This window comes from Rosa chinensis, chromosome 2 (assembly GCF_002994745.2).
Source record: "Rosa chinensis cultivar Old Blush chromosome 2, RchiOBHm-V2, whole genome shotgun sequence".
Lineage (NCBI taxonomy): Eukaryota > Viridiplantae > Streptophyta > Magnoliopsida > Rosales > Rosaceae > Rosa > Rosa chinensis.
In genome coordinates this window covers 12,632,219-12,758,334 of record NC_037089.1, presented here as the reverse complement: position 1 = coordinate 12,758,334, position 126,116 = coordinate 12,632,219, and the positions used below count along the sequence as shown (strand labels likewise).

Here is a 126,116-nt window from a genome sequence, read left to right as displayed (position 1 = left end):
GTGAGAGAGATGGGAGAAGAACAATGTAGCTGTATCTATCAATCTTCTTCAATTCTCTATTCTTCGTTTAAGTTTGTTTAAGGGTAAAATGGTAATTTAATAAAGGAGGTCTAAATATAAAATTTAGAAGTCTGAATAGAACTACTATTCATAAAATGGTGACAAAGTGTACTATCCAATGTAAGACTTGATTTAAATCTCTACTCAAAAAGTATTTTTTACAAGCAGATAATCGAACAGTAGACCTTAAATATCTAACTCACATTCGCCCAATTTACACACCTGACTATGTTTTTGATAGACCAAACTCATTAAATTTGAGTGACATATTCCCGAGCGATATTGTGTAGAACAAGAAAATATAAAATAAACAATGTCTCATTTTCCTTGATATGAGAATCTTAGCCCATCAATGTCTCCACCATAGATTCAGAATCTTTCTGAGGTGGCTTTCAACATTGAAGAAAAGGTAATGGTAGCTGGCACCTGGCAGTTGATGCTCCATTTGTCTTGGTCACATCACACAATTTGGACCGTTCCCTTTCTTTATTTATTAGCACAACAAACCTTCAGCGAAAATATCAATAAAGAAAACTCAAACTCATTCCGAGTCTGTGACGACGTCTCAATAGGATCTTACTTTTGAGTCTTGACTTCTCCGGAAGCACTTTTGCCCTTGGACGAACTTCATTACCTGCGTCAGCAAAGCATGGAAGCCAATCGCTTTCAAATAACTCATGCTCGAAAGATGTGGAAAGTTTCATAGTAGAAGCATGATCTACACCTTCCTCTTCTTCTCACCAAAATTGACATTGTCTATGAATGAACTATGACTCTGGCTGGTTTGCTTCTGATTCAATGTTGATTGCTTAGAAGAGTTCAAGGAAAAAAAAAAGGGGCAAAGATTAATTCTAAAATATATATATATATATATATATATATATATATATATATATATAAATTAGGAATAAGCATTTGGATGGAGTCTAGTTTAATACGGTACTCAACATCATATTTAGGGAAAAAATAATAGCATGGTAATTAAGCATTATAACATAAATATTATGTAACTCATTATCTTGAAAGTCGAGGTTGCATATCATTTTTATGAAAATATCACTTTTATGCAAATAACTAGTCAATAACCACATTATTTTTTTGCTTCTGAAAACAACATCCATAATGCGTATGCCATTTAAATCACTATGAAAAAGATATTATTTGTTCGATGAATATGTAAATATATATTGATTACAGATCATTTTTTCTTACTGTATACTTTTATTTCATTCTAAATACTATAATTTTCTCCAAACGTAAGTAAAAATCAGAATATGTGTGACAATAAATCGTACTTATTATGGAAAGATAACTGTTTTCCATGATAGCTATCCGAAACAAACCAAAAAAAAATCATCTAGGGATTGGATCATTTCAATCAAGAAATAGTAAAAAGTTAAAAAAGAGTGGAGTGAAAGCCAAGAAAAATAGAATAACCCCTGATAATTCAAAGCAACAAGCAAAAGACATGAGAAATATTGACAGATTCAAACCTATGATGATTCCCACACTTAACAACCTTCTCATCCTAGCTTATTTCTCAAGGCAAATTTCCACTTCCCCAAGGCAAAGACCACCTAAAAGGGACGCCGCATTCCAACCCAAAAGTCCATAACACCCTCGGACTGCCCGAGCGAACCACAAAACCCCCCCGCCTCGGAGTTTTGGGTAAATTACAACGAAAAGCCGCTGTGCTTGGAGGACACTTCTAAAAAAAAAGCTTAAAACAGCGTTTGAAATATTTGCGGGTGTGTTGTGACCAAGTAGAGCGGGTCGTTGCGAAAGAGTTGTACTCCTTTTTCGTCATTTCCTATTTTCCCCAAATAATAATAAAAAAATAAAAAACAACAAAAAATCTGGGAGGGCTTTCTTCGCTACCGGTTTGGGAAGAAGAAGGGTGACTCTCTCTGGTTTAAGCCGATTTTCGTTTTTTTTCCGAAACCTGAAAAGCTCTCGTTCTCTCTCTCTCTCTCTCTCTCTCATGGTGCTTCGTAGTTCCTCTCTCATTCTTCTCTGCCTCACCTGATAAAAGCCTCTGGCTCCCTCGCTTTTGTTTCCTTCCGGTGATTTTCCAGGTAATTTTTTTTTCGTTTCCGAATTTGGAGAATCTTCGAGTTCTGATCTTTTCGTTTTTTTTTTTTGGTTTGATTTTTTGTTTTTTGAGGTTTGATTTTGGATTCGGCTGTGTTTGGTTGATGAGAATCTGCGTTCCGCGATGCTTGGAAGCTGGATTCTCTGGCTTTCGTTCTTTATCGGCGGCCAAACAAAGCCTTAGGGCTTGTACAGATTCGATTTTTTTTGTTTTTTTTTTTTTCATTTATTGTGGCTATTGAACCGACGGCCTTACGTATTTTGGAATTGAAGATTTTGTGCGGTAGGTTTTCACTTGCTTCATAGCAATTGAAATGAATTGAGAATGGTTGTTAACTAGGGTTTTCTTGTTAATTTAGGCTGTTGATAGGTTGTTAGAACCTGGAGGTTTTTGCTGCTTGTATCAAAGTTTTGATTTTTTACTTGCTCTGTTCCAATTGAAATGAATTATGAATGTTTAGTAGTTAGGGTTTCGGTGTTAATTTTGGCTGTTTGATGATGCATAGCCTTTTAGAGGTGTTATTTTACTTGTTTTTAATTAAATGCATTAATTGGATATGTTTGGTATTAGGATTACTGATTTGGTTCAAGTAAGAGGTGGGTTTTGTTGTTAATTTGGGTGTTTGGTGAAGGTTCGAAGAGTTGAAAATGCATTTAGAGAGGTTATTAGAACCTGAAGGTTTTTACTAGTTCTGTATTAAATGAATCAAATTGAAAATGTTTGGTTTTAGGATTACTGAATTGGTGGAAGGAAGTGTTAGGGTTTTGTTGCTAATTTTGGGTGTTTAATGATGCAGAATCATGCCGACTTTCTCTGTCATAGCTTTAGATAGGTTATTAGAACCTGGAGCTTCTTCCAAATCTGCCGACATGTCTGTTCCTAATTCCAAGCCTGTTTCGCATTCGATGCCTGTTCCTGAGGGCCCCTCGAAGCTGGAGAGGAGGAATAGTACCTCAGTTATGGAGAGGAAGCCTCATCGACCTCCAATAAGGCCAGCGCTCTACGCCACTCCCGAGACAACTCCACTACCTGATTCACCCACTTCTTTCCCCCCCTCACCTTACATCGTCAACCACAAGCGCCGTGGCCCGCGCCTTCTCAAGAGTTACTCGGAGCAGGATGTATCCTTACACCAGAAATCTGGAGATGAAGAGAAACTGAATGGTTCCTTACACCAGAAACCTGGAGATGAAGAGAAACTGAATGGCATTGCCAACAATGCAGAGGCCAAGGTGGAAACTTCTCCAGTGGATGATTCACTTACTTTCACTGTACCCAAGCCAAGTCAAGTACAACATTCAAGTGGTATCCATCCTAGTGGTAGTAGCAATGGCAACATTGACACCAGTAATGGGGTTCTTAGGAGCAGTAGTGTCGAACTGGGTGCTATTAGTATGACTAATGGTTCAGCCAGGGAAGATGATTTGTTCCAGCAAGCTGCCATGGCTTCCGAAAGAGATAGTGATCGTGATGATTTCTTTGATCCAAGAGACAACATGAGTGTCACAAGTAACACAGACGGAGAGGGAAATGCTGGGACAGAGCGTTCTGCGTCTATGAGTGTACCTGCTGGGGAGTTTTACGATGCCTGGGAAGGTACTTGGCTTTGTTTTTTTCTCATCAAATCTATTGGACTTTCCTTCCTTTTGTTTGTTTCCTTAATACAAGTTACTGCATATCATGGTTAAAGATTGAATCATGCTATTACATTACCAGAGTTGGTGTCTTCAGTTAAGCAGTATTCCTGCGTCATTTTCTGGTGTGTCACTCTTTCTAGAGTTGAAACATCCTTCTTTTTTTTTTTGTGATGTTTCTTCATTTCTTTTTTCTTTGATTTGTTCAAGCACTAGTCAAGATAATCTGGACCTATTTACTTAATTTGTTATGTTTTGACATTGACTAACTGTATCGTGTTGAGGTTGAGAACCTGTTATACACGTCATGAATTAAAAGCTTCAAATTAGAATTCTTTTGTTTCAAACCAAATTTATTACTCCTTGTACTGCTTATAAAAGAAATTGCACTCTATTTGAACATATATTTTTTTTCCGAATGATAGCAGTTGAATATGCTTGCCTTGTTAAATTCAGTTATTTATGCTAAGATGTTTATTTTTGGATTTATGTCTCATAAATATGCATCAGAATAGTACCAACTACCAAGTGGCTAGTTCTACTTAAGGGCATGAAAATACTTGTTTTCCAAAGAAATATTTTAGTGTTTCATAGTTAAAAAAAGTATATAAAGGGAGTCTATTTATATATCCTCTGCGTGCTTTGTGTCTGATATTTGCCAACCTATGCATGCAAATCCTATCAAGTTTGTCCCGTTCAGAAGTTTGGTTATGTATTATGAATTTTGAGAACTGGTTTGTCCCGTTCAGAAGTTTGATTATGTATTATGAATTTTGAGAACTGGTCATTTTCATCTTCCCCGCCCTCAGAGAAAGAGGTCTCTCAGTTTTTTGTAGTCTGCACACATGTCTCTGTTATAGTTTCTTTCAGCAGTAATGTAAGCTTACTCTTGATCTTATTTTGTATAGAACTTTCATCTGAGGGTGGTCATGGGAAACAGCTTTCTGCTTGTGATCTTGAAACTGAGCTGCGTGAGATGAGATTGAGTCTTGTGATGGAGATAGAAAAGCGGAAGCAAGCTGAAGAATCCTTGGATAACTTGCGAAACCAGTGGCAGAGGATTAGGCAACAGTTATCTCTTGTAGGATTGACTCTTCCTGCAGATCCCACTGTTACAACAGAGCATGAGCAGCTAGGTTCTGATCCTGCAGAAGAGCTGGGGCAACAGCTTTATCTTGCCAGGTTTGTATCAAATTCTATTGGGAGGGCCATAGCAAGGGCTGAGATGGAGGCAGAGTTGGAAGATCAAATCGAGTCGAAGAACTTTGAGATTGCTAGGTTGTGTGACAAGCTTCATAATTATGAGGCTATGAATCAGGAAATGGTTCAGAGGAACCAGGACGTCATTGGTGAGATTTCTATACCTTGTACCAACATTATATTTCTTGATTCCCAACTCTTTAGTAAGTTATCAATTCTATTGTTAAAAGTCAATATTAGGTCAGAAGATGAAAGTAACAATAATAGTTTAACTCAGCCCTTCGAGGGGAATGCAGCTGGATAGCTTTGCTTACTTGTCGAACTATTTTTAACAGTAATCTCCGTACTACTCAAATTGCAGTTGCATGGATATGTGTAACATATACTGCTCTATGTACCGAGTACTGGGTGCATAGTTTTCTGCTTTCCCTTTTGAACTACAGTTTATGCGCCTTTGAATCATACTCCCATTGTTAGCGTAATTAAGCTTTGATGATGTTTGTTTTTATGTAGAGCTGGCACGGCGTGAGAGGGAGAAGAAGGCAAAACGACAAAGGTGGGTCTGGGGCTCAATTGCTACTGCCCTCACACTTGGTACAGCAGCCTTGGCATACTCTTATTATCCATCTGGAAGAGGATCTCCAACCTACCATTCTGAGTCGTCCGAGAGTGAAAATGCAGGCAAATGATAATTGTTCTATGCAGTAACCGCGATCGTATGCCAGAGAATAAGAGGTCTTACATGCTACACACCTTGTGGATAGCATTCTCTTTATCTTTTATCAGTTAGATTTTCCCGTGATCTGAGGATGTACAGTTCTGAAAAATAATTCTAAGTTTTGCTCGATACCGGCATTTTGGAAAAGTTATAGATCACAAATAGGATCAGTCGTTGTTGTTTAAACCTTATTGCAGCTCAAGTATGTTTTGAAGCTTCCTCATATTACATTCAGGTGAAGTAACCCTACCCCTTCTTTTCTTTTGTGTTCGGAATCTTTATTAACTTTTTCTATATTTTCATTCAATTGATACGAGCCTGGATGGCAGCTTTTGCTTACTTGAAAACCGATAAAAAAAGAGCTTCTTGTGGTGAAAATTTTTGGGATCGTACATATCATGCACAGAAAGCATCTCTGCGCATACTAGCATTTTGAAAACCAAATGGAGCCGATTATGGCGTGGCTCGAGAGGCACGAGTGATTGGGCAAATTTATTTATTTATTATTATTATTATTTTTTTTTCTATTGAACACTTGATTTGAAACCAAAAGAACCCAGAGATAGTAAAATGAAATTTATCCCATTTCCTAAGATGCACGGGATAGTAAAAACTAGAAGCGAAAAGCCAACCCATGCACTTGTTTATTTGCTTGCTTAGGCGGAAATAGAAATTTAATGACAAAGAACATTGGAAATATTGGGGCATCACTGACAATGGCCTAATTTGCTTGAGAATGGTCACTTATTGTGGAGTATTTGGCGTTTCATACATAATCGAAAGCATGCACTGTTTTGGTTGAGAAGTAACAAAATGGATTTGAAGAGTTTCTGTATAAATGTGAAGGTGTGAAATTTTAAGGAGAGGAGGGAAAGCTAGGAAAGGGTTCTCTACATTTTAAGAACTTAATAGCAATAGACTGGAAATGAAACACACCACTAAACCATTCTGCATAATCTGAAGTTACACAAGCTCTAGTAATTTTGATGAAGGCAAATACTACAGTACTAGTCTTCATGACCACAACGAAGTTACATATTACTCAAAAGGCTTGAATAAACCACTACGAAAGATAAGGGAAAGCTAAAACGTAGAACATCCTCTGACATCTTTATTCACCTCAGTAAACTTCCTGCCCCAAGTAGCCTGCCAAAGAATCAGAAAAGATAAGCATTAACCCCCATTTCCAAAGATGCACTGAATGATAAAAACCCAATAGCTGATGGGGTTAAAGTAAGATTTCCAATTCAGTTACTCAGACAAACAGCTCAAGCAACCTAACTAAAGCCTCATCATCTTTCTTTTTGATATATATTTAGCAGGAGAAAGCATTATACCTAAGAGCTCACTTCCTGCCCCGCTTCATCATCATGGATCTCACAAGCTGAAGCCGATTTCTCTGTCACCACTGACTTTTCAGCTTCCGCACTGCAATTCTGTCAAGTTCAGAAAGAAAAAAAGAGAGGCTGAGATAAGTTTCTGCATTGAAGTAATTGGAATGAATGAAGATGACATCATAAAACAGATAGAACATTTACCAGCTTCTTCTTCTCATATTCCTGCATAGCTATTTCATACTCTGCCTTCCTCTTTGAAGCTTTTTCGACATAGGGAGCTTTTTCCTAACCAAACAAGCACCGCAGCAATATAAATAGGAACCAGAATATACCAAGCTTAACCACATACAATGTAATCCAATTTCCATGTTATTACTACTTCATACACTGAGATTCTAGAAACAAAATTGTAAGCGTTTGGCTCTTATATAGCCTATAAGAACCAGGAGGTCTTACAGTAGCAGACAGTGACTTCCATTTCTCACCACCAGCTTTCCCAACCTGCATTTTGAACATATATATTAGCTACTAATCTTCCATTACCACAAAATGTACTGTTGGCTACTCAGGAAACTGCTGGAAACTAGAAATTTAGGTTTTGACATATAGTAATTTACATCAACCGTGAAGCATAGATTATGAAGTGAGACTGAGATTTCATAACTTTCATATTTTCATCATAACACAGATCATGAAACTAATAGCTCATTGCTTTGATCTGAAGTCTCAATTCTATTTTCAAAGCAACCACACATCAAAGAAAAAGTGCATTGAGATTGTTTGGAATAGAGGACATGCACATATAGGATGAGGTTTTGAAATCTAGTTTCTCAATTAAACACAGACCATCCCTAAAACAAATAGATCATTGTTTTCAAATCGCAGATCTACTTTCTAAGAAACCAAACAGCAGAAAACAAAGTTCGTAAAGCATATAAGTAAAGAATCTGATTCGAACACTCACAGTCGGTCCAGATTTTGCATCAGGAAACTCCAGTTTGAAGCTCTTGCGGAACTCCTCCCTGTGATTCATCACAACCACAAAAACAAACACTCCATAAGAATACAATGAGAGCAATGAAGCATTGACACGACAGAGATCAGATTCTGATATGAAGCTCAATACAAATCTAACAGTAAACAGAAAAATCGTTCTCACATGAAGATGAAGAAGGCTCCAGCTGGACGCTTCGGAGCATCAGCATCCTTCTTCTTGCTTACTTTCTGAACTTTCTCCTTCTTCATCGTCTTTTTTGGTTCAGCCTTGGCTCCCAGCAACCTTCAAAAACACACGAGAAATTAGACAAAGCAAATCTAATTCACAGAAACTCTAAACCGAAGCACAGAAAATTTAAAGCGATTATGAAAACAAAACCATTACGCAGTCCAAAAACGCGAAGCTAAGATAAGAAGGTTATGGAAACAAAAAATATATATATATACAGATTCGAGAAACTATATGAATCGTAGCTAAATTTCATAAAATCGAAGTCGAACAGAAAATTACGAAGCAAAGTCTGAGAAAACTAAACCGATTGTAGAATCAAAAGGCCTTTTCCTTCCAAAACCGCAAAGCAAGATCAAAACCGTCACAAATTACATGAACCAAAGCAAATTTCAGAGAAGATAAAAAAACGAAGCACGGAATACGAATCAAAACACGGAGAAACAAAATCCATAGCTACGCTGGCTAAACATGAAGAATAAACAGAGCAAAAACGCAACGAAACAAAACAAACAAGCAATCGGAGACGAAGGCGTAAGAAGTTACTCGGCAACAGGCTTCTTGCTCGCGACGGTTGAAGACTTGAGACCTTTCATGGCGGACGTTCGAGAATCGCAGATCTTCTGAAAACTGAGAAAGCTTGAAGGAGACGCTAGAAGCTAGAGAGAGAGAGACTGAGAAGTTTGTTTGAATTTGTTGAAATGAATTTTCTAGGATTGGGTCTGTATTTATACACAGACTCTGCCGTCAGAGAGTGACGGATTCCGTCCGACTTGACGGTTCGAATTCACGTCTACGAAACCGACTTTTTGAATTTCGGGATTTGGGCGGGAAAGTGGAACCGAGTTGGTTATTGCGGAGGGAGTAAGTACCTACTCTCGCAGCTATTGATCTAACAAAACTCGCTGTATCAGGATGACACCTGGCAGATCAACAAAATGGAGGGAGTATGATGGCGCGTGGTTCGTTTACGCCAATGTCGGGATGGTCGCGCATGGGTAGGTTTGTCTTTTCAAATTCTTTCACAAGGCAATCGTGAGCACTCGCCACTCGGTGACGATTTTCCAGGTGGAATTTTGTGCTTACTAATTCACTTTGTATTGGGATTAATTTCATTCTCTGTTTAAGGTCCAATGCCGAACCAGCTACCATTTGATTTAGGAGGTATAATTTTGTCATGTAGAAATCTAAGATGGGGTGATCAAACTTCAAAAATGGAATAGAACCCTAGCCTCCCAACGAGCTTTCAACTCTTTGAGAATTCTTATTTGTCCGACGGTACATCCTTAGGATGTCGTCGCCAGACGGGCATCTAGGCGGCATCAAGGGACGTTGTATAACTGTTCCTAGGCGGTGCATGCTGCATGGATCTTTAGGCTTGGCTGAGGCTGGTTTTTATGGCTGCGGTCTAGCTTCGTTGAGTCAAGGAGGATGAGTGTGCCGTAGTTTAGAAGAAGGCGGAGCGGATGGCATGATTCGTTATTGACGGCAACTGTAGGGGTGGTCGGGAGGTAGCTGATTTCTCCTAGATCCGGGGTTGATGGTGATTTCATCGCTTTGCTTTGGATGGGCCGATAATGGTGGGCACTTACGGAGTAGCTATTGGATTTGGTTATTGGCGTTGGTGGCTTCGTTGTTACCAGAGGTGACAGAGAGGGTGCAGTGCGCTGGAACTGCTAGTCATCGGGATTCCGCTCGGGCTCATGTGGTTGGGCTTGGTTTATGGGTCTTGTTAGTTTTTTTCTTTTCTTCTAGTCTTTTATTTTCTAGTTTTTTTTTAAGCCTTTCTTGGCAGTCTAGTGGATTTTTTTTTCCTACCTAGTTTAGCATTTGATCTTGGTCTTTGTCAGCTTAATTCTCAGTGTCTCTAGTTGTATACCAATTGAGGTCTCTAGGCAACTAAATTTACTGTTTTGAGAGTTAGGTTGGGAGGGTCGGTTTCTTCTAGCGCCTCCGGTGTAGTACCAAGGGAGGATTTCGCTATGTCTACATATTTAATTGTACAATGAGTATGTCTATTTCCTATGCACCACTATGATTACTACCATTATCTTCTTGTTTGTCTATAGGTAGTAGCAGAAGGGTATGTAACGGCCTATTCTGGCTTGTTGTAATGGGTCTGACATCAACAGCGCAGCCATCACCGCCTTCTCGACACTGGAAGAGGGACATCCGCACTTTTTCTAGGTTGCGGATGTTCGCTTCTGAACGGCTTCCCACACACACACACACACACACACACATACATACATACATACATACATACATGCTTCCTTTGCTAAGGAGGTCCGTTCCTTATCTAAGGAACGGATTTCCATATTTTGACTACTTTTCGATCACATATTTATATCTTAACTGGAAGGGAGGATTTTCTTCTTCTTTGGATCTGGATGGTGGTGGTATCAACTGTGTGCTTTGGAATCTCCTGGTACTAGGAGGCTTTGGTCTCCTTATTCTTGTGTCTGGCTTGTTGGGCGATGTTGGCAGTTTGGGATTGCCAACCTAGTGCGACAATGGCAGTAGCGGAGGAGAGATAATGGGGGGCCACTGTTGGGCTAGTGTGCTTTCGGGTGGAAGTTCTGTGCGGCGTTTGGTGTTGCTGGACCTTGGGTTTGGCTATGGAGACTGCGAAAGTTTTAACTTGGAAGCTGTTGGATGAGGGACTCGGTTGCTGCATCAGACTGAGGAAGGATCAGTGACAGATCTAGGTTTGGGTTTCTGGGCCGACTCAGCAGTGATTGTTGGTGGCGGCTTAAGCAGTAGTCCAGTTATGTTGGTCAACTCCGGCCGGTTGGGTGCTATGGCAGTTGGTCAGAAAGGTGTAAGAAGGCTGATGTTCAAGTGCAGCAAAGGGCTAGAGCTAGGGTTCCTGGTAGTGGGATCGGGCTTGTTTCCTCAAGTCCTTGGGCTTTTGGGTATTGGACTTGGTTTTAAGTCTTGGGCCTTTCTCTTCTGTAGTTTGGTCTATTTTGTATTTGAACCCGGGGAAACCCCTTATGCGTAGGGTGGTCCTAGGTTTCCTTGAAAAACATAAAAATTGTGTATAGTACATATATAATAGTTTTAACTTCAAAAATACAAAGAAATCTAACGTGTTCTTTTTACCAATACTAGCCCCTTGGCATGTGCCTCGCACATGTCAATTGAATAAAAATTTTAATTAAAAAAGCTACAGCAATTTCTCTCATGATTTCGGAGAAGTTTTTTTTTTTTTTTTTGCAATTTTTTCAAATATGACATAATCTATTAACTATCTTATACTCGTGTAGAAATAATTTATTTATTAATATCTATATTTATGTGAGGGCATATATGGTAGTTCAAAAATTTAACAATTATCTCAAGAATTAGATTAATTATATAAGATAAGATGAAGTATAAAATATCAATACATATATTGTTTGCGTATTGTACGATAGACTAATATATTTACACCTGTACCGAGTCAAATTACTAAAATAATATCATATTTCCAATAAATAAAATAATATCATATAATATGAAACATCTATGAAGACGTAGAATTTTCGTAAATTATAGAGAACAACTTGGCCAACGGCGTCGTTTATGTAGGTTTATCCATTTCAAGATTAAAACAGAGTGGAAGAGTCATCAGAAACACTGAAGTGAAGCTCCAAAAATGGAGCTAGCTCTACACACGTCTGCAACTCTCCCCAGAGATAATTCCCTCACCCATTACACCAATCCCAAATTCCCCACTACCCAACACCACCACAACACTCGTTTTCCTCGTTCCACTAGAAAACCCAACTTCCAGGCCAGAATTCCAACAACAATAACCACCTGGAAACTTTCGTCCGCCACAAAACCACCGCTCAGGGTCAGCGAACAAGAAGAAGATGAAGACTCGGAGTACTCTTATTCCGACGAAGACTCGTCGCTTTTGTCCCTGAGTGAGAAGCCTGACAGAAACATGGCTATGCTTGATGACTACGAGATAGAGGAGCTTGACTATGCTACTGACCCTAACCATAGGAGTGGTAACATTTCTATTTAATTTTAACCATTAGGGTTTTTTTTTTTACTTGCTGTGAATGAATTTTGACCGTTGAGTAAAATTGATGCAGGGTATGTGGCTGTTCTGGGGAAGCCCAATGTGGGAAAGAGTACTCTTTCAAACCAAATGGTTGGTCAGAAATTGTCAATTGTTACTGATAAGCCTCAAACTACAAGGCATAGAATTCTTGGTATATGTTCTGGCTCAGACTATCAGGTTTGGGTTTTGAATTGTTAGCTGAAATTATTATCATTATCTCTTTTCTTTCAGTTTCCTATATATTGAAGATTGATTTCTGAATGCCTAGAATTAATGTTGTAGTTCATAATAGTAAATTACCATAACATGTTAAGTTTAAATTGGTAAAACAGAATAGACTAGTTTTAAAGTCTAGAAGGTTGGGGGATACCCAGTTGATGGTTTCTTGAGTTAGCGGTAATGGAACTCGATAATTGGTTAATAAGAGCTGCTTCTTCTGTCCCTGAAAAAACAAAAAGTTTAGGAGGGTTGCTGCTAGTCAAAATTTTCTGTTGGAAACAAGTGATAGTTTCTGGATGTTTTACTTACGAATGGATTGGTTTGCAGATGATACTTTATGACACACCGGGTGTTATTGAGAAGAAAATGCACAAGTTGGATACTATGATGATGAAGAATGTTCGCAGCGCCGTTATTAATGCGGATTGTGTACTTGTTCTTGTTGATGCATGTAAAGTGCCTGAAAATGTATGCTTCTTCATTTTAGGTTTGCATATCAAAGTTTGTGCTCTTGTCTTACGATCACTTTCTTATCTTTTATTTCTAGATTAATGAAGTGGTGGAAGAAGGTGTGGGTAACCAGACAGATAGCCTGCCGCCTACTTTGCTGGTCATGAATAAGAAAGATTTGATTAAGCCAGGTGAAATTGCAAAGAAACTAGAGGTCAGTATTTGTTTGTTGATATCTATGTTAGCATGTAATTCTGGAACTAGAAGATATTTTAAGACTAAGTGTGTATCACATTTCACAGTGGTATGAGAAGTTTACAAATGTTGATGAGGTCATACCAGTGAGTGCCAAACACGGTCAGGGAGTGGAAGACGTGAAGCAGTGGATATTGTCAAAACTTCCCTTCGGCCCAGCTTATTATCCAAAGGTACTAGAGTGTCAGGTTTTCGGCTCTAGGCTTGTCTTTTACTTTTGAGAAGTGAACTTCTGTAGTTCCTGTTTTATGTTCACAAAACTTTTATCTTGGTTTATCCCACTTGTAAGGGGTAAAGAATGCAGAAAGGTATGAGTACCTTAACACCAATTGACCAGTAGACATTGGTGAGTTAAGGATTACAAAAGATAAATATATGCAAGTAACTTCAATTATATTTCTTTACATCTTCAAGAAGAAAATTAGATTACTGTTGAACTTTTGAGAAATAGTTCCTTAAGCATGTGTGGAAAGTTTCATACTGAATTTCCCAGTGAAATAGTACCTTTCAAATATCCAACTTTGCTATTTTCATGTTTACCATATTTTCCTATAGTTTCTTTCCTTCTTTCTTAAGTGCAAACTTGCTGATGCAAGGAAATGGATGTATTCTAGAATAAGAACACTTTTCTCTGCTCAAGTAGCAAAATGATGGGAAGGTGGGTAGGGGTGGTCATATGGATGTCTTAGTTAAACAATTAAAAGGTGGTAAAAAGTAAAATAGATGGAGAAAGTGAAATAATGCAGAGGAAAAGTACTGATTTTCTCATGTATGCTTTCTCAGGACATCGTAAGTGAGCACCCAGAAAGATTTTTTGTATCAGAGATTGTGAGAGAAAAGATCTTTATGCAATACAGGAAAGAGATTCCTTATGCATGTCAGGTAAGTCATTAAGAAGTGCAGAAGATATGATTTGTAAGGAATAAAAAGAAAGAAGATGATAATATTTCTAGTTGCTTTAATCCTCACCCTCACATTGTCTAATCTCCAGGTGAATGTTGTGAGCTACAAAACTAGGCCAGCAGCAAAAGATTTTATACAAGTGGAAATCGTTGTTGAGAAAAATTCACAGAAAATCATCCTTATTGGAAAAGTAAGTAATTCTTAATTGCGGATTTGTTGGTTTGCTTGATAGAAATTTATGGCTATCTGATGTATATGATGCTTATTATAAATTTTGGAAGCCTTTTGGTATGACTCTGTGAAGGTTATAAACTGATTAGCTATTATGGAACAACATGCTCATATGCTTTGCACAAATTATATTGATACATCTCTTTTATATTTTTCTTGATCAAAGATTTACTATGGAACACGTGTGCATAAAGAAATGAATCTTGCAAAACTATAGAGCTTTGATGTGCCAAGACTGTTGGAAGCAAAAGTTCAGTTACTGATTGTCTAGTCTGAACCATTGTAGGATGGGAGAGCTTTGAAACTACTTGCAACTGCATCGCGGCTTGACATAGAAGATTTCTTACAGAAGAAAGTTTTTCTAGAGGTACAATATTATCCCATGACCACTCTGTTTTTTTTTTTTTTTTATGTACAAAGTCTGATAACTTTACTTTAATTTGGCTTTGCTGTTTAGTTCAGCTGCCACATTATATTCACACTTTTACGGGATTTGAACTAGAATAACTCATTCTTTTAACAGGTCGAGGTGAAGGTTAAAGAGAACTGGCGGCAAGATGAAGGGCTCTTGAAGAATTATGGCTATGGGGGTCAAATTCAAACATTATGATACTTGTTCATAGCTATTGGAGAACCCAAGTGAGGATGGCTGTACCATTTGAAGTTACATGATTGTATGTTTTCTCTAAAAATTGGTTTGATGCTGTTGATTAACGCACATATATGCTTTCATTTCTTTCTGTTAGTGAAGTAGGAAATAGTTGTAATCTCACTTGTAAGCATGGCATTTTCCCAAGGCCAAGGTTTTGTAATTGTAAGAACGTGGGATGCTTCAGATAGTTGGGCAGTATCACTTTCAGTGCATGCCACATATCTCAAGCATGTCAATATCTGCAGATGGCTCCAATTAAAATGTCGGGTCATATAGTAAATGAGTGCCAAAAAAGTTTGTATCCTCACATATGGTGGATTTGGTAGGTACATTAAAATCAAAAGCAATGGAAAATTGAAAGGATAGTCTTTTATGATTTTTGGTGAAGGGTTTGTCTGTAAGGAGTAGTTCCCCAACAACCAAACTACCATTGTTGTTTCTGATGTATGAAATTGATGGAATAGGGCCAATGGGGTCTGAAGTCATGGCCTCTCAGAAGTGAAATGGGGTAAATTAAGGGTGAAAATTATATAATGCTCTGTTAAAATTACATAGTTAAGAAATATAATTGTCTTAGCTACACAATGAGTTAGCTTAACGGTTTCAAACTTCAGAGGGAACAATCTTTAGTTTTTTTATTCTTTTCCCATAATCTCTTACAGCGTTATGAAAAAAGTGAATCGAACTTTCACTATTAGCTCGAGACTATTGGTGGATCCAGTATTGCTTTTGTGGAACTCATGTTTAATACTGATGGCGCAAACTTTTCCCAACTTTCTTTTCCGAGGAACCCAACATGTTTAGCCTGCAGTTCTTCGATTGGAACAAAAAAGGACCCTCGTTGATATCTTGTATCTAATTAATTATGTCATTATGACATGGCATAATCAAATATGATCTGGAAGTGCATTGTTGATTAAGCTACGCACAGAAGGAAAAACCCTCTGGTTACACTAAGTTCGGGTTAATAAATTTACCATGAGGCCACAGGTAAAAGGAATAGGTTCATTTTCAGGGCCTAGTTTCAGCTGAAAGGTACCAGTTCCTCTGCTAGTCGGTTGCTGTTTTTTCTTTTTCTTTTTCTCTTTATTTATTTGCAGTTGTAAGAAGACAAATTTCATATGTCTGCTTCAGTTGTTTCTTTGCAGAGCTTTCTAATTATCTAGACGTTAAATCTTTCCTCCACAATAAGGAAGATGAAGCATCTACCTTTGGCTCTCTTTGTCTTAGCTTTTTTGATCCACCAGCAATGTTTTCACATCCATATTGAAGCAGCAGGCGATGATTTTATCAGAACCAGAGGAGTGCAGTTTCTATTGAATGGCAGTCCATACTATGCAAATGGGTTCAATGCGTACTGGTTGATGTATATGGCCTCTGATCCTTCTCAGAGGTACAAAGTATCGTCGGTTTTTCGTGAAGCAACTAGCCATGGCCTCACAGTGGCTAGAACTTGGGCTTTCAGTGATGGAGGTTACAGACCCCTTCAATTCTCTCCTGGCTCTTATAATGACCAAATGTTTAAGGTTTAATTATTTGCTGATACTAATCCTTTGTTTTAGGGATATTAGATCTTTAAAATTTTAGCACTGAGTGTGATATTAATACTGATTCTTCTAGTCTTTTGGGTTTGGTTTGAAGGGGTTGGATTTTGTTATAGCTGAGGCTAGAAGGTATGGGATTAAGCTGCTACTAAGCTTGGTGAACAACTATGAGAACTTTGGTGGAAAGAAGCAGTATGTGAACTGGGCAAGAAGCAAGGGGCAGTACTTGACTTCCGATGATGATTTCTTTAGAAACCCTGTTGTTAAGGGTTTCTACAAGAACCATGTTAGTGTACGTGCAAAGCACACATTATTTGATTCCTGTCAGATTTTAGTATCCAGTTTCCTATTTCCAAGTTTGGAACTGACTTAGGAATAGAATTCTTATTTACATATCTACCTTTCTGCAGACTGTTCTTAACAGATACAACATCTACACTAGAGTTCATTACAAAGATGATCCAACAATTATGGCTTGGGAGCTTATCAATGAGCCTAGATGCATATCAGATCCTTCAGGAAGGACCATTCAGGTTCACAACAAACTCTTTATCTAATTCCTTCATATCAATAACAGGACAAAATTTTCAATATTTAATATTTAATATTCAATTTTTTTTTGCCCGAGTTCAACTGATTCTCAAACCAAGTTTCTAGAAAAAGGAAAACCTCAAATTGAGTAAGCTATCTGCATTAACCAATAACCAGTACTTGTTTGGTTAGCCATATATAAGCCGCTATTAGAAACAGAGTCATCTACTTGTTTGGTTACCCCAAAAAAGAGCCTCTATGCTAGAAACTGAGGAATAAAATCTTGTAGAAGTAACCTTTTAATGTATTAGGGTAATTACTCATTGCAGCTACTAGTTCTTATTTATGCATGAGTTGTTTGTTTAGGTCCTTTAGGATGACTCTTCTTTTTATTGCATTCTTTTCGTGCTAAGTTTCACTAATTGGTGTTTCGTAACAGGAATGGATAAGGGAAATGGCTTCTCATGTGAAGTCAATAGATAGAAATCATTTACTGGAAGCAGGTTTAGAGGGATTTTATGGACAATCAACACCTCAGAGGATGAGACTCAATCCTGGTTTCCAAATAGGAACAGACTTCATTGCAAATAATAGGATCCCTGGGATTGATTTTGCAACAGTTCACTCCTATCCAGATCAATGGTAAGTATATATGCTTCCAACTAGTTGCAGAATCACTGAAAATTTCATCAATACACTATAAATCAATGTATATAATGATCGGTTGCATGAGCAGGTTGTCTAGCTCAAACGATCAATATCAACTGTTTTTCTTGAACAACTGGCTTAATACTCACATCCAAGATTCACAGTACATTCTTCGAAAGCCGATCTTCATCGCAGAATTTGGGAAATCTAGGAAAGATCCTGGTTTCAACACGCACCAAAGAGACCTGCTATTCAACACTGTGTACTACAAGATATACTCTTCAGCCAAGAGAGGGGGAGCTGCTGCTGGGGGTTTGTTCTGGCAACTTCTTACTGAGGGCATGAACTCGTTCGGTGATGGGTACGAGATAGTTCTGAGCCAAAGTCCCTCAACTGCTAATGTAATAGCTCAACAATCTCACAAGCTCTATCAGATTAGGAAGATCTTTGTGAAGATAAGAAATGCTCAGAGGTGGAAGAGAGCTAGGGCCATTAGAAGGGATCAATGGTTGGCTAGAAACAAAGGCAAGCCTATAGGAAATTGATCAGTTCAAATGCATTACCTACTAGTTACTACAAGTACTTTGTGAGGTTCCTGTTATGGTTTCCTCTTAAAGATGATTCAGATGATCACGTTGATCGGCCAGGAGGGTAAATTGAGTAATGGTGTTGCCAACGTGAAGTCAGTCTCAACCGTCTCAATTGGCTTCTTTTAATTAGAAATAGAAATTTCTGGTCTGCAAGAAAATCAGATATTGCCTCTAAGTTGACTATTTTAGGTCCATTCTTGTAAGTTTGTGACATGTAGTATTACTGCAAAATGAACTTGTTCTTGTGTTACTAGCTCTCTGTAAGAGAAAGGATTCAACGTAAAACTTGTATCGTAAGCAGATAGCAGAACCAAAACAAACCTTGTTTGGTCACAGTAAATTAAACCCAGCTACAGATGTTCGCGAGTACAAATAATAACTTAATTTCTATCTTATTAAAAAAAAAAAAAAAACTAAAGTAATTAACAACGAGCTAAATTCTAGCTCTCAAGTCCTAACACAACCAGACTGTCCAGACCTGAGGCCATCCGGTGAGCAAAGGTGTCGGAAACATTTGTCTAGTTTAATTATTCCGCTTACCATACTCTCTATCATTGATCTCATGTAAAAATACCAAGGCCACGAATTTGGTCCTTCGAGTCTTCCTGGATGAACCATGAACTCAAATAGCATTGTAGAGTATTAATCAATGAAGTACAATTGTAGAAATTTTAAAAACTTAACTATTAAGCATTGTAGTTTGCTTTATTTAATTAATACTGATGGGTGTAGCTGCAGAAAATGAAATTTGAAAGGAATCGTGTCATACCAGGTTGCCGAATTGTGAGTAATAAAGAAGTTGAGGAGACGGCCGGTTAAGAAAAATGAAGCTGATGACATGCAGAGACAGTAAATTGCCGGATTCTGTTCTTATATATAGTGGCTACACCGATAGCGGGTATATTAAGATGGTTAGGACAGTGTGTTTAGAACAAACTATTTAGGAGCTAGAAGTTGGGACTAGATGGTATTAAGATAAAATATGTTAGGAGGAGAAGAAATTTGAAACAGAGGACCTAAACCCTAGCAAAGGCACCAGTAATAGTACTCACTGAAGTAGCCAGTGTTAATTTCATGCATTGCATGCAAACAACTAAAGATGGAGGTAATATATATGGTAGAATGCTACTGTGACTTTGGATCGATGAAGATGAACTCAATTCGCACACGTAGCTGAGCTATCCAATTGTAGTGGGATCGTGTTTGAGTGATAGATTAACACTTCGAAAAATTACTAGTCTTTGCAAACCTTCCCTAAATGCAGTTCCTTTAACGGTTGGTTCAAAGAGATAGTCAAATGGTTAAACCCACATTCAAGTAGGTATATGAGAGGAATAGGGCTAGCATATGCATGATTAACCGAGCAAAAGATATGAGAGGAGACACAAGGTAAACACCAATTTTGGATGCATGTCATATCACTAGCTAGGGCACTAACTGGATATGTGCCTCGGATCCCATGAAAGAGTGAAATATATTCGAATATATTTCAACCAAAGTACAAATTTGCTTAACCACCTCATAATCTTTTTGACCAGAAACAAATTTGAAAAGATGATTCTCTTGATACGCTTCTTCTTGATTCACTACATTGTATAAATCCTCATACATATTTATAACTAGTACCACCGATTTAACACTACGCTTTTTAGTCTGCTTAGGACCACGAAGCGGGATCGATTAATTGGTAAATTGAATTTGATCCCTGTTGAATAAGCTTGCTATCTGAATTTTTACAAGGATGATTGATGCACGTAATTTTGAAGGGACATGTTAGGGGTGTTTTTTACGTCTAAAGTTCTCTTAAATCTCAATCTAAAATTATTTTTGGGCTCAAACAACCTCACTAATATTTTTTGGTATATTTAACCTCACTAAATATGGTAATAGTAATATAGTAAAAAATCAAAGACAGATGACTATGGCTCTGTCAAATTTGACAGCCTTGGTCGAAATGTCAATTACACGTCAGATATGACTTAAGGATTGGAGAAGGCTTACATGTCTCTTTTATTACCGTTCAAGCACTCCACGTGGATTTAACCAATCTATTGGAGATGCTCTTAAGGAGCAACAACAAACGGAGACGCTTACCAGCCGCTTTACCTGTTTTTGGCTATAGTGCACAACTTTTTCATTGTTCACACATCATACGTGGATTGTTGGATTTTTCATAGTTGGTGCTACTCCACGTATGTAGCTGACGTAAAACAGATAGTGGATTTATTGCTTAACGTAAACAGATAATTAGAAGTCCTTTATGTTATCAATTCCTCTTTTGATTTTAGAAAGAAAAAAAATAATAATTACATGACCTAGCTAAATTTTTTAATATTATAGAGGCTTATTTAAATGAAAACCAATGTCATCGGAATATAGTCCATTCTTCAGAGTGGCAACAAACTAAGTGTCCACCAAAACTTATACAAGAATTAATTCACTAAATCTCTTCATTGGTCCTAAAAAGAATAGTACGCAATTAGTTTGATAAGAGAAACTTCGTTCAAAAAGTGGGCATGTTTTTGGTCAATCTTCTTTCAATAAGGTCATTCTTAAGGACTGAAAATAGAAGAATCAAAGGGCGGTAAATCATGCTAAAATTCACAGGCAACAAATCCTAATCACTTCTATATATTTATAGTTATTTCCAAAAAGTGAGCTTCTATATACTTTTACACTAAAAAGTCTCCTTTATCAACATTACTTTTCCTAGCACAATGATCTTTTCTTTTTCTTTACTTAACTTACCGAAGATGATGAAGTCTGGTCTCTCTTTTACTATAAAAACATGAATGTTTGGTCAAGAATTCATCCAAATAATACTATTCAGTTATGTGCTTGTAATCACCTTATTGAACTATTGTTACAACCAAATTAATATAAGCTTTAATCAACCAATAGTTCATTTATGTGTTCACTTGAATATGCACATCATGTGCGCGGGTTCCAGTTCTAATCCTTTCTTCTCTCTTCTTGCCAACATTACGATCAGCTCCCATGATTTGAGAGAGAGAAAAAATTTGCAGATAGAGTAAATCAAAAGAGTAGCATCGCTGTGATTTGGCATGGGAAGAGAGAAGAGGAGAAGGACGAGAGAGAAGGGTAAATGGGGAAATATTGGGGAAAAAATAGACAAAAAAAATGAAGGGGTGTGTGTATTATTTTTTTTTGAGAATAAGAAACCTTTATTGATAATAACCAAAATTACATCATACGGGAATGACCGGTGGTGGACATAAACTCCCCACTCTCCTCCCTAAAATCTAAACCAGTTACGGGTCCGTCATCAAAAATGACCTCCATGAGCCGAAAGGGCCCAACCCCTAACCAAACCAATCGCCCCTCAACTCGGGCTACAGCATAAAGCAATTTCCGAGAGTCACGATAAATCCCTGCAGCCAACATAACAAACAGCCACTTCCCCTTCATCCACACCGTGTCCCAATCCAACCAGACCACGTGCAAGAGCAAGTCACTACCACATTGACAACAAGAAAACACCGAGAGTAAAACATGTAGTCCCCGGACATAACGCCATATCAACGGCACTTCATCCATACTAACCCAAGAGACAAAGTACATCCTCACAGCCAACCTCAAGAGGAAAGATACTCCCTTCAACACCATGGCCCAAAACCGCCAGACCATGTGCAGGAGCTTCTCCCCATTACTTTGACCACAAAAGGTAAATTGAATTCCTGGGAATAACACGACACACCTACCATAACAATACTCCAAAACCCTAGCTCAAAGGAGTAGGGACTTATTAGACTAAGCCAAAAACCTAAACTAAAAACTGAAATAGCACTAAAAAACAAAAAAATACCATCGGAATCCATAGAATTGCCTAGAAGAACCTCCGGCGAATTACCAAGATCCCTCCCGCCAAGCTCGGCCCAACCACCAATCTTCCAAGCCAAGACCGTCAGAGCTGCAGATCGCTCATTCCTCCGCCAGCCTCGCCTCGAACGATCCGGTGCCATCCAACCACACCACCAACCTTCATAGACCTCCGCCCAAATCAGTGATCGAACCCAAAAGAGCAGCATATCCCTTTTGGAATCACCACTGATAGGAGAACCCCAATCCCGCCGCCGATCAACCCCACTCCAGTACCACTCTGCACCTACGATCGCCCAAGACCATAGAAGGTCAGATCGAAATCGATCTACCCACCCTGACATCCACCTCCCTTCCATCTCTCCTAGACCACGCTTGAGATTGAAACCTGCCAAAGTTGCCAGAAATCTGAGAATTCCGAGGAGGAAAGTGCCCGTCCGGCTGCACGCGCCAAACGCCGACGAGACCAGAGGCCCACGCCGACGCGGGTGCGCCGCCGGACGAGGAAGATTTTTGTCGAGGGAAACCCTAGCTATGAGAGAGAACGAGAGCGTTTTTGCGAGGGTTGAGGAATATGACAAAACAGCCGGGGTGTGTGTATTATTGATAAAATAGGTATGTGTATTTAAAATAACTCTTGTTAAATTCATTAATTTTTTCCCCCTGTTTTGGCTACTATCAATTAATTGTAGGACTTTTAATATTAGTATTTATTAATTTTATGTTATAAAAATAATTAAAAAATAAAAATAATAAAAACCGCTTAGTCCCCTGCCTTGGCCCTTAGGCGCTAATTCCCGGATCACCACTCAACTAGCGCTTACCGTTTTGTAGAACCTTGGATTACAATAAAAAAAAGTATGAAGAAAAGGAAAAAAAATAAAAATAAAAGAAAATAAAAAGAAGGGAGAAAAAATATATAGATATATTGAACATTTCACCATTATTGAGCTAAGTTGGCATGTAAAGAATTGCCGCATCAGCGAGTTAACAGAGTATTTAACGGAGACTTGACGGATTGGACCAACTAGATGGAAAATATTGTAAGGTCACAAGGCTTAAATTAAATTAGAATGTTAGAAACTGAAATGATGTTAGAGGCAATTTCTTCCTCATCCCAGCAGCTCTTCACGATGGCTTTCTCTCTTCACTTCATTTCCATTTACTCCCTTCCCATTTCCATTCACATTAGCATTGCCATTGGAATAAGAACTGTCAGCAATCACGACAAAAATATCTTTTAGTTTGCTCAAACATTCAGGTGACCAAATTAGCAGTATGGTTGCACAACCAATTCTCTTATTGCATCTATCCTATATTGATGAGAATACCAGAATGTGTATTGAAGAAAGTAATTAATAGCATACTGACGTGAACTTCAGTTGAGATTTTAGCCCATAAATAAATTTAAAAATAAAAAAAGCACAGAAAAAACTAAGAAGGCCTATAAGTTTGTGATGTGACGTCAAAAATGCCAACCTGTGGGCTTCGGATCCATTAGGCTTTGGATGGAAAACCCAAAACCAATTCGCACTTGTAGAACTTAGGCGGCGCTAAATGCTTCCGATGATCGTGTTCAATTAACAGAACATGGTTTTAACCATTAGACCTCAAATTCGAAGAATATTTACCAGTTCGGCCTTTGCTCGCCCAGAATGTAGAACCCTTCTGGTTCCCGAATCAAAAACAGAGCAACTAGAGCAGAAAACCCATCGCTCTAATCATGTAGATATGCTCGAACTCAACTCTCAACTGAAGCAGCTAGTCAAAATTGGTAATGTCAAAGACGCCCGGAAGATGTTCGATGAAATGCCAAAGAGAGATGAGGTTTCATGGACCAATATGATTTCAGGCTATGTTGGAGTCTCTGATTCCTCTGCAGCATTGGCTCTGTTCTCAAACATGTGGGTGCAGCCAGGTCTCTGCATGGACCCTTTTCTTCTCAGCATTGCGCTCAAGGCTTGTGGACTTGGAAGGAACTTGTCTTATGGGGAAGTTGTACATGGGTACTCGGTGAAATCGGGTTTTGTGAACTCAGTCTTTGTGGGTAGTGCTCTTCTTGACATGTATATGAAGGTTGGTGAGATTGAGAAGGGTTGTAGAGTTTTCGACGCAATGCCGCTGAGAAATGTGGTGTCTTGGACTACCATTATCACTGGTCTCGTTCGCGCAGGTTATAATGTGGAGGGGTTGCGATATTTTGCTGAAATGTGGAGGTGTAGGGTGCAATGTGATGCGTATGCGTTTGCTATCTCGTTGAAGGCGTGTGCTGATTTGGGTGCTTTGAAGTGTGGGAGAGAAATTCACACGCAAACGATGAAGAAAGGGTTTGATGAGAACTCTTTCGTAGCCAACTCTCTTGCTACCATGTACAATAAATGTGGAAAATTGGACTATGGGGTGCAGTTGTTCACGAACATGAGGACGCAGGATGTTGTTTCGTGGACAGCAATCATTACATCGTATTTTTGGACGGGTCAAGAGGACCATGCAATCAAAGCATTTATGCGAATGCAGGAATCTGGTGTGCATCCTAATGAATACACTTTTGCAGCCGTTATCTCCGGATGTGCCAATCTTGCTAGAGTTGAATGGGGTGAACAATTGCATGCCAACGTGTTACGCTTGGGTCTTGCGGATTCTTTGTCAGTGGGAAATTCAGTTATAGCCATGTATGCTAAATGTGGGCGTTTGGCTTCAGCTTCTGTTGTGTTTCATGAGATGGGCAGAAAAGATATTGTTTCATGGACCACTGTAATTGCAGGGTATTCTCAAGCAGGTTATGGGGAAGAAGCTTTCAAGTATTTGTCGTGGATGAGAAGGGAAGAACCAAAACCAAACGAGTATGCTTTTGCGAGTGTATTAAGTGTTTGTGGAAGCATGGCAATGCTTGAGCAAGGCAAGCAATTGCATGCTCATGTCCTAACGGTAGGTCTAGATTCTGAAGCTATGGTACAAAGTGCCTTAGTCAATCTGTACTCGAAATGTGGAAGTATACAAGAGGCTGCAAAAATCTTTGATGTGACAAAAGCAAAAGATGATGATGTTATTTCATGGACGTCCATGATTAATGGATATGCTCAACATGGGTACTACCACGAAGCCATTGATCTGTTTGAGAAGCTTCCTACGGTTGGTCTGAAACCGGACTCAGTGACCTTCATTGGTGTTCTTGCCGCGTGTAGCCATGCTGGACTAGTTGATCTTGGTTTTCACTACTTCAATTCAATGAGCAATGAATTTAAGATTAGTCCTTCAAAAGAACACTACGGCTGCATGATTGATCTCCTTTGTCGAGCTGGACGGTTAAGTGAAGCAGAGCACATGATCAAAAGTATGCCAGTTCAACAGGATGATGTTGTCTGGTCTACTCTACTTACAGCATGTCGTCTCCATGGTGATGTTGACTGCGGAAGACACGCTGCAGAGGAGATTCTTAAATTAAATCCTAATTGTGCAGTGACTCACATAACGCTAGCTGGTATTTATGCTGCCAAAGGAATGTGGAGGGAAGCCGCAGAGGTAAGGAGAATGATGAGATCAAAGGGCGTAATTAAGGAACCCGGATGGTCTGGGATAGAGGTCAAGAATGGGATTTCTGTGTTTGTTGCTGGAGATAGGTCTCATCCACAAGGTGATGAGATATATAGTGTGCTGGAATTACTAGATTCAAAGGCAGAGATTTCTACTCGGGAAACAGTTCTTCATTAGTCTATGTTGAAGATCAACATCTTCATTTACTGGCCCAAGGCATAATCGTTTGCATCTTCTCATCTTCTGTCTCGAGGCAATCTATGGAACCAAATGAAGTCGCCTGAACTTGCGTTTTTGACTTGGGCTCAACGATATGATGTATGCAAAGGTGAAGCATTGCTGAAGACATGGAAACGCATGATTAAACCCATGATCGCATTACTCCCTGAACTACTGATGATGAAATTGAAGCGAAACAAGACAATACATGGCCAGAGTCATCAAGTAAAGTTGCAGCAGTTTTCACTCGCCTTTTCTTGTCCATATATGAACAATTTATACATTTTTGTTACAGGATTGATAGGAAGGCTCAATCCCATGCATATTGGATTAATTGAAAAGCATTACATGAGGTCCATCTGTGCTAGACCTGGAGACAAAGTGGCATCTTCATCTTGCTATCAATATATATCAATTTTCATACTTCATCGTTCATCTCTAATCCAATACCGAATTACATATACAAGAAATGCTTTGCAATCTGGCAAACTAACTATTTGAACCCAGAAGTCGAAATACATATGGTTCGTGCACAGCGACATTCCATGACCAGTACCATAGAATGGAGAAAATGGTCCCAAGGGTACCACCCACAATCACTTGGCTCAGAGTATGAAGTCGATGTGAGACTGGTATCCATGACTGCAAAGACAGATAATAAGAAATGCATAGGCGATATATCTCTTTCAATTCTCTTTGGTTCAGACCTAATATGTAGTAAATAACTTGATCACTCATTCCTTTGTTTTATGTCGAACTAGATCACTCATCGAGTATTTTATGGTGATTCAAACCAAAAGCAGAAAAACATGGAACACTTACAAGATATGAGCTAAATGCCAAGGCAAATCCACTCATGGTCAGCGTTATCACATTTATCCCTAGAGAATGCACAACTGCAATAGCACAAAAAGCAACAGCATTAAATGTGTGGACAGAGTTAGCAAACTAACCAGAAAGTGACGCGATACGGATTTATTCTAAATTTCGATATCCTCATTTTGGGATGTAATGGCAGTCTCGATCCACTAAAGCTACCATTCATTTAACAACATGGAATGAGCTCAAGAGGAATAAGAGAGATTACCTGAAGAAATGGCAAATATAACAATGTAGAAGATAGATTGCGCATGCAAAGACGGCACTGAGACACCAGAGGCAGCACGTCTCTCTTGAGTCAGTATTCGTTTGATCATGATAGCGAGCATAGTATTCGCCAAATACCCCACGGCAGCCCACATAGCTTCTGCATCATGCCTACATAGTATTCCAACAGCAAAAAGTCCAGGTACAAGCCACTTGCTCTGGACGCAGCAAAAGCCAAGCCACTAATAATTAGTGTCATTTGAAGTAATACTACATCACCAGTAGAAAAAAAATGGTAACAAATTTAAACTCATATTTATCACCTACCAATCGGTCAACAGTGGTTTCGAGGCCAGAATTATAGTTTTCCTGTTCAAGCACTATGTCGCCATTAGGCAAATTAATCAGCTCAACAATGATGCTGGAAGCCATGACTCTGTTTGGTGCAGCTTTCTTGAGGACTAATCCACCCAAGGAGAAGAACAATTCCAAGGCACAAAATCTCCAGGGAGACGAGTGTTTCAATGACTTGAGGATGTTGGAGATTAATGGTGGTTGTTTATGACATATTGAGCGGAGTGGAGGGACTGAAACATAACAGCCATTTTAAACGTTTTTAGGGGGGGGGGGGCATGACTGTTGGTGACAGTTTGGAGAAATTTCCAAATAAGGTATCTGATTTTTTTTTTTTTTTTTTTGATAGGATAAGTAACTGATTTATGAGAACCAATACCGAAAACCTTCTAAATATCAAAGATACATCGACCCAATTCAGCCATGTGACATGGCAACCACACCTAAGACTATCGTGTTTTACACTTGAAATCCATATCTGGATTCAGCAATTTTCATTCATTTTACATGCTTTTATGGTCTGTACTCGGCTTTATTTTAGACAAATTTTTTTTTTAGTCGCTGGATTGAAGCCCAATCTCATGTGCATTGAATCAATTGAGAAGCAATTCATAGTTCATCGGTCATCCCTAATCCAATAACGAATCACATACAAAAGGAATCCTGCACAAAATCCAGCTGCCCCCAAAACAACAACTATTCGAACCCACAAAAAGGAAGTAAATGCTTCATGCACAACAGCATTCCATGACCAGTACCACAAAATGGAGAAGATGGTTCCAATTGCAGCACCCACAACCACTTGGCTCATCGTATGAAGTCGCTGCGAAACTCGTAACCACGACTGAGAGGTAAACATTAAAGGTACATAAGCAACCTATCCCTTTCGATTCTGTTTACTGTAGAGGTAAACAAATATTGCTTACAAACGCATATTCCATGGTGAATTTTAAAGTTAAAACTTGAAAAATATGGAATACTTACAAGATATGCACCAAATGCCAAGGCAAGAGCACCAATAATTATGGTAATCTCATTTATCCCCAGCCATTCCACAACTGCAATAGCACGCAGTACAAGCATTGTATCAGTAAACAGAGTCAGAAGATTGATAATCGACACAAACTATTTAACTTTCCCATTTTATCAGATAAAGCCATACTACAAACTCTTAAAGATGCAGTCTTCCCAAATCAAAATGACATATTAGTTGAACCCTGATTGATTAAAGCATTCACCCCCAATATCACACAGAATGCAACTGTGATTACAACACTACGAAGCTAGCTCAGTTTCTGGAGTCTCACACCTTTCATGATTAGAATGCAACTATTACTACTAGCTTTAAATAAATGGTACATGATCCTATACAAGACATTCCAAAGTCATACACACTCCACAGTCCACATTATATCTGAGAGAAAAAAAAAAAACTTAAATTTCCATTCCTCAACCTATTAAAGCTAGTAACACTTTAACAGAGAAACATAAGTTGAACTCAAGAGGAGCAAGAGAACTTACATGAAAGAATTGCAAACATAAAAATGTAGAAGATGGATTGGGAATGCGAAGACGGCATTCCAGGCTCAGATCTCACAGAAGGAATAGGCCTATCTTGATTTAGTATCTTTTTCAGTACAATAGAAAGTGTGGAATTCACCACAGACCCCATTGCAGCCCACAAAGCTTCTGCATCATGCCTACATAGTATCACCACAGCAAAAAGGCCAGACACAAGCCACTTACTCTGCAGCCAACAAAACAACTAATTAGCATCATTCAAACCAAAACTGGTAACAAACTAAAATTGAAATTCACATTCATGTGCATTACCTACCAATCGATTGAGAGTGGACTCGAGCCCATTATCCGCATTTCCAGGGCCCGAATCCTCAGACCCATCAGAACATTCTTCTCGTTGGAGCACCCTAACAGTTTCGTGGCCATTAGCGTTGTTCCGAAAAGGGAGCAAATTTGTTAGCTCAAGCATGCTATTGTTGGAACCCATGACCCTGTTTCTAAGTGGAGGAGCTTTCTTGGGGTCTAATCCACCGGAGAAGGCCAATTTCGATATGGGAAATTTGGGAGAGGAGAAGGGTTTTAACGATTTGAGGCTGCAAAAAGGGCAGGGGAAGAATTGGAGTTTGGGTTGGAGAAAACTAATGGCGGTTGATGATGTCATGTTGGCGGAGAAGAGAGGCTGAAACCCAACATTCAACAGCCATTGGAGGCTTTTTTAAGAGAAGAGAGGGGAGAGCAGCATCAAGTGATAGGTTGAGAATAGTCCAAACAGAGCATCTGTTTCTTTTTTACCCTATAAAGACTGGCCGTCCGTCGTATGATTCCCCTTTTTTTGGAGAAGCACATCAGGGAAGAACTGATATTTTGACTCAACATGACATTTAAAATGAGAAAATTAAAATTAAAAATAAAAATTTATAATCCATCTTCTCTAAGCAATAACTTTTGGCATTGTTCGATGGTGAAATATGAATAATTTTGACAAATTTTTGTCAAAAAACCTGAAATAAATTGCAAGTTTCAAAATCCTACACAATGATATTTCATAAATATTATGTAATAATTCAGTATTCGCATTTAAAATTACTAATGATGTAATGATTTAGTAAATGTTGACGAAAGAGTATCTATGCCTGAAGATACGCAAATGATCCCTAAACCCCCTTGAAGAAGATTTGTGTGTTGGTAAATCTTATATATATATATATATATATATATATATATATATATATATATATATATATAATTAAGCCAATTCTTAAGAGAATGGTTAAATTTTGGAACTACCATATATGCCCTGACATAATATAGATATTAATAAATAAATTATTTCTATATGAGGATAAGGTAGTCAATTGACTATGTCATATTTCAAAAATTTGTAATACTTTCCATTAAAAAAGGATAAACTTCCCCAATATCAGGAAATATAACTTTTTTAAATTAAAAAAATAAAAATAAAAGCCAATTGACTCCGCACATGTTAAAGGGCTAGTATAAAGAATTATACCAAACAAAAATATTAGTAATGTTGAAACTTTCGAATCAAATTTTCAACTCTCTGTTTGTTTTTTTTTTTTTTTTTTTTTTTTTTAAAGAACTAAAGACTAACCTAACCACCGATCAGGCGATCACTAGGAAACGCATAACCAAACAGAGCAGCAGTGATAGAGAACATGCGCTCATTTGGCAACAGACAAGAAAAGGGAAGCATCAACCCAAAATTCCAACTCTCTGGAAAGCTTTTTAATTCGTTTAATATCAATCCTGTATTATATTTCATGAACTTAAGCAATGCAGGGTCAGGCCTTCACAAAGTTAATATCTATAATGCAGTCAATTGCAATTATACTATCATGCACAAAATCATTACTTTATATTATTTGTAATCAAAGACAAACTTAAAGGACGACTTAATCAGCTTGCAAGAACCAAAAGTAATAAGAACAGGAACTTATAAAACGACTTGATGATTTTAAAGGTATAGTACGTAGTTCCTCACTTCCTCAAAGAATTGTTTTCTTTCTTTTTTAATGCTGCTTATCTCAGATAACTAGTCGTTGTAAACAATTCACAGTCTGAGCTGGAGTCAACTTCTGGGATTTGGATTTCTTCTTTACCTGGAATTGTTTTGTATATACATTCAAGTCCTTTTCAGCACACTGGGTTTTGAATTGTATGAAAGTAACATGGAAAGCATAATTGATTATGGTGCCTTTTAATATTTTAGGTCATGACTCGCAGGTCATTGGTTTCTTGCAAATAATTAACAAATTAAATCAAAATGACTTACTGTCTAATTGTTTATGTGACTGATGAAATTCGAAGGGTATTACACTTAAGCAGATATTTCTTCCAGTGGCCAAAACAATCAAATACATGATGTAATGGATTGGTAGATTTATAGTTTGGTCTATTTAGCCATTTAGGAGTAGTTATTACTTAATTATTAGTGCATATATTTTGGTACATATTGAAATGCTTATTTTTATTGTAACGTGGTTCACTATGTTTTCAAAATAATAAATTGTCAATTTTGGAATTATCATTGGTTAGAAGTAGGGCTGACAATTTGGGCCGAAGCAACCGAATCAGCCGGCAGGGTTCGAACCCCAGACCTTATACATAGAGGCTTTGCTCCCAACCACAGGAGCAAGAGCTGCTCTCATTATAATATGTACAAATGTTATATTTATTATGTCATACGCGATAGAATTAAAATATTATAATATGTACAAATGTTATATTTATTATGTCATACGCGATAGAATTAAAAAAAAAGAGAGGCAAAGTTTGAACCTCAGACCTCATGTACGATTCGCTCTAGACCACTAGAGCACAAGCTACTCTCATTGTTATTCATACAATTTTTATATTTATTCTCTCTTAAGGGATAGAATTAAAGCAAAACCAAAAATTTATCCCTTTTATCGTGTTGGATATCACCCATTGCATCACCTTCCACCTCCTTCTAATAAACCCAGATGCATCATCTTCCACCTTCCAATAAACCCCCATTCTTCCATCTCCTTCCTACAAATCCAGACCCATATGCCCATGTTCACAATCTCACACTTTCACAAATCCACGAACATAGGCAAAGCATTCTCAGCCACAAACCTATCAGATTTTCTTCCAGGAATGAACAATCTGGCAATTTGCAGATCTCACACTTTTTAAGCTGCAGATCTCCTACAATCTTCCATGAATGAACAATCTCAGTACCTAATTCGATGATTTCCACTGCGTTTTTTAGGTTGCAGATCTCTAATTTCTTCTTTTTCTTTGTTGTATCATTTTATTTCTTCTCCTCTAGATTTAACGTAGAACTATCGGCTGAAAACTCAAAAACGATCGATGCCAACCGAAATCTCGGTTCTTGATAACCGGTATACTGATCATGTCGGATTAGTATCAGTTTGAGAATTGGACTACCGACACAGTCGGTTCAGCTGACGATTGAGGCAAAAAGGCCTCGGTATTGTACCGAATCTAGCCCTAGTTGGAAGATATCCAAGAAGTTGGCCAACCACTCCTCGTTATCTACTACCATCTTTTCATGTTTTACTCTCGGTTTTTTTAATTTTTTTATTACTATTCCTTGTGTCAAATTTGTAAACAACACCCTCTGAAGTCAGACAAACGGGTTCGCTTTCCTCATTCTTCTGTTTAGCATGTTATCAGGAGTAGATTATATATGCTGCAACCTTGTTTCTTAGCGCAAGATATTTAATGGCACCTAAAATTCACATTGAGTTGGAGATGGAATTTGCTTAGCAGAGGGCTATAATTTTGGTTAGGGTCTTTCTAAATGTACCCAGCAAATTTCTATGTAGACCCAACATATCAATTTTTGCATGAAAAGACATTTATATCCTCATATGAAATGATAGTAATGGTCATGGCTAGTAAACAAAGATAATAACAAAATAAACCATAAAAGTCTGAAACTCTTTTTTGTATTTGTACCCAGCAGTTCACGTTGTTATGTTGTTTCTTTCAGCAAAACCTTAAACCCAAATTTCACTTTCCTTTGTAATTGCTTCAAGGGTTTAATACACATGATATCGACAAAGTTGTGACTGCAATTATAATTTTGGAGCGTCAAATAAGGTTTGTTCATTTTGTTTATCATAGAATCGGAATAAAAAAATTTTGCTGTAGTTTATTGCACTTTGATCGGTCAATAAACACCGAAAATAATTAGAATATTTGGTAGTTTACCACCGAATGAAATAGGTACGTTCGGCAGTCAACCACCGAAAATTACTATATTTTTCGGACAACAACCACCGAATTTTACTACTCTGTTTGGGCCATAAACACCAAATATTGGAAGAATTTCGGCAGACAACCACCAAATGTTACTACTTGTCGAATTCTTTTACTATTTTCAGTTTCTTTTATCTGAAACTCACATCAAGTCGGTCCTCTTTAATGAAGCTCCGGACTAGTTCCTCAGTTAGGGAACGAACTTGGCGCAACGCTTATTGATGACGCATCATAAGTAACTCAACCAAGGGAGATAATTGGGGTTTTGGTGGGTGTGGATTTTGCAGGGTGTGAGTTTTGGGTGTGAGATTTGCTGGGTTTAATTAATAATAAGGGTAGTATTGGAAAAATTGCAGGGTATAATTAGAAATTCTATCATTTTATTGGGTGTAAAAAACTTGCTGGGTCTATATAGAAATTTGTTGGGTATATTTAGAAAGACCCTTTTTAAAAACCCTTTCATTTGAGATGACCTTATTTTCAAAGAAAAAAAAATAACTCTTTCTACACGAAAACGCAGAACAATCCACTAATACCTTTATACCTCTACATTTCCAGCCCAATTAGATATTCCTGCTGTACTCTCCAACCCTTCTCTACCAATAAACACATACCTTACTTTATTCATTTAAAAAAAAAAAAAAAGTAAATAAACACATACTTTATGATAGCCGATTCAATGAAAGCCCATAGTAATATATCTGTTAGGCCTACGAAATGTGGGCAGAAAGGTGGCCACCCATGTATAATGACGGCCCATACAATTTTTTAAACCAATGTCTCTCAAAGTCTCAAGACTTAAACTTCTGATATGAACTGACCTTTTTTTATTTATTTAATTTTTTTTATGACAAGAAGTAGAAGATACTCAGTTGTTTTGAGGCAAAACAGTTGTTAGAGAATCGAACCTCTTTTAGTGTAAAACAGTTGAAGGTCCGCAGTAGTCACCTCACCAAGGTTATAACTTATAAATTGATATATCAATAGGGTGGTTCTAGTTGGACCTCCAAATTTGTTATTTGGACCTCCTATACTTAGTACACCTCTAATTTACTTTTTATAATACCTGAAAAGCTAAGTAGACCTCCTTATTTTTACTAAAACACCCTTGAACATGAGATACAATAATCTGTTACTCTACTTTTTATCTCTATCTTCAACCACGAGAATAAGAATGAATCAAAATCACATGATATTATTTTCTTATGAGTATGTCTCTCCTCCACCAAAATTAATCAGAGGATTAGTTCTTGATCTTGATATGTTGCTAGAATTCCTTTGAATTTGCTAAAAGAATGATTTCACTGGTTTTGGGTTGGAAGATTGATTAATAACTATATCATAATATTCAATTAATTTAGTTTAAGAAAATTCCAAATTAGATTGTTTTGAATTTACTTTTATATTAAATGATGGGTCATGCATAAATATTATTATTTTTACGTAGTTGTTTTAGGTAAATTATAAAACTATATGGTAATATAAGGAAATTCCAGAAAAATAAAAAATCAATTTAATTGAATGTTATATTTGGGGAGGTAAGAAAAGTAATTTTTTTTTTCATTTTTCTCACTCTGTCCTTATTTGTCTTTTCATATGACTTGACAAAATCTATTAATAACTTAAAAAAGTTGGAGTTTCTCAATAAAAAAAAAAAGTTGGAGGTCCAAATATCAAATTTAGATATCTAACTAGAATCACCCATATCAATATTTTAGACAATTAACGCTTCTAAAAAATCATGATGTACTAATATGCAATTACTTCATAGATGTTTATAAATATAAGAATATAAAATAACTATCTGTAAATATTAACTCAGTGTTCTACTCTTGTTAGTAGTATTTGCTCTCTCTTTTTAAATCCAAAAGCAACAAGAGGTCAACACATTTATCATGTTTGTGTGGAGCTTACTAAAATCACATAAACCGCCCACTAAAGCCAATATAAAATCCAATTTTTAAGAGTTTACTCAAAGGTGGAGCACTATCTCTAAGACACTAACAGCCTTTACATATATTCTCCTACTCTTTACAGGCAGGATAGTCCTCATCAAAGCCTCTCACTTTGAATCAAAATCTCTATCAAAAATCACAATGTTGCACACTGTGAGAACAATGAAGCTTTAGCTGACTGCATCCAGATTCTGGAGAAGCAATTTTCCACCGCTAAAGCTCCTTTCTCTGTTTTGTTTACTCCAATATATCCATATGCTTTTTGGGTTGATAATGTAAAGATATTGAACTACCAGCTCACTGATAATTGAAATAGTATGCCTCCGAGGACAAAAGAAATCTAGCTATCCTCAATCAAATGATGACAGAAATTTTTAATACGCAGTACGTAGCATAATTGATACATGCACAAATGAAGCCCATAGAATGCAGATATATTCTGTTTGAACTTTGGTAGTGGAGACATATATATACATATCCATATAGTACCTTCTTCTTCTTCTTCTTCTTCTTCTTCTTCTTCTATAATTACCTTGTTTGTCAAGTGAAAGATAGATTGATAGATTTCTATTATCAGTTATCAATCTGAATATGTTCTCTCTACTAACTAGAGATATATCATGAAGCTAAAAGCTAGTGGGTCTAATATAAATATTTGTGACGCGCTCACATGATTATTTTATGGATGTATTTCTATAGAACTAAGTGTTTGTATTTTTTTTTTTTTTGTAATCAAATATTCCATTTGATTTTAGTTCATTACGTTTCACTTAGATATGAAGAGACAAACTACTTAGATCCATGGTAAACAAAGTAACAGAACTTCAACAACATACATATTTGTAAAACTAGATTGTTTACTATCACTTCTTAAATAATGTCATTTGAAGATAAATATTCATTATGTATTACGTATTATGTAATATTGGCTGAGTGTCTGTTTTTCTTTCTTTTTTTGAACCAAAGTAATCAATTTCATTCATCTCAAGCTAGAATGACACAGATACATATTTTTCCTTGCCAACTCTAGGATAAGTTTAAGACGTGGTATGCTAGCACCACCCATTAGACAACTAGTGCTCACTTATTTAAAAGTGAGCTTATACACTATGAAAAAAACATAGTAAATATGCTAAGTTCAGAACATAAGTATAAATGTAGAATTAGTCGGATTAATCCTCCTGGAACACAAATGTGAAACCCTAGAGAACCAGAGCCCATCTGTATGGTCCACCAAAGAGCCCAAGTCCAGAAAATCTGTTTTGGCCACCCAAAGCCCTTTTCCGATTTGGGCCACCCAAGGGGATCTGGGCACCCACCTATGATGAGCACCACCATCTGCATCAATTTCTGCCCTGACGCCATGCCGTTGTTTGATAGGTCTTCATGCTCAAATGCTCTCGCCGCCACATCCCGAGGCAGACTGCCACTCGCTACCGCCCCCATAGAACGACTCTCAAAATCCACCTCCGCTATCAGCCTCCATCCGGCGCCAATCACCACTTGTAGATTTAGAGCTCCTGGCCATGCTTCTCGCCAAAATTTCACCAAACCAACGTCTTCTTGCCTAGAGGCATGGATCCAAACTCGCTCTGCTAAGGGTTGTCCAAGCCATATTCAATCATCACAGCCCTTGAGTCTAGCTAGACGTGGTCGGCTTCTCCATCCCAATCTAGCAACAATGTCACCTTCTGGGAACTCAAATAAATCCCGAGTTCTTTCCTGGAAGCTAGATCCGATGTCCAAACTGCTATGCGTCAAAATGGGTTGGATGCTTGACGAACAAGGCCACCCTTGGATAGCTGCAGAGAGGCAACGAGAGACAGAGAACACGACTTTGTCTAAGACAGGCACCAAACGCCGGTGATAGGGCCCAACACCGAGGCGGCTAGGGCATAGGAAGGGTCGGAAAAAAACTTCCATCCATTTTTTGCTAAAACTTTGTGTTATCAGTACATAAAACAACTACAGAGCATGTTTTGATCCACAACAGCTTCTAAAAGCAATGTTTGTGCTGCTTCTATAATAATATTGGCTAAGTTCAAACGGTAAAGATCGATAAAGATAAAAGTGTATTAAAATTAAAATTTTTAAGAGATTTATAATTAATATAGTAAAAATAGAAAGGAAAATAAAATTAACTGTAGGTGAAGGATCGATGATTTGATTGTAGTGCTGTAGTGGGTGGATTATCATTTATGTATGTGCTTCAATTATTTTAAACCTAAATTTTGACATGACAGTGTTATGTAGTCACGTCAGTGATTAATATCGAAAGAATTCAAAGGAGGGGAAAGTGTGAAACAAAGGCGGTAAGGAGACAGTCAAAACCCAGAAAGAGTCAAAAGCAAGTAAAACATATAAATGATACAAGGACCAGAGATCCACCACCGGAAGCTTAACATTAGCGATTGGAGTGGGGCTCCTCCCGCCACGTGTAAGCAGATACGAAAACCCGAACGGTGTCGGATTCGCGGCACTTGAGAGAAAAGCACAGTGGAGCGAGGCGTTCCATCACTCTGCCAAAAGCTGAGGCTGCTTCAATTCTTCTTCTTCCTCTCACGGCTTCAGCTTTCTCTTTCTATCTGCAGAAATATAGAAACAGAAACAGAAACTGCAATTAAGTACAAAAGAGAAGGGGGAAAAGAAAAGAAAAAAAGCGAAAGAAGAAAGAAGTCGCTCGTCACCACACAGACGTCACAGGAACCGTACCCTATTCCTTAAGTTATTTCACTCACTCATTCATTGCTAGCTAGAGATGGGTACGTACTGTGTAAATGTTTCTAATCTAGGAAGCAACTTTCACTTATTATTTGGAAGTGGCTTCAGTGTTATTATTGGGTCTGTGTCCGAATTATCGAATGGAAGAAAAGAAGGAACTGAAACCCAGACAACTGCATGCTCACTTGTGAGTTCTGACTGAGCTAGCTATGGCTTAGCTATGTAGGGTTCTCTATTCTTGCATGTATAATTGCCTTTCGGACTCTCTCTATCTGATCCCTGGTGTGCTTCTATATTAATTGGTAAACGAAAATCCCACATATGCACTTCAATTTACTACAGAAGATTAAACTACTCGTACAATCAATTTGACGCTCGTTTATGGTCATCTTTTTGACCAATAAATTTTGGTGGGCAATGGTTGATGGTTGTGTATGTAAGATAATGCCATCGAGTTTGGATTTTTCTAAGGTAGATGCATTCAAGTCCAGAAATGTTTCTCAGGTAAGGCAAGACTCAAAGTAAATAGTAAGGATATATTCAGTAGGTCAATATATCATACGAAGCTTGCCTATTTTGCCAGTTTCTGCCATATTTCTACCAGTTTTGCCTTATTTCTGCCATTTTCACATATATAGCTTGCCTATGCCAAACCTATTAAGGATATATTCAGTACCAAGCTTGCCTATTTTACCATATTTCTGCCAGTGGAGGAACCAGGATCAAATTCCTGTCTAGGCTAATTAGAAGGGCACAATCTTAGTATTCTGCATAACCCCAGACACTATCACCATAACTCAAAATAAAAACTCTCTAATCTGCAACACAAAATGCACATCTTTAGATAAAAAATAATCACAAGTTCACAACATGATCAGAAGCCAAGATCACAACTTGATTTTTTTACCCAGTAATTTATACAATCATGAATCATCATAGATTCATAGCCTCACTGCACCTATCCACAATCCACCGACCATCAGAGTATCAGACCATGAGTCCATGATCAACAAGACAACAAAGACATCAGTCGGTAATTCTAACTAAATTCGCATTCATCAATCATCAATTCATCATCTAACTACAAATCCACCGACTGAGTGACTGACCTTCACCCAGTGACCGACTCACCATCACCGACCATGAATCTATGATCAAGAATCAAGAATTCAAGATCCTTAATTCCTTAGCTAACATGGAATCTCTCTCTCTCTCTCAGTCTCTCTCTCTCCCCTAAATCTCAACTCATACACAAAAGCCCAACAGCCCCAACTCATAACCAGACGGCCAGACCTCAGCTAACATGGAATCTCTCTCTATCTCAGTCTCTCTATCTCTCTCTCTCTCTCCCCCCCCCCCCCCCCCCCCCAAATCTCAACTCATACACAAAAGCCCAACAGCCCTAAGTCCCCAACTCACAACCAGTGGTAGCAAACTAGCAAACAAAATCGATATTCGGCAAAAGGAGATATGAGATTTCTTTGAGGAAAGTCAGGAAACCCCATTGGGAAAAACAGAGCAGCAAGAAGAAGTGAAGAACAGAGGAGATCGATAGAGGCATAGAGCTTCATACCTTGTTTCAATCGATAAGTCCATAACCTCCATCGAAATTTCGAAACACTAGAGGTCTAGAGTACGGGACTGGGAGCTGGGAGCTGCTGTGCCGCTGTGGGAGCTGGGAATACGGGACTTCGATCTACATGTAATTTTTTTTTTCTTTGGGCTGGTATGGGTTGGAGGTTGAGATATCTATATACTTAAGGGTTTTTAGCCCAAAATGTTGTCTAGGCTTGAGCCCATATAGCCCACCATGTCCTTCCGCCACTGATTTCTGCCATATTTCTGCCATTTTCACATAACTTGCCTATACCAAATCTATGTAAACTAAAAATCTAGTCTAAGCTGGGCTCTATGTGCATCCGCCCCTGGATGCATTATTGTTGTGCATACAATATCACAAGGTCTTTCCCAACTAAAATGAGAACTCATTTTCCTAGTTTGATGAAAAATGAGAATTTCATTTAAAAGATAATGTTTTACTGTAAAAGACTGTGATTTTTTTTAAAAAAAATCTTCAATCCACTCTCACTGGTCGAAGCATCTGAAGCTTAACTGCATACTCACTATAGATTTTATTGATCAAGAGGTAGGAACATACGGCTGAACCGATGAATTGTAGGCCTGAGACTTAGAAAAGGAAAATAGGCGAATCCGCACCGAACATGACCAAAAAACCCAGTTCGGTTCGGTTCTCAAACATTTTTACATTATTATTTTCTGGTTCAGTTCGTCATCTTGCATCATCGGTTCGGTTCCAATGCTTGTGTTTTAAAATTTCTGGGAACCGAAGTACATGTGTCGTTTTGTAATTAGAACTTTGACTGAGCTTATTTCTCTAAAATAAGCTAGGCCACAGGTGATCATTGGACTAGTTTATAAGCAAAATAAAAACAATAATCCCCATTTTTGTTTCTCATCACTTCAACCGAAATCCTAGAAATTAACTCTCTCATCCCATCTCAAACTCATCTCTCAAACCTAGAAATCCTGATCAATTCATCATCCCCAAATTAAACCCTCAAATCCTATCCCATCTCAGTATCCCTCATTCATACGATCCCTCACCTATCTTAGTTCTCTCTTCTTCTTCTCGATCTCCAAAACTCCCTCCCTCCAACTCTTCCGTTATCAGATGGACATGGCTATGTCATCACCGTATCTTACGACGTCATGTTGTTGCCACCGATGCACTAGCTTCGTCCGCGTCTTAGTCCAAGACGCCACTATCACCTGTCCCTATTGAGACACAGGGGTTCCTCAAAGAAATATAGATAACGCCGCCGCCACTGACTCATCTTCACCGTCGATTGACTCAATTCTCGACCTCTTAGAGACGCAAATAGATGGAACCGAAAAATGGCAACAACTATAATGATTTTGGGAATTTTCACCTCAAACCTGAACCGATTTCATAGCAACAGTTTTGGTGACGGTTTCTTGCAATTTTAACAGGATCCAAACTGATAACAGGCCTAATGAATTGAACTTGCTTTTAATGACGATTTTTCTCAATTATTACTTTAACAACACACAAATTATTACAAAGGTAAAAATTACACACGCACACACTGTGATAAGCATGCATAAAAAGGTTTTGCAAATATTTTGTTGCCTAATTATCGAGTAAGAATAAATTTGAACGCACTAAAAAGGAAAAAAAAAAATTCTCATTTCACCGCTATGTTCTTGCACTTGTTATTCAACAAGTGCTAGTTGGGACTTGGGAGGGTTTAAATTGTAGGGCATATATTTTGAAGATTTAAAGGGGAAAAAAAATAACACACTTAAATTGCATGAGCTTGTGCTGAGTTCTCAGATTAATAATGTTCCTTTGGATATTGTTGAGTGTTGACTACTACCTTGACTGGCCATCATTGATTATATGAATGGAGAATTTGTCTTGGGAAGTAATTTCGGTAGCGTGCACCTTCTTCCTTTATCTGCCCTCTGCACTCTTCACAGAGTTTCCTGACAATTTACTTTCCTAAAATCATATAAAAGCAAAAATTGGGAATCAAACCAATTTCGGTTTTATAGATTACACTTGCTAGAAATGATCAACTGGCCTTCAAATAAATTCTGGCATTGTGGTACGTATTGATTCACTGATATAGATGCACCGTTGTTTGTGCACCTAAAGTAGTTTTGTCTCCAACTCCTATACACATGCATTTTGAATTCTATATATTTAGAGGGAGATTCACAAACAATAGTCCAGGAAAAAAAAAGAATAAAAAGGCATGTACGTATGTGAATATTGCCAAATTAATTGATTTAGGCGTAGTAATTAGTAGTGGTTACTTGATTAAAAATGAGCAATTTTTAGAGTGTATGTGCTCAAATTTAAAAAACTACATATGTTTTATTATACAATGGAGAAATTGATTAGTGGTACATAGTTAATCTTTTGCATCTTTTCTAAAAGATTATTATCGGCAAACCAAAATCACTTAACAATTTCATCACTGAAGATGATTTCAACTTTTTTCTATACAACATACTCTGCATAGCTTCGATGTAATACATGCATGCATGAGTATTATAGACTACTTCTAGTTAGTAACTAACATTCTTTTATGACATCGATCTCCCAACACATACATCAATTCCCTCTATTAAGAAAACTGTATCCTAAATTTACGGTCATAAATCATAATTGAACATGAACTCATCCATTCAATTTTTATTGTTAATATGACAAGTATCATAAAAATAATGTATATCAAGTTACCTCTCAATCATCCACACCTACTAGCTAGTTGAAGTTAATTATTATATCTTTAAAAGACCTTGCTTAAGTACGATTTCCCCGGAAGTATGTTTACAATTTTACATACTATAATTCGGTGTGGGATTCGTATTATAATACGTATTATTTGACAGAAATAATCAGGAGCAGAAAGAAAGGACGAAGAGAATCGAGGTAGCTAGCTGAATGTTCGGACCAAGTCTGTGGGAGGCCAATGAAAAAGATGGAAGACCCAAAGGCCATGGGGGATTCAGGAGCTGCTGAATTGGTAAACCAAAAACCACATGAGAGGAATATAAATGTAATGTACGTATGTATACTGGAACAACCAACGGCCACAAGCCTTGCACGAGCAGAGAAGAAGAGGACTGATTCGACCGAATCCCCCTATCACCGCATATGTAATGTACGTATGTATACTGAAACATCTTATCATGGTTTCAGAAAATTTCAGGCCCCCCACCACTTCCAAACCAAACCCGGCCAACCCTCTCTCCCTCTCTCTCTCTCTCTCTCTCTCACTCACAAAACCCCCCATTTCGCCATAATTGGTTTTCTGTTTTCTGGGTTTGAAAAATCTGGAACTGTACCTCTGACTGGTCAATGTCTCATGTCTTCCTCAACATCGGTAGTATTAGGCGTACGTTCTTGTTATTACTTCGGGCATGAACAATTATTTCTCCGATATGCGTATAACTATATATCATTAATTATTAGTCATATTATTGGAGGGATTAGGGTTTAGGAATTTCAATTCAGAATACCTAGTGATCGAAGACCCTCCCCGAAGTGAAATTAAGAGTGTATAATACTATTTTTTTTTTTTGAAAGAGGATCACATGGTTATACTCATGCTCCCATAGTGACTCGAACTCATGACTTCGTACATAGGTAGTGTGTGCTCTAACCACTGAACTAACACCACTTTGTTAAAGTGTGTATAATACTACAAATCGCTAAGTTTTGAGATTCAAAATATGTAGGCCTCTAATTGTTAAGCTATTAGTGTAACACTTCAAACTTCACTTCTTATTTTTAGTAAGACATACGTTCCGTAAAGTTATATTATAACATCTACTTTCAGGTACATATGAGATTTTGTCCCAAGTATCTAGTACTCTAGTAGGTCTATCTTAGACATTTGATAAATTAGAGTCAATTTCACTAGAATGTATAAACTAATATTTTTAACCACTAAAACCACATACTCTCATCAAATAATATTAAATAATCATATGTATTATTAGAGACTTTGACTCCTAATTGATAATTTTGTAAGTCCAAATCATACGTCGTTTGTACATTATCGAGACCCTCTCCAATATGTATATGGAATTTGGTTGAAACGTTATATTTAGCAAAATTATTGCATTTACAATCATAAATTCAAGTTTTCTGATTATTGTTAATTGGCTTGTCTTTATTTTAAATTTTTGACTTACTGAATTGAATTCGAATCTTCTTGTGGGAGTTGAAATTAATCAAAATCGAATCAAATTGCACATACCAAATGTGGATCGATTATAGAAACTTTTAGTCACCTTCGATTTTTATAAAATAAAAACCTTATATTATTATCCGTTAGAGGTTTAAAAATCTCAAAGTTTAATCATTTTTTGACAGTGAAAATAGAAATATTACTAAACCAACTAGAGTCAATACATACGAGTTTACGACCAAATGTTTTTACCAAATATCATTAGTAGAATTTAACATGCCACGTGGCCCGCCCATTGTGGGGTCCCGCTTACATCCTCCTAAACCTCCTACTAATCTATAATTTAATGAAGCAAAACCGAAAAGGCAGATGCTCAGGGTCTATAAAAGCAGAAAAGCATGGTCCAGCACAGAGAAAAACTTCACTTCTCTCCAAGTAATAGCCTTCACCACCAAACACACACTCCCCCAAAACTCTCTCCCAGACTCCCACGCACTCACTCTGTACGGTCCAATCCACACTATTCCATATCGATCTTCAATCCAAATCCCATCTCTCCTTCCATATATCGATCTTCCTCCACTTCATTTCACTTCCTCTGTAAACATATTCTCTCTTTAATGGACTCGTGCAGTTTCGACAACGTCAAGGCGGAGAAAGCCAGCGCCATGCGGAGGTACAACCGTCTCCGCACCATCGCCAGGCTTTTCCGCCTCGCCGAGCTCTGCGTCGCCGCCGTCTTGCTCTCCTGGACCTTCACTCGCCTCCCCTTCGCCCTCCGCATCTCCCTCGACTACCTCCGCCTCTTCTCCGGCGTCGTTTCGAGCCCTCTCTTCGTCTTCCTCGTCTGCAACGCCATCATCGTCTCTCTCTTCGCCAAGTCCCGCAACGTCACCGCCTCCGCCTCGCCTCAGGATCCGAAGGACGACGTGGAGACTCAACTTTACGATGAGTTCACCAACAACTGCGGCGGAAAGATGTCGAACTCCGGTGACGACGTCCTCTCCAGTGTGAAAGAGGAGGTTGTGTATCAGGACAAGCAGATCATCTCCGAGGTGAACGCCGCCGATCCTAAACCTGAAACCGACCCGAACTCCGGCGCTGAGTCAGACTCGGACTCGGATTCGGGTTTGGAGTTTCCGAAAGCTATCCGGAGGACGAAGTCGGAGAAGTTCGAGAGAGTTGTTCCGGCGAAGCTAAAAAGGTCGGACACGGAGCATTGCCGGAAAATGCTGAGGTCCGGCGAGGAAACTGTGCCGGAAGATTTCGATCCAGAGGACGACTTGAGCAACGAGGAGTTTCAGCGCGCCATTGAAGCTTTCATTGAGAAGCAGAAGAGGTTTCGTCATCAGGAAGAGTCTCTGGCCATTGTGCTTCAAAACCAGAGCTGATGATTAAAAAAATAAATAAAAATAGGAAGAAAGTTAAATGTTATGATTCTACGGCTATTTAATTAGTGTTAAGTACAGTAATTTTTCATCAAATTGGGGTTAAATTAACAAGTTTACCACTTCTTTAATTTTCTGGGCATTTAACTTTTCTCATATTTTACTTGTGCCGTCGGTTTTAGATTAATTCACGGTACAAGGCATTAAAGAATTGAGAGAATTTCATAAATGGTTACTTAACTATGACTCATTCGACACTTTGGTCACTGAAATTTCAAATATATCACTGTGGTCACTCAACTATTACACTATCAATCACTTAAGTCACCCAAAGAGTATTTTTTATAATTTTTTTTAATGAAAAAAATTAACAAAGTGACTTAAGTGATTGATAGTGTAATAGTTGAGTGACTAAAATGATATATTTGAAACTTTAATGACTAAAGCGTCGAATGAGTCATAGTTGAGTGATCATTTATGAAATTTTCCCTAAAGAACTTATTCCGATCGTCGGCTTGTTATTATTAAATTAGATAAGTGGCATGGTTTGAAAATCTGAAGATTGTAGATGCTTCATGCATGGCTGTGTTAGCAAGTGGGGATTTGGTATGTTCTGGAATAATCATATGGGGTTAAAGTAGGGGAATGGAATCGAATTCCAATTTCCATAATAAGAGTTAGCGTGTGAATATTCTTTGTTGCCTTTGATTGAAACACGCATATTTTTCTGAAAAATTCAATATTTTAATGGTGAAAGAACTCAAGAGCCCATTTCGGGACTGGGTTCATGGTTGTTGTTTATACTTTATAATTACTGGCTAAGTTTCTAACACCTTAATTAGTTAATTTAGCATGTTTTGATTTGTCAGTGTTAATTAGAATTTCCTGATTTGGGCACTGGAAGTTCTCTTTTTTGGCACTGGAATTGTTGAGTGATTCACACTTGTTTCATTTACAATTTTTCCTACCGAATGATCTCCTCAATTCCTTGTTCAACGTTGTCCTCTGACATTTAGTATGGTTCTTATTACCTCTAATATCAAATATGCCTGCATCTTGTTTTGGTTATGTTTTATTTTATTTTGATGCATTTTGCATCCACAATTCAACAGCTTCTTTTCTTATTTTATCTTTCTTTTGTTTATATTTATGCATGCCAATGGCCAATTAGATAGGCATGCTAATTGGGATTATTTAACCCATCTAATGACTTTATTTTGTGTGCGATAGGATTGTATATATATTGGTGATTGTGGAAGAATATGATACCTACTTGTTGTTTTTATTTTTGATAGCTACCTAGCTATCAGATCATGCGTTTCTATAGGCTCTTCTCAATCTTTTTCTTACGAGCTACGAATACGGTCTTCTGATTAAATAAGAATTCTAAACAATTATGGTTTGTTAAATGGTACTGAAATATTCTCTTGATTGTCACCAAGTGGCTTTTCAATTTTTAACCAATGAATAACAAACTTGATTCTTGTCAATAAACAATCATTTTCAGAAAAAGAAGTTCCACATTTGGTTCTATCCAGTAATCACTAGTCAATTACGACAAGCCTTGTCAACATATGGTGTCATAAACTCAATAAGCATTTGTCTCGCGTAAGGTAAAGGAAGTTGTTATTGCCTAGTAACACAGACTTCTATAGTGGATAAACAGCACCAATCATCAGATCATCATGTAATTATATGAAAATGATCGATTTCTCAAAGCCATAATACTGTACTTTTAACTTCCCATGTAATCCCTGCAACAAAAGCCACTTTTACCTATATATTCCTATCCTATAGAAAGAATTGATTCTTAGTGAGGTGATATTCATTATCGACCAACCTTTATTTCGATATAATTTTAAGATCACGTGTATATATATACTGATATATGTATGTATACATTACATCCCCCCCTAAATGGAAGTAAAACGTCACGATGGCTTACTAAGTCACCCTCTTTCCGATTAAAATAGAGGAGGTCATCTCGCGAAATACACCCGGTCCGTTCTTTTATTTGTTATTAAATAGGAAAAGTTACGTATTGGGGAGAAGGTTATACCATGAGTAAATTTCAGTGGTTGAAGTACATAGTTGTTATCATGACTTATAGATTTTTTTTTCTCTATTATCAGTTGATTCAGTTCTGCAAAGAAGTTATGCCAAAAAAAATTTAGTTCTACGATTAAAGCGATTAGGTAGAGGGGGAAATGGTAAGTGTTAGATGCCAACAAGCAATGTGTGTAATATTCTATCCCCTACCTATGCTGTAGCCTGTGTTCTTTCAATTAGTTAGAGAAGTCTTCCTTAACAAAGCTTTTCTTAGAAGAAATTCAAACCATAAAATTATAATATATATATATATATATATATATATATATATCCCATAACATGGAGGAGACCTTCCTTAATACATCTATTGAAATTCTGAATGGCCATAGTGCCAAACTTGCTTACTTATGGTTATAATTATATATTTTGTACTGAAAAATTGGGTGAATAGAAAACAAAGTGGTTATAAAATTTGAAATCACTATAACTATAAAGGATTATATATATATATATATATATATATATTTGGTATATATATATTTTTGTAAGTAGGTCATAAATTTAACTCGTGGATGACTGATTATTGTATAATAGACGTGAAAAGAAAAGAAAAAGTCTAAATAGTGGTATGAAATAATCGGTGCATGCATAGTTTGTTCCCTTGTGGTTCTCCAAGAATTAGAACCATATATCTACAATTTTGAAGAATCCTTGTGCTTCTGTAACATGGTTAACAATTTGACTTGGTAATTAGAACAGCGCCTTAATTTGCTCTGAAGAATACTTGACTAGCTTTATTTAACTAATTTTCTTTCTTTGCTCCTAAGTATGAAATCAAGATCCCACTAACTTGGAAAGTAGATTGAGCTCATCTATATTCTCCAAACCACTTCAACTCGATCATTCATACAAAACTACTCTTAGATAAGCAGACAATCATTAACTAATATGCATAAGAACAAATTTAGGTATAAACTTGGATACTTCATCTACCAGCACAACAAAATCTAATTGATCCAAAAGATAATATGCTGTGTCTCTGAATTTTCAATCACCTTTGTCATCACAATACCAACCATTAAAGAAGGCATCAATTCCCTTAAGTCATCAATGAACACCATTAATTTCTAGATATCTGATGTCTTTTCCTGGTCTATAGATTAAAACTGCTGCCACATTGCTTAATCAGCAATATGCCTTTTCCATTGAATCAGATTCTTGAATATAACTAGAACTTCACATGATAGATATCTACTGAAAAATGGTTCTTATGATATCACCCACTTAGAGTTTCAGATGTACATGGTTTCCAATTCGACGTTAACTGAAAGTACGTGATGTTGAATGTGAGCCATTATTGCAGAGGGGACAAAGATGCATGAGAGTCTCCGGTAGGGCTGCCAAACCATTAAATTCGTATGATATTTAAGCCTTTCTCCACCTATGTACAGAATGTAGGTGTTTGAGGTATGAAATTTTAGTAACTTTCCGACTGTGATTGGTGGCAAGTTCACCCCACTAAAAACTTTCTCGACGGATCGATGAGCCAAGAAATCCTAACTCCATGTTCAGAACACCATCATATAGATCCACAGATGATTCTCGACTGAAAGCCAAGAATCCTTTGTCATCATACAGAAAACCATCATACAGTTTCACAGATCATGATGATCATCATCTTGCCGTGGAAAGCTCAAATCTTTGGAAAATGTCGTCGAATCTAACACCCTGCAGTTCTCAATGCAACTTGTGATGACTTGACAACATATATCAATCAGTGAACTGGTACCAAAAGTATAAATCAAACAAGAAATAATAAATATCCATTTGTAGTGTAATTAATTTCTGAAATGTATACGCTACGTGTCTAGCAGAAAGTATAGCTCAAGTAACCATTAGAGAGGTCCCTGAGACAATTATGGTGTAACAAAAGAGACTAAACAGTGAAGCTAGCTAGTAAGCCGGCCAGTGTGGACAAATAAGATAGATTAGTATAGAGGCCTATAGGGTATAGCTAGCACGAGTACTAGTTGTTGTACTTGTTCCTTACTCTGAATTTGTTTTCTATTTATCTCCTCGTTGATCATTGTTGCCAAAAATTCAAGAGAATTTGAGCTCATATATTCACTAAACAGAAATGAAAATAATTGTGTGATAATGTTCGTGATGGCTAACAAGACAGGCCAAAAAATTCAGATTTGCTTGAATTTTAGCTTTGAGAGTTTGAGATGATATATATATTTAAGAAATATCTAATTAAATATTATAATAGCAAATAATTTCGTATTACAATACTTTCTAGTTATCTATAAAGGATCGATAATGCTTAACTAAGTACAGTGATATACTGACATATGCATCTCTTGTATCAAGCTAGGAACTGCCTTCCCAAAAAATCTGTCTTGATTTTGATTGAAATGGAAGTGGGATATGGGGTGATGACAAAACATATAGGTAGTAGAAGGGAGCTTTTCCTAATAAGTTAGAAACACTTGGGTAATAGCGCGCTGAGCTGGTTTCTGTAATCGACAACTCTCTTACATAATTCTCATTTTTCAAGCCTCTGGTCCATCCTATATAGAGGTCCAAAACCGTCCTACATATATCAGATAGCAATCGGCCAATCGCTGGTTATATGAACTCATGCCTGATCCAAGCCTTCCCACTCTTTTTCAATTATTGGATGCATACGTATTTATCTCCTTCATTTTCTCTTAGATAAAAAAGTTTATTGCATGCCTGTTGTTTTATACTGCTCCGCCATTTCATACATATTTATCCCTATTCATGTTTTTTTTCCGATGTCGTTTTATAGTAGTCCCGAGCCTGAGTTGGAGAAACAGTCAACTAGCTAGTGGATTCAATCAGCAGGTACAGTTAATTATGCTACATTGATATATGCAAAAGTAGCTTTGCTGCCTATCCTTTTTCTATCCCCAAACTAAATTGAATTTTTGATGACATTTAATCACCCCTTCCACTGATGGGCTTTGTAGCTTTGTAGCAGCTTAATGGGCTTTCACTGATGGGCTACTCATTTGGATTCAGCCTTTTAGGGTTTTCCCGGCGGATTCGTTCATGAAATTCAAAATGCGTATGCAAATCTTTGTTCTCTCTCATTCGCAACCCTTTCCTTTCCTTTGCCAAACTCCACCGACTCAAGTACCCTAACAAAGTAACAAGCACGCTCACCTCTTTGTCGCCGCACCGTACAACAAACCAACAGCCACAAGGACAAAGTTTAGGTATGTAACGATGAGGCGAACCAACAGTATCGACCCACCTCTTAAGCCTTCCGACATCTAGGTGTCCATACTGTTTTTGGCTTTCAAAATATGTAGTGTCAACGGCTTGATAATTACAGCGGAAGAATTACAGTTTTTGCGGCGTCAAAAACTTGTTTATCTAGTTAATCCAAACACAAGAAAACCAGGTGTTTTACTTTCCCATGCATGGCGCTGTAACATACCGCCTCAGCTTCAGGTACACTTACAAACGAATATAAGGTTCTCCGAGCGAGTAAATGGACTTTGTACGCGGTACATTCAGTTTCAAGATTTTCACTCTGGGTACGAGTTCATGGAGGCAGATGCAAAGAGTAGTTCTAGCTCCCTTTCAAATCACGCTTCTATATTTCTAGAAAAATAGAACTGTGTGCTTCAATGGAGGCATACATTTGAAGCATGAGAATGAGAATATCATAGTGGTATTTGAGGTTGGAGAAGAGAGATTCAGACTAGAGTGTTCCTGTAAGATCAAATATGGACATAACACATATCATCATAAAGTAATTGATGATTAGCTTAATATCAATCCTAGTTTAACATGGATACAAATAGTAAATCAATACTTGTAACTTAATGAAGCAGTGTATCTATTCATTAAGGTAAGTAATCCTATTCTTAGTCTGCAAGAAAGATTACAATGAAGTGTTACATTAAGAATCTAACTAGGAAACCTAAACCGATATGGATAGCTTTAATGGGAAGCTTCTTGAGGGTTAAGTCTCCTATATATACAGATGAATTGGTCCCTGATTACTACCGACGTTTTGCATATTGTTCTGTCCATTGAGAAGTTAGTTGGTAAGTAACAGAAGGCCATATTCAGTGTTCGTGTTTGTAGCATAAGATGGAATCCATGCCAGTGATTGCTGAAGGTAAGCCTTAATCCCTTTTATGATTGTGTGCATATATTGTGAGCATGTATATGGTTTTTAACAATTGGTATCAGAGCATAGGCTCACATATATCAAAATCGTTTTAGAGTTTTGCAAAACAAATACAAAAAAAAAAAAAAAAAAAAAAGGTTTTTGCTTTACGGGTCAAGTAACTGACCAAGTCACTGACCATGTAACTGGTCATGTAACTTATCAAAGTAAGTTACTTAAGTCGATTGCTGCATCTGGTTAATTATCAAATTCACGTTTCCGCTGTGATTTTTAGCAGCAAATTGGGGAAAAAGCAAAAAACAGGTTTTTCTATGGAAATTGATTTCGATTCATAGCATGATAATTGAATTTTGATTGTGCTCAAGAACACTAGTTGCATTCCCGGCGTGCGTTAGGTTAGAGTAGATGGTGACCGGATGAAATTTACAATTTCTTGATTGTTCTGTGGTTTCTTGGAATCGAAACAATTTTGATTGTGCTTGAATATGCATGATGAATTGATTGATGATATGGTATTGTATCTGTGATTGTGTAAAATTGCATGAAGAACAAAAATCTCCCAGAATTTTTTACACATTATTAAAATTGACAGATATGAGAGCTTAATTTTCTTACAAGGATGAATCTGGGTAGAATATAAAGTTAAAAGCTCATGGGTTTTGTGGTTTTCTGTTGGCATAAGTGATTATGATGCACAAAGCATTCTTCATTGATGTTGGCAGAAAACAATGATCAGGTAACTGACCAACTAGTCAGGTCACTGACCATGTAACTGGTCGGGTCACTGACCAAGTAACTGGTCAGGTCACTGACCAAGTAACTGGTCAGGTCACTGACCATGTAACTGGTCAGGTCACTGACCATGTAACTGGCCAGGTCACTGACCATGTAACTGGCCAGGTCACTGACCAAGTAACTGGTTAGGTAACTAATCAAGTAACTGATCGAGTAACAAAACTGAAATTGTGTTTTGTGTTTTAAAACTATGCTTCAGTTTTATCTTCCAAAGAAGTGGTCAAGTATGGTTTTAGAATACAAAACAGCAATATGCGTGCTTGATGAAAATAAATACGGATACTTAGAAATTTTTCTTCTGTCTAAAGATGTGGATAAATTTCTTTGGATAACTTGTTTTCATTGAACATGGTATATTGATAAAGAACTCCGGGATGTTATGCTTCTGCTCAAAAGTGTTGCTTAACATTATTTTTGGTTATGGACTGATATGAATGCAAGTATGGATTTTTTAGGTTTTCTGTATGTTCTTGTTTTGGTTGCTTAAAGCTAAATAAAACACAGAAAACTTAAAGTTATTTTCTTTACAAATTGAGAACTCACACGAATTTTTGTTTTGCTCCTTAGGTAACTCTTACATGAACTTGAACAGTGTCTTGATGCTAACTGGAACCAACTATAGAGCTTGGCTAGATTCTGTAGAGAACTATATGGGAATGCATGAGAACATAGACTATTGCTTCACTGAGGACAAACCTCAAGAGTTAACTGAAAAGAGCACTAAGAAGGAAACTGATCTTTACAAGAAGTGGCATAGATCCAATAGAATGGCTAAGAACCTCATTCGTACCTCTATGTCCAAGACTGTCAGAGGAAGTATAGAAGAACCTGAGCTAGCATCAGATTTTTTGGAACTCATAGGTGCTAAGTTTAAAGAAAGTGAAAAGGCAGAAGCTGCTAGACTAACCAAGGAGTTTCATGATTTGAAGTACATGGGTTCAGGGGGAGTTAGAGAGCATATTATGAAGATGATCAATATAAATGGCAGACTCAGGGAGCTCTTGATGGGGGTTAGGGATGAGCAGGTAGTGCATTATGCACTACATTCCTTGCCTAACAGTTTTAGTCATCTTAGGACCAGTTACAACTCTCAAAAGGGAAACTGGACTCTAGATGAACTTATATCCATCTGTGTGGATGAAGAATCTAGGATCAAGGAAGAAAAGGAACCTGCTACAACCATTAACCTCATTGAGAAGCCTAAAAGGAAAAAGCCCCAAAATAAGCTCAAGCCTATCAAAGCCATAACTAAGAGTTCAACAGCTGCAGTGGCCAAGGAAAATAGGTCATTTAGGTTCAAGTGCTACTTTTGCAAAAGAGTAGGACACATGAAAAAGGACTGCACTGGCTATAAAAATTGGTTAGCCAAAAAGGGTAAGATTTTTTCTAATACAGTTTTTTCTTTAGAAATTAATCTTATAAATGTTGAACCACAGTCTTGGTGGATAGATTCAGGCTCACCTATTCATATTACTAATTCTTTGCAGGGATTCATAAGGAGGAGAATCCCAAAAAGTGATGAAGTGAACCTGTGTGTAGGCAATGGCATGAGAGTGGCAGTCAAGGCTATTGGAACCTTAAAGCTCGATTTAGGATTAGGAAAATTGTTAGTTATGGACAATGTTTTTTATGTACCTTCCATGAGAAGGAATTTGGTTTCGGTTTCTCTTTTAGTAAAATCTGGTTGTAGACTTGTTATGGATAGTAATGGAATTCTTATTTCTAAAAATTCTGTTCAAATTGGTTCTGGTGTTATTATGAATGATTATTTACAGTTAAATTGTTCAATGGCTCAACAAGAAATTTTACTTGTTGAAAATAACACAAACAGTACTAACACTTTAACAGGTGTTAAAAGAACCAAACTAAATGAAAAGTCTGCATTTTTATGGCATAGAAGACTCAGCCATGTTTCAAAAGAGAGACTGAAAATTTTGGTGAAAAACAACATCCTAAATGAACTTGATTTTTCTGATCTAACAGACTGTGTTGAATGCTTTAAGGGAAAAATAACTAATACTAGAAAGAAGACTGCATATAGAAGCCAAAATTTATTAGAACTCATACACACTGATATATGTGGACCATTTAGGCATCAAACTATCTGTGGGAATGTGTATTTTATCACATTCATTGATGACTTTTCTAGATACAGTTATATTTATCTACTTTCAGAAAAGGCACAAGCATTGAAAGCCTTTCAAATCTTTAAGTCTGAGGTAGAAAATCAACTGGAAAAGAAAATCAAAACAGTGAGGTCAGATAGAGGGGGAGAGTTCTATGGAAAGTACACTGAATCCGGCCAACAAAAGGGTCCATTTGCCTTGTTTTTGCAAGACAATGGAATTAAAGCTCAATACACAACACCCTATAATCCACAACAGAATGGTGTTGCAGAGAGAAAGAATAGGACTCTTTTGAACATGGTTAGATGTATGATGTGTACAACTGGTTTGCCTAAATTTCTGTGGGGTGAGGCTTTAAAAACTGCAAATTATATTTGCAATAGGACACCTAGCAAAGCCATAGAAAATACTGCTTTTGAGCTTTGGTGTGGCAGGAAACCTAGTCTTCATCACTGTCATGTTTGGGGATGTCATGCAGAAGCTAGGATTTATAATCCAAGCTTGAATAAACTTGACCCCAAAACTGTTAGTTGCTATTTTATAGGTTATCCAGATAAATCTAAAGGCTATAAATTATATTCTGCTCATCATTCACCTAGAATTTTTGAAACACATCAAGTAAAGTTTCTAAGTGAAAAAGTTCACAATACAAACCTTGAGGATTTAACCTCAGATTTTGAGGAAATTGTGTCAGATGAGAATATAAGTGTAGCATTGCCTTTAGAACAAGATGTAACTGATCATGTCACTGGTCACGTAACTGACCATGTCACTGACCAAGTAACTGTACCTGGTCGAGTAACTGGCCAAGTAACTGACCATGTCACTGACCAAGTCACTGACCATGTAACTGACCAAGTAACTGTGCCTGGTCAAGTCACTGCCCATGTCACTGACCATGTAACTGACCAAGTAACTGTCCCTGGTCAAGTAACTGACCACGTAACTGGTCAAGTAACTGAACCTCACCATCCTCCAGTGGCTCAGCCTAGAAGATCACAGAGAGCAAGAAAACCAACTTATGGGGGGGGAAGAGAGTGACTAGATTGTTTATCTGCAAGAAGCAGAAATTGAAATGAACTGTGCAGAGGACAATGATCCAACTACATTTAATCAGGCCATTGAAAGTAGTGAATCTCATCAATGGCAGCAAGCAATGGAAGCAGAAATTAATTCCATGAGTCAAAATGCAGTTTGGGAATTAGTTGAACCTGACCCCAACCAGAAGCCTATAGGTTGTAAATGGGTTTTCAAAACCAAAAGAGATGCAAATGGCAACGTAGAGAGACATAAAGCAAGATTAGTTGCCAAAGGTTTTACACAGAAGGAGGGCATTGATTTTACTGAGACTTTTTCTCCAGTTTCTACAAAAGACTCGTTTAGGATAATCATGGCTTTGGTGGCTCATTTTGATATGGAGCTGCACCAGATGGATGTTAAAACAGCTTTCTTGAATGGTGAACTAGATGAAGTGATTTATATGAGGCAACCAGAAGGGTTTGTACAAGCTGGAAGTGAAAACTTAGTGTGTAAGTTAAGAAAATCAATTTATGGCCTAAAACAAGCTTCTAGACAGTGGTACAAGAAATTTGATTCTGTGATTTCTACTTTTGGATTTACAGAAAATATTGTTGATGAGTGTGTTTATTTGAAGACTGTTGGGAACAATTTTATTTTTCTGGTACTCTATGTGGATGATATACTTTTGGCTAGCAGTAACATTAAATTGCTTAAAGATACCAAGAGTTTTCTATCAAGGAATTTTGACATGAAAGACTTAGGAGAAGCATCCTATGTACTAGGTATTGAGATTAAAAGAGATAGGGCACAGAGACTACTTGGTTTGTCTCAACAGAATTATGTTACCAAAATTTTAAAGAGATTTGGTATGGAGAAGTGTGCAGCTGGAGAAGTTCCCATGTCCAAAGGAGATAAGTTAACCAAGAAGCAAAGTCCCAATAGTGATGTTGAGAAAGAAAATATGGAGTCAAAGCCTTATGCCAGACTTGTAGGAAGTCTCATGTATGCACAAGTCTGCACTAGGTCGGATTTGTCTTTTGCAGTAGGGATTTTGTCAAGATTCCAATCTAATTCAGGCCATGAACATTGGGTAGCTAGGAAGAAAGTGTTGAGATACATGCAGAGAACTAAAAACCACATGCTAGTTTATAGGCAAGTGGAGGATCTGAAACTCATTGGATTCTCAGACTCGGATTTTGCAGGGAATTATCCAGACTCCAAGAAGTCCACTTGTGGATATGTGTTCTTGCTTGCAGGAGGTGCTATTGCTTGGAAAACCATGAAACAAACACTTGTTTCAACTTCTACTATGCAAGCTGAATTTATTGCAGTATATGAAACTGTGTGTGAAGGACTTTGGATTAGGAATTTTCTCATGCAGACCAAAGTATTGAGTCACATTGTGGCTGGAACACTTGTAATTTATTGTGACAATGAGGCTGCAGTTTTCTTTAGCAAAAACAGTAAAAGGTCAAATAATTCCAAGCATATTGATCTAAAGTATTACAGTGTTAGAGAAAGAGTAAAGCATGGTGAAATAGCTGTTTTGAGTATTGACACAAATTCACAGCTAGCAGATCCTTTCACCAAGGCATTGTCAGTAGCAGCATTCCAGAAACATACAGCAAGCATTAGAATTTTAGCTAATTTAGATGCTTAGGTTCAGTAGAGAGTTAGTCCAGTTGGAGCATTTAAAATTCTAAGGTTTTTTGAGTTCTTGTGTTTTAGTTGTGATCTTTTATTTTGTTTATCACAACTTGTTTGTAATGACAGATTTATTATTAATAAATTTTGAGGTATTTTCAGATTTTGGTTATTACTGCAGTTTTTGTTGAATGTTCTGAAAATTATCGATTTTGTGTTTAAAGTTATACTTGCTATCAGATGGCTTAAATCATGTGAAGCATGATGTTAAGGTTCAAGCAATATCTTTAAGCCATCAGTGTTCAGTAAATTTGCTTGAGTTTTTGGTTTTAGAAACATAAAGTAGGACCTAATATATGTTTACTTGTTGATACACATTAACATATATTGTATCACTTCTGGTTTGACATATGTGGATTGCAGGAGCTTGTGTTTGTGGTTTTGAAACTCTGCATTTTTGTTAAAATGTATACTGTTTCTTGCTCTGCATAAGTAACTGTGATCTGACCATGTTGGAATGGATTTTCGATTTAAGTTTGTTATCTGGCGCGCACTTCAGTAAGTTAAGTAGGTTTCACTACAAAAATATTGGCCTTTTGTGACATTTAATTGTGACATAATAATGCGGCCGTCGTAAAAACTATTAAAATTTTCATAATTACCAAAATATTACGCGCTAAACCTTACTGCTGTATCTAATTACGATACGCAGTTGCATTCGTCGCATCGTATGTCGCAATTAAATAGTCCAGCTTTTATTTTAATTTTTTTCTTTTTTAAGTTTACTTTTTCACAGTTACACGAATACACGATTTCTTCTTAGAAAGGAAAATCGGGGTCTTCTCTCCAATAGGGTTGCAAAGAAAACTGTTCCATGGGTCATTCGACGGCTACTGGATTATGATCGGAATTTTGGGGGGGGCGTTGATGGAGAGTAGGAACTGAATTGTTCGTTATTAGAGAAACGACGCCCATGAAACTCTGAATCTGAATGGTTGGTGTCTGTTTGTTGTGTTTTCTGGTTATAGGAGTTAAAGTATCCACCAATAAGCATCGATCTCATCTGCAATTGCGTTCATGAAACTCCGATTGGTGATTCTGTTCAACCAGATATGGTTCAGATTTCTTCTCTTCCGACTAAGCAAATAGCTAATTTCAGTATGGTATTCACTGGTTTTGCTTGTGCTCTATGCTGGGTAAGCCCATATAATCTCTAACTCTGAAGAATCTCTGATGAGTTATAATTTTAGTCATGTTATTTTTCAAAGGGCTTGTAGTTTCAGTGGCCAGTATAAATGATGATGTAAACATATATATATCAAAATTCTATGCTTTCCCTATGGATTTCTTATATATCTGTTCATAGTAATGGTGCAAAGGATTAGCATGTTTGTAGGACCATTAATTCAAATAAGAGTTGATTAAACAATCTAACTCTATATTCTATACCAATTTCTAGTCTGTATGAGTTTTGGTTCCTAATTCCGTTGATGATTTTTCCCCCGTTTATCTTGGTTTGTATTATGTTCTGTCTTTTTGTGAAGAACATTACAGGTATAACAAATATTTCACTTGGGAACGCTGCCAATTGTAGCTTAGTAGGTGAAAGAGGTCCACTTTTCTTTCAGGTATCTCATCCCTAATATCAGTCTGAGCTTTTGCACATTTTCCCTATGAAGTTATTTAGTTTTAGCTATTTAGGTTTATTCCAAAAGCATCCCTTGAAATGTTCTGATTAATTCTTACCACTATAAACCTCATAAATTTGACATTCTTATGAAACCAATCATTTGTCTGATAATACAACATTGTTTTGCTTCTTACTCTTCAGGAAAAGCTATAACCCACAGCTTTTGTAAATAGGTGACGTCTTCTTTTGAGGTAAACAAGCTCGACTTTCTTCTCTTTTAGGTAATATTTGGTCTTAAAAATCTAGTTTAGACTCTTTTAGTAACTCTATTGTATTAACCCCTTGTCAATGTGAATGAGTGAATATGACCACATTAATGCCTTGTCAATGTTTTGTTATCACTGGCTGTTCAATATACAATTGTGTTGACATTTATGTATGCAAAGCTGTTGTGACTATTAGCTTTATTGTTTATATTTGAAACAGCCAAGTCAAAGTGCTCTTTGGATTCTGTAACTTGGAAGTTGATTAGAAAGTAAATTGTTGCATATGCAAGACAATATTGGAGATGCTAATGTTACCTGCAATAGCATAAAGTATTTGTTGCAGGTTCAGATTCTTCTAAATGATTAAGAGTATTCCTGAGTTCTTGACTTTTCTAGTCTTGCTGCCTTGCTGGTATAGTTTTTTCCTAATGCTTTTAATGAGAAACTTTTTTATTTAAGTTTTCTGGTAGTTCTAACTGTGGGTCTTATATGCTTGTGGAAATGAACTATTAGAGATCTGCAACTTTGTATAGCAATAATAAGTGAGATAAACTAATATATACTTGGCAATACTAATCAAATCTATTTGTATGTGCAGGCTTTGGTTTCAAGATTATAAACTGTGCAGGCTTTGGTTTCAAGATTATAAACTCTATATGTGCGGGGACTATACTTTTGTATAAACAATTTTCGGCATTATATGATGTTTGTTTTAAGTAAATGGTACTATATAATAATTGGTTGGAGAGCTTCTTTGATTATAATAAGGTGAAAGTCCAGAAGCTCAATTGCGACAGTCTTAGTTGTCGCTATTTTTTTTTTATTCTCTTGTCACAATATTTGCGACGGGAGAAAAAACGTCGTAAAAATTCGTATACTATTTAGGACGCTTCCTAATGCGTCGTTTTTAACCAAAATTGATTACGACGTCAATATATGCGACAGGCCAAAAAGCGTCGTAAATCCGTCGTAAAAGTTTTTTGCGACACCCAATTATGCGTCGTATATAACGAAAAAGTATTTGCGACTCGATTTTTGCCGACGCTTCACCAAGCGTCGCAAATCCGTCGCAAAATAGTATTTGCGACGCTTTTTGCCTTTTTGCCGACGCTTTCTTATTGTCGCAAAAAAATCATTTTTTTGTAGTGTTTTGATGTTCTCTGGTGCAAATCATCGAGCATGATATGTGTGAGTCCAAGGGGGAGATTGTAAGATCAAATATGGACATAACACATATCATCATAAAGTAATTGATGATTAGCTTAATATCAATCCTATTTTAACATGGATACAAACAGTAAATCAATACTTGTAACTTAATGAAGCAGTGTATCTATTCATTAAGGTAAGTAATCCTATTCTTAGTCTGCAAGAAAGATTACAATGAAGTGTTACATTAAGAATCTAACTAGGAAACCTAAACCGATATGGATAGCTTTAATGGGAAGCTTCTTGAGGGTTAAGTCTCCTATATATACAGATGAATTGGTCCCTGATTACTACCGACGTTTTGCATATTGTTCTGTCCATTGAGAAGCTAGTTGGTAAGTGACAGAAGGCCATATTCAGTGTTCGTGTTTGTAGCATAAGATGGAATCCATGCCAGTGATTGCTGAAGGTAAGCCTTAATCCCTTTTATGATTGTGTGCATATATTGTGAGCATGTATATGGTTTTTAACAGTTCCCACTTCCGGGAGAACTCGAAATACTTCCTAGTGACAAATATTCTTTGAACAAAGACCTAATTGAAGTGAGTGGATGTGTCGCTGTATTTGAGCCTTAATTTGGAGGACTACAATAATCATGTTTGGGTTAAGAACATAATCAAGTTTCCCTATACTTTCGACAATGTAGGACGCAACATTCACTTTGGTACGATCCACACTTGTGAGCTCCTGATATCTAGTACTGGAGATGGGTTTCTAACTGTACAATATAAGAAGAATGGAAAATTAAAGAACAGTGGAATTGCCTTGCCTTAAGCTCCAAAGCTAGGGTTTAATCTGAACCATTTACTTCTTACTAGTGACGATGAGAATATTATGCCTTTAACATGACACACGTACGGAAAATTTCATACGCCCATTTTTTTTGGAAAATTTCAGTATTTAAGTATTTTTGTTGTTGTCTTAACGACTCTGATAATTATTTTTCTATACTGTGGACTAGTAGTTGAACGTCAAGGTTGGGAATCCCTAACCCTCGTTTGATCCACGACGCTGTTGTTTGTGGCTAGAGGGAAGGAAGTTGAGATACTGCATGACTCAGTCAAAAAAAAAAAAATTCATACAAAGATTGACTAGTTCGACACAAAATCAGAGTAGCCTCATACTAGTCTAGCAATGAATGAAGACAATCTAGTTAGGGAGAGGCTAACCACCCCCCCCCCCCCAAAAAAAAAAAAAAAAAAAAACCAAGGTCAACCAAATCCCTATTAAACCACCGCTAAACCCCTCAATGAAAGTGCCAAACTTTCAATCTAGTACCTGACTGCAGGCAGATTATGGGAGTGGACAGATCTCGCTGGTTAGAAGGTTTCCCATCTTGAAGAACCCGTAGGCATCCGCTAATGGTAGCATCTGGACCGATATTGCTTCATTCTACTAATCAGCGTACTGGTGGACCTATGCACCCCACCGTGTGCTCTGATAGTGGCCGCACAAGTGTTAACCAAGTTACCTACCAATAAGGGCTTAATGGTCTTTTCAAACTGACAAATTCAAACCCACACCCAAGCAATGAAACCTTTGTTTAGTTATTAATAGGGAGCCAGCGCCGGTGATTCGCTCAATTATCGTCGGACCCTTCCTCCTCAAACATAACATGGATCAAATCCAAGCCCAGCTGGCGAGACAAAGCTACCAACTAAAATCCTACCCTCTAAAATACTGCCTAGGTTACCGGCGAAGTCCTTGATGAGATTCCGGCGGGTATGCAAATTATGGTGTTCTCTAATCAGCAAACCTTCCTTAGTTAAAGCACACCACCATCACTTCCCGTTCCGTTAAGACTACACTCACCTCTTTCTCATCATATTCACCAGAAACTCAGAGCCATGTCGACACTTTTTATCCCTCCAAATCAACCGAAAAGGGAAGCCAACAGTACCAACCCACATCCTAACCCTTCCGACATCTACCTTTTCTTTTCTCCGCGGCACACACAGTGTCAATGGTTTGATCCTCTTGTCCGAACCACGTTCACATAGTTAATCCATACACAAGAGATGTCATTAGTCTTCCCCATGCTAACCACAAGTGAGAATATTGTTCACCGACTTGGATTTAGTGAACTTATAGACGAGTATAAGGTTCTCCAAGTGCAGGAAATCATGCACAAAACTGGTAAGGAGTTGACTGAAGATTTTCACTCAGGGTACAAGGTCGCGAAGGGACTTAGACTTGGAACATCTCCCTCTCGATCCTAAATGGTTGGATTTTACTAGTAGAAGTGTGTAGCTCCACGGAGGCATACATTGGATACACGAGGCTGAGAATATCATAGTGGTGTTCGATTTCAGAGACGAGAGATTTATAGCACGTTTACTTACTTGGAATGGAAATAATCATGAATCGGAGACAACTGGAATGAGAGAAGAAAGGAATCGGTATTGATTCCGGAGGAGTTGATTCCTAAACCCATCTCTCCCCTTCGTAATCAAATTTCTGAGTATTCGGGCACGTTTACTTACTTGGAATGGAATGGAATGTAATGGAATGATTACAGAGTAAAAACACCCCTGTGTTTACTAACACATAAAGGAATCGGAATGATTTCAGATAAAAGAATTCATGTGTTTACTAACACATGAAGGAATCGGAATTGGTGTAGGTCGCACCTATTTATCAGGAATCGATTCCTAAATACTCAGGAATTCGATTACGAAGGGGGGAGATGGGTTTAGGAATCATTCATCCGGAATCAATACCGATTCCTTTCTTCTCCCATTCCACTTGTCTCCGATTCATGATTATTTTCCATTCCAAGTAAGTAAACGTGCCCTTCAGGAATTGATTCCTTATAAGGAGGTGTGACCTACACCCATTCCGATTCCTTCATGTGTTAATAAACACAAGAATACTTTTATCCGGAATCATTCCAATTCCTTTATGTGTTAGTAAACACAGGAATAAATTTACCTTGTAATCATTTCCACCCATTCTAAGTAAGTAAACATGCCGAGATCCCATTCGCGATACCAGTAGGCATTAGTTTGAGCATGATAAAACTCATAGAAGTGAATGGATGTGTGGCTGTATATGAAGAGGAGTTGATCATTGAGAACACAATGGGGTTATGGATTTTGGAGGACTACCAAAACCATAATCTGGGGTGAGAAGTGTTAGAACCAATCAGTATATGCATGTACAAGTAGTATATATAATACGAAATATTAACAATTATATATAGCAACAAATAAACGAAATTAAAAATAACTAGTTTCGAACAGAAATTAAATTCACTAACTTGATCAGATAGAGGCCTGCAATGCAGTGACCTAAGACAGAAATTCACCCCTACTCGTGCTGTAGTTCTCAGACGTCTATCTAGAGGATACAACTTGACCCTGGCGAATTTTTACTTTATGCTTTTCTCAGAAACGATTTAGGAGGAAGAAGAAGAAGAGGATTTTTTCGATGATCGAATGACGACCCAAGGTTGTCCATATATAGAGGTTAACGCGAACAGTTGTGTCGGTGGTTGGCGTCGTTTGATTTCATCCTTTGCAACTGTTTGCATTCATCCGTTGCAACTGTTTGCATTTATCCGGAAATTGAATACTGATGCAAAAAATAAAAATAAAACCACATTTAATCAAACCCATCTATGACTTTATATATATGCTTATTCCTATGGTAAACCCAGGAGGAAAAGCCCACCAAAGCCACCAAAATTCATATCAAGACTTGTCATTTATTTAATAGATTGCAAGGATATGGTCTTATTAAGGTTACCACCCTTAATCCTTTCTTCTATGTGGGACTAAAGTCCCACAAGTTCCAACAAGAAGGAGGTGATCAAGTTCAACTTTTGTTGGATACATGCAGGGCGCCGAGTTCCTTTGGGAACGATCCACACAAGTGATTTTCTGCTATCGGATTCAAACGGCAAAGTCTATCTGTACTATATGAAATTCAACCCTTAACACATGAGGTGTATATATATATATATATATATATATATCAGATCCGATCCAGAGCGGAGCTCCGCTTTGGAATTAACGTGTGAAGTTCGAGTTTTGGGTCACTTTTCGGTCGCATATCCACATCTCGACCGTTCAGTTTTTAGGTACTAGTGTATAGATCATCTCTGCAAATTTTCAACCAAATTGATGATCGTTAAGGTATCTAACTCGCTTAAACCAATGGACGGACTGAATATGTCAACCTGAACCGTACTAGCTTTAAGGCAGTTATCAATGCCTTAACGATCATCATTTTGGCTGAAAATTTTCAGAGACGATCTATACACTAGTACCTAAAAACTGAACGGTCGAGATGTGGATATGCTACCGAAAAGTGACCCAAAACTCGAACTTCACACGTTAATTTTCAAAGCGGAGCTCCGCTCTGGATAGGATCTGTATATATATATATATATATATATATATATATATATATATATATATATATATATATATTTCCAATTCCGAGGGTTTTACGCTTATGTCACATATAATATGTTGTTTTTGTATTTTTGCCTTGTGACAAACAAAGTAATTCATCCCGACATTAGGGTCAAATATTTGGACTTTAATTATTATTTTTTAAAATAAAAATGTAATTAACGAGTATGGTTTCCAAGTTTGTTGCATATATGTCAAATTGTTATTTGGTAGAGGAAACATGAACATATCCAGGAGTCATGGTGAGATACAAAATAATCATTTACTGCGTAAAAGTACGAGATTATTTGCATGAAGACTAATTACAATCTATCATAAAAATAAAAAGAGATCAAATTTTTTTCCAAAGTTGGAAATTAGGAAAATGGAGCTTCTATTCATATCTCTAAAGTTGGCATTTGGACTTCCCAACTTAATAGACCTCCAACTTATTTTTATAGATAACCAATTTGCTATCTAGACCTCCCTAATTTTCCCACAACGCCCATCATCCAATAAAATCAATAAAAACTTCTTCTCTTACATTCTATTCATACCTCCAAAATCAGTAGTAAAATCTCATTCAATTTTTGACGATTTCACAACCCTATTTTACCCTTCATACAATTAAGCTAAACCAAAAAAAAAAAATCTCCAGTTAGTAGTCAATACAGTATTTTTCATTAAATCAATTGAATATAGAACCACATTGATATACTGCTATCTGAGATGTTTAGATATTACTCTCAATTCTCAAATTTTTTTAATTTTTAATTAAAGTGAGTTTTTAGATACAAAGTTTTCATTACTTAATTATGATTTACTTACAATCGTTACAAATGCCCGTACTGAAAGTGGTCATAGTGTTCCAAAGCCGGTCCAACATAATGCTCCTTAGCTTGGAGAGAGACACATATTTACTAATTGCTTCGAGTAGGAAAAAAAGCGCAAGCAGCAATATAATAGGCAATGCACAGCTTAGAATTTTGCGAATTGCCTCATTGAAACATACTGTTTGTAGAGGTAAGAAGATACTTTTTTTTTTTTTTTTGTCTATGAGTTATGACCTATTGGTTATCTAGGATAAGTGATATCGTGGATATCACAGTTTCAGACCTCATTGACATCATGGGAGGGGAGGGGAGGGGTGGGGTGGGGTGGGGTTAAATATATATATATTTTTTCCTCTTTTGTGTCCTTATTGGTAATTTGGCATGAGTTAACAAAGTTAACTATAATTTGGAAAAAGAGAGAGGTACAAATACCAATTTTGGAGGTATGAATAAAAGCTCCCTTAGGAAAAACCTTGCAAAAAAGAGGATTCAAATTTACTCACCACTTTTATTTTGTGGTGATATCACCACCATGTTAAAACTTGCCACGTCATAGAGAATTAATTTAATACATAAATTTTTTTTTTAAATAAAACATCATGATTAACTATAATTATATTCTATAACACATGACAGTTTTATATTTAAAATATTGGTGGTGAGTAAATTTGAATCCCAAAAAAGAGGGGTGTGAGTTCTGTAAATTGAAATACCATTTTGACAATAATATTTTACCGACAGTGAATTTATGGCATGAAAGAATTTGAATATAAACAGGGATTGACATAGTTTGTCATTTTTGGATGTGCCAAGAGATAAACTTTTGAATGACATATGCGTGAACTTGCGAGACACTAAAATATCGAACGGATTTCTTTATATAAATTTTCTTACTCTCTGACTTTGAAAAATAGTAAACAAAAAAAAATTGTTAGACATTTCGGTATTCCGTCAATTAGAACACATTCTAAAATTGCTTGTTTACCAACGATGGGATAAAAAGACATGAAAATTTGAATATAAGTGCGACTTTACATGGTTTGACATGTTGAGTAGTGCCACAGGGGCATTTCGTGGAATTCAAGGATTGACATGCTGAAATATGTTAAACCTTTTTAACATTATTTTTTTGCTTTAAACTCTCTAATATCATAAATTCACTATTCGTAGGACATGATTTTTAAAAGATGTTTCAAGAGGAACATTCTAGAGCTAACCGGTTAGCTTCATATTAAGAAGCTAATTAATCATCTTTTATGTCACATATCGACATCTCCACCGTTCATTTTTTAGGTCCCTATACCTCTGCAATTTTTCAGCTAAATTGATGATCGTTTAGGTATTTATAATCGTGATTTAATAGTTATAAACACGAATGGTTTAGGTTCGACATATTCGGTTCGTCCATTGATTTTATCTAGTTCGGTACCAAAACGATTATTAATTTGGCTAAAAATTTACAAAATTGATCTACTAGTAGGGACCTAAAAACTAAACGGTGGAGATGAATATGTGACCTAAAAGTTGGTCTAAAAGATGGTTAGCTTCTTGCTTTCTTAGTACTAAGCTCACCGGTTAGCTCTAGAGCGTTCCTGTATGTTTCAATTGACGGAACACTAAAATCTCAAACAAATTTTTTTTATTTATAATTTATTATTTATTTAATTTGAAAAAATTGTAGAAAACAAAATTTGCGTTGTGATTTTTGAGTTTTGGTAGTTCGTGAAGTGTTTTAAATTGTTATTTGAGGGTGGAAAACTTTTGATGAGAAAATAAGAACATGTGATTTCGATAAAAAATCGTGCGCTATAGTCCACAGTTTTTAGACAAAATTATGATCTTAAAGGAACTTTATTATATTTTATTTTTATTTTTTTAAGGTGTTTCTAGTTGGACCTACAAATTTGATATTTGGACTTCTCCTATTTATTAATTAACTTTTTTGAATACTTAAAAAGCTAATTACACCTCCTTAATTTTACCAAAGCACCCATGAACAATTAAATCTGTATCTTCAACAATCTTTGTTCTTTTTTTTTCTTTTTTTTTTGAAAATGGGTTGGTGTAGGCCTCAAGTCTTGATTATTGAAATTACTGAATACAAGGGGATGACATATTGCATAAACCCCAGATTATAATAAGCATAAAAAGAACATCCTGAAATAATACTAAGACTTTCCACAAAATCTATGTATTCTAATAAGCATCGAATAGCAAAGAGTGCACGAATGGCTACTCCATTTGCTTTGATATAGCGGTGATATACCGAAAAGATAACTCCATCACGAAGAAGTATCTTTACAAATAACATAGTTTTCCTAATATGTTGCCGCACAGAGATAAATTTGGCGATGCTCAATTTCATCTTGCCACTAGATGGTTGCATCAATTTGATTAAGCAAATAGCTCGCCTCCTCGCTAGGCCAAACAAGACACACTGAGTGTGCATACCGAGACAACGCCCACATCTCCCTAACAAAAATTGGTAGGGACTTATTGCCAACATAAACCCACATCCAATTATAAGAAAAACATAACATAAATAAAATATTAAATAGCTTGGGCCCAAAGCAACAGCCCAAGGCCACATAAACCTTAGCCCAAGCCCAAGCCCAAGTTGAGATCTATGATGCCACAGCACCGGCGGCTCCCATAAATTCCCACCGCCAACCTTCCACCCTCCTCTACCCAGGCTGACTAGTCCAGCTTGGAACCGGGACAAATGAGATCGGCGCTCCACCTTGAACAACACCAAGGCCAGACCAACCGCGATAAGAACTCAACCCATTATCCCTCCTAATCCAGCCTCCTGGATCGATCGTCTTCAGCAAGCCCCTGGGACGATAGCGTGCATGATCTCGCCCTGACCACGACCTTCTTTGCTAATCGACAGACCATTGACAGCCTTTCCTGCCTTCCCATCTGGATCCCTGCGAACCAACACTGGAAACCGGCAGCACCCAATCTTCACTCCGACTAGGCATATTTGAGGACTAACTCTTGGCTCTTACCTTTTCAAAAGCCTGTCCAATGACCCTCCATGAAGTCGTGCCGTTGGACAAGGCATGACCAAGCAATGGAGACGGCCAAGAGTGTTCTAGGGTTTTTTTTTTTTTTTTTTTTTTTTTTTTTTTTTTTTTTTTTTTTTTCTGTATTGCTCCAAGTGAAGAATGCTATCTCATTCTTTGTTCTTTCTTTATCTCTATCAATTCAACAAAGGAGAATTTTGTAAGGGAGTTGCCTACATTTTTGGTGTACTTTCATCCAGTGACGGAATTTAAAATTGATTCTTGGAGGGGCCGAACAAGTAGAGAATTATCAAAATTTTTTGCATAAGTGAATCCAAATCATAGGTTCTTTCTTTCTTTCTTCTTCTTCTCCTTTTTTTTTTTTTTTGGAATATGAATGGTTCTAAAAATTTGGTTCTCAAATATATAATAGGGCTAAATACTGGTTACTACCCTATGGTTTAGGTCCAAAATCAATTCAGTCCCTGGACTTCTAATTTCATCAAAAACCCATGCAGTTTCAATTTTGATCTAATAGATCCAATCTGTTAGTCTTCCGATAATTGAGTCATTTAACTTGTTGACGTGCCTCATATATGGCCTATATTTTATGATGTGATGTTGAGGTGGCATGCATAGTCAATTTAGGAGTGGTCTCACTATTAGAAATCTATCAAATAAAAAGTTTTTCATCAAATTATCCAACTATGAGTTGAACCCATAACATAATATTAACGAATTGGACCTATTAGATCAAAATTGAAAGTATATGTGTGTTTTTGATGAAATTAGAAGTCCAGTGACTGAATTGATTTTGGATCTAAACCACAGAATAGTAATCAGTATTTAGCCCTATATAATATATATCCCCTTCAAAAAAATATATAATATCTATTCGATAGGGAAAATTCTACAATGTGTTAACGTATGACATGCACACAATTGCCTTAAAAGTGGTAAAATGAGTCCTTAAAATAGTAACATGAGTCCTTAAAGTAGTAACATGAGTTCTTAAAGTGATAAATTTTCTTAGTTACCACATGAGTCCTCAAAATAGTAATATTAGTCCTCAAAGTAGTAACATGAGTCCTTAAAGTGGCAAATTTTCTTAGTTTACCATATAAGTCCTCAAAATAGTAATATTAGTCCTCAAAGTGGTAACATGAGGCCTTAAAGGGATAAAAATAGTTGATGTATGAAAAATGTTTACATACCATAGCTTTACCCATTCAATAAATCTAATTTTTTTTGTTTAGAATATGAATAAATCTAATTAAAAGAAGTTGACCTTTTTTTTTTGACCGAGTAATAGAGATTTCATTTAATCCCAAAGCCAGAACGGCACATACAAATAAACTTCATATGCTTGTACCCTAACTCAGTGGTCAAGCAGGTAAGGGAATACGGGTACCATCCACTAGTACATTGTCGCGCAAAAATCAAGAGCCTACACAACTACATATCTCAGCTTACACTAAGAAAACTACATTGAATCTCCCTTCGTCAATGCACTCAATTGTGGTACTCCAAGAGATTCATTAACTTGGTGTAAAAAGAAACCATAGCAATGTAGACTAGAGCTCACTAAAAAAGCAAGCATAAATTGGGCCAAAACCCACTACCTTCCCCAAACAAAAGGGAGTTATTGGAATAAAAACTAAACCTTTAAAAACCCTAAAGCCCGAAATAAAAGATAGTTGCCTAGAAGCCCAAAAGCACAACAAGTTGGCATGGCCCAAACCAACCCTTGCCGCACTGTGCAGCATCGTCGAAAGCACCACGCCAGCCACCACAGCCACCACCCCCAGAAGTCTTGACACACCTTGACGCCGTCTCCATAGAGTTTGATGCAATGATGCGACCAAAACTCACCTGGAAACCCAAACATCCCGATCTTCCATTGATCTCCAGAAGCCGCCGCTGCCTTGAACCAACCCATGTCGCTGGACACCGACCCATGATCAATCGATATGTGCGATCTCAACCAACTCAGCGCTGCAACGAAGCTAGATCTAATGCCAATGACCATCACTGTCCCACCTCTAAGCCAAAGAAGTTGACCTTGGATCTTAGCTAGTGATAATTACACCAAAAAATTCAATGAAATTAGTTTAAAGAAATACCAAATCAGATTATTTTGAATTTACTTTTGTAGCAAATGAGGAGTCATGTATTGAAATTAATTATTTTTCCTTAATTGTTTTAGACAACTTATATTAATGGGGGAGGTAAGAAGTTCTTCCTGGGCTGCTCCTTATTGCTGTTAATGAAGAAGATTAGTTTTTCTGTTAATTAGGGTTAATTATTACTTAATCTGTTATTTGCATGCTTATGTGATTAAGTGGCCTACAGCTGTTTTACACGTGTCACAATTCTGCTCACTTGTTCACTTGTATAAATAGTTGTACTCTCTCTTGCTTCGAGTTAGTTGAAACAGAATCACAATAATAGAAAAATCTCTCTTCAATTCTTCTCTCATTTTCTCTTTAGCTGTGACCTCAAGAACCCTAGCTTTCATGGTATCAGCAGCTCAGGTCGTCACCTAGGGTTTGCTCATACTTGCGTCTACTTCACAAGCTCACTGTTTTTGCTTACTTCAGTGCTCGACATGCTCTTTCTACAATCTTCAGATGAGTTTTTGTGTTCATCAAGAAGAAAAAGTTAGATCTACAATTTTACAGAGTAAATTTCTTGCTTTGAAGCTTTGATTTGGTATATGCAAGTATTTAGCAAAATGATTGTGTAGCTATGAGGATCTTTATAATTCTTGTGGTTTCGAAACCCTAAATCTTGAAGATTGTTAGTCTGAAATCATTTGTGAACTATAATTGCAAAATTGAAATCGTTATCAGTTGGTATTACACTATGAAGTGCCAAAATTTCTAGTTGTTTGAAGGATTGTGAAGATTATTGAATCTCTGCTGCTTTGTGAGGTTTCAAAACCTGATATCTACTAGTATTACACAGATATACACTCGATTCCTAGATTGTGTATCATTTCTTAAGCAAGATGATTGCATCCACACCACAAGCCTGTACAATTACCACTTAGACTACTGTATACCTTCTGAATGTCTTGCTTGATGAATCCAATTATCCGACATGGCTGTTTCGCTTAGAATCCTTTCTTAAAGGTCAAAATCTGTATGGATATGTTGATGGCTCAAATCCATGCCCCATTCAGTTTGTCTCTGCATCCGATGGTTCTGGAAATATAGTATCATCTGAGTATACTAATTGGAAAATACAAGATCAGAGTATTGTGAACATGATAGGTTAAACACTTAGTCCTGTGGCCATGTCATGTGCGGTGGGAAGCAAATCTGCACAAGACATATGGAATAGACTGAAACTCAAGTTTGCTGCACCAAATAGACAAAATATTTTGCAACTCAAGTCTAATCTACAAAATTTGAAGAAAGGAGGTGATGATATTGAAACTTACATGGATAAGATCAAGGCTGCCAGAGATGCACTTGAAACAGTGGGAGTATTTGTTGATGATGAGGATAGTGTTGTTACAGTGTTGAGAGGTTTGCCTTCAGAATATGCTGCTATCACGACTGTTATTAGGGCTCAGTTTGTTGCTTGTTCTGTTGGTGAGCTTAAGACATTACTTAAGGCTGGAGAGATTGATATAGAAAGTGAAGTTCAAGCATTATCAACTTCATCTCTTACAGCAATGATGGCTAAAAATACTATTTCTGTCCCTGCATCTGACAACACTAATGGTGCTTCCACCTCAAGCTCACAGTCTCAAGTTCCTACTGTGCCACCTGGCTTTGGTCCTCTATTAACTACTCCAGTCAACAACAATATTCACCTGTCATCACAAGCTCCATATGCTTCCATTCCAGCTATACCATATGGTGGCATTCCTCAGATCAATTCATTCTCCATGACTAGTTTTTATGCTGGTAGACCTACTGGTTTTTTTGGCAACAACAATGCCAGGTTCAATAACAACACTGGAGGATACAGAGGAAACTCCAATTTTCACAATAGCATGAATAAAGGAACTGCAGGGTTTCATAACACCTTCTTCAGACCAAATGCAGGAGGGATTGGACTCACTTGTCAACTATGTGGCAAACCAGGTCATGGTGCCAAAACATGCAGGAGTCTACCAAATTTTCAAACCTCTCAGCAAGGCAACTCAAGCATCACTGGATGTCAATATTGTGGTAAACCAAATCACACTGCAGACAGATGTTACTACATTTTTGGCTTCCCTGGTCAACAACAACAGTCTGCTCCACAACTTCAAACTATGCAAAACATGCAAACTCAACCATTTCAACATTTTCAAAATGCTCAACAAGGTTTCCAGCAGTAGGGAGTAGCAATGTTTGCTTCATCTTCAAGTAACAATACACCTCAATATTGATTAGCTGATTCTGGTGTAACCAATCACATGACAAGTGAAGTGCAGCTTCTCAACAACCTTGCTCCATATAATGCTACAGATTCTGTGCAGATTGGTGATGGTAACTCATATCTGGGAAAATTGAAACTGAATAATGTGCTTCTTATTCCTGAACTTGCTACACATTTACTCTCAATATATCAGTTGTGCAAACAGAACAATGGTTTGATGAGTTTATGTGTGTAATACAGGACAAAGTGCTGGGAAAGGTGTTGTACAAGGGACTGAGTAATCAAGGCCTATATCCAATACCTTTTGATCTGCCACTGATTCTTCAAGAACAAGATGGTTCAAATAGCAGTCAGTTCAATCAACAAAATAAATCTGATAACCTTGGAAGAATTGTCAAACATTCTTTGTGGCATCAAAGGTTTGGACATCCTACAAATGAGATAGTTAATAGTATGTTAAATAAGTGCAACATTTCAAGTATACCAGACAAGGACTCTTCGGTTTGTGAAGCCTGTCTTCTTGAAAAATTTCACAAGCGACCTTTTCTTTCATCTCAGTCTAGAAGTCAAGTTCCATTTGAGATTGTTCATTCAGATGTTTGGGGTCCTTCTCCTCATCTTTCTATAGATGGCTACAGATTCTTTGTAGTGTTCATAGATGATTGTAATAGGTATACTTGGATTTTTCCAATGAAAAATAAATCTGAAGTACTTAGCTATTTTCAGTCTCCTTGTGCTTTTGTTGGCACTCAATTTTCTACTTCAATTAAATGTTTGAGAAGTGATGGAGGAGGGGGATTTACAGGAAATAGATTTAAAGAATTTCTGTGTAAACAAGGCATTACACATCAGATTTCTTGCCCCGACACTCCACAACAGAATGGAACTTTTGAAAGGAAGAATCGACACATTAGAGAGACTGCTATCACTTTATTACAAGATTCTCGTCTTCCTTCAATCTTCTAGTACCATGCATGTGCAATTGCTGTATACTTGATAAATAGGATGCCTACAGCAACATTGGATATGAAATCGCCATTTGAGAAACTCTACTGTAAAGTTCCATTACTATAACAGCTTAGAGTTTTTGGATGTGCCTGCTATCCACTCATGACTCCTTACAATAGTAACAACCTTCAACCAAAGACTACAAAGTGTGTGTTCATTGGCTTTGCAGCAGGATATAAGGGTTACATTTGCTATAATATGTCAAGCAAGAAATGTATTATCTCTAGACATGTGTTCTTTGAAGAAGATCAGTTTCCATTTGCAAATTTGCAGACTACTAGCTCTTGCTCTAATATTGCTCAGTCTCACAATTCTGAGCATCTTACAGCACCTGTCCTAGTCAGCACCACCTTACATCAGGTACCTATCTCAACCACTGTATATGATCATAATCATCATCATACTAATTCATCATCTCAAGTGTCTGTTGCCACTCAATCTCCTAGCCTCTCACCTGTTTCTGGTCACAATGAAAATGTTCCTCAAAATGCTTCTCCTGTTTCTTTAATTCCACCATTTATTGGTTATGATCAGTATATCAATCCTATATTTCATCCTGAGTCTAATACTTCCATCAGTTTTGGAGAAGATACTGGTACTATTACAGTTAATACTCAACCAGACAATGGTTCTGTCTCTGTTCTTCTTGACTGTGCTCCAAATAGTTCTACTGCACAAATCTCCAGCTCTAATATCTTACATCCAATTCAAGGTCTCTCTGAGTCTACAGTCAATGATCATACTATGCTCACCAGAAGTAAGAGAGGAATTCTGAAAAAGAAGTGTTTCTTATCCATCTTGAATAATACATCTTCTAATGATCTACAAACCTCATAACCTCAGAATTATAAGTTAGCTATGCAATGTCCAGTTTGGAAAAATGCAACGCAGGAGGAGTATGATGCCTTAATGAAACAACAGACCTGATCCCTTGTTCCATTGCCTCCAAACAAAAATTTGGTGTCCTGCAAGTGGATTTTAAAGATAAAGCGAAATGCTGATGGTTCAATATCTAGACACAAGGCTCGACTTGTAGCCAGGGGGTTTAGCCAGGAATATGGTGTTGATTATGATGAAACATTCTCTCCTGTGGTAAGACACACTACTATCAGGTTAATTTTGAGCCTAGCTGCACAATCTGGATGGACTCTACACCAAATGGATGTAAAAAATGCTTTTCTACATGGCCTTCTTAATGAAGAAGTTTATATGACTCAGCCTGGAGGATTTGAAGATGTCTCTCAACCTCATCTTGTTTACAAGCTTGAAAAATCATTATATGGTCTAAAGCAAGCACCAAGGGCTTGGAATGAAAGGTTCACTAATTTCTTGCCTAGTCTTGGCTGATCCATCATTATTTGTCAAGACATCAGGCAATTCCAAAGCCTACCTTCTGTTGTATGTGGATGATATAATTCTTACTGGTAATTGTGAAGTTCTTATCTCTGAAATCAAGTTGGTTTTACAGGCTGAATTTGATATGAAAGACTTGGGTAGACTTCATTATTTTCTAGGTCTTGAAATAAACTACACTTCTGATGGCTTCTTTGTCTCTCAACACAAGTATGCTATTGAGCTGATTCATAAAGCTGGATTGGATGATTGTCACACACATCTAACTCCTTGTCAATCTAGTGTGAAGTTGTATAAACATGGCAGTCCTCTTTTGAATGCAACATATATTCCATACTTCAGAAGCTTAGTGGGTTGTCTACAGTATCTCACTTTCACAAGAGCTGATATAGACTATAGTGTCAATTATGTATGTCAATTTTTACACTCTCCAACTGAGGCTCATATGTTGGCTACCAAAAGGATTCTTCGATATGTCAAAGGCACAATCAATCATGGCATTTATTTTAGGAGGGGTTTCAACAGCTACAACAGTTTCATCTTCAAGCTTACTACGATGTTGATTGGGCATGCGATCCCAATGACAGGAAATCTATGACTGGTTTTGTCATTTTGCTTAATCATTCTCCTATTTCCTGGTGTAGTAAAAAGCAAACAGTTGTGTCTCACTCCTCAACTGAAGCTGAATATCGAAGCATGGCAGACACCACATCTGAACTTCTGTGGCTACAACACTTACTTCATGATCTTCACGTTGAGCTCCATAGCATTCCAACTCTTCATTGTGACAACATCTCTGCTTTAGCTCTGGCCACTAATCCTATTTATCATTCTAAGCTAAAACATATTGAAGTTGAAGTTCATTTTACCAGAGACAAATTTAAAGTTGGTTCTCTTCGTTTATAGTTTGTCACTTCCAAGGAACAGCTTGCTGATTTGTTTACCAAGGGCTTGTGTTCTCCTCAACATCTCCACTTGTGCTCCAGCTTGTTGTCTGCTCCCATCCATCAAGTTGACGAGGGGTGTTAACGAAGAAGATTAGTTTTTCTGTTAATTAGGGTTAATTAGAGTTAATTGTTACTTAGTCTGTTATTTGCATGCTTATGTGATTAAGTGGCCTACAGCTGTTTTACACGTGTCACAATTCTGCTAACTTGTTCACTTGTATAAATAGTTGTACTCTCTCTTGCTTCGAGTTAGTTGAAACAGAATCACAGTAATAGAAAAATCTCTCTTCAATTCTTCTCTCATTTTCTCTCTAGCTGTTACCTCAAGAACCCTAGCTTTCAATTGCCATCTAAAACTCTTTCTTAGCTCTAGCGCCGCGAGAGAGCAACTACAACACTAAAATGTTTCCTGTTTAGCGGCGGCCAAGAGTAGTGCAGGCATCGCCTCGTTGTCACTATGTTAACTGCCGGACAAGTACTTCATTGCCCTGGGCTGAGGTAAGGAGAGAAGGTGTTTGGCTCGTGGTTTTGGGAGGAAGGTTGGCGGCAAGTATTAGGCAGCATCTCTGGGCATTGAGGTCGCTTTCTGTGAAGGGACGACGCGTTCATCGAGGACTTTCAGATCCAGCTGCGACGTGGGGTTTGGAGCGTCTGGGTGACAAAGCGGGCTCGTGGAGCTTGGGGCAGGGTGCTGCATAGGCAAGGAGGCTCATGGGGCTCGAAGCAATGTTGGCTCGGGGCGAAGCTCGACGGCACGATTCTCGTAGGCTGCTCGTGGTAAGGCCGGTGGAAGTGTTGATTTCGTAGTGGGGCTATGGCCAGTGGAACTACACCGGCGTTGTACATGCGGCTGAAGGTGTGATGGAAATGTGTCCTGGGCTTGGGTCAACCCTATCTTGTTGGGCCTCTTTTCTTGGGACTGCCCTATTGGGCTTTCTAATTTAGGCTGGGGTTTTTAGCCCTAGGCCCGTTCCTATATTTTTTAGTTTGTCTAAATTACTCTATGTACCTCTAGCTTCTATGGAGTATTACCGAAAGGGGATTCTCGCTATGTCTACATACATGAATTTCTAATGGGTGGGTCTAGTTTTATGTACCATTGTGGTTAATTAGTACCACTCTCTTCTTGTCTGTTTGTAGATGGCAGCAGAAGGATATTTTACGGCTTATTCTGGCTTTAGATGAATACATTGACATTCGGTCTTAGGATTTTGAGTTTGATTCAAAAATAAGAGAGGCAAGAAAAATATAATTTTTTTTTTCTCTCCTTATCCTTATCTGTTCTTTCATATGAGTGGACAAAATCTAATAATAATTGAAAAAAAAAATTGAGGATTTTCAAATATCAAATTTAGAGGTCCAACTATAAAAGGGTTTTTTGTTTATAATTTCCACAGATTGGGGCATGAAGCCATGCATTATAGTTGTTTATAGTTTTTAAATTTTTTTTTTCTTTTTCAACTTGAGAATAAATAGATAATTTTTTATTTAATATTATATATTACTAATTATAGGCTAAGTAACATGTTAAAAAAATTTGAGCCTTAGGATGACAGTGACAACACCAAATATTATGTAACATGGAGCATTAGTATTACATCATATTTATCATAGAACTTTTTCGTCTAAATGACCATTCTTGTTGTTCAATGATAAGGTAAAACTAAATTGAGATCCACAAAATTTGTGTACCCGAGGTTGCTAAATTTTTTTCTCTTCTTTTTGTCGAACTGATGTAATGAATAGTGTGCTACTTGATTAAAATGATACTGCAAACAAGAAGTTTTCGTTGATTTAATTAGAATGATGCAAGGAGGAAAGTGACAATCATGAGGCATTGCTATTTGTCAATGCTACTATCATAGTTTTCTAAGTACAAGCCCAAAAGTAATAGGTTTAATGTCTTCTTTGGCAATTTCTTCGCCTACCAATCTTCTATAGTTCTCAAATAAACTGTCCAAGATTTCTTCTCCAAAGTGTTGGCCAATCATTGATTCTTGAATAGCCCTTACAGCCATTGCAACACTTGTTGCATAGCTCTCATTGTCCTTGTGATTGTCCCTCTCTAATTCAAACATCTCGAACCTGTCCAATCCAAAAGAACCCTCTTTCCTCACTGCATCTTCTAATTCATCTTTGGATGGAGCATAGAAATGCACATCATATGAATCCAGCTTTTCCTTCTCAACTTCTCCCTAACAAGCACAAAAACAAAATTAATTATAAGGTATATATCGATTTAGGGTTTCTAGGTAGAGTGCTACACTCATGACTAACCATATCCCTTTACTAGAAAAGGAATATATATAAATATATATATATATATATATATATAATTCAGGCACAAAATGGATCTTATTTATGTACATCAAATCAAATATATTGACCTAATAAAAATTGAAATAATTATTTGTTGAACAATTGCTGGTTGTTGCATATTTAAACACTGGTGATAGTTTTATTGCGATTGTTTTATTGTCTTTTATTTATTTATATTAAATCTAAACGAAAAAGTGAACCATTAAAACCTCAAATTAATGTCGTTTTTCAACCCAAGTACAACTAGATCTGCAATAATTAGGCGCTGTAGCATTACTGTTACTGTTAGGCATAATAGTACCTTGGAAACCAAAATGGCAATGGACTGATAAAGAAGCTCCCAGAAGAAAGAGTTGCCTCTGTCCACATGATCTGGGCCGATCCTGCCCAACAAGATCAGCACCATTTTTCCTCCTGAAATCAACTCCTCAGACCTTGACTGAAGAAACAAAGTGAAGTCTTCCTGGAATTGCTTCAAGTATGCGTCAGCCACTACAAGAGGGCTTGATTCAGAAATGTAAACACTGCCTTTGTTTAAGGACTTCCCTTGCTCTGAGTAAATAGCTGGAGGAACCTGCATGACAATATATCCCACTAGCACATAATTAACTATCCTCCACAGTAAAACTGTAAATTAACTGGGAAGATGGGAAGTAAATAATCAATTTCATTATCTCACCCTAGACAGCCAGTGTAAACTGTAAGATGAATATACAAAGTGCAAGGAGTTGTTGGGGAAAAGTCTCCCATAAAATGAGCCTGGATAACCTCCTATATAAATGGAAGGAGGCCCACTGTTCGTTTCTTTGTTGAGGTCCCTTGAGAACTCCGGCAAGGACTTGAAGATTGAGTTGAAGTCATTGGTGGGAAGATCATTAAGGTACACTCTGAATTCTGGTGCTGTGTGGAAGGCTTTTCTACTTGTTCCTTGGACTGCTTCAATGATCTCTTTCATGATTGACAAGGTGTTGGGTCCTGATGAGCAACCCAGATCAGCTATGCCTAAGCTCTTTGGAGCTGTTGTAAGGTAAAGTTCTTGGACTGTTTCTAAGGTCATGTCCTTGACCATATCAGAAGCCTTCTTCTATAACACTCAGAAAATGAAGACAATGAGAAAATTTATAAATTAGCATTATGAAACTAAAATAAGCATGAGAAAGAGAGAGTACTTGGAGGGAAGAGTTTTTTGCATAGCTGTTGTGGCCAATGCCTCCAGTCATGTGAAAGACTTTCTCTACATCCATGGTGGTTTGAGGCTTGCTGCTTGCTTTTCTCTGTTGCTTTGAACTTGGGTGGTGCTTTACTGGTTTATAAAGGCAAGTTTGAATGATAAGAACTTTACCCTTCTAGGAGACGTATGGTTTTATTAATACATATATTTTTCATCATGGTAGTTCAAAATGCATATAATTCAAGTGCCATCATTAAAGGCACAATCATGGCTTGGGAATAGATGGTCCTAATCAGTCTATCTCAAATGGGGAGCATCATAGCAGGGCAACTTACATGAATATGAAAAAAAATTACAGCTTGACTAACTAAACTTGGGTCTTAGTGTAACAAGCATTAATGCTTAAGATAATATAAAATTAATTAGTCTCCTAATTCTGAACTATTGGGGAGTTAGTGGCAAGTCTGAGACCTGTAAACCATTCATAATCAACGGCAAGTTTAGACAATCTCTCATCATGACAAGAGATTCTTACGTATGTAAATATATCACTGATAGAACTGACCAATCAGTGTACATATAGGGGAGATGTTTTATTCACTTTAATAAAGTAAATATAGTTTAGGAACACATCTAAAATTTTCTGAATTTTGATCGGTCAGCTCTACTAGACACGTGGTACGTTTGCCTTACATAAGAATCTATCATTACTATAATAGTGCATGACCAATTATTATACGAAAAATGTCTAATATTTTATTATTGTTTTTGTTTTGACATTCATTGCTGAGGGTTTAGCTTCAAATTTAGGGCGCTGCTCAAAACACGAGCTAAACACTAAACTCACCTTCTAACAATGTTGTATCACATTTAATCAACTCTAAACCGTACACATTGCACAAGTCAAATAACAATTCGTAATACACTATTGAGCATTATCTTCATACATTCGAGATACAAAATTAGTAATAGAAAACAAATTTATATCATGTTAACACACCTTCGCATACAGCCCCAACCAGAACCAACGTAAAAAATATATAGATTCCAAACAGTTCAAAATAGATACTACTATGTATCAGAGTACCAAACAAACGGTTATAAAGATCTGTATTACTGTAATAAACTCAACAGTAGGTTGATTTGATGCGCAACTGAAAAGTTGGCGTATTGGTTGCACCAATGGTCTCTGTGGTTTCTTAATTGAGGTCTGTGATATAGATATCGTTCGTGCTTCCAGTGCATGATGATAAAGCAAAGCTAGCAGGTGTTGTGCTCCATCAGTGCTTAGGCCCCCAACTTTTCTTTTTCTCCATTGTCTGGGGGAGCAGCAAAGCGATTAAGTTTCAGAGTTGGACTACTCGATCAATCACCAAGCAAAGTGAAAGTGGTACTACTGAAAGATACCATACCACGGTTGAAATTTGATGAGATCCTTTTGTTATTGTCATAAATATCACGCCTACTGGACACATGTCGGCTGGGGGCTATAACTGGTAATGTATACGGCTATGAGTGCGACAGGCATGAATAAATGACTATTTTTGTAATACATGCATGAACTAAATATGAGGCTCAAAATTTTGGTCCTTGTAGTTGATGGTACAGGTTCACTGAGCAAATAATCCACCACTATTGCCAAACCGGTAAAACCTAAACATATCCGTATACATGGCCTGGAACTAGATTGGGTTGTTCTATATCTAAATCACATTTTGGAGAAACTCTACATCATTAAGAATGCCTAACCGTCCGATTAGGTACTAATATGTGAATCAAATGAAAGAAAATTAAAGGTGTATTAGATATTTTTACTTAATTTGTGAGTCGGATGTGTCATACAATATGGCACACACATATTGAGTTTTAGGAGTACCTTTCAACGGAGACTCCATAACATATACTTGACAATGACTTTACAAATTATAAGTTTTTTTTTTTTCTCACTTAGCATGATGTACTATCAATATTCCAGAGGACTGAAAAAATGGAATGCCTTCTGCACTATCAAGAATCAATTACGTTTTATTCCCCACTTGTTTTTCTTTTTCTTTTAGTAGCTTACGGTTCTCTTTTGTGTCCGTAAAAGTTAATGCGTTTAGGAATCAGTGTTCTTCTTTCGGGCAAATCAAAACGTAAGACACTTTATAATGCACATAAATCATTCCATATTCCAGAGGCTAGGAAAGACGGATATCTAATTTCTTTGCAACGATGATTAGGTCCGCTACATACTCCATCTTCTTTAATTATTAGGTTCTTATTGGTGGTTAATTTGTTGTTTTGTACTTGCTAATATTTCTGGAAAATGAGCAAATATTCCAAGTGAATCCTACATCGAATCACTTGCAAAGATTTTCTTTCAGTTGGTCACTACTTCCTATTGGAGACTTTCCTTTTGTCATTCTTCCATGAAGACAAAGAGAGTTTGATTATCTCCTCTTTATAAAAAGGAACATCGATCCTAATCAAGAATTATAGATGATCACTACCAAGTACTGAGTGCTACGTTATATAAAGTCAAGACTTGATAGGGTCTGTTTCTATTTTCATGAAAAAGTTGAGAGATGAAAAAGAAAAGAGATTATGAGAACGGTGATCGAGGACTTTAATCTCTTTTAGCGAAAATTAGATTGGTTTTAGCTAGTCACAGGTTTATAATTTTTTTCCGTGAAAAGTGAAAAGAAGAAATTGAACACCAACTTACTTGATTGTCTATTGCTTTTTATTTATTTTTATTTATTTATTATTATTATTATTATTATTATTATTATTATTATTTTTGCGACAATTCATTGTATTTTTTGAGTGATTTGAGCCGTGATCCGTTGATAAGTTATAAATCCAATTAGACCTCGATCATCATTTAGCCCTTCAACCCTAAACCCGCCCGACCTGGCCCTACCCTTTTTCAAATAGGGTAGGGTAAGGGTCATGCAAATGAAGCTCGGCCCTACCCTACGGCTCAGCCCAATTGAGCCTGTAAGGGCCAAGCCCGGCTGGGCCCTAAAAGCCCTAGCCGACCCTACCCTAAAATTTATATATTATTTTTATTATTTTCTATTACATAGGCTTTGTTTTCTTTAACTATTATTTTCCTTAATTGTTACACAACAATTAATATTGATAGATTTAAAGAGATAGTTAATTGAATATAACCACCTTAACTAAATTAATAAATGTTATAAGTTAATTTCTATTTATGTGTGTGTGTGTGTATTAAATATGATCAACAAAAAACAATGAGTCTTGTATTACCTATATTATCATTTAGCCACATTTTGAGGAAAAAATAAAATGTATTTTTTTTTTGGTTATACAAAATAAGGCTCTTTTCTGCCCTATTCGGAAGGCCTGCCCTACCCGGCCCTTTCGGCCCTAGCGAATCAGGTTTTTCGGATGGGTAAGGGTTAACATATTTAAGCCCTAGCCCGACCCTAAGCCCGAAAATTTAGGGTAGGCCCGGCCCATGATGACTCCTAAATCCAACATTGTAAAGGTCATGAGTTTGATTCTCACTAACATATATAAGGGTGGAGTTGGATAAGGAATTAAAAAAAAAAAAAAGTATTCTAATGAAAATATTGCTCACTCTTGAACCAAAGCAGTAACATGAAGCTGGTGAACAGTACTTTTTCTATACATAAACTAATGAGAAAATCAGCAACAGTGCTCGAATTCTAGTGTCAAGGCCAATTTGATACACAAACTCTCAACTATACGAATATGATACCTGAAGTCTTATTTTGATATCGATGTGATACATCTGTTTAATTTGCGCCAATGCTCTGTTATAATGATGATGTGTCAAGCACATAGGGATTAAAAAAATAGACAAAAGACCAAAATAACCTTGTTTTAATTTTTTTTATTCTATCCTTTTTTTTTTTCTTTGAAATTTTCTTAATTCTATCTTCTTCTTCCTCATTTCTCATCCAATTTCTCAGAACCTTTTTTTTTTCCTATCCAATTTCACTGTGGTTGGGCCTTCTCTGGCAAGGGTTTTATATCTTCTTCTTCCTCTTCCTTTTCCTTCTTCCCTTCCCAATCTGATCCTCTCTCTCTCTCTCTTTTCAATATATAAAACCCCTTGACCAGTGTGTGAGAGTTTTGCTTGAACAGAAGAGTGAGTGGGTTTATGTGTTTCGTCTGAGTGCTTTTGCAATTATCAGAAGAAGAAGAAGATGAAGTACTTGGAGAACAAGCATCAAGAACAAAGAGCACAAAGCTCTTGTTTGGCAACACATGCACATGCTTCTGCTTCTCAAGATAACAGACATCTTTTTTTTTTTGCTTATTTCAGAGACCATCGACCACATCCAAGTGGGCTCATTCTATGAACTAGACCATTCGAAGCTTCCTCCAACTACCTCAGAAGAAATGAAGTCGATTCGGGTCGTCATGGTACTCATTCTAAAACCCAAAAATATATTTGCTCAATTTTTCTTCTTGTTTGGGTTTTGTGTTTGTAATGAGTTTTTGAATCTGGGTTTAATCACTTTCAGGTGAATGAAAAGTCTCTGTTCAAGGTTTCAGTGAGGTTTCCAAGCCTTCACTCTCTCCAAACCCATATGAATGAGGAAAGCTACCAAAACCTAGATGGCTTTCTTCCCTTCACTCTCTCTATTTCGATTTTCTCATCGCCGACGATCGTGCCAGCTGAGTAATGTAACAACCCAACAGTAAAAACCAATCTTTCACATTCCAAAATCCAGAAACTCAAAATCCAATCCCTACCCAAATACTAAACCGCAGTCGGGTTTCTGGGATTGGAACCATGAATTGAGGAGTAACCATCTTCTCCTTGCTGTCATTCCCTTCTTCATTCACTACTACAACCACCGCAGCATAACAAATAAGTTGACATAACATTGAAATCACTTGCAGAAATCTCAAAACCCATACCTCTATTCGCATAAATGTCAACGGAATCCTTATCAGAATCTTCGCAAAGCCTCTCCAGTAACTCCATCTTGGAACCAGTAGCCGGAATTCCATGAAGAGTTGCTTGTTCGCAGAGTTACTTGATATTCATGAATTGAGGAATTGTGGAGGTTGATTTCTTCGACCTATGAGAGTAGCTTTTGCTTCCGGATTGTTTTCGATATGGGTTTTCTCGTTGTGGCTCTCTATGTTGGAGGTTGGAGACGACGCTAGGTTTTGGGTTTTAGAAGTGAAGACTAATTACAAGACTTGGAAATTCTGAGAGAGAAAGAAGAAGCAGAAGGAAGGGAGAGGCAATTCCGGGTTGTTCATATGGGTTCATTAAACCCAGAATTCATCTTCTTCTTTTTCATTTTTTTCTCCATAAATTAGTTAATAAGAGAAAGATAATTTTGCTCTTGATAAAAATATCACATGCGTGATACATCATTATTTTAACAGAACATTGACGGAGGTATCACGTATATATCAAAATAAGACTTCAGGTATTACATTGATATAGTTGAGAGTTTATGTATTAAATTGGCCTTGACATTAGAGTTTGGACATTATTGCTGAATTTTTCTCTACACTAACTAGGAGGCAATTCCTCTCAACTTTGTTCGAAGGCATCCAGATGATAGGCAGCGTATATTAAGGACCCAACATCTTGATGATGGCATAACGCATATGTAAGCTATAACTCCATTTGAAGTTTAATCAAAGACATGTTGCATATAATTAGAACCAAAAGTCGACTTTTTCTCTCTGCTAGGGTTTTCTCTCTAGCGGGGAAACTGATCGAGCTTCGATTTACCATGGCGGAGGAGGAGACTATCGTGCATCTTGTTGGGGGCGAGGAGCAATCCAAGATCCTTTCTGCTATGTTTGTGGCCGGATGCTCTCTTAGAAATAGGTATTGCCGCCATAGTTTTCGGCAGCGATTTCCTGCATTTGGGGTTTGAAGGAACGCGTTCTGATTTGCGAAGAGGGAAATTAAATTTTTGTCTTCCAGTTTAAGGAGCAGGTGACGAAGGATTACGTCCTTAACAGCGGACTGTGGTTCTTTAACAATTCGATGCTTCTTTTGGTGGATTATGACGGAATCCGGGATCTGGCAGATGTTCCTCTGAATTCTATGGCAGTTTGGGTGGTGGTGATGGCTATGCACAATGAGCATACTCTAACCTTGCTGGGGAACACCTTGGGGCTGTTTGTAAGGTACGATCAGGTGGTGTTGCAGAGGAAAGACCCCGTGCAACGAATCTAGGTTGTGCATGCTCGTCGTAGTACTCGTTCTCTGCGGAAGTGGCGGTGGAATTGAAACTAAGGTATGAGAAGTGCCATGGCATCTGTAGGGGCTGTGGTTTCTTTGTTCATGGGATGGGTGGCTGCGACAACCTGTTGACGACGGTGATGGAGCTGGAAGGCACAGCTTCAGCTTTGAAGGCCTTGCTGATGGTGGCTGACGCGGTCGAAAATAGGCCGCCTGGCCCGTTTGAGATGTTTCTGGCGGTTGGTCAGGGTTCGGAGGACGGTGGAGGCACTACTAGAATTTACCCAATTGGTGTCAAACCACTTTTGTCAACTATTCTAAAAATTTCGTCACCCAAAAGTATGGGTGACGAAAAACGTTCGTCACCTATAGGTGCGTGACCAATTCCTTTGGGTGACGAAATGATCTGTTCGTCACCAAAATATGTTTATGTGACGAAATAAATTTGTCACCCAATCCCTCATATTCCGTCACTCATTCTCTTTCAAAATTCGATAGATTTCAGAAATCATTTTTATAGCTTATTGCATGTTTTGGCATATATATATTTCAACTGAGCTGGCATATATTGCATTTCAAAGTACAAACTGAGTATTTATAGATAAACAAAAATATGTTCCAAGTTCCGAACATTAATTTACATCCAAAATGTGAAACTCCTAATACACATTCTAATCATTTCTATCCTTCCCTTGCTTCATTTTCATCAATTATTACCATCCTCATCACGACGAGGATGGTGTCTTAGGGTCTTGACTTTGCAAAAATACATTGTAGCCCAAAAGTTTGCCGACTGTTATAAGAAGTTGATGAAAGTTACACGTCCTAAACAACTAATTTTCAGCTTCTCCTTCGACTTGAAGCATTGTTCCTCTGCCAAAAGAGCCATCACATTTGCAGTCTTGGCAAAGTTAACTTGAGAACTTGGTCTTCCTAAATTGAAAGACACTTAAAACAAAAAACAAAAACAAAAAAATCAGCAATATCCATCAAATTTCAGATTCTCTTAAACTAATTGGGATAACCATTTAGAGTATTGTGTAAGACATAAATATACATTGAACCATATATATGATAAGAGATCAATTGTAGAAAACCAATGAAAGTTGAAAACAATCAGAAACACACTGAAGGAAGAAATTAAAAAATTACAATGAAACTTAATTTAAAGGACACTTACTATGAACAATGACATCATAAGAGACCAATTAATTGTCTTTGGCAGAAAACCTGTTGAGAAAAAGAATTGGATAAATACAAATGTATGAACATTTGTTCGGAAGGTGATAGTACCTGTCATGGCCTTCCCCAATCAAGTGGTAAGTGTCCTTGGCAGAGAGAGCTCCAGTTTTAGCAACCAAAATAGATATCAGACAACAGGGTAAGCTTTTACCTTTGAAACAAGCAATGCAGCATCTCAACTTTTAGTAGTGCTATGCTCCAGTTATATTTAACAAAAATGATAATGTAATGAAAGATATAAGCAGCATCTCATCCATTTTCATTGTTTCCAGCTTCCTGTGCAGATCTTATATTAGAAGCAGATTTCACAAAACCTTCTTGTTGCTAAAATATCCATGAAAAGACAAAATCTCCCAACAGAACTATATGCGGCCCAACTGAATAATTTAAACTAAAGTTGATGATTCACTATCAATATCTATGACCTGCTTACTTAGAAACAAAGTAATAGCTCTTATAATTTGAGAGTGCAAGTCATACATTATATTTTCAATGGGCCATATAAAAAAAATAACTTACTTTTCAATTAAGAGAACCAATTTGCTGGAGCAGTTTCAGTTGATTTAGTCATCTTGGAACACTTTCAGTATGAAATGAACAACCCATCAGAAAACAAACATTGACCAATGTAGTAAGAGTAAGCCTAATTGAGTAAACCCAGGTACTTCGACTAGCAAAACCAACCAACTGGTAGATAATTATAATTCCCTTGAGTCACTTCTTCACCTTAAAAACTCTTATACGAGATAAGTATTGAAACCAATCCTATCTAATAATGTAACAAAGCTGACTACTACTGATACAAATAAAACTAAATCGAGCGCAGAAAAAGGCCAATTCCATGAAATGTAAAATCCACCTTCCTTACGAATGACTCCCGTCAAAATTAAAAAACCAGAACAAACTCTAAGCCCTTAAACAATCAAGAAAACGCAAAGCAAACTCCACTCCCACATTATAGACAAGCAATCAAATTCAAAACCAGAAGATTCAAATCAATCTCAGATCCCTATCATTTCTCAAAACCCAGCAATAAACAAACCTTGCAAAGATTGATTTTGGTGATTTGATACGAGACGCCGAACCAGTGGCTCTTAGCCCTGTGGTACCCAAGTCCCCAATTGGGCAGATACTGTGCCACCTCGAACAGGTTCTTCTTCTTTCTCTTCTTCGGTTTAGTGGCCAACGGAGAAGAACCAGCAGCGGCATTGCGCCGTCGGCCTTCATTTCAGGAGCGATCGATTGCAGCGAGGATATGGTGCTCGGTCTTCAGTAGTAATTGTCCAAATTGGCAACCATATATATCCATAGAAACTGGAATCCAATTGGAACCCAAAACTGAAAATTGAGCGGAACGATTGAAGAGGGTCAATACCTTGGAAAGACTAGAAGCAGCGAGCTCATGGTGCTCGGTCCGTAATTCGAGGTTAGAGACGAGATAGTAGCCGAGATTCTCAATGTTTTGCGGTGACGAGAAGAAGAGTGGGGCGAAATTGAGAGGGTGAGAGTGAGAGAGTAATCGAGATGGAAACTGAAAGGTTTTATGGGTTTCAAATGTAAAGATACTAACCTTGGGTTTGAGATCGAGAGATGAAGATTGTTTAGGTTCTAGGTTTTGGGGCCGGTAGGAAACTTAGAGTGTATGGTGGCGGGAGGAGATAAGGTTTGGTAAGAGAGGAGAGAGTATTTAATCCATACTCAGCCTTCAGCAGAAAATTTCGACACTAATGGTATATTCTCCGTAACAAACATAGGAGCAACAACATTTGTCTAAAAGACAAGATCATTGGTGACGAACTTAAAAAGTTTGTGACCATTTTCCACTACAGGTGACATATTTGAAGTTTGTCACCTATAAATTCGTGACTAAATGGGTATTTTCTTGTATTGAGGCTAAGGTAGATGGGTTGGTAGCTGTAGGCGAGTCGACGTCTGGGCTGACTGGCGTGGCCGCTCCGGAATTCTCGGTGAGAAACCCTAATTTGAATTTAGGGTTCCCTGTTGGGTTGGGCAGGAGTGGGCCTGGGGAGCTGGGGTTGGGCCTGGAGCTTAGGCTTTGTGAAGCTGAGATGGCAGATGACTTTACTCGGCTCGTGAGGGCTGATGGTGCTCATGGGCAGGTAACTGGTGGGCCTATAGGACATGGCCCTGCTGCAAATTATACAGTTTTGGGGGTGCGCAAATGGAACCATGGTGAGTGGAGCAAGGAGAAGCGACTAAAGCCTACCTTGGCGGTGATCCCTCGTGAATTTCATATTGGTGAACTTGTGGAGGTCCCGGTTACTGTTGGGAAGACCCTGAAGAAAAGGGGTCGTCATAACAAGCCTAAGTCTCATGATGGAGAGTTGGACAACAAGAGGACCAACCTGATGCTAAGGTTGTTGGATGCTAAAGAGCCTAAAACAGGTACTAACTTCGTTCCCAAAAGGAAGGAGAAGATACTTGCTTAGGGTTTCAACAAAATAAGACATTTTGGACTCGAGCCTTTGAAGTAGTTAGGGGTAATTTCTATAAGCTTTTCTAAGACGTTTATAGTTTATATTTTACCACAATTGTGTGCTTGGCAGATTAGACTAGATGAATATATTTTCCTTAGAGGGCGAGATTATACTTGCTAAATTTAGGCTTGATGTTTAGCGGGCGTCCTTTTAGATCTTAATGAGTTAATTGTGATTTAAATAGGTTATCTGGTTTGTGCTGGATTTTCTTATGTATGTTCTTTTAAACTCGAACTTGTGTTTCATGGCTTGATTATTAATAAAATCAATGCTATTAAGAAAAAAATGTAAGCTATTTTGGTTGACTTAATAAGTTAATAGTCAAATTAGTCCCATCATTTGATTTGATTGAATTTGTCTATATACTTGGTGTTATGACTTTTCATGTATTTCTAGTGAAAAGCTAGCTATTTTTTTTTTATTAAAAAAAAAATAGTACAACAACAAAGTTGATACAATTTCTTTTAAATCATCTCGTGCCAAATAAGTTAAAATTAAAAGCTAAGAAAGTAGATAAAGGAATACCATATTGTCAAATCTGAAAAAAGCTAGCTTGTTAAGTTTCCTCACATCGGTGTAACTTCCCCTCCTTTTAGGTTAGGATATTAGGTCATTGTGAATTACGGCCATATGTTTCATGGTGGTTGATCCATCCGGAATCAAATGGCCAAATAGCTAGATACCAACAAATGAACATAACAAGTCAATGAAACATAGGTCTCATCTTAATTAAATTAGTTAAGACCCAATATACGTGTTTTTGTAGCTTTCATTCTAATCAAGTTGTTGATTATATATGTTTCTAAGGTACTTGGAAAAATAAAGAAAGGACAACAATTGGACAGATACGGATACCAGCTCTAGCAGATGAGCATAAAGCTAGGAAGGTGAGCAACCCAAAGTTCTCAATTCCCATCTTCTGGAACATAACTGATCTTCTCTTTAAATAACATTATGCCAAGGATGGATTCCTCTAGCTAGATTTCATAAATTAGGAGAGGAAGGAGTAATCTACCTCTAGCTTCAATGGTACAACGGACTGTCCTCAGGGTTGATATATCATGCCTAAAATGCAAGAAGAAGATTCTCAAGGCAGTTACTGGCCTAGAAGGTAATATAATTTAGTCTCTTGTTTCTCTGTTTTTTTGTTTATTACTAACACTTTAGCCTTAATTGTGGAACAAAACCATCAATAAAGTGCATATGCGATAAATGTTAACATCAATCATTTATGCATGCATACGTAACCGTACATTCTTGATTGGTATGGATCTCACGATAAGCTCCATATAAACCAACATTCAATTAGATTTTTTTTTCTTTCGCAAATCCTGGATATTGACAAAAGCAAAACATCACATGTACTGTAGTAAAACAATCTTTCCCCTACCATAGGGTAGAACAGATCAACTGAACTGACGCGGGCTTCTTTGTCCATCTTGTGGAACAAGAAAGGAGAGCATCAGCATGAGGGTACATGACAAATTACTTGCGTTAGTCATTCATGCGTGCGAGAGTTTTTTTTTTTAATTTTTTTTTTATCGTTTATCAATATGATCACAATGAGTTTCCTATCAATGAATAATTAAGGACTTTCTAATTAGCCAGTGTGCCTGCATGGAGATCCATTAGGTCACTTACAAATTTTATATTTTTTTTATCGTTTATCGATATGATCACAATGAGTTTCCTATCAACAAATAATTAACGACCTTCTAATCAGCTAGTGTGCCTGTATGGAGATCCATTAGGTCACTACTTACATATTTTATATATTTTGTTATTGTAAGCTTGGTCCTGAACTCCTGACATTTTGAGGGCCGAAGCGGCTCATTAGATAAAACCCTTAAACTACTGTTGTAGATTAGAAGTAGCTTTAGAAACTGCTCAAGATATAGAGAGGCGCGCCTTGGTACAAAAATGGAATTCTAGGTAATTGGAGATTTTGCTTTCTTCAACTCGGTTTGATGGATATTAATTATTAGCTAGGCTCATAATCTATAGCTAATTTGGTCTTAAGTGGTATCGTTATTGTAATTTCTAAGTTGGCGTCAACCATTGCAGGTGTGGATAAAATTGAAGTTGATGCAGCCAAGGGAACTTTGACAGTGACAGGAAATGCAGACCCTTATGACATAATAGTCCGGTGCAGAAAAGCCGGCAAGTTTGCCGAGGTAGTGACCATCGGGCCTCCTCCGGCTCCACCTAAACCGAAAGAAGATGAGAAAAAGAAGCCAGAGGAGAAGAAACCAGCAGACCAGAAGGTTCCACAAGGTCCCAATTATATGTATCATCCCCATGTTATAATGTTGGAGCCCCCTTGTCATGAGCCCAACCCATCCTGCTCTATCATGTGACCAATTGACTTGATACATATTTACGCAAGCGTATATATCATTGTCAAGATAGGAAAATATTATGCCCAAAGTTTATCGTACCACGGGGATTAGTAGCTAACCCACAATCCTTGGGTAATTGGAAATAAAGACACTTAGCAAACAAAGAAAAGAAAAAAAAATAAAAAGGCTAATCTGAGGCACCAAGCCTTAGCAATGCTCGGCTTTGGTTTTCACCAAAGCCTAATCAAAACTAAGAGGCTAATGATGATTATTTACAATGAGTTTTGAGAGTTGATTTTATATTAACAAAAAGTAATAATATGTAAAGCAACTAATAAAAATGCAAACTAAATGAATAAAAGCGTAAACAATATAAATGGGAATGTCGGGTGTTAGGAAGACTCCTTCATCCAAATCTCATGTGTCGAAAGCTAATCTAATGTAGATGCGAATTTCCTACTTTGGCGGTAGCCGTATCCAAGGCTGTTCAAGGCTCAAGGACCAAAATTTCCTTTCATGGTATTCTTACTCCGGTTCAAGGGTCGTAGGAACTCACTTGACATAAATTAGAGTCTGTTCAAGGGTCCCTAATTCACATCAAGAGGCGTAGAGATAGAGGAATTAGACTACTAAGCAACCTGCTCGCGCAATCATGCAACGGGTGTAAATCATCATGCTTATAACCCCTCGAATACGAAATTGAAGGTTTCTAGCTTAGTTATTAGAGGGGGTCAAGCCTCTAACTCCGTCCTAGACATGCTCAAAATACACACCCTAGAGTTGACTAGGCTCATAGACATGCATTTTAACCCAACAAAAATAGATATAAGCATCCATCATATGAAAATTGCATCATTACATTAAATTAAACATCTTTTACACAAAATTTGGGTTAGACACACAACCCTAACCCCCAACAAGAAAATTACTAACAACCCATAATTGTGAACATCAAAGATACAAAATTCAAAGGGAAAATAGTATAGAATTATAGGAGAAAACAATATTAATCACAAATACCTAAAAAACTAGCATGACTAGTTTTGAATTACAACTCCCACAATTACCCAAGTCTTGAATCTTGTAGAGGTAGAGGCCTTTGATGAATTCTTGAAGCTTTGGGTGCGTAATTCTTCAAATTCCTAAAATAAAACTAAAGAAAATATGAAAAATGGTGGAGAAGGATGGGGAAGAGAGCAACCCAAAGGGGCTGCCTCTGTTTTGTGTTGCGGCTGCTGTTGGTGTTGGTAGCCGGAGAATTAGGTCGTGGTATATATATACATATATATACAGGCCTTCTCCACTGCGGACGTCCGCAGTTTTTCATTGGTGCGGATTTCCAGATCCACTTTCCGATCATATTTTCACATCTTAACCGTTCAGTTTTTAGGTCCTAATGTATAGATCACCTCTGCAAAATTTCAGCCAAATTGGTGATCGTTAAGGCATCCAAAACTGCAATTTACAACAATGTACACGAATGGTTCCGGTTAGGCAGATTCGGTCCGTTCGTGTAAATTGCAGTTTTGGATGCCTTAACGATCACCAATTTGGCTGAAATTTTGTAGAGATGATCTATACATTAGAACCTAAAAACTGAACGGTTAAGATGTAAAAATGTGATCAGAAAGTGAGAAAAAAATGAAAATCCGCACCTTTTTTCTTATATCCGCACCTGAGAATAATTCCATATATATATATGTCGAAGAGAGAAGAGAGTATAATTGATAATGGGTGGCAGCTAAAGCAAGAAAAGTGGATAGCTATCCACGTGTCAAGGCTGCAATGGTTGATTTTGAAGAAGGAAAACTGTTCACGTGCTATATGTGTGAACAAAGAGGATGAGAGTGAAAGCAAGTATAACAGGCTGCACGTGCAGGGCTGCACAAATTTTTTTGATTAATTATGTTAATTAATCACTTAATTAATTAAGATGCATTACTTTTGCTGACTTTACAATTCTTTCCGTTTCTTCTCACTCTTCTCCATGCATTTCCGCACGTAGTATCGAAGGTAATTGGATCCCGCTCATTTGAAGGCATTTACTATGGTTGACCCGCGTCGGCTATTTTGTCATTTTGTCGGAAACTCCAAGTTGTTCAATTTTCCAAATTTTTTTCTTGATTTCCGCAATTCCTCTAGCTTATTTCCTACACAATAAATAAAATTGGATTAATTACATTATAATTGGCTCAAGAATTAGCGTATTTCTAGTGTTTTAGATACAATTACAGGCATATAAATGCGTGTAATCACCAACCATATAGATCGAGCGATCAAACTCAATCGAAGTATATATTTTGAGAGTTCATAATCTGTTGTTAAGGACTATCTGTGATCGAGAGATGAATTATAATGTTTGAGAATAGACCTAAGAACCATGTTTGTTTTGGTCATGATGTAAAATATGCACATTCATATTGAATTTTTCTTTGTACGTGTGGTTAGTACTTGTAAAATTACATGGTCTGAAAAATAAAACTGTTAACTAAGACTTGATTTATTCGGAAAAAAAGAAGGAAACTTATTACTAATGTTAGAGGACAACCATTCTTAACAGTGCATAACTGGTTTAAATTCATGACTATAATGTACTTAATTATGTAATGTTTAAAGAGAGAGGCAGTAGAATTCTTGAAGGTTTTAACAAGAATGCATTGTATGGCTTAATCATCTATTTTTACCCTATTTACGTACTTGTAGTAGCATGATCATGGACAAAGGGAGATTCTTTGATAATACAAAGGCAAATCTTATGAACAAAACTAGTTAACCAAAAATAGAAAACAAAATTGCAGTACCCAAAAATTCAATCCCAGGTCCCTAATGATACTAGCTATTAGACCATTACCCGGCCTTCACCAATCAATCACATAGCCAAAAATGAGTACAATTGCGGAGAAGGGTGAGTCGTAGAAGCTATTTCCATTTATGGTAATAACCATCCATTCACAATATATCAATGACAGAAATGACACATTTTGGAGGAAGTTATAACTTTTGGAGGGAACTAGTTGATTTAGTGAAAACTATGAGAGTTTTAGAGGGAAAACATTAAAGGACGAAAACACCTATAGAAAAAGTCATGTGGCACTTGAACTAACGGTGTTAGTAACAGCTTGTATGAATGTCATATAGAAATAATAAGTTTAGTATCTAAAGTAGTTTATTTAGATTATGAGGTATCAAAGTGTAGAATGAATTTAAGTTGAGGTACTTGTGACTTTTTCCCCCCCCGGATAAAAAGGATAAAATTTTGGCTGTTTTTACCTTTAGCGCCATAATTCACCACCACCAACCACCAGTCCGCCGTGTTCTTACTCGGGTTCTGATCTCGCTCCCACCTCTATTCTTTCTCCACTGTCAAACCCTCAAACCACAATTCTCCGAGCTCAGTAATGCCGGCGGACGATAAAAGTCGCCGGGTTTTCTGTATCGGAACCGCCGATACGAAACTCGAGGAGCTCCGATTCCTCGCCGACTCAGTCCGATCCAACCTCGCCGCATTCGCCACATCTGCCTCATCCAAGGTAACTAACTCCTCTCTCCTTCTCCGATTTCACTTCAATCACGCACCTCAATATGTAAATTCAATCTCCGTATCAGGTTCAGGTCACCGTTGTCGATGTCTCCGTCAGCCGGAACCACTCCGATTCCGATCATAACATAACCGATTTCGCCTTCATTTCGAGAAACGAAGTGCTTCGTAGCAACTCCGATGCCCCGGACCAGCTTCCGGAGGATAGAGGCGAAGCGGTGGATGTGATGAGCAAGGCGCTGGAGATTTTCGTAACGAAATCGCAAAACGACGGCGTTTTAGTTGGAGCGATAGGCGTCGGAGGCAGCGGAGGCACGGCTCTGGTATCCCCGGCGCTTAGATCGCTCCCGATCGGACTGCCGAAGCTTATTGTGTCCACCGTGGCGAGCGGCCGGACGGACCATTACGTAGGGACCTCGGATTTGGTGCTGTACCCGTCGATTGTGGACGTGTGTGGGATTAATAGCGTGAGCAGGGTCGTATTGAACAATGCTGCGGCTGCATTTGGAGGGATGGTGATTGGAAAACTTGAGAGGAAAGAGAGTGGTGGTGAGGGTGAGAAGTCAACGGTCGGGTTGACCATGTTTGGGGTTACCACTACTTGTGTGAATGCTGTGAAAGAGAGACTGGAGGAGGAGGGGTATGAGACTCTGGTTTTTCATGCTACTGGGGTTGGTGGTAGGGCCATGGAGTCTCTGGTAAAGGAGGGGTTTATAAAGGTAATGTCTTTAGTTTTGATCCTATTCATTTGTGAATGTGGATGTATGAAGTTTCAAAATTTCGATTTGTTTTAGTGGGATTTTTCATCAAGTGATCATGTGAATGTATCAACTTCATGCATCTCTTCATTCGATTTAAATACAAGAGTATTTCTCTGTTTCTCACCGTATCTTGTGTGTCGGGTTCGAAAATTGTTATGCAATTCGATTTCCTTTAGCTTTATTATGGTTTTAAACTTTATATGCAAACTTCATTTTTGTTTTCTTTTGCATATTTGTATCTAGGGTGTTTTGGATATCACAACAACAGAAGTTGCAGACTATGTGGTTGGAGGTGTCATGGCTTGTGATCCTTCTCGCTTTGATGCTACTGTAGAGAAAGGGGTTCCTTTAGTCCTGAGCGTTGGAGCTTTGGATATGGTAAACTTTGGAGCTAAAGATACCATACCATCCAATTTTCAAAAAAGAAAGATTCATGAACACAATAAGCAGGTGATAACCTCTCTTTAGTCCACTCCTTTTTCAGTCCTCCCTCATCTTTGATCGCTCTCATCTGTTTCCTACGCTGCTTTTCTTCCTTTTTCTTTTTTCCTTTTTTTTTTTTTTTTTTTTTTTTGGCATCAAAATCAGATGCTTAATTGGAATTTACTCTTCTTGTAATACTAATGTGATGCACTGTTGTTCTGACTGTGTAACTTTTGCTATATGAGTGGAAAGCATCCTTTATTTCATGTCAACTGTCTTATATCCCCCAGTCTGATGAATGAGGTATAATGGTGTGTGTGCTTTTAACAAGGAGCCTCAGTTACCATTATTGGTCTAACTCATGAGGACAAGAAATGGCCTATATCTGCTCAGCCCCAAATACAAAAATTGCACAAGCACACTTTCCTGTTCTAGAACTTAGTTAAAAACCTTTCTAAATAACATCTTTGTTTGTAAATAATAGGGTTGCGTCTGTCTAATGTGGAGTCGGTTCTTTTCATTTTCAGGTTTCACTGATGAGAACCACGGTAGATGAAAGCAAAATATTTGCTAGCTTCATAGCAGATAAACTGAACAAGTCATCATCAAAGGTCGTTGTTTGCCTGCCGCAAAAGGGTGTCTCTGCTTTGGATGCACCAGGGATGTCCTTTTATGATCCTGAGGCTACTGCTACTCTGCTAAATGAACTTAAGACGCTCATTAAGACAAATGAAGATCGGCAGGTACTGTTTTTGCCAACCAGCTGGTGTGTATGGGTGTATCACTGTCCCAACCTTCTTTTATTGCCTTGATTTATGTGCAGGATAACTTTACTATTGAAAATAGTGCCTTTTTAATAGGTAAAGGTGTACCCTCATCATATAAATGACCCTGAGTTTGCAAATGCATTGGTTGACTCATTTTTAGAGATTAGTATGAAGAGTCCTCATCAGTCTACTCTGCAAGTTGCTTCTCCCGAGCCTAGTCAAGAAGTTCATGAAAGTTCTGTTGCCCAGATAAACTTCTCAAGCTGTGAGACCACTCCACGCAGTCTGAGTGACTTCCCAGATGCAAAACCAGGTTGCTTTTTGCTGTTGGTTTTCTTTATAACATATCAAACATTGGTGGTTTTAAGTAGATCAGAGTATATTTATATCCAACAGATGCATTTTGTTGCATTATACTGTTAGCCACTTGATCCAGGTTTTTATGTCAAGACATAAGACTTTTTGGGATTCTAGACGGGGCTTTGTTGAATTGAATCAGAACAAAAAAGAGCTACACCACATGAAGTTGCGCATTTTGTTGTTTCACCTATTAGATACAAAAAACAGGAAATAACTTAATCGCATTGAAATATTCTTGTAAACAGATTCCCTTTTAATGCATTAATATGTTACACAAAATGATGAATAGATTTGGGATGGATTTTGCAGTTTGTTGCTTGATCTTTATTCATTTCATATGTCGTTAGTTTTTGAGCAATATATTGTGCAAATTTTGTAACCTGTAACCTGTTACTTCTGTGACAGAAACTCTGCAAAGAACTTGGGCGATACTACAGCAACTAAGAGATCAAATAAATAAAGGAATACCAATTATAGGGGCTGGGGCAGGGACAGGTATATCCGCAAAGTTTGAGGAAGCTGGTGGAGTTGACCTGATAGTGTTGTACAATTCAGGGCGCTTTCGCATGGCAGGAAGAGGTTCCTTGGCAGGCTTATTGCCTTTTGCTGATGCCAATGCTGTAGTACTTGACATGGCTAATGAAGTTTTACCAGTACGTATTAACTGCTTGCATGTTCCAAAATTTCTTTACCGAAGTGCTTCTTCAACTATTTTCGTTTTAAACTTGCTAAACAATCATCTTCATATAATTTAAGCTTTATTATGATTTCATCTTCTCCTGTAAATGGTCCTAATTCAACTCCTTGATTAGAAAAAGTCTTTGAAGAAATGTGGTTAGAAATAGAATATCGTAATTTAATTTTTAATATTGTTGTGCCTTTCAGTTTCTTGAAATATTCTGATAGTTCAACTTTTATTTCCTAATATATCTTGGTAACAAGGAATGACCTGCAAATCTAAAATATAACATTCAACAGAAACCTGATGAGTCATGTTATTAGGGAAAACCTGCTCCCTTTTAGAAAAATTTCTGATGTCTTATAATACTGTATAGGTGGTGAAGAAGGTACCGGTTCTAGCTGGAGTATGTGGGACTGATCCTTTTCGCCGAATGGATTTCTTCCTGAGGCAGGTGGAGTCAATTGGATTCTTTGGAGTTCAAAATTTTCCAACTGTTGGATTATTTGATGGTAATTTTAGACAAAATCTTGAAGAAACTGAAATGGGATATCGGTAGGTATTAAAAGAGAGTTTACTTTAAAAGGATTTGATATCAATGTTTTATGCATTTTGCAATTATTTCTTTTTCTTAATCTATGGAACAGATTGGAGGTTGATATGATTGAAAAAGCACATAAGATGGGTCTCTTGACAACCCCATATGCTTTCAATCAAGATGAAGCTGTGGAAATGGCAAAAGGTGGTGCTGATATTATAGTGGCTCATATGGGACTCACTACAGCTGGCTCTATAGGGGCAAAGACGGCTGTTTCGCTGGAGGAAAGTATAGTTCGTGTACAAACTATTGCAGATGCTGCACATAGGATCAATCCCTATGCTATTGTGCTCTGCCATGGTGGTATGATTTCTGAAGCTTTTTGTGTTTCTTGTATGAAGTTTGTGAGATCATGAAATTACAATTTGACATGGAAAAGAAAATGTATAAACTTATACTAAATCTGTTGCTTTTAGCTACCACTTGTAGCATTTCCCGTTCAGGTATTGATCCTTGTTTATTCTTTCAATAATGTTCTTTAACGCTGATTAAAACAAATGAAAAAGTGTTCTCGAGTGTCAGCTCTACTGTTCAGGCTTCCTCATTTTGATTCAAAGATTCTGTTTTTCTTCAATTTCCACTTTCGGATTTCCTTGAATTGTCTTTTAAATGGTCAATTATAGTATTTTTATTTTAATCAACATAAGATTATTTGGGGCATTTTACAGGTCCTATCTCTAGCCCAAAAGAGGCAGAATTTGTACTTAAGAACACCAAGGGAGTTCATGGCTTTTATGGCGCATCGAGCATGGAGAGGCTACCCGTTGAACAAGCAATAACCTCCACAATGCAACAGTACAAATCAATCTCTTTCCACTGAAGTATGATCCTGTTCTTCACAAAGCCAATTGTTTCATTTAATTCTTCTTTCATTCCTTTACTGTGTCATATTTGCTTTCTTTAATCATAATGAAAAAGAAAAACATAGAAACTGAAAGATGTCCAATCGATGTGATGTCAAACATATTTGTTTACTCGTTTCAACTATATACGGATTGTAATATTGTGTGATGTGATCAATGATGATATATGTATGCATCATAAGAGCCACTGGACACTGATTATTAACGAGCAATCTCTTTCTTCGACAGGTTAACCTCTATTCAATCAGAAAATTCTTACCTAACCATTATTAGCCTTTCAAGCATACCAGCTTGTGCTTGAAATTTTCTCATAAACATATTCTTATCGTCCCCCTCACAAGGCCTTCAAAGTAATAGGACATCCACTTCTTAGTCTAGGAATGTGTGCCTTCTTTTCTAAGCTAGTATCCAGATCATTGACTGTCCACCTGCACACCAACAGTGAAAAGAGTTTAGGAATCATAAAATGAAAGACGAGTAATGAAGGTCTAGCTAGCAGTAGCCATCATTTAACTCACCTGTAACCACTACTTAAACGGTGTAAAAAGACCAGCATTGTCACCTTTGCCATATTGATTCCTAAGCATGTTCTGGGTCCTGAACCAAATGGTATAAAGCTATTTGGCTTTTGCATTTCCTGGATAAATAACGCAAGGAGATGTAACATTTCACTCTAAGCCTAACAGTTAGAAATATGGTAGTGTTAAATCATCATTGTCCAAGTTTTAAGGCAAGGAGTTGGTTACATCAAATCTATCTGGGTTGAACTGCATAGGGTCTGCATACAAATCTGGATCATAGTGTATGCAAGTTGCATCTATGTTCGCATGCCACCCTTTCTTTATTTCAAAACCTGCAATTGCAATGTCACAGATTAATCTAACAAATTCGGTAAGGAATCTATCCTCAAGATTTTTCAGAAAATTCTGAATTTCGTGGCCTAAAAAAAGGCCAGTCTATCATTCTATCACTATCCAGAAATTATTGTATGATACATTAATACATTCCTGAAACCCTTAAAAGTCTGAGGGAATTGAAGACAACTTGAAAGCTTGCCTTGTATAGTGCAGTCACTGAGTGCAAAGCGAGGAAACCAGAGAAGGACATTGGCCATCCTCAGTGTCTCTTTGATAACCTGGAAAACAAAGCAAATGGAATGTTGAAATGCCATCACTATGATTCCCATGATGTCATTACTATTAGCAACATACTGTATACAAATACTATTAGTAACATACTGTATACAAATGCAAGATATATGAAACAAAATCTAAATTGAATGTAAACAGTGAACCACTAAAGGTCTTTTCTGTTTAGAAAATCAGAATAGGATGTGCTAACCTTCAAACAGTAGGACATATCTTTGATATCTTCTAGTGTAACTGAAGCTCCATCTGGCTTAGACTTTGCTATTGACAACTGTTCCTCCTGTACATTCACATGATGCGGCAGTTATGTTAATTAACAGGGGATTAAAATACCTAAGCATCAACAACCGCAGCATCAGGTCGATCGGATAATGTGGTCAGAAAATATGGTGTCTTCAGCAATTTTCCCTTTGTTACTTACTCTGAGTCTGTCTTGGGCTTCTTTGTTCTCGTCCAGAAACTTGACACTCCACATTATCGCAGCTGCAGTGGTTGTCTGCCCTGCAATTATCAGTGTCAATAGGTTGTCTATAATTTCCGAGTCTTGAAGCTTTTCATTGGGAGGGTATGAATCTCTGTCTAACGTGGACTGTAGGAAGTCTTCTGGAGACTCCTTCCCGCTTCTTCTTCTGTCGATCATGTCCTTAAAGGTTTCCATAAGACGTCCGCGTGCCTGCTTCAACCATTCTGTTAGTGTGCTGTTTAAAATAAACCAACTATTTCTTTGAGAATATGTTTTTTTCTTCTTTGGTTTGTTAATCCAAAGGCTTCAGCTGATAACCCTCCTTACTGCACTCCCCATTGTTCATGTGAAGAGGGAACATATGCATCTTTATATTCCTATTTTAGACTTGAGGATTTGGTCGAGCACAGAATCTTCAATAACCAGATTTTGATAGTTTGATACTATGTTAGACAACTACTGAAACCCAACGACTAGAGATATTAATTAGCGAGCTGACAAATTATACAAGACTAACAAACACACCAAACCATTGCACTGTTAGCTTTTGTTCTTTTCTTGATCTTGGGCAGGCTGCATTACCTTGATGCCTTTGTAATATCTGGTGCCTGGAATCATGACTGGAAGGGATAACATTGCATCTGAAATAGTAGTGCAATCTTTCTCAATCTTCCGTAACAATGAATCCTCAGTGACACTCATTAGCATGCTGCACATTGCATCAAATGTCATCTGCAAATCCGATAACATTCAGACTTTCAGAGAGGTCAGCCTACACACACACACATTATATATATATATATATATATATATATATATATATATATATATATATATAGGCCCTTCCACTAAGGGATCCCTTTTTTTTGTCTTTTATAGGAATAGGGCATTAGACAACTTTTCGATCACATTTTGACATCTCAACAGTTCAGTTTTTAGGTCATAATGTGTAGATCATTTCTGTAAATTTTTAACCAAATCGGTGATCGTTAAGGTATTAAAATAGATTAAATCAATGGACGAACCAAATCTGTCAAACTTGAACCGTTCACACTTATAATTGTAAATCATTGATTTGGCTGAAAATTTGCAGAAATGATCTATACATTAGGACCTAAAAACTGAACGGTTGAGATGTCGAAATGTGATCGAAAAGTTGGTTTAATTCCCTATCTCTAGAAAAGACCAAAAAAAGGAATCCCTCACTAGAAGGACCAAAAATAGCATATATATATATATATATATATATATATATAAAGATTTTATCTAGAGCGAGGTTAGGGTTTAGGATCACTTTTTGGTCTCATATCCACATGTCGACCGTTCAGTTTTTAGGTACTAATGTATAGATCATCTATGCAAAATTTCAACCAAATTGATGATCTTTAAGGTATCTAACTCACTTAAACTAGTGGACAAACTGAATCTGTCCAACCTAAATTGTAGCAGCTTTAAGACAGTTATCAATGCCCTAACAACCATCAATTTGGTTGAAATTTTGCAGAGATGATCTATACATTAGTAGCCAAAAACTGAACGGTTGAGATGTGGAAATACGACCGAAAAGTGACCCTAAACCCTAATCTCGAGGCATCGCTCTGGATAGGATATATATATATATATATATATATATATATATATATATACAGTTCCTATTGAGAGCGGAGGTCCGCTTTGAAATTACGGAGTGAACTTCGAGTTTTGGGTCACTTTTCGGTCGCATATCCATATCTCGACCTTTCAATTTTTAGGTACTAGTGTATAGATCATCTCTGTAAATTTTCAGCCAAATTGATGATCGTTAAGGTATCTGACTCGCTTAAACCGATCGACGAACTGAATCTGTCCAACTTGAACTGTACTAGCTTTAAGGTAGTTATAAATGTCTTAACGGTCATCAATTTGGCTGAAAATTTGCAGAGACGATCTATACACTAGTACCTAAAAACTGAACAGTTGAGATGTGGATGTGCAACCTAAAAGTGACCAAAAACTCGAAGTTCACTCCGTAATTTCAAAGCAGAACTCCACTCTGGATAAAATCTGCATATATATATATATATATGTATATGCTATCTTCAGTCTAATCTACTGAGTGCCACTTTACTACATTTTCTTGTTTGTTCATATCAAACTGACATTTGGTTAGGTTTTTATTGATGCCAATGTTGTTATACCAAACAGACTCAAGTAATGGCTTCGTGTTGTTACCTTCATTCCAAATTCAAGCACCACAAAGCTTTTTCCTCCTTCTTCTAGCTTCTTCAACTTCTGGCACAGCATTTTATCAAATTTCTGAACAAATTGAGATAAAGAGTTCATGGAGAAAGGATCTGATAGAAGGCGCCTTATCCTTCTGTGGTTTTCATGTGGTACACAGAGCAAGCTGTTCTTTCCAACACAATCTGCCATTGATTTCACATAGCCTTTGTTGAACTTTACAAAATCATTTGAAAAAATCATTTTTGCACCCTCTGCGCTTGGCACAAATACATGGATCTTTCCGAAAATCCTTGTCTTGAACCACTTCCCGTACCTAGTTTCATCAAAATCATCAACTCTATGTTCTATCACCATGAAAACAAATAACTGCATTGTATCAAATGAAAAATTAACTTTATTTGCAAGTCACAAGTGTTTCAATTTGCATAGACTTTTATGAAATGAAAGAAAGTCATGTATCTTTGTGGATTTCTTGCTAATACGGTTAAAAACTTAACCTCATCTTCTGGTGTAGCCTAAATATCACCTTAGGCGAGTACCCTCTAGATAAATTTCTAATATGTGTCTTTCTTTTGGTAAATTTCTAAAATTTTCTTTTAGGGGAAGAAAGGCAAGTTAATGGTGATGATGTTGCAGATCGAAAAACATAGAATTAGCAGGATCATGATCGATGAGACGACACTTATTGATGTTCTTGAATCCTGACTACTTGGAGACACAAAGTGTATTGATGAGTCCTAACATGTTACTTCTGCTGGATATATATGTAGAATAACTAACCATTGTCGTCGGAGTCTGACAAACTCGTAGCATCCTTTTGTGCTGTTAGTTGCTGAAAGCAAAGAAAAGGTTTCACCTATAAAGGGTAAACCCAACCGGCCACGGATATGACCTCTGTAGCTAATTGCAACCGTTTTCCAACCAAATTTTGGAACCAAAAATATTACTCCAATGGAAAGCACTGCAAGAATGAAGGTCTCATAGTGCTTCTGAGCAAGAAATAGGAGAACTTCTTTTGATGGAATGAACATCTTTAGCTTCACTCTACGGATCAAGAATAGATTGACAGGTCCAAGGTTCTAATGGTGTGTTTTATATAAGAACAGTAAAGATGAGGTTTCAGATGAGACAAAATGCCTTTGGCAGATAATTTTCTTAAATGCGGAGCACCTGAGGAAAGATTAACAGAGACATATTTGGATGGATTCCTCATTCCTATCTCTAAAAGACAAGTGTAAAGGTGTAGCACCCGCACTGTATTTATGTGTGTACTGTATACTTTTATTGAAAATGTAGATCCTCATTTAAGTACTGAATTTTATACCTGAAACGCTGTGAAACAAGGTCGTTTTAGCAACACAGAAATTCTAAGCAGAGAATCATATTTTCTGTCGGAAAGTCTAAATGCAGATTGCACATGGATGGTAACCGGATATATAGTGGATTGTAATGCTGCCCCCATTATGCAATAATTGAATACTGAGATACTGAGAACCTGACTATGATTAAGATCTTACACGGGGGCATTCAAATACTATTTGACAAATGAAAAGTTGGAGTTGGATTATATATTTGATTGAGAGGATTATATATTTGATTGAGAGAGATCTTACACGAGCATTCAAATATTATTTGACAAATGAAAAATTGGAGTTTGATTATATATTTGATTGAGAAATGAACCCACCTCAGATGGCTTAAGAATTCCGAACAAAGTGGTCCATGATACCCTGTATGATTGGAATGGAATGAGGTCGAGCCTCAATATTGATAGATATTGTAGTACAAAGGGAGCAAAAGAGACAGATTGGAGTGGGGTGGCCGATCATGATTATAGTAGAAAGATTCTGGTATGCTCAAATTACCAATTAAGTAGCTGGAAAATGTGTTGCCTAATACTCTTAAGAGACAGATCTCCAGTGACTCAAATTCAGTTTTATTTTATTATATTTTTTTTCAACCAAAATTGAGTCCTTATTTTTGAATTAAATCTCTTATATTTTGTCGTTATGACTGGATTTCATTTTAGTTAATTATTTTATGAAGTCGAGTTATCTTTATGTTAAATTTTATCGATGTTTCATTAAAATTAAACGTCAGTCACAGAGTCGGTCTTGAGGGATGCAGTTTGAGGCAGCCGTCTCAGGCCACCGATTCTAGCAGGCCTCTGACGGTCTTGTTTGTTTATATATATAGACACACACACACACACAGATCCTATCCAGAGTGAGACCTCGCTCTGAAATTAAAGTGTGAGATTAGAGTTTAGGGTCACTTTTCGGTCTCATATCCACATCTCGACCGTTCAGTTTTTATGTACTAATATATAGACCATCTCTGCAAAATTTCAGCCAAATTGATGATCTTTAAGGTATCTAAACTCGCTTAAACCAATGGACGAACTGAATCTGTCCAACTTGAACCGTACTAGCTCTACGGCAGTAATCAATGCCACGACTATCAATTTAGCTGAAATTTTGCAGAGATGATCTATATATTAGTACCTAAAAACTGAACGGTCGAGATGCGTATATGCCACCGAAAAGTGACCATAAACTTTAAAAACGCATTTTAATTTCAGTGCGAGGCCTCGCCCTAAATATAATATGTGTGTGTGTGTGTGTGTGTGTGTGTGTATATATATATTTATATAACGCCTCTCTATCTCAGCGGTAGATTAATTCTCAGGCATCCTTAGCCACCAGGTTTGAGCCAAGATGACTTCATTTTATATTGTGTCTTTTCTTTTCTCTGTTTTTTTTTTCTTCTTCGTATTAAACACCTTTCATTCACTACCTTTTAGGAAAAAAATTTAATTAAAATGTTAGCGTCAGGCCTCCAAAATGTCATGATCGACCTTGTCCTCCAAAAATGTACCCACCCTGACCAGTCAAATATTCAACACGTATTCATCGGTTCAATTGCTATATATCGATGACTCTCTCTTCATCGAGGCAAGACCGCAAGACTAAGAAGTAAGAGCCATACCCGTCATCTTACTGTGACTCCAAACTTCCTCCATATATTATTATTCGAAGAAACTCATTCCTGAACTTACATCAGCCCAAAGAGGTATGCTATAGGCCCATTGACTTGAGAAGACTTTGACTTTTTATATTTTTTTTGGCATTGAAACTTTCATTTCAAAACCACGCAAAGGAAATTTTGACCCAATAGGGGTCCCATAGTAATGCCAATAGTAATGCTCTTGGACCAATAGGGTTCTAATGGAGGCCTCTAAAGCTTTGTTATTTGACTTTTGTAAACCTGAAACCTGGTTTCAGTCTCTAATTTATTTTCTTCCAAAAAAAAAAAAAATTATCCATTAGTGGTTTTTGACCAATCTTCTCTCATGATCTCCTTTTTCTTGATTCTTTCCTCTTTTGGATAACCGCATAACGCAAGGTTATTACCATGCTGATTAGTATAGGTTTTTTTTATTTTTTATTCACTGAACATCTTATTATCATTCTTGTGCGTACTTAATTATTTAAATTTTGCCTTTGTTTAAATCAACTTTGAACATTGTACATTAGACTCTATGTTTAAGAAAAAAAAACTATTAAACTTCATTATTATTATGAACATATTGAGGTTTTGTCACTCAAATCACACTAAATATATGAAAATAAAGTCACAAAAGACACAATATACATAATAAGTGAATGATTATTGCCAAAGCCTCCACACTTTTTTTTTTTTAGAAATAAATAACTTCATTACTTATCCATGACCAGAAGGCACTTACATCACATGTTGTCTCATGCCAACAGTTCTAGATGGCATAAGCCGCCAAACAAATGACAGGTGACCCTCATTGTAAACAAATGCGCACAATTAAACAAGCGACAAACAAGAGAAAATCGCAACCTAGTGAAATATACATGATTCAAAGCAACTGAACAACAAGTAAGTTCGCCTAGAGACCTCAATTGGTGTACGAAAATACTAGTAGATTGCAAAAAGCCTCCCACAAATGTAAGATCCAGCAGGTCACGAAATATGGTTTGTTGACACCATATTCGAACTAAGGCCCAAACGACCCAAGCTCGATCCTCTCCTCCTTGCCTTTGAATATGACCGAAGACTACTCTCTCGGTGGCGGAACACCACCAAAATCAGGCAAAACCAGAGGGCAAATCGTTAATTCCTGGGTCCCAAACCCAGATCTTCCATAGATCTTGTGAGTACCCCATCACACTAATCTGGACCCTCAAGAACACAACATCCAGACTCAGTGCTTGACCAATCCCGTCGCCGCCGTCGATCTGCACCCATACCACCAACCACAGCATCATGATCTTCCACCAAAGCGAGGCTCCGGCTCCCTTCTTCAAAGACTCTGCTGCCATTCCTGTACCTCCATCGAAAATCTTACAATCCCTATAAGAAGGGAGACGCCGCTCCAACCCGATTTCGGGTCTCTTCCTCAAACCAAGAAACCATCCCTGCCGGAAGCTGAGCCAATCCAAACAGCATGCAATCCACCCTTCCCTGAAACGAGGAAAGGGCCGATCAACAGCCTGGAGCAATCGAGGATGTGGAGGCGGCAAAGGCCTCCATGGAAGCCTGACCATGGGGGCGGCGTTAGGATGCCGTTGAAGACTAAGTTGAGAGGAAAACTCTCCTAGGGTTTTTTTTTACCTAGCATATCTCTTAATAGCCTAAAGCCTCCACGCTTGTTATTACTCGCGGTTGTTAAATTTAAGAAAATATATTAGTACTACGTAATACTTGAGTCCTTGGGGTAGCCCAAGCGGTCAGCAGGGGGGGTGAGCGGGGTGTTTGGGAATTAGTTTAGAACTAAGCAAGATTAAGAGTTCAATTTTCCTCCAATGTAACAAAAAAAATACATAATACAACAATATTGAGCTATGTGAAGATTTTCTTGCACAAGTTTAAAAAAACACACTTATCAAGACGGAGCGAATCAAAAACTCAAAGAAAATCATTATAAAAACTCATTAATTAGATGATCATATATAATGACTCATAATTTAATTTAAAAAAAAAATCTTAAAAAAATTAAATTTTGGCAATTTCGGAAGACGATAATAGCAAATAACCATATATATAAGGAACCAACCTCTAAGATAAGCGTAAACTACACAATGCCCCTATATTCTTTCGCCCTTGTCTATAAATGTAGAATACAATTTTAGGGTGCATTTACTACAAGGAAAATGATTTGTGGCCTCAATGAGGCCTAAGATTTGTGGCCTCAATCCTAGGTCTCATGTCATGTCATGTCATCTATACACATCACCTATTTGCCAAATCATGTCATGTAATTCTTGAGTAAAAAGACTATCTTATCCTTCCAAAATCCAATGGCTCTAAATTATTTTGGTTTTCATCTAAAAATAAAATATATTATTTTAGTTTTTTTTCTTTTTCTTTTTTTCGTTATATATATATATTTATATATATAATTCGTCAAAAAAAATTATATACAAATATGTGTTTGTGTGTATAAATATATATATATATATATATATATTAATGTCATAATTCTAACCCACAAAATTAAAAAAAAAGTTGATTAAAAAAAAGTCAAATTTAAAATTGATTCCACAAAAATGGAAAGAAAACATATTAATATCTTAATTATAACCCATCAAATTTGGTAAATTGAAGTAATATTCAACTCTTTTAATAAATGAATTTAATAAAATTAATGGAAGATTAGTTTACCTTACACTAACAAGTTAATTAGAAAAGTCAAAAATTAAATTGGATCCACAAAAATGGAAAGAAAATATATTGAAATTGTAATTAAAACCTATGAAATCTGGTAATTGAAGAGGTAAGAAAATATCATTAATAAATTGAATTGATAAAATTCTAGATTCCATCATTTCAAAATTTCTCGATAATTTAATATTGTCTCATCCAAACGCAACATTAGGAAGTGTTCCTTAAAGGTCAAGTGAGACTTCATTAATACAACTGTTCATTTATTTTTACATGAAAAAACAATTATAATGTTATTAATACTATGTAGAAATTCAATGAACAATAGGTGTATAACACAGCAATAATCAAAGAAAAAGTGCAATTAAGGAAGATGTAAAATAGAAGTCATCGTCCACATTAACATTAAAGTCAGCTAACATGTCTTACACGAACAAATAAGTAATAAGTAGCTAATAATGAGCCAGTAAAGTTTACTGGGGACTTTTCCCTAATGGTATATTTACACTGAAATAGAAATCATCATCCACACTGAAATTTAAAGTGAACTAATATGTCTTACAGTAACAAATAAGTACTAAGTAGCCAATGACGAGCTAGTAGAGTTCACTGGAGACCTTTACCTAATGGCATGTTCACACTTAAATAGAAGCTATCATCTACTGAAACTGAAAGAGCTAACATGTCTTGCACGAACAAGTAAGTATTAAGTAGCCAATGATGTGTAAAGTTTACTGAGGATCTTTTCCTAATAGCATAATTACACTAAAATAGAAGTCATCATGCACATTGTCTTACGGTAACAAATAAGTACTAAGTAGTCAACAATGAGCTAGTAAAGTTCACTGGGGACATTTTCCTAATGACATAATTACACTAAAATAGAAGTCATCATCCACACTGAAATTTAAAGTTAGCTAGCATGTCTTACACGAACAATAAGTACTAAGTAGCTAATAATGAGCCAGTAAAGTTTACTAGAGACCTTTCCCGAATGGCATATTCACACTAAAATAGAAGCCATCATCCATTGAAACTTAAAATAAGCTAGTGTGTCTTGCACGAACAAGTAAGTACTAAGTAGCCAATAGTAAAGTTCAACGGGGAATCTTTCCCTAATAACATATTCACACTAAAATTGAAGCCATATATCATTCACATTGAAATTGAAAGTCAGCTAAGTACTAACATGTCTTATACGAACAAAAAAGTACTAAGTAGCTAATAATGAACAAATAGAGTTCACTGGGAACTTTTTTCTAATGACATATTTACACTAAAATAGAAGCTATCATTCACATTTAAAAATCATTATTGTCTATTGAAAAATTTGGGATCAACAAAACAAGTATACTTTAAAAAATTAATTTCCTCATGTTCAATATATTGTATTCCATATTAAGCAATTTCTTTTCAGATATCAACTTCCCAATCAATTTAGATATCTAGGTTTTCAATCACCAGATTTTATGAGTTAAAATTATGATTTAAATACATTTTCTTTCCATTTTTGTGAATCCAATTTAATTTTTGACTTTTCAAATTAACTTGTTAATGTAAGGTAACTAATCTTCCATTAATTTTATTTATTAAAAGATTTAAATATTACTTTAATTTACCAGATTTCATGGATTATAATTACGATATTAATATATATATATACACACACACCACATTCATTCTCCATCGAAAATATATAAATTTTTTGGACGAATTATATATATATATATATAACTTTGTTTTTAATGAATTATATATATACACCCATACTTTTTTTTGAATATGTATAATGAAATAAAATCCAAAATAATGAAAAAGAAAGAAAGGAAAAAAAACCAAACAATATTTTTTTTAGAAGAAAGTCAAAATAATTTAGAGCTGTTATATATTCAACAACATATATATATATATATATATTTGACGAATTATAGATAAATATATATATATATATATATTCACAAAAATATATAAATATAATTTTTTTTAGACGAGTTATATATATATAATAAAAAAAGAAAAAGAAAAAGAATAAAATAATGTATCTTTTCTAAAAGAAAGCTAAAATAATTTAGAGCCATTAGATTTTGAAAGGATAAGATAGTCTTTTTATTCAAGAATGACATGACATGATTTGATAAATTAGTGAGGTGTATAGATGATATGACTTGACACCTAAGATTGAGGCCACAAATCTTAGACCTCACTGAGGCCCTATATTATTGCCCTTACTAAAATTGAATGGTTGCAGTTTCTCTTAAACTATTCGAGTGTGTACACTGATTACACGCAATTGTAGCTGCATGACCCAAGGTTGGTCTTCGTCTTCCCGCAGGTCTCAGTCTCCACTGTCTATAGTACTTGTATCAGTCACACGTTCTCAGCCTGCACTTCCTTGCGTGATTCCCAAGTTTCTTAGAGTCAAACCAAACCCACTCTTACTCCTATAGGAAACAAGCTTCGATGGTTCCTTCACATTTTAAAAGTAAAATTCAACACATTTCTCATCATAAAAATCAACTCAAACTCACATTTGCCCTACAAATACTACACCATTTCTTCTAAACCATAACTTGCACAAAACCCAATTCCAAACTCCTCAAAAATGGCCTCCTCTTCTTCTTCTTCAGCTGAAGCCAACCTAGCCACGGCCAAGACCGTCCTCTCCGCCGTCGCTTCCGTGGCGGCCACGGCAATGTTAGCAAGGTCCATAGCCCAAGACTTCCTCCCCCATGAGGTCCAAGACTACTTCTTCTCCGGCATCAGAAGCTTCTTCACTCGCTTCTCTAACCAACTCACCATGGTCATCGACGAGTTCGATGGTCTCGTCGGCAACCAGATTTACGAGTCTGCAGAGATCTACTTGGGTTCCAGAGTCTCTCCGTCGACGCACAGACTCAAAGTCAGCAAGCCCGAGAAGGAGAAGAGCTTCACTCTCACTATGGAGAGCAATGAAGAGATTGTGGACTTCTTCAAAGGGGTCAAGTTCAACTGGGTCTTGGTCTGCAGGTATGAACCCATTTGGACATTGAAGAGTTTTTTTTTTTTATGTTTTCTTTCCTGAAATTTAGAAACTTCTTGTCGATTCTGAGAACCCATCTGTCTAATTTGGACGTGTAATATGCTTTCTGATGTTCTCTACTTTTCTTTTGGCACATTTATACAAAGCTAAAGAGTCTTTTTGAAAATTTTATGGCCCCCATTTCTTCAATTTTGACATTGATAATTAGCTTTTCGGTGCTTTCTTTTGTCCAATTTAAATATATCACAGCTTTGGAGGTTTTTCTGTCAGTACATTCTATTCAAAGCTTGGAACTTTCGGTAGATTTTGTGAACCCATTTTTCCAGTTAGGGAATATAACTAATAGGTTGGCTTTCTGACGTTTTCTTTTGGTAATTTTTGCTCAAAGTTTGAATCTTTTTGCGTTTTCAGGCAGGTTGAAAGCAACAACTTCTACAACCCTCGTGACCTGAATTCGTCTCTGAGGTCACAAGTAAGGTGCTTTGAGCTCAGGTTCCACAAGAAGTACTTGGACTTGGTTCTGAACTCTTACCTCCACCCCATTTTGAAAGAGGCCAAATCCATGAAGCAAGAAAAGAAGACAATCAAAATCTTCACCATGGATCATAACAATCTCTACTGCAATTTGGCGGATGCTTGGACTCCGACGAATCTCGATCACCCTGCAACCTTTGAGACCTTAGCTCTGGACTCGGAGATCAAGAATTTCATTCTTCGAGATCTTGACAGGTTCATCAAGAGGAGGGAGTAGTACTATAGGTATGGTTTGGAACCTGATCAATAACATTATCAAAAATTTTCAATTGCATTACATTGTATAATTTGTATTGATTTTGGGTGCATAGGAAAGTAGGGAAGGCATGGAAGCGAGGGTACTTGTTGTACGGTCCTCCGGGAACCGGAAAATCGAGCTTGATTGCTGCAATGGCGAATTACTTGAACTTTGACATCTATGACTTGGAGCTCACGGAACTGAGGTGCAACACTGAGCTTAGGAGGCTGCTCATTTCAATGGCGAATAGGTCAATACTGGTTGTGGAAGATATTGATTGCACCATTGAATTTCAAGATCGAATGGCCGAGTCAAATGTCGCAAATGGATCCCAAGATAAGCAGGTCAGCTTCTAATTTTCCTTGTCTCTGTTTTCTTCTGCCTCATTGGATTATTCCGCTTGATACGTTTGAACTTGGACACCTTACTCATTGCGAAAGTGAACAAGGAACAACTATATTTCACTGTGTTTTAACTTTTAATGAAATTATTACACAATATGTATTTTACTTTTGGATCTGGTTGAATTCGAGACTTTACCAGGCTCTTAATGGTGAAAGTGACGCTGTATTGGAAGGGCACCCAAAAAGAAACCAGAAAATTCAGAGTTTCAGGCACCTTTAGAATAACTTGAAATCACCATTAAGCTTGTGGAAATTTTAGGCCTGTTTTGTCATGCACATTGTATATGATTGGGCTATTAGAAAAATCTGTACAGAAAAAAGACTGTTTTTGAGTCAGCTTCAGGGAAAGTTCCTTTCAATGCATAAAAAGCCAATGAACTTCTAGTACATTGAGTACCCTTTTCTTGTTATTATCTCCATGGTGATTCAGATGTACCTACTTTGTAATGACCAAACTTTTTTTTTTTTGTTTATAACACAACAAACTGAATAATAATAATGTCACATGGACTACTTTTACCCATTTTATCTGTTCACATTGCCAATCACATTAGCAAAACTCTTCCCTGTTTATGTAAGGTCCCATTGTGAGCATTTTAACCCTTTAGAGCATATATGGGTCTTTTACTCTTTTTACCCATCTTTCTGGTCAAGGTCTGTTTACCCATTTTTGAGGTTAAAATATGAAATGAATCTTAGAAAGGCTTTGTCCAATGCCTATGGAAATCCCTACCGCTATCTTCTTCTTTTTTCTATGGTTCATTTGATATATCAATTTAGGAAGACCCCATTTGTAACTTCTGCATTAGACCAACCATATTAGTTTACATTTTCTCCATGATGCAAGCAAAGTTAACTCACGTTTTTTCATTTTATTATGGCACAGGTGACACTATCTGGATTGCTTAATTTCATTGATGGGCTGTGGTCGAGTTGTGGCGATGAAAGGATCATAATCTTCACAACTAATCACAAAGAAAAGCTCGACCCTGCACTCTTGCGCCCTGGTCGCATGGACGTTCATGTTAACATGTCCTACTGCACTCCAACTGGATTTAGGCTTCTTGCAGCTAATTACCTCAGAATCAACGACCACACACTGTTTGAGGCAATTGAGAAACAAATTGAAATCACTGAAGTAACGCCTGCAGAAGTAGCTGAGCAACTGATACAGGGTGATGAACCGGACAATGCACTACAAGGCCTGATTGAATTTCTCAAAGTGAAGAAGAAGGAAAATGAGGAAGCCGAGGTGAAGAGGAAGCAAGAAGAGCTAGAAGCCGAGGAAAAGGAAACCGCTGCTAAAGAAGCCGAGACTAAGAATGATGAGAAACCTGATGGTGATGAGAAAAGTAACAAGTAGACAATTGATGATGATGGAGGGAATCAAAGACTCAGAGAAAATCATGATAAAAAAACTCATTAGATGATTAAATATAGTGATTCAAATTTCAATTAAAAAAATATCTCAAAAAGTTGAATTTCAGCGGCTATATGAAGAGGATAAATTTTGGTAAATAACCATATAAATACAAAGAACCAACCTAAAGGCAAGTGTAAACTACACAACCCTCGTATATTTTTTCTCCCTTGTCTCCCCATGGAATGGAAGAATGACACATCGCACCTGGTCGGACCACCCTTGTATGTCGGGTACGTCCAACTACAGGTTTAATCCACTAACACATATTGTCCCGGGTGGTCCACTCTCTAACACAATGTTTAATCCACAATATCAACAAGTATATGATCCTCCAACTACAACCTTGACCAACAGCCTTTGTACCTTAACCCTTTTGTTTTTTGTTTTTGTTTTTGAACAATGTACCTTAACCCTTCTTTTACGAGAAAATTTTAATACACCATCTCAATTACTTAATGCACACCCCTTTTATTTTTATTTTCTCATTTTTTAATCAAATTTTCACCTATATCCCTTCTCATAAAATAAATAAATGAGAGAAACTTTAAAAAAAAAAAAAATTAGGTCGGCTATGTACCTTCAATTTTTATTTAATACATTCTTTTACTATAATCTTTTGATTTATTGTGGATTTTATTGCTAATTAATTCCAATACATATCAATATGATTTCTTCTTTCTCACATCAATGAAATTGGTATATCACTAGAATTGAATAACTTAACTTTTTTACCTTTTTTTTTTTAGGGCAACGGAAAACTAATCCATTGATCGAAATTATGACGACATCACTCGGTCAAGCATGAAGGGTACAAGCACCCCTCATATTACAATACAAGCTCACGAAGGGTACTAAATCCAAAAGAAATCCATACTTCAAAACTAAAATCCTAAAGGAACTGCTGAAAGAGAAATTGCAGAAATTAAAAACTCCCTAATCCTACACTGCCCTAAAGTAGAACCAATGTCCTGAACATCTTGACGCCTAAGACCCTTTGGTGTACGTCGCAACATTCAACACACCCACAGCAACATTCTAGGAGCAGATGTAGGACAAAGAACAGGGCAGACCACCCCCAAAAAGCCCAAACCTGACCCAAGTGTGAGAAAAATAGGGGAATTGGCCTAACCTAGGCCCAATTCTCTAGATTGCATCTCTGCAGCCCAGGAAGGCAGAGGCCCACGACCCACTGCCCACACCATACGCTCCTCACACCCAGCCGCCGAATCTGGCCCTTCCGAGAACCGCCCACCACCGCCTAATCAGTTTGGCGGTCACCCTAGGCAAGAAACCATGGTAACCATCGCGCCGCCCACCAAAGCTGCTAGCGACTGCACTTGTTGCACTAGACTGGTTCTGTAAGCACGAACCCGAGGCCTCAACCGGCGATCACTAGCAGGAATTCTCCGACCTCGCTCCTCCTCTAGTCCTGAAGCAGTGACGCCAATCTCCTCCTCGTCAAACCCGATTCCACCAAAGCAAACGCCGATCACTATTGCAAAACCACCACAAGGTCTGTACTTCACCTCTTTTCTCTGACCAGACCAGCCTCCGAACTCACGAAGGAGATGAAGCCCTTATCCTCTTACCGCTTCCAACGCCGGAGCGCCCTGTTGCAGATTGGAGCCAAGAAGCGCCGCCGCACTGCTTGCGAAACCTAGTTTTAGGTTTCAGTATCGCACCAACTTAACTTTTTTACCTTTGTTGTTCTTCAAGTTGAAAAACTGGATGCCTCTGAGATTTAAAAAGTTTCAATATATGTCAAGATCTTCATGATCCATATAGTCACGGTCAATATTAAAATTGATAAAGAATGAGCCATGGTTGTTTTGTAAACGAAGTGATTGATGATGATGTATTCATGTAGGGTGGTTCTATTCAAACCTCATAATTTACTTTTTATACCTCCGTTATTTTTGTCCATTAAATTTCCTAATTTACCATTATTTGTATTTTATATATTTGAATTCCATTTTATCAACCTCATATTCCATCGATTTATATCTTCAGCTCGAGTTGGGTGCTGGGTACCAAGGTTCACTGCAAAGCTTCTGCGATTTGGTCGGTGACTCATGCCCAGAAACAAATATAAGCAGGAATTGGTTTGAGTTATTTTTTTGGTTGCAGAACAAAGATTGCATGTTGATAATGAGAATAGAAATTATATTTCTTTAATAAAGGATTGTAGAATATTGACTTTCGCTGGCTCTGGTGCTCATCAGATTTATTAACCCATTGGATTGCCTTTGTTATAGTTGCTGAATGAAAGATTAAATATAAGTTAATTCATAATTCCTTAAGTTTGATAGAGAAAGACGACGGAGAAAACATATTGGTTATGCAAATAAATAATGTAAACATATCTCATTGGAACTTCTCTGTTGGGATTGGACACGGCTGCAATATTCATTTGTAATTTTTTTTATATATATATATGAGGCCAAAATCTTGTATTTTCTATAAGAGGGGTAAAATAATGATTAAATTTTTACAAAAATTAAAGGAGGTCCAAATAGCAAATTGGGAGGTCTAATTAGACACACCCATTCATGTATCCAAGATATATTTGATGGTTTTATAACCTTTTTCAATATGTTTCAACCAATTTGGTTGCTTGCTAATTCGTCATGTGGATGACAATTATTTCATATGTTATTAATGTTCACATATGATCTTGAAGAGAAGTTGATTGTGTCATGAAGACGAGGAGAAAATTTAACCTGTAAGAAAATATTTAATTAATATTCTATTTGGTTATAGTATTTAATTAATATTTTGATATATAAAGCATTTATTTCTTATTTTATTTTTTGTGGATTCTTCTTTGTATATATTTATTTTTATTTAATTATTATTTATATATTAATGAGGAGAGGTATATATGGAAGTTTGATGACAAAAAGATATAGGGGATGTGGATTAAGTAATTGGGTGTGTGTGTGTATATATAGAACTTCTCTATTTAGATATAGAATACCATTAGACTATGTTTGTTACATGGGACTGGACTGGATTGGAGTAACTTATGTAAGAAAATAAGACTCATCCCACGTTTGGCACACATGAGGACTCAATTAAATGAGATTAGAGAGTCCCCGCATCAGCTCCCGATCTTCTTACATAGAACCCCCAAATCTCATCGGACTGTGGAAGCACGGGCTTCAACAACACATTAGTCTCTCCTTCCCTTTCGCGCGCTTCAACCTCGTCTCTCCTTCTCTTTCGCACTTCAGCCTCGTCTCTCCACTCTCGATCGCGCATCATCCTCCTTGAACTTCTAGGTTCATTTTCTTTTCTCTGTCATGCTCCTTTTGCTTTGATTCTGATTCCCTCTTCCCTTCAACCCTGTCTAGCTTCTTCTTCTCATGTATCTACTGTGATTTGTTAAATTAAAGAATATGGATTGATTTTCTATTAACAATTGTTTATGGGTTGTAACAATTGGTGTCTGGGTAGCTTGATTTGCTAAGAATTGATCAATTTCAAGATTGGGTTTTTTTTTCTTTTAACAATGTCTGTGTTTTTATCTTCTTCTTTGGTTGGTTGTTTTCATTGATTTTGGATGTTGATCAATTCTGGGTTTTTTCTTCCTTTTAACAACGTCTGTGTTTTTATCTTCTTCTTTGGTTGTTTGTTTTCATTGATTTTGGATGTTGATCAATTCTGGGTCAAGTAACTGTAACTGGTCACGTAATTGACCATATAACTGACCATGTCACTAACCATGTCACTAACCAAGTAACTGTAACTGGTCACGTAACTGACCATGTAACTGACCATGTCACTGACCAAGTAATTGTAACTGGTCATGTAAATGGTCAAGTAACTGACCATGTCACTGACCAAATAACTGTAACTGGTCACGTAACTGACTATGTCACTGACCAAGTAACTGTAACTGGTCACGTAAGGGATACAATTTCTGGATTTGTCTTCAGCTTTCTCATTCCAATTTGTCTTTAGATTAGGATTTGTCTTCAGCTTTCTCATTCCAATTTTCTTTTCTTCTCACAAACTCATAAAATCGTTTATGTCTCTACAAATTACCAACTTTTAGTCCAATACACAAACAAACATGGGATATGACTATTTTGACTATTCTGCTCTTTAGTCCTAAGCAGTACCAAACATGGATCATGTATTAACATAGCATATCCCAAGTTAGAAGAGTCCTAGAATATTATAGGAAATAAGGTGGGGGATAATAGTCCCACGTAACAAACACCACCTTAGGGTACATTTACTAAAATTGAATGAACGTTAATCAACCATCATGATTGGAAGAACTAATAATTGTCTTGGTATATCCTTATGAAAAGAACGCGCTTGTATGCGCCCCCTTTACCCTACCCATGTCTCCACTGACTCACCCCTTAGGATTTGCTCAACTGCATCCCACTACTACAAACTTGGGCTTTAGACACTATTATTAATGGTGTGTGTTGGGCTTAAGACCACCAATGAATGGTGTGTAAAGGCAATAGGCACGGGCCCAATCACTATTATTGTATGGGTTGGTATAGGTCGCGTGACAAATACCCATGGACTCACTATCATTTTTTTGATGCCTCAGTTGATGGGTATTGTTCATGCATTGGTGAGTATGAATCAACATACATACGAATGTTGTGATTGGTGGAGAGATATGGTTCAGTAGTCCACTATAGCATTAAACTATAATTACCAATTTGAGTTTAAATTTAATTGTCATTTATTGCATCAACTGATCAAACCCAGTTATTGGTAAAGATACAAGTCGAGAGCATAACTATGTCAAACAAGTCAAAGGTTCGAGCTTTCAAGCAGCCCACCATGAATTATTACCAGTATAATAAGAAAACAACTTATCAAACCCACTGGTAAATTCGAAGATCGGTTCAAATTTGGATAACCCTCAATCCAAAATCTCATTTCCAGGCAACTGGTATCAAAAATTGTGAAGGCTTCGAACACTTACCCAGGCTTCGAACAAAATTTTGACCCATAAAACCACCAAAAATCAAGTCTTCCAAATCCAATCATCATCGTCGTCGTCCTCGTCCTTCACATCCTCCACCATGATATCATCTTCTTCCTTGTTTTGCAACACATCCAAGAATAATTACACAAACACAAAACTTAACAAAATCAAACACGTAATTTGGGGAACAATAAATAGACTTGAAGGCCGTTCTTGAGGGACTATTCGGTGGGCGTGACCTCTCTAACGAGCTCCTCCTTGACGACGACAGGCCACATCTTTCAAGGTTGGTCAGAAGTCTGGTGATAGAAGTCAAGCAGAGAGAGCAATGGATCGAGTTTCTTCTTCCTTCACCTTGTTGGATGAGTTTTTTCTTCAATCCCAGCTTTTCGATCTTCTTCTCACCGACATTGAGAATCTCGCTGTGCCGACTTGGTGATAATCTGGATCTCATTGGACCTCTTGGATTCCTCAGCCACGAATTCACAAGATCTGTTGGAGTTTTCAAAGACAAAGTCAGAGATTTTGGAGACTTAGGGTGGTTACGGACATGGAGGAGCTGGCGGTTTAAGGTTTCTTGGCTGCTTCTTCAGTAAAGCTCTTAATATTTTTGACAGAGAGAGACAAATATAGAGATAAGGCTAAGTAGAGAGTTAAGCTCTATGGTTGCTTTAAGAGATAAGGCTGAGGTACAGAGTAAAAGAGTATAAACAATTAAGAGATGAACCTGAGATAGCTTAGGAGATAAAGCTGAGGTAGAATAAAAAATTATAAACGTGTTTTTTTATTTTGTTTTTTATAATTAAAATAGAGGATTAGACGATATTAGCCCCTCGTTAGCGGTCATTGCGCGAGGCGCCTACCCTCCCCATAATAGAGAGGGGACCACTACGCCGGGGAATCCACCCCCCCCGGTCCCTCTATTTTATTTTATTAGAATAATAAAAAAAATACAAGATGGAAGAGGGGAACATAAACTAAAACCTCTTCCAATATCAAGAAAAAGTACAACTAGACTGAAATTTGCAACATTAAAGATAGCAAACCGTCCTATCTTTAAAGAAGAGAAAAAATTGAGTACTAATAAGGACCCCCAAAAGAACAACCCAAGAGCAGCAACCAACATCTACTATGCAAACCTGAAATTAGGAAGGCCTACCAAATCTCGAGAATATGCCGCAAGTGCACAAGGAGGACAAGAGTCCCACCAATGAACACACACCTGATTTGCCCCAAAATTAGCTACCTTATTACCTTCGCAATAGACATGAGAAACTTTCACCAACATAGATGCAAGCATAACCCGACAGTTGAACCAATTGGTAGAGTATCGCTATGGTACATCACTCTGAAGAGAAGACAAAAAATGAATAACCAAAGTCGAGTCACTTTCAATCCATAGGGAGTGCCAACCTTTCTGCGATGCAATGGGAATAGCATGAATCACTGCCTGAAGCTCAGCCTCCAAAGCATAGGCCACCCCAAGAACCCCCGCAAAACAACCAAACACGACCCAAATGATCACGAAAAATGCCACCGAAACCTGCAAGATCTGGAGCGCCTCTAGCTGCGCTATCAGTATTAACCTTAACTTGCAAAATAGAAGGAGCGAGCATGCCACATGACCTCTATAATTTTTGCAGCTTTAGGGGGTCTTCCAAGTATACCAATCTGACGCAGAATGCAAAGCTCAGCAACTGAATTCTTCATGGTACCCTTACTTAGGGAGTCAATCTCAAAAAGTTGAAGTCGAATGGAATGGTGTAATATCCTCACCGACAACATGGAATCCTGAAAATGAATAGCGTTTCTCACATGCCAAATAGCATAAAAACTAGCTCCAATCATACCCACCATAAAATACTCAATTGAGAACCAAAACCATGGCGAATTGGATAAGAAAAAAAAGAATAGATATCAGCGAAAAGAGTAGTCACCTGAAACAAGTCCAATAAATTCCCCCAAATAGCAGTAGCAAAAGAGCAATAAAAAAAAGAGATGATGCGAGGTCTCATTACCAAGATGACAAAGAGAACAGATCGATGATAGATGGAACCTCGGCACTGTAAGACATCATCAGTAAGCAAAAGTCCATGCAAAAATTTCCATAAGATGATAGAGTTCCTAGGGTGAAAACTTGAATGCCAAACAAACTAAACCCAAGAAACATTAGAAAAATGAGTGCGCTTCAAAAGCTAAAGCAACTGTTAAGTTCTCATCCTTTGCCGCTTTCCAAACCAACCTGTCTTCCAAACTAGCATTGCGTGGGAGGGTAAACTCAACAACATCCTTCCAAATAGGTGCACAGACAGCCTGTAACTCCACTGGACATACCCAACTACCATTATGAATGAATGAACATAACTTGTCTTAGCTACTGCAAGTGGAACATTTAACCTCTCAACAATGGGAACGCCTAACCAATCATGATGCCAAAAGTCAATTTTAGAACCAGAGCTGACAACCCATTGGGACCATTCCTGATATCAATATATAAAGGACGAAGCCCAGGCCAAATAGAGGAACGCTTATAATAAATTACATGGTTACCCAAACTTGTCAAGAAACCGATGGCGAAAAAAATTCGTAGCTAAAGAAGAGGATGTTAAAAGAACCCAGAACTTTTTAAGAAGAAAAGATTGATTAAGAACTGGAAAATAATCATAAATGGGACATGGACCTATTTATTGTCAACAAATAAAGAATAGTAGGGTGCTTCCACCATTCTTGCAAAAGTGGGTAAATTATAATATCTATAGGCCAAATTTGTGGTAGTGTCCTTTGGATTGCATGGGTCATTGAATGGGCCTTGATCATCCAAATTTTAAGTGATTTTGTTTCAGCATGTTCAGATCTACAAAATTCCCATTGTTTCTTTTTCCAATTTCCACTTGTGAGCCTTTTTCTTCTTCCTAGGCCCCTATATTGAGGAGGGTGGTTACTCATCATTGCATTACTCCCATTTGGTTTTTCTTTTCCCCACATTTTGCGTTTGACTCAAAGTTTCGACAATCGACGGTAGCTTCTTTTTGGTCTCTTATAAATGCACTGCTATTTCCAATCTTCTTTCTTCCCTCACTAAATTTTGCTGATCTCTCTCCTCTTCTCTGCATGGATACTCTTAGCTTCAGCTCTCTCCACTTCACCATGCTTATGGACATTTGGTAGCTCCACCTTCAATCCTCTAACCTTAACTATCGTGCTATAATCAAACCTTTAGTCTTCGGTCTAATCAAGCTAGCCTTCAAAATAAACACTCTTCATTTTCCAAGTTTCCGTTGCCGTGCATTAATTTCTATTGGAAGTTGTATTCGATGTGTTCCAAGTTGGTAATCCTTTTGGTAGCTATAAATCTAGTGTTTCTCTTCTTGATCTGTTCATCGCAACCACTTATCAACACTTCATCTTCTTGTATTTCAATGGCTCAATATAACCCTCTAAACCCTAAATCCTCCTCTCCCAATATCCCAAATACTAATATCTTGGTGTTCCTTTCCAACCACCACCCTTCTGGTGAAGGACCAAGCAACCCTGATCCACCTTATGGTCAACCACAACCTATTCCAAGTGCAGTTCGTCGTGGTCGTTTTACAGTGACCATTGATGACTCTGGTCCATGGATATTCGGATGCCCCAGCATAACTTAGTGTTGTTAATAGACAAGTATTGGCACATTTGTCTCGTGGGCTAAATCTTTGGTGAAAGGCTATCAAATTTCGTGATAAGAGCTCGTTGCCTCTAATCAGATTGATCTGATTGGCTACAACTAGTATCGAGTTATGTTTACTGAGGAGGACAATCTGCAAATTGTTATGGATAACCGCCCTTGGTTTGTTCAAGGCCAAATTTTTGCCCTTCGGTGCTGGAGCCCAAACTTTATCCCTGCACATGAGGAGCTAACTTCCCTTATACTTTGGGTCAGGTTGCCACTTCTTCTTATCCATATGTGGAATGTTCAAGATCTATCCTTTATTGCTTCTAACCGGGGTAATTGCATTTGCATTGATCCCTCTACTTTAGATGATTCTCGTTCTATATATGCTTGAATTTGTCTTGAGATGTCTTTGGAAGAGGATTGGCCTTGTGATATTAATGTTTATCCTGACCCAGAATCTGATGAGCTCATTCTGATTCATCTGAATTATGAAACTCTGTTGGAGCCTTCCTTTTTAGTGATAGGCTTGTTCATCCTGTGGGTCAATGCCCTGATTGGTCAAGTCGACGCCATTTCATTATGGTTAACCTGCTGCTTTCTCAGCTACTATGAATTTAGATCCTGAACTTTCTACCCTGATTCATCCTGGTCTTATGCTAGGGTTTCCTCAATCAAGAACTGCACCCGCTTTCAATCCTCTGACCTTAATTATTGTGCTGTAATCAAACCGTTAGTCTTCAATCTAATCAAGCTAGCCTTCAAAATAAATACTCTTCATATTCCAAGTTTCCCCTGCCTTGCATTAATTTCTATTGGAAGTTGTATTCAACGTGTTCCAAGTTGGTAACCCTTTTGGTAGCTATAAATCTGGTGTTTCTCTTCTTGATATGTTCATCACAACCACTTATCAACACTTCATCTTCTTGTATTTCAATGGCTCAATCTAACCCTCCAAACCCTAACTCCTCCTCTCCCAATATCCCATATACTAATATCCTGGTGTTCCCTTCCAACCACCACCCTTATGGTGAAGGACCAAGCAACCCTAATCCACCTAATGCTCCACCACAACCTATTCCAAATGCTGTTCATCTTGGTCATTTTACAGTGACCATTGATGACTCTGGTCCATGGATATCCAGATGCCCCGACATAACTTATTGTTGTTAATAGACAAGTACCGACGCATTTGTCTCGTGGGCCAAATCTTTGGTGAAAGGCTATCAAAGTTCGTGATAAGAGATCGTTGCCTCTAATCAGATTGATCCGATTGGCTACAACTGGTATCGAGTTATGTTCACTGAGGAGGACAATCTGCAAATTGTTATGGATAACCGTCCCTGGTTTGTTCAAGGCCAAATTTTTTCCCTTCTGCGCTGGAGCTCAAACTTTAACCCTGCACATGAGGAGCTAACTTCAGTCATACTTTGGGTTAGGTTACCACTTCTTCCTATCCATATGTGGAATGTTCAAGATCTATCCTTTATTGCTTCTAACTGGGTTAACTGCATTCACATTGACCCCTCTATTTTAGATGATTCTCATTCTATGTATGCTTGAATTTGTCTTGAGATGTCTTTGGAAGAAGATTGGCCTTGTGATGTTAATGTTTATCCTGACCCAGAATCTGATGAACTCATTCTGATTCATCTGAATTATGAAAATTTGTTAGAGCCTTGATTTTTAGTGGTAGGCCTGTTCATCCTGTGAGTCAATGCCTTGATTGGTCAAGTCGACGCCATTTCATTATGGTTAATCGCTACAATGGTTAACCTGTTGCTTTCTCAGCTACTATGAACTTAGATCTTGAACGTTCTACCCTAATTCATCTTGGTCTTATGCTAGTGTTTCCTCAAGCAAGAATTGCACCTGCTATTGATCTAGATGCTGACCTGTTATTCTAACTGGGGTGACTGCATTCGCATTGACCCCTCTACTTTAGATGACTCTCGTTCAATGTATGCTTGAATTTGTCTTAAGATGTCTTTGGAAGTTCAGAAATTGGTTAAGAGGATCTTCAGGGTCTAGAGGGAATGATAGGGGATTTGGCACTACACCTTTACTAGTTGGGGGGGGGGGGGGGGGTTGGGAGAGGGAGGTGGATGGGGGTGTTGAGGTGCTCTAATAATGATGCCCTGGGTAGGACAAGCTCGAGCAACTTGACTGTATAGAAATATCTTTTCTTCTGATAGCAATATTGTTTGGTACGGTGGAGTAGCAAATGTATGGGTAGGAGTAGGAGTATGGTTGGCTTGATGAAATCGGACCACTTGCCAACCTAGAGAGTCAGGTTCTTTTAGGGGGGGGAGGCACATACCCAGCATGCAGGTCAGCCTCTGGATCAATAGCAGGTGCAGTTCTTGATTGAGGAAACCCTAGCATAAGACCAGGATGAATCAGGGTAGAAAGTTCAGGATCTAAATTCATAGTAGCTGAGAAAGCAGCAGGTTAACCATAATGAAATGGCATTGACTTGACCAATCAGGGCATTGACCCACAGGATGAACAAGCCTACCACTAAAAAGCAAGGCTCCAACAAAGTTTCATAATTCAGATGAATCAGAATGAGCTCATCAGATTCTGAGCAGGACAAACATTAATATCACAAGGCCAATCCTCATGATAAGCTGGTACTCCCCTCTGATTCATTTCTTTTTGAATTTAAATCTGCTGAATCTTTGCTTAGTTATGCTTTTTTAGACTTGGTGAATGAGATCATTGAACCTTTGGTTTCTACTGGCATGTTTCCTAATTATCAAATTGTGCATGCTACTTTTAATTA

At 37.3% G+C, this 126,116-nt stretch overlaps 11 protein-coding genes, 1 long non-coding RNA gene and 1 pseudogene across 16 annotated transcripts; 8 read left to right on the top strand and 5 right to left on the bottom strand.

Moving 5' to 3' along the window:
* Positions 1-1,794: 1,794 nt before the first annotated feature.
* On the top strand, positions 1,795-5,964 carry LOC112188027. Its single transcript, XM_024327043.2, has 4 exons — positions 1,795-2,135; positions 2,949-3,748; positions 4,695-5,135; positions 5,500-5,964. Exons 2-4 carry the CDS (start codon positions 2,953-2,955, stop codon positions 5,673-5,675), a joined length of 1,413 nt encoding a protein of 470 aa, XP_024182811.1. The 5' UTR covers positions 1,795-2,135; positions 2,949-2,952; the 3' UTR covers positions 5,676-5,964.
* Positions 5,965-6,624: 660 nt separating this feature from the next.
* LOC112190214 (HMG1/2-like protein) lies at positions 6,625-8,967 on the bottom strand. The gene is made up of 7 exons (XM_024329634.2): positions 8,813-8,967; positions 8,201-8,320; positions 8,006-8,063; positions 7,498-7,542; positions 7,243-7,326; positions 7,042-7,140; positions 6,625-6,850 (listed from the first exon to the last, which is right to left on the bottom strand). Exons 1-6 carry the CDS (start codon positions 8,860-8,862, stop codon positions 7,042-7,044), a joined length of 456 nt encoding a protein of 151 aa, XP_024185402.1. The 5' UTR covers positions 8,863-8,967; the 3' UTR covers positions 6,625-6,850.
* Positions 8,968-11,854: 2,887 nt separating this feature from the next.
* On the top strand, positions 11,855-15,340 carry LOC112190806 (GTPase ERA-like, chloroplastic). The gene is made up of 9 exons (XM_024330291.2): positions 11,855-12,267; positions 12,355-12,500; positions 12,870-13,010; positions 13,090-13,206; positions 13,295-13,420; positions 14,031-14,129; positions 14,239-14,340; positions 14,668-14,748; positions 14,905-15,340. Exons 1-9 carry the CDS (start codon positions 11,907-11,909, stop codon positions 14,989-14,991), a joined length of 1,260 nt encoding a protein of 419 aa, XP_024186059.1. The 5' UTR covers positions 11,855-11,906; the 3' UTR covers positions 14,992-15,340.
* A 495-nt stretch (positions 15,341-15,835) lies between these two features.
* Positions 15,836-18,596, top strand: LOC112190805 (mannan endo-1,4-beta-mannosidase 7). Of its 3 annotated transcripts, none has more exons than XM_024330288.2 (6): positions 15,836-16,068; positions 16,182-16,559; positions 16,675-16,869; positions 16,988-17,110; positions 17,548-17,750; positions 17,845-18,596. In XM_024330288.2, exons 2-6 carry the CDS (start codon positions 16,230-16,232, stop codon positions 18,299-18,301), a joined length of 1,308 nt encoding a protein of 435 aa, XP_024186056.1. In that variant the 5' UTR covers positions 15,836-16,068; positions 16,182-16,229; the 3' UTR covers positions 18,302-18,596. The 3 variants fall into 3 exon arrangements, with proteins under 3 accessions (XP_024186056.1, XP_024186055.1, XP_024186057.1); XM_024330287.2 differs by having other exon boundaries at positions 16,168-16,559; XM_024330289.2 differs by lacking the exon at positions 15,836-16,068 and having other exon boundaries at positions 16,080-16,559; positions 16,675-16,863.
* Positions 18,597-23,681: 5,085 nt separating this feature from the next.
* LOC112190019 (putative pentatricopeptide repeat-containing protein At3g47840) lies at positions 23,682-26,362 on the top strand. Its single transcript, XM_024329432.2, has one exon. It carries the CDS (start codon positions 23,777-23,779, stop codon positions 25,895-25,897), a length of 2,121 nt encoding a protein of 706 aa, XP_024185200.1. The 5' UTR covers positions 23,682-23,776; the 3' UTR covers positions 25,898-26,362.
* On the bottom strand, positions 26,311-29,721 carry LOC112190020 (lipid phosphate phosphatase epsilon 2, chloroplastic). 2 transcript variants are annotated; one of them, XM_024329433.2, is made up of 7 exons: positions 29,217-29,719; positions 28,901-29,126; positions 28,364-28,437; positions 27,353-28,223; positions 27,027-27,243; positions 26,762-26,835; positions 26,311-26,581 (listed from the first exon to the last, which is right to left on the bottom strand). In XM_024329433.2, exons 1-4 carry the CDS (start codon positions 29,559-29,561, stop codon positions 27,996-27,998), a joined length of 873 nt encoding a protein of 290 aa, XP_024185201.1. In that variant the 5' UTR covers positions 29,562-29,719; the 3' UTR covers positions 26,311-26,581; positions 26,762-26,835; positions 27,027-27,243; positions 27,353-27,995. The 2 variants fall into 2 exon arrangements, with proteins under 2 accessions (XP_024185201.1, XP_024185202.1); XM_024329434.2 differs by lacking the exons at positions 26,311-26,581; positions 26,762-26,835; positions 27,027-27,243 and having other exon boundaries at positions 28,081-28,278; positions 29,217-29,721.
* On the bottom strand, positions 26,429-27,457 carry LOC112190021 (lipid phosphate phosphatase epsilon 2, chloroplastic). Its single transcript, XM_040513261.1, has 4 exons — positions 27,353-27,457; positions 27,027-27,267; positions 26,762-26,835; positions 26,429-26,581 (listed from the first exon to the last, which is right to left on the bottom strand). The coding sequence occupies exons 1-4, from the start codon at positions 27,455-27,457 to the stop codon at positions 26,429-26,431; spliced, it is 573 nt and encodes a 190-aa protein (XP_040369195.1).
* Positions 29,722-44,015: 14,294 nt separating the features above from the next.
* Positions 44,016-45,114, top strand: LOC112189276. Its single transcript, XM_024328570.2, has one exon. The coding sequence runs from the start codon at positions 44,216-44,218 to the stop codon at positions 44,984-44,986; it is 771 nt and encodes a 256-aa protein (XP_024184338.2). The 5' UTR covers positions 44,016-44,215; the 3' UTR covers positions 44,987-45,114.
* A 32,460-nt stretch (positions 45,115-77,574) lies between these two features.
* On the bottom strand, positions 77,575-79,466 carry LOC112190687 (probable methyltransferase TCM_000336). Its single transcript, XM_024330155.2, has 4 exons — positions 79,305-79,466; positions 78,815-79,219; positions 78,437-78,709; positions 77,575-78,011 (listed from the first exon to the last, which is right to left on the bottom strand). Exons 1-4 carry the CDS (start codon positions 79,377-79,379, stop codon positions 77,676-77,678), a joined length of 1,089 nt encoding a protein of 362 aa, XP_024185923.1. The 5' UTR covers positions 79,380-79,466; the 3' UTR covers positions 77,575-77,675.
* Positions 79,467-83,250: 3,784 nt separating this feature from the next.
* On the top strand, positions 83,251-86,061 carry LOC112190926. Of its 2 annotated transcripts, XR_005807136.1 has the most exons (4): positions 83,251-83,710; positions 83,812-84,735; positions 84,830-84,921; positions 85,005-86,059. It is a non-coding gene; the product is annotated as an uncharacterized LOC112190926 (long non-coding RNA). The 2 variants fall into 2 exon arrangements; XR_002932712.2 differs by having other exon boundaries at positions 83,812-84,921; positions 85,005-86,061.
* A 4,093-nt stretch (positions 86,062-90,154) lies between these two features.
* LOC112187131 (toMV susceptible protein tm-1(GCR26)) lies at positions 90,155-99,748 on the top strand. Its single transcript, XM_024325789.2, has 12 exons — positions 90,155-90,356; positions 91,310-91,598; positions 93,083-93,091; positions 95,003-95,114; positions 95,191-95,841; positions 96,127-96,333; positions 96,834-97,049; positions 97,167-97,386; positions 97,839-98,086; positions 98,489-98,667; positions 98,760-99,013; positions 99,379-99,748. The coding sequence occupies exons 1-12, from the start codon at positions 90,272-90,274 to the stop codon at positions 99,528-99,530; spliced, it is 2,622 nt and encodes an 873-aa protein (XP_024181557.1). The 5' UTR covers positions 90,155-90,271; the 3' UTR covers positions 99,531-99,748.
* Positions 99,749-99,776: 28 nt separating this feature from the next.
* On the bottom strand, positions 99,777-104,537 carry LOC112187130 (abscisic acid 8'-hydroxylase 3). Its single transcript, XM_024325788.2, has 9 exons — positions 104,188-104,537; positions 103,396-103,720; positions 101,767-101,916; positions 101,143-101,394; positions 100,915-101,001; positions 100,630-100,708; positions 100,320-100,426; positions 100,092-100,210; positions 99,777-100,001 (listed from the first exon to the last, which is right to left on the bottom strand). Exons 1-9 carry the CDS (start codon positions 104,436-104,438, stop codon positions 99,908-99,910), a joined length of 1,464 nt encoding a protein of 487 aa, XP_024181556.1. The 5' UTR covers positions 104,439-104,537; the 3' UTR covers positions 99,777-99,907.
* Positions 104,538-111,608: 7,071 nt separating this feature from the next.
* On the top strand, positions 111,609-114,789 carry LOC112188101 (annotated as a pseudogene).
* The last annotated feature ends 11,327 nt before the right edge of the window (positions 114,790-126,116 follow it).

What these genes read in the sequence shown, in the direction of transcription:
- LOC112188027 (XM_024327043.2), top strand. Translation starts at nt 2,953, where the DNA reads ATGCCGACTTTCTCTGTCATAGCTTTAGATAGGTTATTAGAACCTGGA. An exon ending in GTTTTACGATGCCTGGGAAG is followed by an intron (nt 3,749 to 4,694) that starts GTACTTGGCTTT and finishes TATTTTGTATAG; the next exon opens with AACTTTCATCTGAGGGTGGT. An exon ending in GAGGAACCAGGACGTCATTG is followed by an intron (nt 5,136 to 5,499) that starts GTGAGATTTCTA and finishes GTTTTTATGTAG; the next exon opens with AGCTGGCACGGCGTGAGAGG.
- LOC112190214 (XM_024329634.2), bottom strand. Translation starts at nt 8,862, where the DNA reads ATGAAAGGTCTCAAGTCTTCAACCGTCGCGAGCAAGAAGCCTGTTGCC. An exon ending in GGAGCCTTCTTCATCTTCAT is followed by an intron (nt 8,064 to 8,200) that starts GTGAGAACGATT and finishes GATGAATCACAG; the next exon opens with GGAGGAGTTCCGCAAGAGCT. An exon ending in AATATGAGAAGAAGAAGCTG is followed by an intron (nt 7,141 to 7,242) that starts GTAAATGTTCTA and finishes TGAACTTGACAG; the next exon opens with AATTGCAGTGCGGAAGCTGA.
- LOC112190806 (XM_024330291.2), top strand. Translation starts at nt 11,907, where the DNA reads ATGGAGCTAGCTCTACACACGTCTGCAACTCTCCCCAGAGATAATTCC. An exon ending in AGATTCCTTATGCATGTCAG is followed by an intron (nt 14,130 to 14,238) that starts GTAAGTCATTAA and finishes TCTAATCTCCAG; the next exon opens with GTGAATGTTGTGAGCTACAA. An exon ending in AAATCATCCTTATTGGAAAA is followed by an intron (nt 14,341 to 14,667) that starts GTAAGTAATTCT and finishes GAACCATTGTAG; the next exon opens with GATGGGAGAGCTTTGAAACT.
- LOC112190805 (XM_024330288.2), top strand. Translation starts at nt 16,230, where the DNA reads ATGAAGCATCTACCTTTGGCTCTCTTTGTCTTAGCTTTTTTGATCCAC. An exon ending in ATAATGACCAAATGTTTAAG is followed by an intron (nt 16,560 to 16,674) that starts GTTTAATTATTT and finishes TTTGGTTTGAAG; the next exon opens with GGGTTGGATTTTGTTATAGC. An exon ending in TCTACAAGAACCATGTTAGT is followed by an intron (nt 16,870 to 16,987) that starts GTACGTGCAAAG and finishes ACCTTTCTGCAG; the next exon opens with ACTGTTCTTAACAGATACAA.
- LOC112190019 (XM_024329432.2), top strand. Translation starts at nt 23,777, where the DNA reads ATGGTTTTAACCATTAGACCTCAAATTCGAAGAATATTTACCAGTTCG.
- LOC112190021 (XM_040513261.1), bottom strand. Translation starts at nt 27,457, where the DNA reads ATGGCTTCCAGCATCATTGTTGAGCTGATTAATTTGCCTAATGGCGAC. An exon ending in TATATTTGCCATTTCTTCAG is followed by an intron (nt 26,836 to 27,026) that starts GTAATCTCTCTT and finishes GTGCTATTGCAG; the next exon opens with TTGTGCATTCTCTAGGGATA. An exon ending in TGGCATTTAGCTCATATCTT is followed by an intron (nt 26,582 to 26,761) that starts GTAAGTGTTCCA and finishes CTGTCTTTGCAG; the next exon opens with TCATGGATACCAGTCTCACA.
- LOC112190020 (XM_024329433.2), bottom strand. Translation starts at nt 29,561, where the DNA reads ATGACATCATCAACCGCCATTAGTTTTCTCCAACCCAAACTCCAATTC. An exon ending in AGTCCACTCTCAATCGATTG is followed by an intron (nt 29,127 to 29,216) that starts GTAGGTAATGCA and finishes TGTTGGCTGCAG; the next exon opens with AGTAAGTGGCTTGTGTCTGG. An exon ending in TATGTTTGCAATTCTTTCAT is followed by an intron (nt 28,438 to 28,900) that starts GTAAGTTCTCTT and finishes GTGCTATTGCAG; the next exon opens with TTGTGGAATGGCTGGGGATA.
- LOC112189276 (XM_024328570.2), top strand. Translation starts at nt 44,216, where the DNA reads ATGGACTCGTGCAGTTTCGACAACGTCAAGGCGGAGAAAGCCAGCGCC.
- LOC112190687 (XM_024330155.2), bottom strand. Translation starts at nt 79,379, where the DNA reads ATGGATGTAGAGAAAGTCTTTCACATGACTGGAGGCATTGGCCACAAC. An exon ending in CAAAAAACTCTTCCCTCCAA is followed by an intron (nt 79,220 to 79,304) that starts GTACTCTCTCTT and finishes TGAGTGTTATAG; the next exon opens with AAGAAGGCTTCTGATATGGT. An exon ending in TTGCCATTTTGGTTTCCAAG is followed by an intron (nt 78,012 to 78,436) that starts GTACTATTATGC and finishes TGTGCTTGTTAG; the next exon opens with GGAGAAGTTGAGAAGGAAAA.
- LOC112187131 (XM_024325789.2), top strand. Translation starts at nt 90,272, where the DNA reads ATGGTACAACGGACTGTCCTCAGGGTTGATATATCATGCCTAAAATGC. An exon ending in TAAAGGAGGGGTTTATAAAG is followed by an intron (nt 95,842 to 96,126) that starts GTAATGTCTTTA and finishes ATTTGTATCTAG; the next exon opens with GGTGTTTTGGATATCACAAC. An exon ending in TGGCTAATGAAGTTTTACCA is followed by an intron (nt 98,087 to 98,488) that starts GTACGTATTAAC and finishes AATACTGTATAG; the next exon opens with GTGGTGAAGAAGGTACCGGT.
- LOC112187130 (XM_024325788.2), bottom strand. Translation starts at nt 104,438, where the DNA reads ATGTTCATTCCATCAAAAGAAGTTCTCCTATTTCTTGCTCAGAAGCAC. An exon ending in GTCAGACTCCGACGACAATG is followed by an intron (nt 103,721 to 104,187) that starts GTTAGTTATTCT and finishes TGATGAAACTAG; the next exon opens with GTACGGGAAGTGGTTCAAGA. An exon ending in AAGCCCAAGACAGACTCAGA is followed by an intron (nt 101,002 to 101,142) that starts GTAAGTAACAAA and finishes GTGAATGTACAG; the next exon opens with GAGGAACAGTTGTCAATAGC.